Source organism: Protomyctophum bolini (assembly GCF_963924005.1).
Source record: "Protomyctophum bolini genome assembly, chromosome: 7".
Classification (NCBI taxonomy): domain Eukaryota; kingdom Metazoa; phylum Chordata; class Actinopteri; order Myctophiformes; family Myctophidae; genus Protomyctophum; species Protomyctophum bolini.
This window is the reverse complement of record NC_137868.1, coordinates 27,662,154-27,806,332: the sequence shown is the minus strand read 5'-3', so window position 1 is coordinate 27,806,332 and position 144,179 is coordinate 27,662,154. Positions and strand designations below refer to the sequence as shown.

Below are 144,179 nucleotides of genomic sequence, written 5' to 3'. Positions count from 1 at the left end.
CCACACCATCATTGTGTTCAGATTCTCTCCTGAATTCACCTGAATGGTAATTGAGTCAGCTTAAATATCATTGTGCAAGTTATTTACAAATTTTACGCAGGGACTATTTCTAGTCCTACTTTTAAAATCAACCCATGCTTTAAAAGCTTAGCAATAGCATACTGTTGACAAAAAAATAATTGCCAATAAAGTTAAACCATATTGGATTATCAATCTCAAGTTAGTCTCTAATTAATAGTAAAGTAGATTTTAATAACCAACTGAAATTATGGAATCCAATGGCTTCCTCAAAGATAAAAAAAAAGTACAGTATCATCCTATGGAAAATGGTCTGCAGCGATGTCGAGTGAACCCTGAGTTGTAATAAATGGCCTAAACATGCCAGAACGTTTTTATGATCCTTTAATACTGTGTGTGTTTTTGTGTGTGAAAAACACAGGGAATAATGTTAAGAGGTTTATGGATGTTTGCAGTGATGGGCTTTCTTTGGCCTTGTATCTGTTGGCCTAAAGCTGGAGGGCTGCCTGCCATCTGTTGGATGGGGCTAACTGCCAGGTGTGTGTGTGTGTGTGTGTTTCATGCTAGAAACAGTCAGATGACTCCTGTAAGAATTGGCTGTGTGGGCTGTGACATTAACATTCATTACACAAGGCTGCCCCCTTCCTGTTAAAGTGTTCAACTGCAACAGGCTCTGCGCATCATACTGTAGTAATTGTGGGTTTTCCGGTACAAGTGCTAATCACATGGAAATCTGAAACGGAAACAGGAAACGGGTACTGTGTGTGCCACCTTCTGGAAACCTGGGACTACAGTTATGTATTAGTATAAAGTATAAGTAATGTCAAACTCCCATCTTATGAACATCAGCACTGATGTTACTAACACAACATTTTTCTCGTTTTTCTAGTCTTCCAGCCCCGACAGAACTGACAGCAATGGAACTGGTGAGCTACCTAAAAAAATAAGTTGTCAGTTACTACGATACATGAACCCGTCATCCTACAATAAATAAAATGTATTTAAATAAATTAAAAAAAATTGATTATTTTGCTTTATTACTTTAGTAATATATTAGTTTGTATTTTCATGGTTTACAAATATGTTGATACTCTGTAGATTTTAAAGAATCAACTTCTTTTACATTACATATCTCTGCTTCAGAAACCACTTAATTGCCATTTTTCAGGAAATGAAAAATATAAAATTTTCAGGAAATGAAGAAAACCTTATAATTTGAAAACAAAGCAATACTGCCTCATCAAAGAGCCACTAACAGATCCCTGCAGCGCTTCCATTCCTCTATTTCTAAACTGCCTCATCAAAGTTGGTGTTGTGACTTTATATATTGTCAATTACTTGCATGAGAGGGGGAGAGGTGGTGGAGTTACAGTAGCTGCTGTAGCCTACAGTTTTAGGGTCCAATGGAGGTTTTGTCCGATGCGCTTTTTACTTATTTTCATTGGTACAATATTCTTTTAACCAACACACAGACTTCTATGGTGTTCAGTAGCACTGATTTATGCAACACACAAAAAAAATCAAAAACCTCAAAAATGGATTTAGGTGGTTTCCTCCCAATGTGTACAGAGAGTGTACAGAATACAGATGTAAACAAATAGGTCCTTAAAAGGTCCATTTGTTTACCATTTAACGCTGTGCACATGGATTTCACTGTATACATGTAGAAATCAGTGATGGACTGTAACAAAGTACATTTGTATTTTTGGATACTTTTAACAATGACAAATAATGTCTACATCACTGTGTGTAAGCAGCCAAGCCCCAGAGTCCCACTCCAGAAGGCCGGTCCTCATCACCCAGTGGTTCAGTGTGTAAGTCCGACCCTGTGACCACTGGTTCCCCTGAGAAGACGCCTCCTCGCGCTGAGGCCAAGCCTGAAACGTCTCTTCGTCTCCGTGCCACCTCGTCTTCCAACACTCCTGGGGGGCTAGTCAGCCCCAAGCCCCCCTTGCCCCAGGGGAGCAAGCCAGCCCTAGCCACACGCCCCAGCATCCCACAGAAGCCAAGGACCACCAGTAGCAAGAGCTTAGGTACAGTGGAGTACAGTGATTCTCAAACCTTTTCACGTCAAAGACCCCCAAATAATATGCTCTTTAGATTAAGTTTAAGATTTTGTGCCAGCGTTTGCATTAAAAAAATACAAAAACAAGATAAAAAGGCAGAACTAAAAGCTCTCAACGTGTTGCAATGTGAGAGCTTGTATATACAGTATGTCAAGTGATTATAATTGGACATATTGGTCATACATTTTCTGGCTTGGCATAATATAATAATCCATCATTAAAAATACCAATTTTGGTTGCAGTAATTTGTACCTAGTGGATGATATATGATATTTATTCATATTATGTGGATATTGTGACAAGTTTGAGTCCTTCTCCTTAGTTCCTGTTGCCTGCCTTTCTCCCTGGCAGATGACAGTTCAGACTCCACCAGCAGTGGCAGTGTTTCTCCTAAGCTTGCAGTTCTCCCTCCCAATCTAAAGAGAGGATCGTCAGAGAAAGATAAAGAAGGTCAATCCAGTGCACATAAAACCACTACAGCAGCTCAGGAAGGTAGGCCACATACTCGAAATGTTACTGCATATTAATAATTTAACATCCTTGAGCTTGAGAGTGACAGTTTCTCTCCACAATCATCTCGTCACATTCCTCAACTTCAAGTTTAGGCTACTTAATGACACATGGTGAGATCGCACATTAAGTGCCGTTATGTCATCACTTTATCAACATTGTCTCCATACTACCATAGTACCAGAGGTACTGTCAGCTCAGAAGGGAATTTTTGTTCACTCGACATTCCATTTTGGTCACACTACAGTAATTATTTGCACTCACACTTAAAACACATAAAGCGCCATTATCGTAACTTACGTTATTTGGTTTAGTCTGGCCGCCCGCCATACACGTAAATCAAGTGAAATAACGTAAATGTATGTTTTATCCATGTTTTGATCTGATCATGTCGATAGCCTGCCTACTCATGTTAGCATGAAGTTTCGAGTGTGACACTGGAGCATCTACGTGCGTTCAATGTGCTGTTTTCAATCTCTTGTATCTCCAAATCGACACCCGGAATGGCGTTTCTGGTCGAAACCATGTTTATTCAACGGCTGATAGCCAGTGTTGTGATAGTCGCTGCACACAGTGAGAGATCAACAACCGGTCAAGCTGGCAGGGAATAACTAACATAACCAACACACCTCTATCATCTCTCTCTCTCTCACTCTCTCTGTCTGTCTGTCTGTCTGTCTGTCTGTCTGTGTCTCTCTCTCCTTCCGTCCCCCCGCTCTCCCTCCAGTGAGGACTGTGCCTGTGTCAGATTGTTCTCAGCGACCCAGCCATCACCGGACCAACTCGGACGACCATCATCCTTCGTTCAGGACAAAGGACAGATCCTCCAGCCAGGACAAGGACAGATCCCCCAGCCACGACAAGGACAAGGACAGGCGAGCCGGCAATAAATCGTCAGACTCTGGGGAAGAGGGTGAAAAAGACTTCATTTTAATATGAAGTCATATTAAATTGAGTGAGCAAAAAAAAACATTCAAGTTTTAATCTGAGGAAAATGACGGATATGTATGTATTTGAATTTGAGGTTGTATTGAGGAGTATCTCATAAACCTCAAACTAGAAGTGTTCATGTCATAATGAAGACCAACTGAGATATCCTGTAATATCATATGGATTCTAATGAAATAAGGAAAAAGCTTTAGATGTTCATAGTCTGCATAAAGGACGGAATTTGATTCCCTTTCAATTTGATTCCCTCCGACATTCAAATGGCATGTCACTAAAGTAAAAATCTAACTGGCCTAGATTTCACAAGAGCTTCCCTTTTACCAAGAGTTTCTATCTCTTGATTTACTACTAATTTGCTTGTCTCTGATGTCAGGTGGAAAACGTTTATTTTAAAAGCAACAGCTTTTCAGGGATTAAGGGGAAAAAGTAGATTTTCTTTTTTCCCACCCGAGCATAATTTAGTTTTTGAAGTTATACAATGTGTTTTGAATGAAAGTTTTGGGCAGAATGGTTATGAAGTGTTTGACCCCATAAAGGTAAATGAAAATCATGACTTTAATTTAATACCGGTAGTTTAATTTATTACAGCAGCATTTTTGGAAATGTAGCCAAGGAAGAAATCAGCACCTGTGTAAAACTGTTGTGTTACAGCCGTGCAGTAGCTTCTCTCCCTGGGACACAATAACAAAACAATAACAAAATCACTGTACTGTATTTGAACCCTATTATACTACCAGACCTATTCCAATAGAATAGAGGGTATGCGCATGCATAAAGTTAGTGGCAAATCGAGTGGCAAAGCGAGTTTAACATTGTTTAATGCTTAATGCAATCAGAAAGACTTTTCTGTTTGGATGTATGGGCTGTCAAGGCCAGAAAGTAGTTTTTTGCCACGCAGCAGGCGTTTCCGGCTTCCAGCATAACTTCCGTATAATGATGTCACGTGCATACCCTCTATAGGAGTTTTCTTTCAATATACTGTATGTGTCCAAAACTGACTTTTGTTATTGTTTCCATTGGTTTGTGAAACCATTATGCAAAATGTCCTTTACAGGAAAGTAAAGGTTCAGCTGAAAATATCAGCACAATGTTGGATTCAAGTGTGTCTACTTTAAGCGTGAGAGTTGGAGTGACCATATGAAGTGTTGCTTTGAGAGGACTGTGGTACACTTACACTAAACGCAGTGGTTTATAAAGTAATAAATAAATAAGCACTGTTAACTAGCACTCTTCACTGTGGAAGGAACAACCTTCTCAATTTAGTTTTATACACCTGCTGGGGCTTGCTCAATGAGAGATAATGAATGCACATCTTAAAGGGCATTATGAGGTGCTAACATGCATCACTGTGGCTCTGGCATTTAAAGTCATGACAAGAAATGTTTTATATCTAATTTATATGACTTTAGAATGCTTTAGGCCAAGCACCCGCAGCAGGTCTGTTCCTCAGTAGTTAAAAACATTCAGCAACAAGATCTAGAATGGCTCTGCTTTTCATGAGGATGCAAAAAGATGCTAAAGCATGCTGCCTCCTTGGAACATTCTTTAATGTACTGATGGTCTGGTGAATTAAGGCAAGGAACCAATTGAAAGAGGAAAAACCACAAAGAGCTTTAGAGTGTCATGGAAGTTAACTCCATGTATACTGCCATGACTTCCAAGCATTGCAGGTTTCATGATCGATATTTGATGGACGTCCTCTTCGTTGGGCTCCTTGTTTAAAAGCAAAACACTGAGGAAACTCCAGCCCTCCAACACCCTTCTTTCTCTGCATTTAACAAGGTTTGTAATGAATATAGGGCTGAGTTCAATTCACTTCTTATTCATTTAATAATTTGATTTGTTTGAAATTCAATTGTTGGAGAACGTTTGATATCAGAAGGCCAACATTGTGTCACTTAAATAAATGTGAAGAAAGTGAATTGAGGCCAGACCTCTTCTGTTAAGTATTGAAACACTTGAATGCTTTTCACTAATACAGTTCTCAGGCATATTGATCTTCCACTTTGAGATGTACCGTAGATACCCTTTTCACAGAGTTCATTAAAAAAAACATCACCTTTATCCATGTAAAAAATAATTACATGGGGAAACTCATGCTACAGTACTTATGTAGTCAAAAGATCTATCAAGTATTGTGATAGTGATCTTTGATTTTGAACCTTCCTTAAACAAATAACAGATCTACAAGCTTTAGACATGTTTTGAATCTTCACCAATAATGGCATGCCTAAAATAGGAACACCAGCTTTAAAATATAATTATAATAATTTGGGACACTGTTCCCATATTTTCTTTTGACTACTTTTTTTATTTATTGTGCCAAGTTGTACTGCTTCTAGCATTCAAGGTGGAAGTGCAACAATCCAGCACAGTGCTGTTCAGTCATTTATGGGTGGGTATGGTTACGGTACATCTTGTATCCTACAAGGGTCTAATTCTCATCAGGGCCAAAGGTCCTATAATTGCTGCACCTTTTCCTGTAGTATTCATCTCTGTCTTTCTGTGAGTTTACTGTCAGATTTTTGCTTCTTTCTGTGATAATGGCTTGAAAAACAAAACAAAAAAATATATAAGTTTGCTGGTGTTGTACATAGTACTTGTCCATGATGTCAAGGAATTAATGCTTTATCTCAGCTCCAGAAGTCAAACCCAAGCGTTTTGTTTGGAGATAGAAAACGCTTGACATACTTTGCGATATGTGTAAGTAAACAATTTTGTCCCTATGTATATTATTAGATTTCTTTTTAAACATTTTCCTGGTGTAAGGAAATTATAGCTTTCTCTCAAAAACAAAATCTGGATTAAACCTCACCCTGCTTCCCCCATGGGAGTTTCAGAGCAGCTGGCTGTGTTTTTGATAAACTGTGTAAAACGATCATGTTAAACCTTTATGATTGAATCCATATCTTCTCAGTCCTCTGCTTACACTTGATGTTACTGCTATTCTTTCATTTGACAATTTTGTGTTGACTCGAATATTTGATTTATTTAAAGGGGGATGTAGAATGGTGCAAGATAAAGTAACCAATAATAGCAGTCGGGACTCTAGAGTGTGTCTGCCTGCATGATATGACTGTGAGTTGTACTGTATATTTGTTCTTTCATGTAGGTACAGTGTGTGTGTGTGTGTGTGTGTGTGTGTGTATATATGTATGTGTAATATTTGCACATGCTATACACTGATATATACACGCGCACACACATGCACACATACACACGTTTGTGAACACAGCATCTATATTGTTTTGGTACTAAGCACACTACTAAAATAGGGGTTTGTATCATATTTTTATTTGGAATAAAAAGAAGAAATCCAAACATGGCCGGTGATGTTTCTGACCCATTGTTATTTTTCATAATACATGTGTTTATAATACATACTGTAAAGTAATGCTTTGGCATTATTGATTTGTCATTACACGCAGTCAATTGTTGTTTTCATGATGAGAAAAAAGAAATACTGCAAAACACAGGTTTTTGGTATTGAACTGGAAAATGAGGAAAAATCATTGTATTTAATCATTACACCTGCTCATCTTGTCAGATGCGTTATAGTGCAGTATTTGTTCCATTTTGTCATTAATGTTTCACTAAATCATTCTACTGATGTTTGACATTTCTCCATGTGAATATTTATACTGATTAAAATAATTTTACAGGCTTGAAAAGGCATTGTCGCTTTTTTCCACATCGTTGCAATGTTTTCCTTATTACTTTCACAGTTGTAATATAATAGCCACTAGATGGCAACAGTACTATGACATTTGACAGTAGCTCTACTCACCCCCCTCTCTCTCTCTCTCTCTCTCTCTCACACACACACACACACACACACACACACACACACACACACACACACACACACACACACACACACACACTTTTTTATGTACTAAATGGGGAGGGCTCATGATGTGTCAAACACATACCTGACTGAACAGTGCAGTTGCCAGCATTGCCCTTACTGTAAGCACTCGTGGATCTATACTGTAGACAGTAACATTGTTATCCTGTAAGTAAGGCTTCTGTTTATTGAAATGGAGAGTGCTTTTGAAAACTTGGATGCAGCAGGTTTTTTTGAGATTTGGCAACACTTTGATGCAGATGGTAAGGACTGTTTAATTATGACATGTAAATAACATTTGTAGGCTACATAAACATGATATAGATGCATTGTTGTGAGGTTTTGATTATTGTTCACTAACATGTTTCATTTTAATACGTAGGCTATTCCTTAATTGAATGGATATGACCTTGTGCCAAAAAAGCTTTCACAGTCTTTGGCATCCTGAAGAATCAGTTTTTAATACATACAGTAGGCTACATAAATAAACCAGACAACCCAAACAATATTAGTGAGTGAATATGTTTTTGTTTTTTTTGCAGATAATGGCTACATTGAGGGCAAGGAGCTTGACGACTTTTTTCAATACATGATGCGGATCCTGGGTCCGGTAAGCAGGATTATATGTTTAACTAATAGAAAAACATGACCCAACACAACACATTAATCACTTGTTTATGGCATGTTGCTCCTTCTGAAGTGGAGTAGTAGCCTGCAATGTAATTCCTCAATGCATATGACACATACACATACACATACAGTTGATCACAAGGTAAATCACATTTAATGTACTGTTAATCAGAAATGTGTTCCTTTTTTACAATTTAATGTTGATAATGTGAGTAAGTGCTACTTGTTATTAGTTTCTGTACTGCATAATCATGCAGTGTAGAAATAAATTCTACACTGATATATTCTGTTTTAGACGAGACACTATACACAGACAATGGTTTCAATTAACTGAAGTGGATGTACGTAGCTGAGCCCGAGCCTTACGAATCATGTCCAGTTCTCTGGATGGGTGGGGTGATATTAACAATGTTACATACAACACAATTATGGTCCTCTGGTTTCTGTCAGACAAGGCAGACAACAGCCCTTCCACACACAACTGTCTGAAAAATATTGTGTGTATTGGCAGATTTGGCACCAATGGCCACGGGTTACTATAGATACAAGCTAGTGACCACAGGTTCACATATTTTTCTTTATTGACCTAATTTATCTCTTCATTATAGCCACACCAGGATATAGGACCATACATTTCACAGGCTTGGTTGACACCCCCTGTTCTCCGCAGTCACAGTGGAACAGGAGTTCAGATATGTCTTTACTGTACTATGTCTACAGATCAAGATCACCTACACCGGTTTATGAAAATAATCTATTTTCTTTTCCTTTTTCAAATCACAAATTGACTATCGATCTATAAATGTCTCTGTATGTCTGTCTGTCTGTGTGTGTGTAATCCACGTAACTCGAGAACCCACCGTCTTCAAATTCGACACACACGTTCCACACCACTGCAGGGGGTGCAGTGCTCGGTGTCGAGTCGGTCGGACCCGGTTGTCCAGAACCGCCCCAAAAAGGCCTCTGCCCGGGCTCTGGACCATGGCCCCTGCCCAGCGTCCATATATGGAGCTGGCCTGTTCTGACCTCACAACACTCACACAATTTGGGCATGCCTGACACAGAACTCCATATATGTGGGTGGGGCATGAATTTCCAACTTGCATCGTTCCAAATAGGCCAGCTGTAGAGGCCCCACGGGCACCGTTCTAGTTTGTTTAATGCATATAGTCTGGTGACATGATAATGTATATTTGGAACGTGAAAGTATATTTTCCGCATGCAGCCTTGCTTATAGTGGGGCTTTCAAGGCAACATGGCCTGAAGCTATAGTTTTAGCTAAAGCGTGGATGCAAAAAAATATAAAATATAACTATCATCAGTAATCTAGGTTGTGATGTCACATAAAGGAATATGAATTGAATCAAGAATAAACAGATGATTGATTAGAGTTAAGCCTATACTTGTGCAAAACATTATGCAGTGTAGCTGAGCTACAAAAGGTTGTAGATAGGTAGCCCTAGAACGGCTCTTGTTGTTACATACAGTATGTACAGTATTTCACATACAGAGCCATAGTACACCCTCGTATTTTGTGGTAGAACTCTAACATATGCGGCATAAATGTGATAAATGCTCCGTTTGTACTCACCCATTAAATAATTCCAAAGACGTGGTGTGAAAAATGGTCCTCTAGTTTTATATCCATGTGAAAGTTCTGGCACAAAACGTGTATTTAGTGAATTATCTCCACTTTTTCAAGAAATGCACACGGACATCTTTCTCTCCGGGCGAGGGGGGCCGGAAAGATCGATAAACTGAGTTTACAAATACGTCCTGTTTACCGCAGACGTCATCACCAATTGACCAGGGAAACACAAAAGTTTGCAGTCACACAATTGGCAGGTGCTTTGCGATAGGTGCTGGGTAATTAATCACACCACCTGCCAATTGTGTGACTGCAAACTTTTGTGTTTTGTAAACTCAGTTTATCGATCTTTCCGGCCCCCCTCGCCCGGAGAGAAAGATGTCCGTGTGCATCTCTTGAAAAAGTGGAGATAATTCACTAAATACACGTTTTGTGCCAGAACTTTCACATGGATATAAAACTAGAGGACCATATTTCACTCCACGTCTTTGGAATTATTTAATGGGTGAGTACAAACGGAGCATTTATCCCATTTATGCCGCACATTTTGAACCCGAACCAGGACCTGATGCAAGCTATCTATGCCTGAGATACATGAAAATTTACGAAAGTATAATTAAATGATCACAGGCATTCTAGGTCTAGTAGATAGGCAACTCACATCACCAGTTGTTAATTACTACTTGTTTCCCCTCAGCCAATGAAATCCGGCCACTTGTTTTTCTCACCTGTCCCCATAACTCTATGGCGACTAGGCTGTTCCTCATTTGTTCTTCTTGTGACCAGCCAATCACATTTTGTCTTCACTCTCTTTATATACTCCTCTGTTTCAGTTGACCTCAAGCCAGTGTTGTTTCTAGCCTTCCTGTGCAGGCGTGCACACAGTTCTGTCTGTGTCCATTATAGAGTTTGGTTGCTGAACTCCCCTTGGCTGTTTTATTTAAAGATTTTGTATCTTAGCAGGGTTTTCATACAACTGGTTGCATCTGCACTTGCACTTGTATCCTGCACATTGAGTATGTCATAGAACACCATCTGGTTACATGTGATTTCAATTTGTTTAGGTGTTTTATTAAAACAAAGATCTCATAATTAATAAAAACAAATGTTTATCTATTCTATGACAAAGGAGAAGATAACAGAAGAGAGGGTCCAGAGACTGAAGCAGAGGTTCATGGCAGCCTATGATGTTACTGCTGACGGCAAATTACAGATTCAAGAGGTATAGTGCAATGTTGTTATACTCTATTCAGTCTATTGTCAATAAAAGGTCTCTTGCTATTTCTGTCTTTGTCTCTCTATGGGTTTAGTCACAGAACTTTAAATCATAATGTAATTAAGATAGCCAAGGTGAAGAAACCTGAACACACTAGTGATACTTGGGTCATTCAGTTAAATGCATGCAACAGAACTGTTCATTGGTTGAACCTTTCCAGATAATGAATTATTGAATCTTGAAGTAACATACTACTATAAGTACTAACGATGATGACATGATGAATCTTGTCTGCTGCATAATACAGTCAGATATTCTGTCCACCTGCTGCACCAAAGCTGTCTAACCGTCTAACCGTCTAAGGACATGATATTGCATTTTTTAACTGAAATGAATGTGAGTCAGCTCTTGGCTGAATATACTGTACCCCTTAATGGCATCGAATTAGAGGCCAGACTATTAATGCAATACATTATAGTTCCAGTGGTGGAAAATCAATAAATGTTTTGAAAAGCAATGAATGTCTGCTCCTAAGTGCTATAGTTTGATGAAATAGTGGCCTAATGCGGTAAAAGCTTGGCCCCTTTCATTTGAACTTGCCACGCCCAGCACAGCTGAAGCTCTCAATGCAGCATAAGGGTAACCGCTCTGTTGAGACATCATACTCCTCACACAGAATACTGTGGTTTGCAGAAAAGCCTGATCATGTCCGTAGCCTACCAATGCGGGTCGTAACAGTTGCATTAAATAAATTATAGTAAAGTTAGACTTTTGTACTACTGTCAGGACATTTTTGATTATTGGCTCTCCTTTCTTACTGGGAAGTTCTTTCAAATTGTGTTTATAGTCGTAGAGGAATAGTTTCCTTGTGAATGATGGCAAGAAACATATTTCTTGGCATCATGGTCTGAATCCTCCCCGTCTCATATACTTGGCATTTGGCATGGCTGCTGCTGCATTGCACTGTGATCTTCTACTACTGTAATGTTCTGCAGCAATGTTCATTGGTATTCTAGGGTGCTCATTGGTTGCAGTCCAGTTTAATCTGCTAATGCACGGCCAATATGATTAACTACGGAGAGTTTGTGGGGGATGCAGCTGAGGAGATGTTGAGTCATGCCAAGAAAAGAGCTGATGTTTGTAACTTATGGAACACTGGCTTACAACATGCTGCATATCCTGCAAATATATTGACTCAAAAGGTTCTATGCCATGTCTACATGCTATGTCTAATCTGAGTTACTAGTCTAAACACAAACGGATGACAGTGCAAGAGCTGAGAGCAGTACTGAGGCTGTAACATGTGGTCATTGGTGTGTGTATTATACATGCACGCTCACATTTTCTTTTTTGTGTACAGTTTTCGTACACCGTTTTCCTGACACTGTAAATCCCATTACCAATTACCCTACTGTGACACTACTGTGAAGTTATAATGATCAAACAAATGTATAACAAATATTAACCAACCACTGTTATCTTATTCCTGCCCTCACACCTGGGGCCCAGTTGGCCAACATGATCCTTCCTGAGGATGAGAACTTCCTCTTAATCTTCCGTAGAGAGGCTTCTCTGAACAATAGTGTCGACTTCATGAAGGTGAGAGGTCAAAGTTTATTATTTTTAATGATTTTGAGCTACAGACCATAACCTTAAACTCAACTTAAACCATTATCTCTTAAGAACTGGATTTATTTTATTTAAAGCTGCAATCATATATTATTATAAATAAAATGTTATCTTAAACCATTAAGACCACCTTTACGCCCCAAACCACACCACATGCAACTCCTTGCAACATGCAACCATTATCCACAATACAATGGCAGTTGCATTGGTGCATTTGACCTTAAAACTAGGAGTTGCGACAAGTTGCATTGGTGTGGGCTTTAGAGAAGGCTGTACAATATATTGTTATCGAGGTATGTCCAATATCCGTATCGCAAAAAGGCAACGGTATCGCAATATATGTCGTCGAAATATCTAAAATAAGTAGCATATCTGCAGTGGTTGAAGGTGGTTTACTTCAGGGCGGATTGGAAATTCCAGCCTGGACAGTTTTTCACTCCATGATAGAAAAACTGATTAAAAAAAAGAGATGAATGACAAAATTACGGAAGCTGTGAATTTGATCAACTTCACTTCATGAAATTTGTTGATTTGAAGATAATGCCATCGTAGACGAAATGGCATAATAATCCAAAGCAATAACACAAGAACAAATTAAATATATGTATCTAAAGCCCAGTCCACACCAGTGATTCACTACGCAACATCGCAACTAGTAACTAGAATTGAAGTCTGTATTGAACCGCTGCAGGTCTGCAACAATTTGCAACTGCAACTACTTGCAACAGTTGCAATTGGTTGCAGTTGCAAATTGTTGCATTGTGAATCATTGGTGTGGACTGGGATTTACTTGTGCAATAAAGAATAGATGTAAATATGAACTGACTTAAGTCTAAAGTTGTGCAAAATTGCTGCTTATTTGTGCAAGAACTTTTAGTTGGAAGTTGATTTAAAAGTACAAAAATATCAACAAATATTAAAAAATCACACCTGTGTGAAGTAAGTGGTGCAACTCTGTGTGGGGGTCCCCGCTGTACTGTACTGGCACACCCGAAATCACCATATAAACAGTTAATAACTTAATATGTGCGTGTGTTTGTGTGTGTGTTAGGTTGTGCACAGGTGGTGAAAAACAACCATCCTGTTTTCGTGCTCAGACGCACCCAGCCACCCACACACATAGTCACTTAAGGAAGTGGTTGCACCACTTAAATAGTATCAACAATAGTACCAAAAAGAAAAGTTTTTATTTTTTTATAATATTGCTAAGACAATGGTCACTGAGACCTTCAAATAGCACATGCTATTAGATTTGTTTTTATTGTCTTCCTATGTTTAAATCAGTTAAATGGTTTATCAGTTTAAGTTGCACAAATATTGAACTAGAAGCCTGATGACAGATTGAAATGAAACAGTTGTTCAACTGTACATTCATTCAAGCAATATCTAAGAATTTAGTATAGCGTCTTATCTGCCTCCACACAACACTATATTGCATTACTTTATTATTAAAAGTACAGATAATTTGATCAACAATGATCTTTCCACTCTCAACTCTTCCTGCCCAGACAGTCCAACTTGTCAGGCAACAGTGCTGACATTTCCTCTGTTGCTGCTTCCTTGTTCACTAAAGCACTGGAGATTACCTTGACATCATGGTGCAATCATCATTTAAATGAAAAGGGCGTGTTTTGCAAAACAGCTGGGAACTTCAGGACAGTTCTGGCAATTACAGTGCATACAGTTTTCAGTATCTCAATTCAAGCTCTTCACTGTCTAGTCTACTCACTTCAACTTTAAGCCCTATTGAAAGGTTTAAAGTAAAAAAAAATAGCCAATCTACAAGCTCACTGTGTTGCGATGCATTGTGAGACGAATTTGTGAGTCTCTCACCTTCTGAGTTGTCTTGAATGCAGTAAATGCAGTTTTGCCACATCTAATAAAATCCCACCAGCATACACATTGAATCCATACTGTTGAATGTGAACATGGTCACTTATTGTTTATCCTCTCCTGCTGACCACAGATATGGAGGAAGTACGACATCGACTGCAGCGGCTATATATCAGCTCAGGAGCTGAAGGTAAGGTTTTAAGCACACACACAAATATAAAACTATGTTGGTTTCAAGTGTTTGGGGACATTTCACTGACTTACTTTCATTCATTGCATAAGCCATATGCCTTACTGAGCTAGCCCTTAACCATAACAGAGGCTAACCTTGAACTAAATCGTATAAAATTGCAGTAAAATCAAATTGGAGAATTTTGTCCGCATCCCCAAATAGACGTGTCCCCAACTGGTTTGATGTCCAAAATACACGCACAAAGGCATGTACACTGCCATAATGCCACACTAGAATAAAGATTCCACATTTTATACCCCATCCCAATGTAAAAGTATTATGTTTGGGCTACTCGACACCGATTCTTAATCTACATGAACTCTATCTCTTCTCTCAGTCTTTTCTGACAGACCTGTTTCAGCAACAGAACAAGGAAGTATCCTCAGACAAACTGGAGGAGTACACTGATGCCATGGTAATAGTTTACCCTTATGGGTCCATTTCTACACTCAAGAGTAAAAGTAACACCCTGTACTCACTTTTCTGTGTGCTCATGCATGCTTGGTATGCACATACCTGTACAGTAAAGCTTGTTTACGGCTATAGTATGTGGCAACATGAGCTTGGGATATTGGTAATGGTTACTGTTGTATATTAAAATACCATACAGGAGAGTAAATGTGCACGGCAGACAGACAACGAGATCATGTTCCTTGGTGTTTATTTCAGAGTACACAGCACAGCAAACAGCATATAGGTCCGACGGCCTCATGCCGTCGGGGAGCATGCCCAGTTACATGGTAGAGAGTTGGGGAACAACCGGCCCAGATATTTCTTTGTCTGGCATTATATCTATCATGCGTTCATGTGTTCATATGGCTCTCGGCCTATCAGGATAGTCCACGGTCTGACCACTGCCTTGGGTCTCAACCCCTAACAATGACCCCAGTTATTTATTACCCATGGGCCTTTGTCTTGGCTTGCCTTTCTGTTCTGTGCCCAACCCTGATCATGTTTCACTATTACCAGGACTTATGTATCCATCTCCATGTGCATGCGTGTATGTGCACATGACATTTAGTGATGTCCAGGCATCATTAGCTGGTCTGTGTCTTACAAATTCACCACATTCCCCCCTTTCAACAGACTTCGTCTGTTGAATAAAAATTGTATAGTCCATATTCATAACTGTTGCTTATACCCCCCTTGACCCTCAGCTGGACACTACAAATTCAAGACACCACAAATAACAGCATTACAGTATAAGAAGTTCCCCAACATGGTTTTCAAACAGACATTCAAGATTACTTGCCATAAATGATTTTCATTACAGTGGGTAGATATACAATTTCGGATCAGTGGAGAATTCTCTTCATGTTACTTCAAACTCTTATGGCTAAAATCGCAGTTTAAGCCCTAGAGAACCACAAAGAGTAAAACCAAACTCTCTTTAAACACTGTAAACTTTCGGCTGCCAATTGCCTCGTAATTTAATCACTATTCTGACAAATAAGTAATCTCAAACAATGAGTAATGGAAATGATTAGTACAGTTAACTGACATTTAAACAAGACATGCCGCTTGCAGCTCCATTGTTACAAGAGCACTTTTTGGTATACAATAACCTACATGTTTTACCACCAAACTCTGCTATTCCAATGCTAGTACATAGTAAATAGACACAATATCAGAATACCCTGAGTCACTTCCTCGGACTCATCCTGACCATAACCACCCGCGGTGATTCCATAAACCACCCGTGGTGATTCCATAAAAGATAAAAAGAAATAACATTGAACGCCAGAGTTTAACTATAATAACACATATCTCTTGATATCTCTAGGAAAACACCTCATTGACTCATAATTAGGCTACTTAGGACTCAATTTATCTAATTATACGGCAAACATACCAACATGAGGCCTATTAATTCATGTTGAAAACAAACGCAACGCACAATTTGTAATCAGAGTGAAGGAATTGTCCCTCTTCGCCTCTGATATGACAAAGGAAACTTCTTCTGTATGCCGCTCTTTCTAGTTGCCTTGAAATGTCCGTTCAGCTGCACAGAAAAAGTTCACTGCTGTTTCCCGCTGTCGTCGTCATCAAAAATAAACCTAGTCCAGACACTCAACTGATCATATGAAGTTATTCGTAGTTGCTATTTTATCAAGATTACTCCAGCCCCACATATATAAGAAATATATAATGTAGTTAATAGACTGAACTATTCGTAGCTGCTATTTTATCAAGATTACTTCAACTCCACATATGACACAGAACAATATCTATAATAGAATATCTTATAATGTCAACACACCAAAACCAAGTTGAGAAAAAGTTCACTGCTGTCTGCCGCTGTCGTCGTCATCATCTCTTCTCTCCCCCCTCCCAACTCTGAAACAACAGAGCTGGGAACACTCGCGAAGAGAAAAGGAAAGGCTGGAACACCTTCAGAATCATCACAGACCCCTTGATCAGGTCCACGAAGGCACTCAGCTTAGGTCGGTCAATCGGCCATGGATGATGGAAAGCCCCGCCGCGCTGTGCCGCATCTCACTGCTCGCCGCCCGCGACCGCTGTCCACACGCCGGCGTGATGTTGGCTTGCTCGCAGGCCGCTCCACCGTCCACCCATCTGGCGGCCGGCCTCGGTCCCCGTCGCGCAACACTCCTCATCGCGGTGGTCGTCGTCATCATCCCCGCTGCGCAGACAAGCTCACGGTCGGGTCCGCTGGAACTTCTTCGTCGCCGTCCACAAAAACTCCCCGTTCACGAATTAGACTGAATAATTAGACTGAATAAAAAACCGCTGGTTCTGCTCCTAACTGGCACAAAAAGACACCATGAAGGTCGGGTTTCGGTACCATCTGTTGTATATTAAAATACCATACAGGAGAGTAAATGTGCACGGCAGACAGACAACGAGATCATGTTCCTTGGTGTTTATTTCAGAGTACACAGCACAGCAAACAGCATATAGGTCCGACGGCCTCATGCCGTCGGGGAGCATGCCCAGTTACATGGTAGAGAGTTGGGGAACAACCGGCCCAGATATTTCTTTGTCTGGCATTATATCTATCATGCGTTCATGTGTTCATATGGCTCTCGGCCTATCAGGATAGTCCACGGTCTGACCACTGCCTTGGGTCTCAACCCCTAACAATGACCCCAGTTATTTATTACCCATGGGCCTTTGTCTTGGCTTGCCTTTCTGTTCTGTGCCCAACCCTGATCATGTTTCACTATTACCAGGACTTATGTATCCATCTCCATGTGCATGCGTGTATGTGCACATGACATTTAGTGATGTCCAGGCATCATTAGCTGGTCTGTGTCTTACAAATTCACCACATTACCTAATAGTTATAAAGGACTGTTCTAGGCCTTTTGAGGCCCTAGGCAACATATTATACAGAGCCCCCCCCCCCCCCCTCCTGCTTTGCCACGCCGGATAAAAATTGTAAATTTGCCATGAAAATGCTTCAATCTGGTGCAGTCCATGAGACTTACAAATCCCAAATGTTTATAAACAAATCCCAAATGTTTGTAAACAAATCCCAAATGTTTATAAACAAATCCCAAAATGTTTATAAACAAATCACAAATGTTTATAAACAAATCACAAATGTTTATAAACAAATCACAAATGTTTATAAACAAATACCAAATCCCTTGGTCCTACCCCCCCGACCATGAGACTTACTACAGGCCAACTGGTAGTGGTCCTACCCCCCCCCCCCATGAGACTTACAAATCCCAAATGTTTATAAACAAATCCCAAATGTTTGTAAACAAATCACAAATGTTTATAAACAAATCACAAATGTTTATAAACAAATACCAAAATGTTTATAAACAAATCCCAAAACCCATGAGACTTGGTCCTACCCCCCCGACCATGAGACTTACTACAGGCCAACTGGTAGTGGTCCTACCCCCCCCCCATGAGACTTACAAATCCCAAATGTTTATAAACAAATCCAAAATGTTTGTAAACAAATCCCAAATGTTTATAAACAAATCCCAAAATGTTTATAAACAAATCACAAATGTTTATAAACAAATCACAAATGTTTATAAACAAATCACAAATGTTTATAAACAAATACCAAAATGTTTATAAACAAATCCCAAATCCCTTGGTCCTACCCCCCCGACCATGAGACTTACTACAGGTCAACTGGTAGTGGTTAGTGCCGGTTCTAGGCCTTTTGAGGCCCTAGGCAACATATTATACAGAGGCCCCCCCCCCTCCTGCTTTGCCACGCCGGATAAAAATTGTAAATTTGCCATGAAAATGCTTCAATCTGGTGCACTTTGAGATCAAAATTAAGAAGCTAGGTGGGGGCCACATGTGGCCAGTAGCCCATGTAAGGGATACATGAAAAAAAAAAAATCTTCTCCCTGTGACGAGGCCCCCTCAGTGGTTGAGGCCCTAGGCGACCGCCTAGTTCGCCTATGCCTAGAACCGGCCCATGATAAAGGACTGTAAGTATGAGACCAAAAAGAGCCAAATGTTAAACCCAAATGTAGTGCTGTCACTTTAAGACACAGTGCCAAGATAAAACCTTTTGAGAGAGATTTAGATGTGTCCAAATGAATGAAAGAAGTAATATCCTTACCTTAAAAATGAGTGAATTACCCTTTAAATCCTGAAGTTACCAAGACAGCCACCTTAAAATAGCATCCAGGAAATGGATTGAAGAACCTTTTTTGAACCATAAGAAAGACCAGGTAGTAACTTTAGAAAGACACAGGAACGAGGACAACCGAGTAAATAAGGTTTTAGGGAATTTACTTGTAGATAAGTCAATTTTACAATAAATGTGTTGCATTCGGAAATACATTACATATTCATTTATATAGAAAATAGTCCAATTGTCTGAGCGGTTCCGAAGTAACTTCTCTGAACCATTGTCTATGATTTTAAGAGAGAATTGATGTCAGTTTGTTGAGTCCATTGGTTGGGATTTAATTCATGACCGCGATGCCAGATGAGAAGGTCCGAGTTGGCGATGGCTGGCGAGCTCTCATTGGTCCGACTGGCGTGGACCCTCGTTGGTACAGCACATTGGTGATGATGAGGATAGTGTAGCGACGTCAATGGGAAGTCCTGGAGACTCGATGAAGTTGAATGCATTGTCATGACAATCTGTAGATTTTCCCTTACTGACTAACTGGCTCCGTCCAGGACAAAGGTCAAGTTATCCCGAATGGTATTTTATAACACGGCAGCTGGGTGCAAACCAGTGGCGTGCACAGACATTTCAGACATCTCAAGTGAAAAAAGGGCACCTTGTGCAGTGCGTGCTGCAGCTCTGATTTCCACATTCTTACTATCACTTTCCTCCAAGACTCGTTTGACACTGCCAGTGTCGCTTAACTGTAACATTAGATCGGTTGTCCTTACTCACTGTTGCGTACCACTTACTTCTTCTTATCACATGCACGCATGCACATAGAGACCTCACTTATTACTTTCTCATCTCTGACTGATTCACATTGTATTTCTATCAACTATTCAACATATCCCATTCTTGCAGATGAAAATCTTTGACAAAAGCAAGGATGGTCGCTTGGATTTGGATGACATGGCCAGGTATTTATTTTTCTCCCATGAGTCATCTTCCATAAAGATTTGATATTTGTATATTTCATAATAAAGTGACATTGTGTTCTGAGTAATGTAGATGATATACAAAGTTTTAATTCATCTGACAAATGTACACATGAAAGTAACTACCCCAAACGGAAGGCAGCCAGGTTTTTAGTTTACAGCTTCTCCATCCATATGTGCATCATGAAGATCTACTGTATGTTACTGTGTGTATTTGTCCTCCATTAGAATATTGGCTCTACCAGAGAATTTTATGCTTCAATTCCAAATGGATGTAAGTACTGATCTCATATCATATAGTTTTTGGAGATGACTTCATTGTTAAATCATAGAATTATACATTTTGACATTTCTCCTCTTGAACATTCTTTCCTCTTCTAATTTCCGTCTCCTACTTGTTTTTGACTACTCCTCAAGGCTGGTAGTAAAGAGGAGAGGAAGAGAGACTTTGAGAAGATCTTTGCTCACTATGATGTTGTAAGTATAACACTTAGAGGTAAACGTGATAATGTGATATAACAAGGAGGATTTGTACTAGTGATCCCCACTAATCACTAGTACTAATTCTTTGCTTTGAGCCAGCAGTGGATTGGTCAAAGTGATTTCACAGGGAAGCAGTTGGAAGTCAAGTGTCTTGCTCAGGGGCATTTAACCAGGCAACAAAGTCTGGAGGAGCCGAGGATTGAACCAGGGAGATTTTGATTCCCAGACGGTCATGCTACCTCCTGAGCTACTGCCACTAAGTGGATCGATCTCCACAATGTATTTCCTGAAAGTGATTTTGGTACAAGGACTTGATTCCCAAATTGTTCCATCTCATTAGTTTTCATTTCCAAATCTGTCAATGTTTTTAGAAGCAAAGCTATCCTTAGTATTAGAGCTGCAGCAGAGCACTGCCGTTCTCTCCTATTGAAAAGCCCATGGGTAACATTACTATATTTGTACATGTAGCTCCCAGGTGTACTGTGAATACGTTTTTTGTTTGTTTGTTACAATGTCCAAAGGTAAGACCACATTCTAATTATGTTCAGTGCTTGCATGCATCTGCCTGGTTTTGTATATGCTTGTGCACAAATGAGTGGGGCCACAAAGAAACTGTCTGGACAAATATGGCTTCCTTTATTTCATATTAAATGTGCCATTTAGGTGGTCATGCCTCTCTTGAAGATAATGTCCTCATATTAATTCAACTAGCACCTCCATACTAAATGCCTAAATGGGATGTTTCTGATGAAGACTCACGGTATCATTATTGTTGTCATATTGCCTTCTAAAGCGCACAGCTACTGGTGTTACTAACCGTTCGAAAATACAGACAGAATGTATCTTATCTCACTGAGCAAGTAATGGAGTAGCTTGGAGATCTGCTTTTAAACATTTAACCTGACGTAGATGAGGTTTAAGCAGTAAAAAAAATGTATATTTCTTTTCTCAGAGTAAAACGGGAGCGCTGGAGGGTCCTGAGGTGGATGGCTTCGTAAAAGACATGATGGCGTTGGCCAGGGTACAGTATTACTATATTATTCATTCTTACCTGCTGTCAATGTATTTTAGGGCAGTATTTTAGGTACAGTACAGTATTACTATATTATTCATTCTTACCTGCTCTCAATGTATTTTAGGGCCTTGAGGGTCTACCTAATCTTTGGAAAAGTACAGTCTGACTAGAGCTTCTACACCAGGTGTGGCTGACAAAGTTTGAGAAACACTGGTATAGAGGGCAAAAAGGGCATATAGACCCCTGGGGGACGAAGTATAGGGTTAAATTAGTTCAATGTTTGGTAATTATATGCTGCTAAACTTAATCTACCCTCTGACCCCAGCTTAATTTCAAAAACTTAACTGGAAATATTCAGCACACAAAAAACTATCTCTCTCTCTCTCGCTCCCCCAGCCCAGTATCACAGGTCCCGAGTTGGACAAGCTGCGTAAAGTTCTGCTGGGTCATTGTGATGTCAACAAAGATGGAAAGATCCAGAAAAATGAGCTAGCCCTGTGCCTGGGAGTCAAGCCTAAGCCTTAGTTACAGAAATGTATCTCACTGTAATAAAACTTCTACACAGTGTTTGAAAAGCTTTTGTTTGGAAGGATACTGTAGTTTTGTGACTTATAATTACTGTATTGGCTCGCAGTTAATACTGGCTGTTGAAAATAATTTATAAAAATGATTGTAGTACACAACATTAAATGATAACCGTAGAATTGAAATCTTTTTTTTGGTCTGGTTATTTTGAGACTCACTTCCCAAAAGACTAGTATTGACTGTACATTTCTTTACACGTATGACTATAAAACAGGTGATTTTCTTGTGCATGTTCTAAGCAGGAAAATAAACTACTGAGAGGAATGAATTTCCTTATCCTAGATTTACATTTGTGTACTGGTGTAACTAAAATATTACCATTGAAGAAACTATGATTTAAGCTAAATAACAGCTGTGTGAATATGTTCAATCAGACCTTTGGAAACTTGACTGCATCTCTGGGACACAGCTGAAGTACAATATGATGTTTGTCAATATCCACTCTGGGCTCTGTAAATATGACACTGTTGATAAATTAAAAAGCATTAGTGACAACTGACAAGTGCCTTGCATATTTGTCTTTCTGCAGTATGGCAAATGCATGATATCTAAAATAACCTTTCACTTTTATAATGAGTTAATTCAAAGTAGGGGTATTGCACAGTGGTGCACAGTTGTCCAACACTTGAGTGGGTCTCAAAGTGTCCTTGAGTGCATGGGTTCCAAATGGCCTACGGATTTCAGTGTACAAATGGAACCAATCATGCACATAACCTAACCTCGCATCACCAGGCTTTCCACCTCGGAGGAAAGCCATGGTCTGTGTTCCAAAATCAGGTCTGGAGTGGATGGTTATTTACGTCATGTTGTAGTCTTGTTTTGTAGTCATCGGGCAGGAAACCACAAGGCGGAATAAGAATTCCGCCATTCATAGCAGTGATTCCGTCTTGTGGTTTCCTGCCAGATGACTACAAAACATTGACTACAACATGACGAAAGTTACCATCTGCTCCCGGCCGAATCATAAACCCGAAATGGAATGCTGCCCAGGCTACCTGTAACCGCTCCGTCATTTTGATACGCGCGTTTAAGACGGAGGGAGTGAGTGTAATGCTTAGAGTATATACTCTAAGGTGTAATGGCCAATTTCAAAAAACGGAAAGAGCCGCGGCCGGAAACAGAAACTGCAGAACGGAAACGGAAACTGCAGAAGCTCTGTTGAAAAAACAGAGGTCCCTTTTTGAAACTAAGCCCTCGTCACTCACCCTACACACTTCCACTTGGTTTGAGCATAGATATATAAATAATAGAGACGGCACCGGGATTGCCCTCGCCTCCAGTGCCGTCTATTATTCATATATCTATGCTCAAACCAAGTGGAAGTGTGTAGGGCGAGTGGCGAGGAGCTAGTTTCAAAAAGGGGTTCAAGTCAAGTGACTTCGGTCGCCCCTATCCTCTTCCGTCGCCAACTCGACCCGCTGGCCAGCTTAATTGTATATAGATAGATGGACAACTGGGCCAAGTATAGGAAGTACTGATGAAACTTACACAGCTTCCCCAGAGGGTGTGACCCATCACAAAAATGCACAGAACTTCTCAACCTATCAACAGGGATTGAGATATCCTGCAAGCAAACAGACCGACTGACGGAAAAGAGAGATTACATTGTTAATTTGTTGATGAGGTAATAATAAATAGGTGGAAATCCCTCTGGCTACTAAAAGGAACCTAATGATGTGGACCTAAATGCTCTCTCTCTCTCTCTCTCTCTCTCTCTCTCTCTCTCCCCCCCTCCCTCCCTCCCTGCATGCGTGTGGGTGGGTGACACATTATCTCATTACCACTTATGTAAACAGTGTGTGTACTGTGTGTATGTGTTGAAGGCTTTTGAATGTGCACATTAATGTGAACCGAGCAGCTGGTTTAGGTCTGTTACAGAGTAAACAGCTTTGTCCATCTCCATCTATTGCATCACAGGGGATGTCTACTAGGCTTCCTCTTCAAAATCTGCAATCTGCTACAGCAGATTGAAACATTTTATAGAATCGGCAGCTTATAGGCCTCCCAGCAAGCATGGTCAGGACATGGACAAATTAGTGACATCTCTATTGGGGCCAAATAAAGTCAAACCAAGACTAGTCACGTCTGTCCCAGAATATCACCTGATTTCAACCAACGTAAATTCTGCCCAATAAGACAGACATCCCTGGATGAATCGGAGAGAGTCCGATCGAGGCCAGATCAATTTACGTCATATAATTAGTCAGATCTGTCCCAGAATAAGCTATATTATTTTGGTGAAGACGTCCTGGAAATGACATAACTTTCATCCACATATGTGCTAGCTGTGATCTGGCCTAGTCCTGAACGTCACTGGAGGATGTCATAATGTCATCATGACATTTGGCTTGCTGGGCTAATTATGGATTGATTGATTGATTGAAAATAGAGGATGAAAAGAGGATAAAACCAGAAAAAGCACTAAGACTTGTTTACATCAGGGTCCTCCATGGACCCCTGAAATTACTTATTTTTCAGCACTTGCAATGAGCAAAGCCAGTGGATATATAGTATGATGATGAATATGATGATGCAAAGGTGTCCTTATAAAGAAAGGTTTCAATGTATTATGGAAGAATTTTAATGAACAATGCATCCTCAATAAGTAGCCTACACCCTCAGCAGTAATCATCAGAGAACAGACATTATTGCATTTGATTCTGACTCAGAGTATGGACTATGTCTCTTTAATTTCCGTTCATACTGTACCCTGTTTGTTAGCAATATAACATACAAGCTCACACTGTAAGCTTGTATTTAGTTACCCCCCCTTTTGATTTACATCAAAAGGGCATGTGAGCTCAAACCCACAATTCAACATTTTGGTTTTAAGATGTTGATATTCATTTTGTATTCATCCTTAGGACCCCAAATCACACCTTGGAAAGCATGAGTGTCAGCAGGAATTGAATGTCATAATTTGACCCCCCAGTATTAGGATGTTGATATTTGTTACGAAGGAACGGAGTGCCTCTCTGACATCACAACCGGGGTGTCAGAGTGACATCACCCCTAACATCCCAACACCATAAATATCATTGCCTACGCAAGTTACAGACGGATTAAGCTAAGAAGAACAGAGATCGCGTAGCAGACCTAGGATTCCATATCAAGATCTCGCTACCGACCGCCGGGCATCTATACTTGCGCTCAAGGAGATATTTTCTGTCCCTCCCGACCAACAGGAAGGTTAGATCTCCTCGGCATTATCCCGACCAGACCCGGCCATACGTGGCCTCGGTTACAATATTCATCAGCCAACACTCCCTTGTTCAAATTGAATACTGACACACATTTGGCTACCCCTTAAAACTTTAAGTGCCCTCTGACCATGAAGGCTTTGCTGTCCCATCATTTTGTACTAGCATAAGTATAAACTCTGCATATGGATATATTGTAAGGAATAGGCTTATAAACATGTTATAGAACATGTATTATATAACCCTATTCCTGTACTGTGTTTCACCCACAGAGAGACGAGTTGTTCAATGGCTGAACAGACTAGCCCACTGTACCTTCGACAGGCAGCCTCTGTAGACACCATTCTTCTACACCATTGCTTTTATTTTTTGTTATGTCCTCACTGTATTGCATTACTGCTTATTTTTTAATGTTTATGCCTTGCTTTTCTTTTTTTCTCCATTGCTCTGTAAAGCACTTTGAGCTGCATTTCATGTCATGAAAGGTGCATTCTATACAAATAAATTTTTATTATTATTATTATTAACACTCCCCACTCACAGGTAGTACCCCCCCCCCCCCCCCCCCCCCCCCAGAGAGGACGTATAGGGTCTTAGTCCTTCTCTTCCTCCCAGCCAACACTCTTTTGATGTCTATTGAGATTTCTGAAACCTTCACCCCATCTCAGCCAGCATCCAACATCAGTTAGTGTTCTTGGGCTGCTGCAGCATCTGGAGAGATTCATTGTCCTCATGCATGACAGATGAAGCGTGGCCACTTGCATGGATGATGCAGTGCTGGATCTCTTTGCCCTCGAGCAGAGGCCATACAAGTCAACTCACCGACACAAGCAGCCAGTCAGCTGATAATGATGATGTTGATATTGTGTATACTTTTTTATTGTCCTATTTTTGCATCTCATTTGGATGTTTCTGTGTTGGAAACAATCTGAATATCTGACATGCCTCCGTGTCCTTCGTCAGCAGGTGTACAAGGAGGCGGTGAACACTATGTCCCTGCGGATGGCCAGGGATGCTTTCTCCATCTTGCTGCCCAGGACGGAGTCTCCCACAATGCGCGATGCTTGCCTCACCTCCTTCAGCACCTCGTCCAGGCGCTGGATGCAACGCACCACTGTGCCCTCTTGCACGTCTGTCAGCTGGGCGATCTCTGCAAATGGCATGCCTCTGGCCCAGCAGTACACCACCTCTGTCAGACCAAATTTTAACTGGCCTACAAAGTCTTCCACTGTCTGTCCAATCCCACAATCCCTCTGAAGCTCGCCGATACGCTGGGCGACCGTCAGTACACGATCAATACCCTCCTGCAGTGTGTTGGTTATGTGTGGTTCCACCTGTGTGTTTTGTGTAAACACCAGACAGGCCAGCAGGGCGGCGCTCTCCTCGGGGGCCAGAGGACCCAGGGCATTCTCAAACAGTAGCTCTGTGAGCAGCAGCTCGTGGCCGCTGATCTGACAAGCCACCCGTCCCTTCAGTTGCACCACCCCACTGCTGTCAATGTATTTCAGATCCTTGAGGACTTCGATTCTCTGATGGTATTCAGGCAGCAGGGCCAGAGATTTATCAGACACCTGGTACTCCAGTTTCTCCAACTCCACTTTAACCCTCATCCTCTCCTGAACACGCTCAAACTGTTCTGAGAAGGTGGGAGAGTGGATGCAGTTGAAGTCTTTCAGGCTATTCTGAAGCACACGTAACCTCATGGATGCCTCTACCACATCCACACTCTTCAGCTGAAGGTCATTCACTGGGTCGAGGGTCGTGACGCCATCCGGGTTGGCCTCTGCCAATCGCAGGAGTTCTTGTGTTGCTGTGGAGATGGCTTGGCCAGGAGGGTTCTGCTTGAAGCGCAGCTGTTGTCTCTTGTTGTAATCGTCAATGGTCCTTTCAGGATTCACCTTCAGAGTTTTCACTGTGATGGCAGAGATGTCCTGAAGCTTTAACTTCTGTACAGTGTGACTGCAAGGACCTTCGGGTATGAAAAGAGCTGTGTTGTACACTTGAGGTAAACCTCCAGCATTCAGACTGTTCTCTCCCAGGTTCTCATTCCCCTTCTCACACATGATCAGACAGGTGAACGTACGATTCAAAGAGTCACTGGACACCTGTAGGATGACTCCCAGAGCATTGAAGTGCTGTGTGTTTGTGATGACGACGACTCGTCCCACAGACATAGCTTTCAGGCCGCTCGCGGACTCTACAGTCGCTTGCTGAATGGCCTCTGCGGTAATGCTTAGCTCAGTGACAGTTCTGTAGTAGGGCAACAGGTCAGAGATCTGTCCCTCTGTTTCTAGAGGAGGAAGAGATAACAGAGTCTCCTTCAACTGCCCAATCTGCTTCTCCTGGGCCTGTGTGTCTCTGTGACATTCTGAGAAGCTGCGTTTCATCATGTCTGTGACGTGGAGTGCTTCCACACGCAGCAGGTTGAGAATCATGCAGTATGTCAGTCTGAACTGAGAATGGAGGACTGTAGGTTTACCCAGCATCATCACCTGGAGTTCTCCCATATCATGGACACCCGCCTTACACAGGATGATCACTGTTCCTGTTGCATCCAAACCTCTCCTACCAGCTCTACCTGCCATTTGAATATACTCACCAGGCAGCAGGTTTCTGAATCCTGCACCATCATGTTTCCGGATGCTATCAAACACCACTGTTCTCGCAGGCATGTTCACTCCCATAGCAAATGTCTCTGTGGCAAACAAGACCTTCACCAGTCCTCTGGAGAACAACATCTCAACTACCTCCTTTAGAATGGGCAGGATCCCACTGTGATGAACAGCTATTCCTCTTTTCAGAAAGTCTCTCATCGACAAGATCTGGGGAAGCTGTCTGTCATCACCTCTGAGTCGACTCAGACTCTTCTGGAAGAATGAGTGGATCTCCACCTTCTCAAGGGACGAGGTCAGGTCCATGGAGGACAGAGAGGATGCATTGTCATCACATCGTGTCCGTGAGAAGGTGAACGCTACTACAGGGGTCTGCTGTCTCTGAGACAATGAGTGAAGTAAAGACAGCCACACCGCTCGGTCCTGGTTGGGTGTTGTGTACTGAGATGTGTTCTTTGTTCCAAATGATTGGGCATGTTTACTGGTACGTTCCTTCTTGGCCTCCACAGCTGCATAGTACCCTTTAGTGAGGAAGTGTCCCATGGCGTCTACCAATAGGAAGAGCTCTTTCTGTGTCTTGTTGCTGTTTCCTGTGTACAGGAAGTGCTCCAGAGGAACAGGTCTCTTTACTGTGCTGATCACATAAATGTGTCTCTTCTTAATACGCCCAATCCACTCGCTAAACTCCAGGGCGTTGGGCACGGTGGCACTGAGGAGAATTATGCCAACGTGTTCAGGAAGCATGATCAGAACTTCCTCCCAGACCACGCCTCTCTCTGCATCATTGATATAGTGAACCTCATCAAAGATTACCCACTCCAAGTCTCTGATGACCTCTGAGCCATTGTAAAGCATAGACCGGAGAATCTCAGTAGTCATGATGAGACAAGAAGCCTCTGGACTTAGCTGGACATCACCCGTCAGCAGCCCCACATCTCCAAACGTTTTCTTGAAGTCCCTGAACTTCTGGTTGGACAGAGCCTTGATGGGAGAGGTGTAGATGGTCCTGGTCATGTGTTTCTGGGAGAGGGCGATGGCATACTCTGCCACCACAGTTTTTCCGGCTGAAGTGTGTGCAGCCACAAACACAGATTCATGAGCCTCCAGTCTCAACACTGCCTGCTTCTGGAACAAGTCCAATTCAAATGGCCACTTGAATGCTGGGTTGGAGATGCATTTATGGAAGTCATGGCAGGGTGAGGTGATATCTACAGGGATAGCCCATCTCTTCTTTTCCTCCAGTACTGCTGTAGGCTTGGACAGTTCTCTTTCCTTCTCTGACGTAGAGGGGGGCAACACAGCATCCTGCAAGTCCAGCAAGTCTTCCAAGCCATTTGTTCTTGCTAGTGTCTGTGTTTCACAGTTTTCTTGACCTTTGTCCCTCTTCTCCTCAAGGTGCAGGTCGAACATGCCATCAAAGGTGGAAAGAAGTGATAGGAGGTTTATTTCTTCCTTAGATGTTTTGGCATCTTTATCACTGAAGTCCATACCAGCTTTAAATCCAGGAGGAACTGTAAGCAAACCATTCTCAAAGTCTATGTCCTCCTCCAGCTCAGATTTCTTCTTGATCTGTTCCAAAGTAAGTTCCTCCATACCTCCAGGTAGGAAGGGGTAGCTTGTGTTGCTTCCTCTCAGGCTCTCTGATGGAAGACCAGGTTGACGTTGTAAAGACAAAGAATTCTTGGCTGATAGCTCTGTGTTCTCCAGCAACACCTCTGTGAAATCAAGTAGCATACCTGTTGTTGGATCTCTGACCACTGATAAGCCAGAGTGCAGTGGAGCCGGGGCGCAGTGGAGAAGAGACTCCATGTGAATGTCCCTCTGACTTACATTCAGAAACCTTTGGAAGGCAGCATCAGTGTCATGTATTGGAAGCCAGGCAGGGTCATGTAGAAACAGCCTCTCTATTTCTGTCTCCAGGTTCATGTTGGTAGGAGGCAGTCCATGAGGAAGTGTGCTCTGTGGGGGTAAGGGATGACCATGTGGCAGAGGATGGGTGATCAGCTCCAGCCTGCCAGAACAACCCATCTCCAGCAGTGAGAGTGGCAGGTCTGTAGGGCCCGCAGGGGGCAGATCTATTCTTTCCATCACCCTACTGGCCAAATCACAGCTGAGATCCAACATATTACTTCCAGGTTGCTTGGATACACACGTTTGCATGTATCTAGGTGATTCTGTGGCACTGCAGTGTAACTCCATGATGTCTGAGTATATTGTTTGTTCCCCAGGATCTCTAAAAGACAACTGCAAATCTAAATAGGCCTACAGTCTAATGACGAGTCTCCTTAAAGTTAAAGTGTGGCGGTATCTGTTTGTCATGGGCGAGCAACTGTGGCAATATATGGACTGGATACCCCAGATGTCACTGCAAATCAGCATATGATATGACCATATATGGACTGGACATGCCCAATGTTGCCACAACAACAGATAGCAGCGTGACGCCACAGCAGTGATGTCACACAAAGTATAAGGTCTACCCTAGGAGGTTGAGAATCAGAGTAGAGAGAGAGTTGTAAGTGTGTGTAGAGTAGTAACAGAGTACCAGTAAGACGCGCAAACGCAGGAAGCGAACGCAGCTCGTACATATTTAAGTTAAGTTATTTTTAAGTTAAGATATTTTTTGCGCCTTTTATTGGTTTTTTGAAGGGACAGACAGTAGGCTGACAGGAAACGGGAGAGAGATGGGGGAAGACATGCAGTAAAGGCCGTGTCGGGCTCGGGAGTCGAACCCGCGGCACACTGCGACTGGATTACCAGTCGGGTGCCCAGACGGTTACGCCACCGCCTGGGCCATTGTCATGCCTCTTGACGGAAAAGAGTATTTAGCATCATCTAGTGCAGGGGTGGTGCAACTTTGACGATGGAGAGGGCCACTATGTTTCCACACTCACTCTCTATAGGGCCATATATTACTGTCGTAGCAAAAATAGCCGATCTACAAGCTCAATTGAGCTTGTAGATCGGCTATTTTTGCTATATTCGAATTGGAATCCTGAAAGTTTACATTTTTATGTCATTTCAAATGCCTTTAATTATACGTGTGTTGAGCATTGAGCTACTAATTTAGACTGAAGTAATTAAAGCAGAACCAATATTATATCAGTATTCTGATATTAACCTGAGGGCCACATTAAGTGAAGGTGGGGTCCGCCAGTTGCCCACTCCTGATCTAGTGGTTGCTTTGAAGACTGCTGTCAGCTAATGTGTTCTAGTTTCCCTGTGTTCTTATTGGTAGTTGTGATCACATGTCACAAGGCCTTTACTTCCTGGTCAGCCATTGTTTTGAGAAAACACACAGTTCTACAGATGTTACAGAATATTTAATCTCTTGCCATCCACCTGTTTTGAGCCTCGGAGAAGCTTTGTCTGTGAGTCTATCTTACATGTTTCATCTCTGAGAATAAGTAATGATGTATATTTTGCTGTTTTATTTTACATTCGTGAGATTTATGGTCAATTGTCTATTTGCCATTTGCTATTACTTTGCTTTGTCATTTTGTAATGCAGTGTTCTTGTCTAGCTGATTTAGGCATTACATTTATGTTTTATTTAGAGCTTTTTTGTGCATTTATTTTCAGTTTCACAAATTGCTGGAAAAGCATCGTAAAGTTGATGAAGAAGTGTGAAGTAAACAACCTCTCTCTCTCTCTCTCTCTCTCTCTCTCCCTCTCCCCCCCTCTCTCTCCCCCTCTCTCTCCTCTCCTCTCCTCTCTCTCTCCCTCCTCCAGGTAAGGCGGTTGGTATCGTGACCACCACCAGGGTGCAGCATGCCACCCCGGGCACCACCTACGCCCACAGCGCCAGCAGGAAGTGGTACAGCGACGCGGACATGCCCGCCTCGGCCAAGCGGGACAACTGTACGGACATCTCCTCTCGGCTCCTCAACAACACCGACATCGACGTAAGCCCCCCCGTAATGACGATATGTTTTAGTGTCGGGAGGATCAAAGGTAATGCTCCTATGTAATGTATACATGTATGTAATCTGGCACCACTGCCGTTTCAGGCACAAGTATCATTACGTGATTTGCTGGGACGGTGCACACGCATCGAATATGCTGGGACGGTGCACACGCATGAAAAGTGGTGCAAAGTAATTTTTACATGCATAGAACAAGTACAGGCAGGTAGCAAATAGTTAAACCTAATAATTCAACATTTCAAACGTCCCTTCACAGAGAAAACTGAGATTTGACAGCTTGTAGCGGTCGACAGTACTTGCGCGCTCTGCTTGCGCACTAGTAGGCCATTCATGGCCTACTAGTGTGCAACAAGCAAGTATGCACTCGACAGAGTGCAGTTCTAGTTTACTAATGTTTCCAAATGTAAAATATTATAGTCACTCTGTTGGTAATAAACTACAAAAACTAGTATAACCCGGAAACCGTAAATCACTCTGACCCCGTGCTCTTAAAGCCACAATATGTGTCTCAATGTCTTTAGATGTGGGTCACGACAGTATTATATTATACAATATTATCCAAATACTGTACTGAACATCACACTAATGTGGTAATATAACATGTAACATCATACACAATATTAATGTCTCAAAATTAGCATCAAACTCATCTCTTTTAATACACTGCAAATCTGTCCTAAACAGTACTTCCAAATATGCAGGGGAGGTGCAAAGCAGTAAGCACTGATGTGCACCGGTGTGGACTATGCAACAGAAGACACATGCAGCAGTGCAGACCATGGCATGTCCCATATGCCTCCCAATGTAGCCCAGGATAGCTATCAGCATCCTTTCCATCTGGTGGCTTTTCCTAAATATTAACATCTGTCATCTGAGATTGCTATGGACTTCAAAAGATGACCATCTTGGCTATGGGGAAGAAGATTATGTGTTTGATCAACACCAGTGAATTACCTTTATAGGTTTGATCAAGACCAGTCAATTACCTTCATAGGCTCTCAACACCTGAGAGCCTATATGAAACTGAGAAAGGTTCTCATGTGGCCTTTTCAGTCTGCTGTGGTAGAGTCAAGATAGACTAAAGATTAAAATAGGACATCTGGATGAGATATTTTGTCCATTCACACCATAATGCAGTTCCTCATCATTTGTTCTGAAAGATACTGTAACCTGTGACTCTCATAACAGGAATTGTGACTTCTGAATTCCCAATTTATAGAATTTAAGACCCACTTCCTCATAGTTTCATTAAACAAAACGTAAGTTTGAACTCTATTTTTGAGCTCATAGAAAACATGGCAAAGTGTCATAAGTTGACAGTTGACAATGATGATGCCAACATTGAAGATATCAAGATACTAAAGTTGACATCAGTAGTCAGGTAGATGAAACTGCACACCAACTAAAACAGATTACTGCAGAGTGCGTTATTTCCCCCTCAGATCTCCAAAGGGCCGTTCACTTCAAGCATTATAACGATACCTATAATTTCAGCAACAGGCTGTGGGTAGCTCCCACTATAAATAACCTGCATGCCAAAGAATTATGTAGGCTACTTAATCCTGCCCCAAATGACCTGCAATTGCGGATCACCACCACGAGATGTCAGTAAACTATCATATTTCAGTCTGCATCAAAGCCATGTACAAGTACAGTAGACATACCATTGGTATGTCTACTCTACATCATTTCTCCATTGTCTTTATCATCAGAGTTGTGATGTGGCAGAGTCCACTCTGCCATCTACTTGAGATAAAAACAATATCTTTATTGTTACATTTAATTTTGGTGTGAACGGCCCATACTTCCATAATACTGTTGCATATTTATTATTGCTGCTTGCCATTTCACTTTTTTTAAACAAGAACTATCATAGCAGTGTTATGTTACGTTATTATGTGTGAAGTTGTCCAAATATCTGAAGGCATGATACTGATGATAATGTGTCATTCAGGTTGTACTCTGGTCCAGAAATGTTGCAGTGTGTCTGGGGATACTATAATGCTTTCTCCTACTAGCTGTGAGTATTGAACACTTAAACCTTTGGTCTGGACAAACCAAAAACGTTTATAAACTTCTATAGAGTGAAACGCCAACATTGATTCAACAAAATGTGCAACATACTGTAGGAAGGACTTTATTGAACGTTTTGTTTTTATTACTGTAGTTCCCTTTTGCAGACAGTAGACTGTATACAGGCCGGTCTTCATGATTCTGAGATGCAACGTGTGAGAACACAAAACTGAAACCTTACTGAAGACAATATCCAGCTACAGACCAGTTATGCCAACCTGACTGAACAGTTCAACACCATGTACACCTGTTGCAAAAGGTGCAGGTTGACAGATTGCATATTAAAGCCACAGGTAAGAGAATACTTTATGCAACCATATTAAGATACTATATTGCCTCTGTTGTCTACAACATAAATAATACGTCATCATAATGTCTTTACTTTTCTTTAAGTTTTAATGCATTTCTATTTGGCATTTATAGAGAACCACAAATTAAATGCACAATTATTATTTCTAGAAATGTGCCCCAGTGAATGGAAGACATTTGGCTGCAGTACCTCTAAATGCACTTTGTGACAAGCTTACAAAAGGCAATGGACAGACGGTACCATATGGCTCCCCAAAAGTCGTTTCTATGTTTAACTGTAGGCCTATGTATGCTGGAGGTAAACATAAAGTACAAGGGAACTGCGTCAGAGCATTTTAACACATTTGTGAGACTGTGTGAACTGAGAAAAGGGGTTATGTAGCCTACTGCTAATGGTGGTGGGCAAATACACAAAAATATGTTCCTGTTTTTAAATTCAAGTCACTTTACAAAATAGGCCTACATATGATGAATGATACTGTGGAAAAATAATCATATTAAAATGTCTTTGTTATAACTTCTGAAGAATAAATAAATAATCACAGGGAGCTAAAAATAAATAAATCTGTTCCGTTCACCTCCACCATCTGTTCTCTTTGCAAACGATTGCAAACGAGTTGGATTCGCCCCCTAGTGGTCTGTTTGCAATGAATCCAATTGAAAACCCCAAATAATTGATAGAAGAGATTTTTCAATGGATTCTGTTGGGTATGCTAAATAACATCTATAAATGCTCCATGTCTCTATACGGCTGTAATCCACGCAACTCAAGAATCCGAGTCAGTCGGACCCACGGTTCAAAAGGCCTCTGCCCAGGCTCTGGACAGGACCCTGCCCAGGGTTCATATATGGAGCTGGCCTGTTCTGACATCACAGCACTCCATATTGGGGCATGCCTGACACAGAACTCCATAGGGGCACAGAGAGACAGATACAGAAATGTCCATATATGGACATAAAAGGGACACAGACAGATGGGTGGAATGGGTAAGCCTTTACTCTGACATGGGTATAACGGGTATAGCCAGCTGGGGCATAGATCCTCAGAAGTTAGATTTCCATACTTTTTTAGTATGTTATTTAGCATACCCAATATAGTAACAGAATCCATTGACATTTTTATTCTATCAATTGTTTGGGGTTTCAAACCATATAATATTGGATTCATTGCAAACAGAACACTAGGGGGCGAGCCTGACTCGTTTGCGATGGTTTTGAAAACCTTATGCCCATTACACCATGCCAAAAATCTAAAACTAAGTAGGCCTATAAACCATAACCCGCTTATCAAAATGTGATTGATGAAAGCACCAAATGTACTACAGTGTTTAGACTTTGAATTGGGTTTATTCAGAACCTGTGAAGTCATTTTCTTATACCATAATATGAAATTATTAACATTTTAACAAATGACACAATCTTTCAAGGGCAAATACATTCCAGTGTGATTAATGACTCAGTTTGTCAATTTGTGAGGATGCATTCAAAAGTCATCATAGACCAAATGTCAAGAACTTACACAGAGGAACTGAAATTCTGGTGTGAAAAGGTCAATGAGAGGGGAAACTGTCAGAGCCATCCTGTCCAGATTTAGCTGCAAGGTGTGAGAGATTGTTTTGGTTGTCTTCCAAGCACAAATGTTTTGTTAGCGGCACCGCCCTAGTGGTTAGTCCACTTATACTTGCAGGTCTTACTGTACATTTCTCATAAACGGACATCTTCTTGCATGTGTTTTCTGTACAACCTGTTCTTTTTGAGGACATCCGTGCATCGTGTCCCACCACCAGTTTCCATGCTCGCTATGGTATCCAGCTCCCACTATAATTGAACGTTTCCTATATCCACACATACTGTCTCTGCCACCGTCACCCTGAGAGCAATGACAGATTATGGTTTGCACACCGTATCAGACACCGAACATAGCTTATCTACGAGCTACTGTATATGCTATGTGCTATACCTTGTGAACTTGTAAATCTGCTATTTCCAGTGATCTACACTGGCATGCAATGAAGTAAATCTGACATACTGTATCTGCTGTGTGTCTAGCAACTGTAGTGGGTCAGCAATTGAACAACTAAAGAGTTTAATATTAATATTTTCCACCAAAGCATTCTTCAACTGACCAGCAGCAGGCATGTTACTGTAGGAGGACATCCAGGCCAGCAGTTGAAGTCAGAGCAAACAGCCACCAGACAGTCCCTTCCAGATGACACAATGTTTTTCAGATCGATAACTGAAATCATAGATGTCAGTTACATGACTTGAATTTGATCCATTGACTTTTCTGATCATACCACTCTCATACAGTGTTCTCTGGAATCTGTCGAACAGCACCTGATGACCTCATACAAAGTGGAAACGTTATTGTACCGATCCATTCATTGCAATAGATGTTGGATACTCAAAATTACATTATTTTAAACTGAGCCTATTACATCACAGGCTGGCAAATGAATACTGAGATCCACATTGAAGCCATGGCCCATTGGCCACATGATTCGTTTTTTACATTTTAACATAACTCAAGGTCAGAGGTTTCCACCACCAACAACCTTCAGTCAAACAAGTATTCAGGCATTTGACTGCCTTCATCGCAGTGCTAAGAGAGGGACAGGTGTTATTGGAAAGCATAACGGAGAACGGCTAGGACCCAAACCCAGACATGGTTGGCAAACAAAGTGGAGCTATGAAGTCTGACATTCTTCAGCTTCCACTGACAAACTGTTTGAGCAGCACTGAATCAAGTCCTTGGCAGTGTCACCTAACCTACTGTAACACTCCCTGGAATCACAGTTCAATCAGAAAAAACCTTTTCACATTTCATTTATTTATCTCTATATGTCTTCCTCCCTTTCTCTCCACTGGATGAGGTTGCACACAAACTTTCTAACAGCACAAACAAGTGTCACAGGGTCTAGATACAGCACTGCAGTTCAGTCAAAAGACCAGGTTGATATCAAACCGGAACATGCATCAGAATATTATTCCCACCAGAGCAATGATTTGTTTTATGTAACAGTGTTGTAACAGTGCTGGGACTAAGTCATTGTCAAAGTTTAGAATAATAGGAATGCCAACAATTATCATCCCACTTCAAAACACTAGCATCTATAAAGACATTATAACCCAAACATTGAGTTTCACTATTTTCAGCCATGCTCAATAACCCGTAATCTTCCAGCTCAATACATGCAACTACCCTCTCTGTCCCAACGTTACCCAACATCTTGGCTTGGAGTTCCACCATCATCTGAAAATTAGATTTGTAATTCCTACAGCATAAATAAACAGGACAAGAAGGCATCAAAGAGAACATGGTGCTCAAACAGAGCTGTTTGAGATATGGCCAAATGGTTGCTGCAACTGGTCCAACAAAAAAAGAAAATAATAGTAGTAGAAAGTAGAAAGTATAATATTTACCTCTGAGATGTACAAATAAAGTACAATTTCTACATGTTTTGAGTAAATGTACTAGTTACCTTCCACCATAGGTTTCCTCCAGCCAGTGATGTATGCCTTTCTCTCATGCACTCAATGGTTCACTTCACCCTTCTTAGGTAACAGTTAATACTGTTACCCACATTTGCTGTCTGTGTTGGGAAAAGTGATACAGAGAAAAAACAGAGACACATTGTTAAGTTTAGGAGTTTCTGTTTATATGATACTGACCTTTTATCCAGGGGGCCACTTAACAGCACTGCCAATCCATACACAGTAACTCACATACCATCTTGTTAGGTGAGACCTTAATGTCATTATTTCTTTATCAGTAACGGTAACCCATTCATCCAGTGCAGGCTTCTGAGTGATGAGCTGAAGTGTGAACTATGTAAGAAACAACAATGATCCTAGACCAGGGAATACGCAGGGGTTTCTTCTGTTAACTCCCAAGTAGGATCCAGGAAGAGGAATGTCAAAAGGTCACCGTTCCAGGAACCTTGGGAATCTGTCTGTCTACCCTCCAATGCCCCCTCACAGTAAATTGCAACTCTCACCTTAATTCAGTCGTGTGCAACCAGAACTGTGGAAGTCTCTCCAGCATTCCATCATGTTTTCAACATGATTCCAGTGGAGCAGCTCTGCTATTAGCTCAAAATTGTGTTTAGTCCATTGCACAATGTTATTGTTTGCCGAAAAGAGCAGGCCATGCTAACAAACGGGTCACAAACAGGTCACACTTTCGTTTGAAATGTACCCATTCTGCATATTTTGAAATAGAAAAATCAATCAATCAATCACATTGTTACCAAGATCTAAGATTCTGCCTTTGTATTGTTGCATTTTATATACAAGTACATACAGTATAGAGTAAATTTGTTTTTCTGAATGGTGGGAAGCTCTCATCCACCGAGGCACTGAGCTGCTGTCTGCAGTTCTGCACAGGTCTCGACCAATGTGATCCTACAGTATGTGATCCTACAGTATAGTGATCCAATGTGATCCTACAGTATGCCGGATGGGTCATGAGGGGGATGTCTGCAGTGTGACTACAAAGCCACGGCTGAAAAGCTTCTGTGGGTGAGTTAAGAGAATTGTGAGCTACATCATCCCATGTTTACTCTCCTTCCGCAACATATATCTTTCTGCCTGGTCCTTACTGTCCAAAGGTCCAGGTGGCTGGGGAGTTCTGTGAGACGTGGGTGTGTCACACACTTATATTCCAGTGCGCTGGGGGACTTCACCATGGCAGGTGAGTAGAGACTAGAGAGTAAACCCACTGTACTGTACACACAAATGCAGAGAGGAATAAATGCATACATTCATACATACCTTCACACACAACAGATTAGCACCACATATACACACTCAAAGACATGAGCGTACACTCACACTCCTCTCTGACGTTAGTCTCACTCTTGTGCGAGACTAAGAGATGGCCTACTTCATTCTGACCACATGATCTGAGAACGAATGATGGGCAGGAGCTCGAGGAGAGAAGTGAAAACACATTCTTGTCCGAAATATGAAATAGCAATAGATTTAAATATGTGGTTTAGTTCCTTGTCTCACCACACGTAGCTGACATGGATTAGTTCTGTGGTAAGTTGTTAACTTGGGTCCTTGAATATTCATCACCTTCCTGCCACAACCCCTGGCCCTGTCCCAGAGCCAATGCCATCTGACAAAGGTCAGACCTACGATGCAGGGTCACAGCACACCCTTTGTCTTTGTGTATAGAGGGTGTGCACATGCTTAAAGTGAATGGCACATCGAGTAGCAAATCGAGTGGCAAAGCAACAGGCAAAGTGACATTGTTTAACGTTGTTTAATGCAATCAGATAGGACTTTTCTGTTTGGATGCATGGGCTGTCAAGGCCAGAAAGTAGGTTTTTGCTACTCAGTAGGCGTTCCTGCATAACTTCCGGGTTTGATGATGAGGTCATGTCACGCGCATACCCTCTATAAATGAGGCTATTGGCCTGTGTGTCTGCAGTATTTAGAAGTTTACACCTGATGTTCATGGTTGTTCAACTTGTGTACAGTGAGAGAGTGTTGTGGAAAGACCAAGACAAGGAGTTAATTGATGGCATTATCGTCCCTGTGCATTGACTGAGGCGAGTGGAGAGCATCCAACTCAGTGGTTTTGATATTGAGGTTTGAATCGTTTTCATAAATTTTTTGGCTTTCCATTTGCAAACCAACCAATTTGACTGACTTTGGGTTTAGTGACCCTTTGGCAACCAGGCCAAATGAACCCTCTTTTCAGACAACAAAGATGGAAGAATATTATAATTTTTCAGCCTACCTCACATTGGGACTTCAACTTCAGAAACTTAACATTGTCATTAGCTTCAGATATCTGCTCACTCACTATGGATGACAGCAAATTCGAGATATCCATACCAATTTGTTTATACAGTAAACAGTGTATTCTTGGAGGGACCACCAACTGCATTTTGGTCTGTTGACCCATTCAAGTCCTGTCATTAAACAAAGTCTCAACCTCCAAAGGTGAAAGATCACTCTCTTGACTTAGTGGCAGTTTTTACAGTTGCCTGAAACCTCATCTATGACCCCAATCTAAAAGGTACTCTTTCTCTGTTCCTGTTTTATTTCTTTTTTAAGTCTACCATGGCAAAAGCTATTTTGGTTATAAAAACACACTTATATAAATACCACTATAAAATGTGGGCAATGTTTTAACACCTTATGTAAATAATGTACTTGCCGTAGATCAATATTAGCCAACTGTATTTGCTTTTGTAGACTATATATATATATATTTTTTAAATATATTACAACCCTCATACAGTATTGTTAGATAACACTTAACATACACCGACGTGAAACCTATCACCACTGTGCAAATAACATAAGAGCTCTCACTCACTATAGTTTGACAGAATGTTGGACACTGATCAATCATATACACAAGACACGCACGCAGCTTTGGTTTACACTGTGACAAAAAAAATTATATTGTCTTTAAGCCCAGATTGGTTAAGGCTTGCTCTGTCAATATTGGTCATTGGCTCATTTTAAAATAGGCTAGGAGTGGCTTAAGGTCAGCATGTGGCTATGTGTAAAAGCATTGAGGTGAACATTTTACAAATGTGAAACAGCTGTAGTAAAGTAAAGAACATAGTTTGTAACTAGCACACACACACAAACACACACACACACACACACACACACACACACACACACACATACGCACGCACGCAGCCACGCACGCACGCAGCCACGCACGCACACAGTCGCACGCACGCACCACACACACACACACACACACACACACACACACACACACACACACACACACACACACACCAGTTCATTACTGCACAAAGGCAAGAAGGCTCAACAACCTTAGCATGTCACTGTTACTTATTTGTATTTACTTAAATCTAGAGGAACTGGAATACATCTGTTGGTGGCAGGTCTGTACGTTCCACAGATGGGAGACAGACAAAAGGTCAAAAAGGTCGGTTTTCAAGCCATCATTTTAGCAAAGGTTTGACCAAAGTTAATTTAATAATTTATCTTTCATAAGTATCGCTATATATAGCTAAGGTTAAAGTACAGGAAGACATAACACTTTTTGATAATAAAGAGAATACAAACTTTATACAAAAATACACATTTATTTCCAGATGTAGTTTGATCAACATTGTTCATATAATTTTAGGAAGGAACAGACGGGAAAATACAAATACAAAGGCATAAAAATGCATAATATTGCAATTTATTTACATAAACGATTGAAAACGTTGTGTATGTGATACACACTTATTTATACAAACGATACCGGTATTTTCATACCCTTTGTCTTTCTACACACTTTAGTCTTCTTGAAATATATACATTTGCTTGCTTGGAGTTGGAGGATATACACTTTAGGTCAAAGGTGCATTTCAGATAGTTGTGGAAACTACCACAAAGCCATGAGAATGGCCTTTCACCTTTGTGGATCAAGCCCTTATTTGATGGTAGAGCTTGGGAGAGGGACAAAGTCAATTTGGTTATTTAAAGAAAATGTGTTCTGTAGTTGAAATGTTTGAATGGTGGTGACCCCAAAACATACCATAACTGATTCAGTCCTCACATTCTCCATTTCGCAAAAAAATACAATATTCTGAAATCAGTCTGAAACGGCAACCAAAGTTGCATTAACATAAACACTTAATAAAATATATAGTTTTTTTGCCTGTAATGAAATGTCCAAAAATGGGGTGCCCGCAGGGTTAAAGTGGTTAACATACAAATGTACTCCCAATTTATGTTAAATGAATACTAAAGTTGAGGTTAACTCTTCCAAAGTGATTCCAAAGGCAGGTATGCCGAATAAAATACAGTCTGCTAAGTATGTTTGTAGCCCAAGAACAGGTTTTACTGTTAGTTAGTGATCTATATTATATTGCACACAAGATGTCCAACTTAACAACATACATACTGTATGTAAAAATGTGACCAAGAAACCTTTACTAAGACCTATAGCCAATTTGACTTTTGTGACTCTCTACTGGCATATTTTCTTTGTAGTCTTCAGATGTCAAAGCGTCAATATAAATCTATTTATACATTCAAGTGCTTAGATTCTATTTCACCATGTCAACGCTATGGTGCACACAGGAAGCTACACAATGAACACCCTCTCCAGGAGAGGAACACATGCAGAACTATCTCATTTTCAACTATCATGACCTCCAGAGAGGTCTACAAGAAGCGTTGAATGTTCTGTACATTTTTCACCTAAAAACAGCAGGTGAAACTCTCATTTCAGCCACAACCCAGACTATCATCTATCATTAACCATTTACTGTGTTCCTGAGTATGGAATGTGACCCTATAACCTCATGCCACTGTATCCCAGGTCTGAGGGTTGCCAGATGGCATTGTCTCTGGGGCAGTGGCTGTGGCAGGCACAGCTCTGGATCACCATGACAGGCCTCCTGCTGGTTTTGCGATTGGCACACCGGAACTCCAGCAGGACAGTCTTGGTGCTGTGGGGGGTGCAGCAGCGGCCATCGGTACATGAGCCACAGTAGCGAGGCTTGTAGAGCTGGACACTGGTACAGTTCTTATAGGAGACATGGACAGCCTTGGTGCTCCTCAACATCCTCTGACACTTACTGCCTCTCTGGAGCTAGACGGATGAGACAGAAAGTTGACAGAAGTGAAAGGTATATGCAAATAAAGTTCACTTGTTGACATCCTTCTGGATTGGGTTGAACATGCATGCTAATGTCTTTCATGAAGAACTTTTGCTGCATTAACTGTGCAAGGTTTTTAATATTTTAGGAACTTAAAATCAATACAAGACAGGAGGGCGGGATGGAGATTATATAGATCTTATATAGATCCCTTATCCCTAAACTTATTTGCCATTTTTTACTATTTTAAAACATTTTAAAATAGTACAAATAGCTGATCTAGAAGCTAACAATGTGTCGATGTAGATTGGCTGGTTGAACTATTTTTAAATGTTTTAAAATAATAAAAAATGGCAAATAAGGGGGTGGCGCAAGATGGAGCCCTATACAACACAATACCAGCACAATACAGCCAGTACAGTACTATGAAAACCTACGCAATAAAATCATCAGTGTGTATTTAGTGGATCTCTAAGTGTACACAACTTTAGGGTAATTTTGTTACCTTAGGGCCAATCGGTGTCAGCTGCATGTGGTCCTGCTGGTCGTCACAGGGTCTGACCATACATAACCGGCTTTGTTTCACCATCTCACACCGACGATTCTTATTGGTAACTCTGGTGGACACACCCATGCCACAGGTTTGAGAACAGGCGCTCCACTCTGTGGTCTGTTCAATGCAGTTCTGACTGGGGTCCCAGTTGTCGATACCCACTGTATCTTCCTGGCGGAAGGCTGGAGGAATCACAGGGAGAGTATATACGTATGCAGTGCAGTGCAGTGTGTACGTGCATGCATGGGTGTGAATACTTTTGCCTCATCTACATATGTTTCCTTTCTACTCACCTGCCATGGCAAAGCCCCCAAGTGCACTGGCCTCAGCCTGTGGTTCACACAACCACTTCTCGCAACATTCCCCAGGCAGCTGGACCTTCCGTGGCAGTGGACAGTCAGGGCCAGGCAGCATCACATCCAAGTTGCAACGGGGCACACAGCCAATCTGCCCGTCCCGACATACACACTGGTACTTACAGCTGGGAAAGAACGTCTGACCACTCGGGTAGACGGAGCCATCCAGAACACATGCATTTCCCTGGTGAGCTGGATGTGAGAGGATATAATGTTGGTGAATTTAGGTTGACTGTTGATTTAGGTTGACAGTATGTGGAGGCATTACAGTGATGTCAAAATGACATAAACATCCTAGTGTAACTAAACTACTGTATGTCCATGCGAAAACATAGACAAGCAGCAGGCAAAAACGCAGACTAGCTGGACATTACCTTAAGAGGGTACACACAAGCATGTTATGAGCAAGATAAGCAGTTACTTTGCTATGCAACCGGGGTCCAGATCGCTGTAATGGCTCACTCACCTACACAGACTCCCGTCCTCTTATGTACATCGGCTGTGTAGTCGCACTGCAGGCCTTTGCGTGTGTCACAGGGATTTGTTTCAGAGCAGACCTCGCCTTTCTGTCGGGCACAAACCAGGCAGCAGGGACAGTCGTCTAGGATAAGAGGCACCCCAGGGGCACACATGGGTGGTTCCTGAGGGCACTGGCACCTCAGAGGGCATGCTTGGGACCAGACTAGGGTAAGCATCTGGGGCAGAGAAAGTAACAAAGTATTTTAGTGTTGCAATATCATGGATCAGATTTAGTTTAGTTAAAATCTAGAAAATAATTATGCTAGGAAAAAGTATATATAATATATATTTTTTTTCCTAGCATAATTCTTCTGGTCAGAATATATTATATTATTATTATTATTATTATTATTATTTTCAAACAGAATAAATACATTCATCAGCATTTGGAATTCTATATAATATATTATTCAACAAACAAATACCTGTGTTAAAATGTAGAAAGCAAACAAGACTCTCTCTGCTGGATTGAAAATCCTCATCTTGTCTTTTGGGTTAAGCTGAATCACAGAAACGTATAACTGATAGAAATAAGTCTTGTCTTGTCTTGTCTTGTCTTGTCTTGTCTTGTCTTGTCTCTTGTCGTTACTGAACTGTACTGTATCAAGTTGAGTTCTGTTCAATTCAGGTTGAAATGTTCCTCGTCTCTGGTGGTGGCGTTGCAGAAGGTAGTAATTCCTTTGTCATTCTGTGTGAAGACCTCGGAGAAGAGGCTCTTTTATAGCAGATATTTTCCACTGGCACCATGACGACAAACAGGATGGAATGTTGGAGAGATCACCCAGAGTTCTGGAATTCTGGCAGACGACTGGAGGAAGGCGAGAGTTGCAATTTACTGTGAGATCCTGAGCAGGGGGGTAGACACAGTCAGAAAGAAGGGGAGACGGCGAGAGAGAGAGAGAGAGTCTTATTCATCACAATTATTGCTAGTTGCGCGCACACACACACACACACACACACACACACACACCTGTCGGTCACACATTTCATCAGATCTAAGGGTCCCCAGACCTCTGGACACTCTGCAGTGACCTGTTGACTACTCTTCCTGAACCCTACCTGGGAGGTTAAAGTGGAAAATCCTGATATTCCCTGTGGGATCATTACTGTTTCCTTAAATAGCAACAGAGTGGAAAGTCTGGGTCTTCTTTCTAAAATAACCTGGGGTGTCCACATCTGGTTTTGGCTATGGCCCAGTACTAGGATGTTTTTTTTATTTTGTGCAGGGTTGCTCTGTCATATGATTTAAGAAAAACATAATTACCTCAGATAGGGTTAAGTGAAACAATAATGTTAGGAGATTTCTTTGTGTGGGACACTACAACTAGACAGTTTGTGATCTATCTACAACACATGTATGCACTTCTGTGAACCGCAATTTATGCTTGCTGCAGTGCATTTAGGCGGCCGTAGCTAGTAGTGAGTTGAGAGGCCATCGGGTAATCAGAAGGTCACCGGTTCACCTCCTGGCATGTCCATGTTGAAGTGTCAACGTGTCACTGAGCAAGATACCCTATCAGCTCCCAAATGCTCATAATGACCATCTGAGCAGCCATCAGCTTGAAGCTGAAACTAAATGTCCCCTGTGGGACAAAGCAAAGCTCCACACCAACATGCCACTGCAGCAAAAGAGGCCAAACCGGGAACCTCAACTAGAAAGGTGCAATGGGAAAATTACAAGTGGTTGCACTTACAGTACAGTACAGTATGATGATGTATGATGATGATATCACGGGATCCTAAAAAGTCTATACTAAATTAATTATTCATACATATATACATACATACATACATACATACATACATACATACATACATACATACATACATACATACATATACATACATACATCAACTAATCCATATAATTGACGTTGTCACAAGTGGTACACTCCTGTATCATTGTGTGTCTGTCTGTCTGTCTGTCTGTCTGTCTGTCTGTCTGTCTGTCTGTCTTCCTGCCTGCCTCTCTGCCTGCCTGCCTGCCTGCCTGCCTGAGATAGCGCGAGTTTTTCTCGCGCTATCGAGAAAGCGCGACAAAAACTTGCGCTTTCTCGATAGCGCGACAAAAACTTTTTCTCGCACTATCGAGAAACCATGTGTGTGTGTGTGTGTGTGTCATGTGTGTGTGTGTGTGTGTGTGTGTGTGTGGGTGTGTGACAGTCAGGAGGCATAACGTAGTAACAAGAAGCAGCATGATGAAAAAAGTGTGCTTCAGTAGGCCTACAGAGCAGGATGTGATTGGGATCGGAGGTGAGGGGTAGGAGGTGAGCTTAAAGTTATGTGTGAAAGTGTGATCATTGTTTGATTTTACATTGACATTGGAGTTAGATCCGGAAAGAAGTCTCAGAGGAGGTGTGTATACTGGGTGGCAACGGACCACCCATGGACCACCCATGACAGCCAACACTAACATTAAAAACAGAATCGTTTAAGTTAACCACATGAACCCAAGCTGGGCACGACCTGCTACTGTGAGTGCCTGGTCAAAAAGCTTCCAGGGGAAGTACAATGGAAGATGAACGTCCCCTCCTATAGGGCCAATAATTAAATACACGCTGTATGGTTTCTTTGATTTGGGTGTCAGCTGACAAAATATCATAACCATCAGCAACATTCTCAAACACATGTATGCTCTGCTCTCTACATGTCCTCAAACGAGCATGACAGTGACAGATTATTTATTTACTGCGGAGAGAACACATGTTTGACTTGACTGATCACTCGTCTGACAGTATACACACCAGCGTCACTGACAAGCAAACTTACGAACTACAGACTGGCAGCCAAGTAGCCTAGCATCCTACTAGCCTACATGTAGGCAGGAAGATGGCACCCAAATAAGCCAAAATCCTACCGAACGTGTCACTATGCCCTCCACCTATATATGGCAAAGTAGTTTACGGATAAGGGGTTTAGCATGGACCAAATTAGAGTTCATCAAGATCAAATCTGGTCTGGAACGCTGTCTTTGTTGAGCCATAATATGGATAATTACTACAAGTAATATACGTTCACATCAGCCATTTGTATTGTAGTAACTTGCATCTGAGTTGCACTACTTACTTCACACGGGTGTGATTTTTATTCAATATTCATCAATGCAATCAGCTACGAGAAAGCACAGGGGCAGTATGACCCCATATTGTCCCTCTTGTGTGTTTATTTGATTTCCATATTTCACAAGACACTGTGATGGGCTCTCACATCACATTTTTATAGCATTGCAAACAGTGTCTATCCCATGGAGACATTTATTTTCACTTCTGCTTGGCTGGAGCACATAAAACATCAAACTTTATGACCATGTTTCTACACACATTATTTTTAGCCTTGTGCCGAAAGCACTTAAACAGAACAATCCCTGGGAGGTCTGACTGGAAATATTTCCTCCAGGAAGAGTTGAAAGAGATTTGTTTTTTATATCTATAAATATCTATCAATACCACTTACTGGACCACTTGCCTGGACAGAAATATCACATGTAAATAAAGAATTGGCATTTTTTTAAATTGTTGAACATTTGTGAAAGATTTTGAACATTTTAACCTAATGACATGCCCCAAAATAGGGCCGCCAGGCTGAAAGTGGTTAAACTTGAGTTTCTCACTCTTGCTTTGTAAATAAACAGTGAACATGTAATGCTACATTGCTGCCCACTCTTCCATCTGCTTCCCTGGGAGGCCACTGGGAGGAGTTCAAAAGGTTACAACACTCTTCGTCTTCACAGACCACACAAAGTGCATTATATAGCCTACTAATACTGTATATCCTGAAAATATCCTGGAGGTCAGAGAATCTTAGTATAATCTGACAGTAGGAAGTGACTTTAAAGAAACATGTGGGTATATGATTTGGGCCCTAAAGATGAATAGAAAATCAATATCAACAACTTAATACTGTGCAATAGGCTACTTCCATAGGGAGGGGGTGACATTATACAGGCAGGTTACAAAATTATAATCAACATCCTAATACTGTCCAATAATTAGATGGGGAGGGGGGTGAAATATGACTCCCCATGCAGTCAAAAAACATTTTCTGTTTGAAATAGACATTCATGCTTCTAAGTTGTGATTTGGGGCCCTAAAGATGAATACAAAATCAATATCAACATATTAATACTGTGCAATACTTCGATACGGAGGGGGGTGAAATGATGACAGGCAGATATTGCTGCTGTCAAAATATGACTCCCCGTCCCCAGTCAAAAAACACTTTGTGTTTGAATTAGACACTCGTGCGAGTGTGATTTGGGGCCCTTAAAGATTAATACAAAATCAATATCAACGTCTTAATAGTGGCCAATACTTATAGGGAGGGGGGTGAAATTATGACAGGCAGTTGCTCCTGTCAAAATATGACCCCACCAGTCAAAAAATACTTTGTGTTTGAAATAGACACTTTCTAAAGTGTGATTTGGGGCACTAATGAATACAAAATGAATATCAACATCATTTATCCAATAATAGTTCTCAGGTCTGGTTTTTGTCCTGGATTTTAGCCAGGCAGAAATGGATTTGGACAGGCACTCACTTATGATCTTGCTGGGCAGATGCTTTAGAGCCCTCTAGTGGTAAATACGATAAAGTATAGGCCTATATATTTATATTATTTTCATAAACTAAAATGTTATTCCTTTTCATAGTTTAATAGTTTAATATGTTTTTAAAAGTTGAATATATTTATTTTCCATAAATATTTAAATATTCGTTCATTTATTCCCTCCTTTCTTCCTTTTTCTCACCCTTCGCGGGAGTTCAAAGGTTACAAACAAAATGGCCGAACGCACTCACAGAAAACGCACAACGCGTTAAGCCAGTACGGAGAGAGGAAATAACACAACAAAGAGTTTTTATTTTTCAAAGAAGACCACGGCCGTCACACGCGCCTTAATTTCTACCTGGGGATTTTTATTCCCAGTTTTTGTTGGAGTAACGTTACATCTGTGGACCTTGGATACTAAAAGTTTACTGTGGTTGGGCTCCTGCTGCTTCGATTGCAAGCCTCTCATACTTCTGTTGCAGAAAGCCTCTCATACTTCTGTTGCATTCACTGTTTGTTTATCTGTTCTGCGACGCTCTGCATTGAACAGCTGGATTATTTACTTTGACATGATCTGCAGCTCTCTACAACACTTGGATTATTTACTGTGATTATTTATTATCCGCAGCCCTCTGCGTAGAACAGTTGGGATTGTCATCTGCAACGTTTTACATTGAACAGAGTGATTTATACTGCATTGCAACCGTTTAAGCTCGTATACTGTTTTATGAGTCAATGGATCGACGGCTAAACCAAGATGCAGTTTGAATTGAGCTCCAGTAGACGAACACCATACAGTCATGATGTTCTAGCACGTTGAAAGCCAAACAACTCCAGACATCAAGCTAAGATGAACAGGAAGAAGGATAAAGGATTTGAAAGTCCCCGTCCATTTAAATTATAAGTATTTTTATTTTATTCTTTGACTTGGACATTTGAATGAATAGAAGACTTGAAGTTGCTAAATCTGTAAACAATAAGCATGTATGATGGAGCAAGCTAAACGCAGTGACATGAATCTGTAGCCTAGAGTAACTCCTTTAGATGATGTTTACAAATGTCAGCCTGTAGACTAGAGAGACTAATGAATGGCTATAGTGACGAGCATTAAATAAGACAAATAGTGCATGCAGCACGATCAGGTGCAGGACAAGCATAAAAATAGTCTGTGTACTGTAGACTATTATTTTTGATAATAAAGAAAGCATCACACATTGACTTCCCTGTCTGTCTATACGACCCATCAGGTGGTGTGCATCAACAACATCAACTTCCAGAGGAAGTCTGTCATTGTAAGTATGCTGTAATCATGAACCATAACTACACTGAGGTTTTGTCTTTGTCTCACAAGCGACAATACTTTTTCCTAATGCCTAGTATTGTTCAACTTAGTGGCAGTAGCAAAGATATCATGCGTCTTTCTAACATAATAATTCTCAGATGTAACTATTTTTTTTGCCATTTCATTGCAACCCTGTCCCTAACTGTTTTGTATTGTTCATACTAATTTAAGTAGAGTTTAAAGCTTTGCATACAGTAAAGCCCTGACTAACTATAACACTGTTAAGATTGGCATCCCATGATCTCCATGTGGTCCAATTGTCGGTCCAGAACCGTTTGTATCATTATTTTGTTCTCTCTCCTTCCCCCTCTCTCCATCAGGGTTATGTTGAGCTGACCATTTTCCCCACCGTGGTCAACCTGAACAGGATCAAACTCAACAGTAAGCAGTGCCGCATCTACAGGGTTCGTGTGAATGAACTTGAGGCTCCGTTCATTTACAATGACCCAACACTGGAGGTTTGCCATCATGAGTCAAAGCAGTAAGTACTCTCAGCATTCTGCATGCTGACAAAATTGTTTACATTATGGTTTGAGGTTACATTGCCCTCTACTGGTTACTATATATGTTTGCTTGATTTCATATCATATTGTTGTTGTCAATATCACTGTTACTAATACTATACTGTCCTTTTCATAATGGCAGAGGAGCAAACACAAATCTTCTTTACTCTTGTGTATACCTGTCCCATACACAAAATGTGACAATAAAAAACCTTGAAATATTGGTCATTTGGATAAGCTCAAGCTACTAGCTAAACCTTCTTTATTCAGGTGGGGAAGGATGGAATTAAACCCCAAATAACCATACATAAAATCTGATCATAGCAGTAAGAGTGAGTGGTTTTAAGAAAGATTAGAAAAATTGGCTCCTGAATGGAATGTGTTGATTTTTAAATGTGCTCAGTAGATTATATACTGCTACAAGCTATATAGCGAAATAATAATGTGACTTTATTGTGATATCCCTATAGATCAGGTACTACTACTACTACAGTATGTGTATTGTACTGCATATTGCATAATTGTGTTTTCATTTATGAAGTAATACCAATCAAATCTTTCTGCTTTTGTAGGAGGAACCTGAACTATTTTTCCAGTGCCTACACAGCAGCTGTGAGTGCTGTGGATCCTGATGCCGGACATGGAGAGCTGGTCATCAAAGTCCCATCTGAGCTCTGGAAACAGGGAGATGGTAAGAGACATTCGATATAACACAATGCTGTCTGAAGATGATTTTCTTTCTTTCTTTTGAAACATTTTAATTTCCTCCTTTGCAGGACCTTGTCAAACCTTAGTCAATGTTAATAACTAAAATGTGATGTACCAGGTCTTAACCAGGTTTTCGGTTACGTAGAACTTAAATGTATGTATTAGAATCTAATACATGTATTTAAATTCTACGTATGAACCATGATCTAAGAATTAGAACATGGTTCATACACTGAATGTTCCTTTGTTGTGTCTGCAGATCTGAAGGTGTTAAAAGTGTACATTGAGTTTTCCCTGGACCAGCCCAAAGGGGGTCTTCACTTTGTTGTCCCTGATGTGGAGGGCAACATGGCAGAAAGAGCAGCTCATGTATTCTCCTTTGGATACCAGAACTCCACCAGGTGGGAAAAAGGCTTCATGTTAACGATGATAAATGTCACTGTTTTTGCCCTGAACTCGCCTAACACTTGTTTTAATCCCCACAAAAATGTCACAGTTTTTGCCCTGAACATGTTACATGCCTAACATCCTTTTTTTTAATCCCCACTAGATTCTGGTTTCCCTGTGTGGACTCCTACTCTGAGCTGTGTACATGGAAGCTGGAGTTCACAGTGGATGCCTCCATGGTGGCTGTGTCATGTGGGGACTTGGTAGAGACCATCTACACCCATGACATGAGGAAGAAGACGTTCCACTATGTCCTACCTATCCCCACCGCCGCCCCAAACATCTCACTGGCTGTGGGGCCCTTTGAGATCCTCGTAGACCCCTACATGCATGAGGTGCGTCTGAGGTGGACTGAACATGTGTAGCAGCTGTATTTATTAAAGATTTATTTGTTATTGATAGGATAGTTGTCTGACAGGAAATGGGGAGTTACATGCAGCAAAGGCCATCGGGATCGGGACTCAAACCCGCGACGTGCTGTCAGGCTACTTTGGAGCCTAGTAACCGGTGCCTGTACCACTACACCAGCGGTCCAGGCCAGGCAGCTGTATTTATGTCTAGGCTGTGAAAGCAGTTGCTTGCCCTGCACTAATAATTTGTGATAATTCAACAGTGTCAAAGTGTATTCGAAAGCTTCAAAGTTCTACTGCATTGCAGTTATGGTGCAATTATCAACTAAATTATATTCTTTCACAAGTTCAAATACCATGGAAGTGAACTAGTGATGATAATACATCATACACCAACTGTGGGAACAGGAAGGGGAGAAACTTATTTTTTACTGTAAATTTGACCTGTACTGGAACATTTTCAGCCATTGTCGTTTCTAATTGTGACCACTAGGTGTCACCAAGACACTAAAATTAGACCGAGACTTTTGATCAAATGTTATGGATGTAGACCATTAACTTATCAATTGTCTCTGTCTCATCATTAATTGTAATATCATATGCAATGAAAGTAAAGATTGCATAAGCAGAAACAACTTGCCAGACATTTACAACAGAGAAAATTCATTTTAAACATTTAACAAAGACCATTGTGGCCAGCATTGACACATGTCTTTACTTTATGTAGGTTTCCCATAGTGTTATGTATTAGATTGATATGGTCAACCATGTTTTTCCCAGTGACAAATATTCCTGTAACTTCTTCCTTGGCATCCCTTCTTTCCCCTTCCAGGTGACACATTTCTGTCTCCCCCAGCTCCTGCCACTGCTTAAACACTCCATGTCTTTTCTCCATGAGATCTTTGAGTTCTATGAGGAAATTCTGACATGTCGCTACCCGTACGCCTGTTTCAAGACTGTGTTTGTGGATGAGGCCTATGTACAAGTGTCCTCTTATGCTTCCATGAGCATATTCAGGTAAGCATAAGTTGTGTCTTTGTGGGAGTGCATAAAGGCTTACATATAAAAAGAGTAGCTAAAATCAAACGATCTGATTGGTTGATAGACTTTGTATAATAACCATATACTGTACCATTGGCTGTACTGTCCTTAGGACCTAATGTAGAAACAACTCTATGGAGGCGTAAATATAGAGAAGTGGATAGAACAGTGCATGTCTCTTATCCTAAAGAAGGGGATAAAGAGACGGAGCTGTCTGGCATTTTCCAGTGGGATGGCTAGGAAGATATTTGTGTCTACCTTTCTATCTGTCCTTGACTCCTTATTAATTTTGCTCTCTGCTCTCAGCACCAACCTGCTTCACACTGGTATGATCATTGACCAGACACCAATGACACGGCGCTGTCTAGCCCAGGCCCTGGCACAGCAGTTCTTTGGTTGTTTCATCTCCAGAATGTCTTGGTATGAAACCACACACACACACACACACACACACACACACACACACACACACACACACACACACACACACACACACTACAGTACACACACATGGAAACACCAACACACGCACAGTACACACACATGGAAACACCAACACATGCACAGTACACACACACATGGAAACGCCAACACACATGCACTGGTATGGAACCACACGCACAGTACACACACATGCACTGGTATGCTCTCTCTAACATAGACGCAGACACAGCCGTTCCCTTCACCATATTCATTGTATTAACATAGTAGCTCATGTTTCACTACTAAAGCAATGTTTCCATCAGGGCCTGTCCTGGCTCAAAGTAGGGCGTAGTCGGAGGCTTTGCGTGACGGTCTGGCTTTACTGCCACCATCACCTCGTGCGTCATCTCCAGGGTTTCCTGCAGGAAAGAAAATGTAGTCTAGGTACTAGTGCTACTGGAGGGGGTGCATGTGCTTATGAACGCTAGAGCTGCACTAGGGCTGCACAATGTGGACATAATTGAATAACTCTCCAGGCCGGCCTAGCGTTCCAGGCACCTGCTAATCTAGCCTGGCAGCGTGTTGCGGGTTCGACCGACGGCCTTTGCTGCAATCCCCATCTCTCCCCCCACTATCAAATAAAGGCAGAAAAATACCCCAAAATATAATTTTTGGACGCCTGATGGAGGGGAAAGGAACATGTTGGAATAACGTGTTCTTTCCACGCGCTACGTCCAACCAGGGAAACTCCCCCCTGTCAGGTGTAAAGGAGCAACTTGGGCATGAAGGAAGGATGAGTTCAAGTCCGTCTGTGTGTCATGCTGTGACACCACCCGCCTGCCACCAAAGGGAGCAGCTGTATCACACATAAAAAAGCACACGCGCGCACGCACACACACACACACACACACACACACACACACACACACACACACAATAGAAAACCTTTTATATATATATATATATAAAACGTTAAAAAAAAAGTACGTAATTTATTCTAATTGTTATTGTTATGAAATTTACGAGCTGCGTTCGCTTCCCGTGTTCTCACGTCTTACTTGTTTCTTATGGCTCTAAATCATAGCATGTTGTATGTCCTCTACCTGAGTCCTCTACCTGATGTGACAGCCTGGTGGGAAAAAAACTATCTCTCTTCTCTCTTCTCTCTCACACACACACACACACACACACACACACACACATACACACAAACTACTTCTCTCTCTCTCGCACGCACACCAACCAACGAACCACTCTACCCCCTTTTGGTGCCTACCCTGAATAAAAAATACAAGACTTGCCTTGATTGAACTGTGTTCTAGGCTAACACTCACCAGAGTCTGCTGTAATGGAAAAGTACTGATTTTGTTCAGATGTTGTGTGGTAACACTTGTTCTGAGGTCAGTATATGTCCACTGCTGAGAGATTTAATGCAGAACTAACCTGTTGAGTCACCGTTTGGAGGAAAAATAAAATAAAGAGTTAAATAAAACACCTGTCCTGACAGATAAAGGACAATGCATTTGTGAATTTAAAGCTTAGACAGTTAGGTTTTTTTTATGCCTAAGCTAAATGACCAAAACAACTGGTCCATGTCATGTGAAAAGGTTGTCTAGATACAACATTAATTAAACCCTGTATTTTTCGTTGACAGGGACTCCCAGGGGTCTGTACTTGGTCCCCTCCCTTTTTCTCTCTACACCTTCCTTTCCAAAAATAGTCCCAAGTTCCCAACATACCGTGTTGTGAGCTGCATGTTTTGCAGACTGTTCACCTGTAATGACAAGATCAGAATTGGGACGTTGGGGTTCATATGGTTTGTTGTGATGTGGTTACGTTAAAGATTGGACTTTAGCCTTTCCTCAGCCAGATTCCGATTATGATAGCACACGCACGTGTGTGTGCTGGCCTAGGAGGCCGTTATGGGAACTTTAACATTCTCCAGTGCTTCCAGTAGTGTTGACAGAGATGCCGGAGTTTCACCAGAGGTGTCCAAGCTTTTGATCCCCACTAACAATGAAGCCCCTGTCTTCCTTTCCCTTCCCTCATGCCCCTCCCTCCTGCTATTTGCTGCAGTTCTTCTCTGTTTCTTCTCTGTTTCTCCTCGATAATCCTTTTTCCTCTCCTCGACGTCGCCCGTCATTCCTATTCTCCTCTCCTCTGCTTATCCTGCATATTCTCCTGTACGCTCTGACACTTAACTTATCTTCCCTATTCTCCTTTCCTTCCTTTCTTCTCCTCTCCACCACTTTATTTTCTATTATCCTGTCCTGTCCTCTCCTCCACTTCACTTCTCTTACCTAGTCTCCTTTCCTCTCCTCTCCTGCAAAACAAGCATCAGACGTGGGGTCTTGGGGTTTATTTGTCCTGCTGATGATGTTGTTGAGCTGGCATTGTGTACGAACAGTCCCCACTCCCCAGGACAGCCCTCTCTTTGATTAGCGTGGCATAGCCTGCTACCGATTAAACAGTGTGGTTTAATTGTAGCTGCGGTCTGTAATTGAAGACAGGAGCTTATGAGGAAATCAGCCAGCTCTACCAGCTTGTTGAACACCTTTAAAGGGGGTGGACTATCACTTTAAGGGAATTGCCGGTACACGAAGAAAACGTGGGCACTTTAATGTATCCATATTTGTAAGTGAAATTGTTGTCGTATTGGCCAATAAACAAAATATTTATTTGTGGCTATGCCTATGATGAAACCTTTTGTTTTTGTCGCATTCCTGAGTCAATAATTTGATGACTGGTGGAGACTCCGGTAGGAAACTCTTTGAGTCATACGTGAGCTGTGACCAAAACAGCCATAAAACTAGGTAAAGTGCCCCTCGGGGCACAGGTCTCCACCAGGGCAGGTCAGGTTGTGGCCTGCTGGTGGCGCTATAATAGGCCAATGTGAAAAGGGTGCCATTTCTTCTTACGCCTTGGATGGCAAATTGGATGATTTCATGGAATATGAAATATCGGACAGATCCGTCTTGAACACATGACTATAGAGATATAGCGTGTAACGATTTGCAGGATTTTTGGACAGAATCTGGAGGAGTATATATTTCAAAAGTCGGCCTCTTGGTGGCGCAATAACAGGCCGTTCTGGATAATTTGGGGCAGAGGTTCATGTTGGCATCCAGGGAGTGTGCGTGCAAAATATAATTCAGTAATAGAGTACCGGTAGTCAGATTTCAGTGAGGTTTTTTTTATAACGGATGCAATGAAATCATCTCGGCTACTAAAGCCAGCCTGGGTTCAACTCAACGTGAAAATGAGAAACCACCAAGGTTGAATGGTTATTCATGATGTTCATGAATGGTTTTATGAACCAATAAATCATGCTGTTAGTTAGTTATAAATGTTCACAAAACCACATAAAAAGCATGGAGCCAAAGTAAATTACTCATTGCAGGAATGAGGTGTTAAACCAAAGTTATTTTTGATATAATCTTTCACTGTTAATATTTGTCTGCCCTGACACCCTGTCGCACAGCGCCGTCGCTATGTATACACTCAATACGCACTGCGAGTAGGGCAACACGCCGAGGGGAGAAACAAAATGTGCCAAAAAGAGCCAAGCCGACCCTCATAATAGCAATTTTCGAAGCGTAATAACACAAGCCCATGCGTGCGTCCTCACAAACGCCTAAATTAGCCGATCTTCATGAGATAACACAGCGCTGTCATTGGGAGCGGTCACAGGAAATATATTGTATATGTATTTTTTTTGATGCATTGTAAGGTTAATACATAAAGTACTGAAAACATTGATGCAAAAAAGACGAGACCAAGGCACTCTTGTATAGGAAAGTAAAAAGCCTTTAATAAGGTGCATGGCTAATGAATTTGCAAAAGTTAGAATTCACCTACGTGTAGTGGCTAACTGCCTTCATTTTTACCTGTTGCAAATTGCCTTAATCTGTAATCCTGGGCACTACTCTCCCTCTGCCAACCTGGGGAGACGGAGAGCCCCGAACTGAGCTCATACTTCCTTCAATGCATGAGTTGTGAGCAGGCCGCTTCTTATCATCTGATGGAGGAGTTTCCCCGGTAGGACGTAGCGTGTGGAGGGAACACGTTATTCCAACCAGTTCCTTTCCCCTTCATCAGATGCCCTGGCTGACCAGGGGGAAGCAGTGTTGTTTTTGTCGATTAAAACTAAGGCGAAAAATATCCGGCGACTACCTTTTTTAACTGACAAACTAAATGAAAATTAAGCTATGCTGACTAAAACTAAGACTAAATGTATTGACAATTTCGTCAACGGCTAAATACTAGACTAAAATGCTAAGAAGGGGACTAGTGGACAAGAGATCCAGTATAAGTCATTTCACACTTTGTTGCATGCTGAAAATAGCAGATCTACAAGGCAACAGCGCTCCCGACTGCACCACCCTAAAAAGAAATTGCACTTAACTGATGGTCAAATTGAAATTTGACCGTAAATCTCTGATTTACTGACCGATTTAGCTGCAGTGTAATATGTTGTTTTATGCATATATCCTACAGGGCTGATGAGTGGGTGCTGAAGGGTATCTCAGGCTACATCTTTGGCCTGTACCTGAAGAAGACCTTTGGAGTCAATGAGTACAGGCACTGGATCAAAGAGGTACTAGAGGTTTACAATTGTGCAGCATGATGCAGTTGACAGCAGGACATTATGTACCAGCGAGGCCAGAATTACTTCAAGAACTTGGATGTCGTTTTTAACATGGCACTGGTCCAGAGTGATTCTAATTAACTATGTACAGCATACTTCCAAATCTAAATAACAAATGGTAATCTGGTAATGGTAATAAAATTATACTTCAGCTGTACTGTAAGTACGAAAGTCCTCAACTATGATACAACTTTCACACTCTTCAGTCTTCAAGTATTTCACTTTGGCATTTCCTTGTTGTGCAGACTGTTCTGTGGTCGCTTATGGCCCGGCCCCGAGATGATTCTGTTTTCATGACATCATACATGAGCTGTGTTTAGCTGACTTTTGAAGGGACAGACGTGAAGAAAAACCCTGTTATAGTTGGCATGGGCTTTGGCCACACCGTAAAAAACTAAATATCTCCTGTTCCCTAGGAGTTGGATAAGATCGTGGAATATGAACTGAAGATGGGAGGAGTTCTCTTGCATCCAACCTTCAGCGGAGGCAAAGAGAAGGACAAGTAAGACCATACATTGATCTGAAGCCAGTAACCAGGTTTTAGAGAGAGGTAATAGCCAGGACAAGAACAGTACCGTAAGTACTAATCCATCTGGGTTTTCAGCCAAAAGAATATGAATCATAACCAAACCGATGGCAAGTCAGTGGGCTGTATTTACGGACTTGGCAAATTAAGTTAAGTTACGTTAAAATCCCCTAACTAATGATTTATTAATACAGTTATACGTTTTCATGATCTTCAGAAACATTGTCCAAATTATGGAGCCTACAGACTGTATAAGGTCAAATTGGTTTTTTTGCTCTTGTTAAAAATACATTTGACAATAAACTGTGCATCCTTGCCAGCTAACCGCACCATTAAAGTATACTTTAAAATACAGGCATATAACTTCTCGTGGGATATTATTCCATGAGAAGCTATATGCCTGTATTTTAAGTCTTTGGTATGAATAGTATATTCATACCAAAGACTTAAAAAGTAATAGTATTTGTTATGTTGCTGGAGAGCCTCTCAACAAAGTTTTGATAATAACAATACTTAGAGGCTGTATGTTTATCAAATTAATAATAACTTCAGAAAGTACAATAATAACTAATGGTGAGAATGCAGAGTGGCAGTCGAGATCAAAGCCATTTCAGAGAGTTGATGAGGTTTGCATGTGTTCACAGAGGAAAGAGATTGTTGGGGGGTTGACAGAAAAACCTTTAGAAAGAGGCAAGCCCACACACAGAGAAAGATTCAGTAGTTATACAAGCACCAAGCTCTGTTTTCTGCCTGTCCACAGCTGAACTACGTCCATAGCTATGTTGTCAACAGCTTGGCTCATTGCTCATAAACTTAGTACTGATGAGGGGAAGGAAGGAGATGTAGTGCTGAGATGTTATTCTTTTTTTAGTTGTACAGTAGTATGAATGAAAAAAGAGATAATGTTGATTCCCCAAGGTTATAGCGTAGTCGGAAAATGCATTTAATATGCTTTCAATGTTCAGTTTCATGTGCTGGAATCACCACGGGACAGGGCTTTCTTTTTGGTAATTTTCCTTCTCATGTTGTATGGAAAACTATATCTAGGCAAACGTTGTAGTTATCCACATCAATTCAGCAGCATGGCTTGCAATCTTTTTTTAATAAATCATCAGAAGAATCATTATGTCATACATTTGGTCCTTTAGCATTTCTACCCAAAACCAACAATATATTTGTTTTTGCCTCCACAGTCCAACACCTCACCTCCACTTCTCTATCAAACACCCCCACACATTATCCTGGGAGTATTACAAGATGTTCCAGTGCAAGGCCCACCTGGTGATGAGACTGATAGAGAACCGCATCAGCATGGAGTTCATGTTACAGGTTAAGATACAGCCATGATTCTCTACCTTCTAAGTTTCTCCAATATGCGTGTCTAAATGTTCTGTTGTAACCTACATACCACAACAGGAGATATAAAAAAGGAAGAAAAAAATAAACGCAAACCTTTATTTCAAAAGACCCACAATCTCAACAACAAAACAAGAAAGGAAGACGAAACCAACTGTGAAACAACCACACACCCTTACCCCACACATCAGACAAACAAGTTCAACCAGCATCTTCATATTTTATGAGATTAAATCAGATGGGTTAAATATAAACAGTATATGCATATAGCAGCAGCAATATATAACTCAAATACCATTCCACTCCTTGGATTACTGGAATCCAATCCTTCACCAGCTGTATAGCAGCATGATCCTTTAAATTCAAACCAAATTCTAAGTGTTGTAGTATACAACTATGCTGTGTACTTGTATATAATCATAACACTAAGCATTCATGTATGTTCTTTTGTGCTGTGCTCTTCCAGGTGTTCAACAAACTGCTCAGCCTGGCCAGTACAGCCTCCTCTCAGAAGTACCAGAGTCACATGTGGAGCCAGATGCTTGTCTCTACTCATGGCTTCCTCAAATCCATCTCCAATGTCTCTGGCAAAGATATCGCCCCCCTCATCAAACAATGGGTGTATCCTATCTATCCTATTATTCATAATGTTGAGAGTGTAAGATAAGTGGTTGTGCAAGAAATATATTAGAATGGATGCAACTAAGGTAGTGGATGTGGAACTACTGTAAAGTACTCATCGGTTTCTTACCGTGACCACTCAACATATTCATATTTTAACATGGGGGGACCCCCCACCCTGACAAGCACTTGGAATTGTAGGAGTTGAGGCATTGCATTTAGTTTGACGGTTCCACAGATGAATAGTATAACTCAAATAATGTCTTGTCACGGTTTATAATGGTGAGGTTACAGGTAATGGCACTACCATAACAACACAGCATTTCTGCATTTGTCTCTTAGTTTCCCTATAGCAATTTATTGACACAATTAATGCAACCTGCAACCTTGTCAAGTTGTCTTAAAATGTCACTTTTAGCACATAGATTCTCCAGTTAAATAGCTTAAATGAGCAACCTCAAATAACAGTCTTACTGACAGACACGCTGCCTTAATGCCTAACCAGAGATCAGAGTTCTGTGGTGAAGTTTTTTGGCAGTTTTGCCTTCAACAGGAAGAGGAATGTTCTAGAGCTGGAGATCCGACAGGACTACACCTCATCAGGAACTCAGAAATATGTGGTAAGAATTCCCGTACTGTGTTCTTAACACACAGGCCTTTCACATACAGGATATATTTATGTTTGTAGGGTGTCTTTGTGTTAATAGCATTACAAAAGCAAATCATTCTTAACAATTTACAGTCTGCTGACGGCAGACGCAGCCAAAGCTTGGCCAAAAGGATGAACAAATAAACATTTGGTTTATCGATGATCTACAAATATAACATAATAGTCATGCACTATATATCTTTTCCATCTAGGGTCCCATAAAGGTCACGGTGCAGGAGTTGGATGGATCATTCAACCACACACTCCAGATAGAGGAGAATAGCCTCAAACATGACATCCCCTGTCATTCCAAGAGCAGACGGTAAAGACCACAAGAAACGTGTTGCATTATCTCTCTCTGTATTTTATCCTTGTCTGGCTTCCTGTATGTTCCAGTGGCCTGGGTATGTGCGTAAGTGTGGCACTTCTGTAGTGACAGTTTTAGGCCACATGTAGCAGTATCTACCGCTGAAACTCTGGCGACAGTTTGCTCAAATTAAATTAATAATTTTCTCAGTAAAGGTTGCCACTAGAACTAAGCCCTGAAAGTGCTGGGTGACACACACACTTATGAATCCAACATGCTCCCATTCACCAATAAATGGTAAATGGTGGCATGTAATTCTAATAAGCCCCTCTGGGTTTTTTTTGGCCCTTCCGGCACATTCTTTTTTCAGATTTTTGTATTGTGTATTATGTATTTCATCCCATTTGAAATTTCCTTTGTTTGTATTTTTAATGTACACATGTGCAAATAAACTAAAATAAACTAAACTAAATTTAATGAAGGTGCTCAAGTGGGCAAAAGCATCATCTGTAACAAAAATGTCGTTCATACATAACCAACCAGTGTACTTCATTTTCTCACAAAAGCGCTTCAAATTGCTGATGGTTTAGTAGTCCATTGGCTCTTATAAGTTTTTTTTATTTTTTATTGCTACAAATTCTTATTGCTACAAATGGTGTGCTAATGCACACCAAATGCGAAAAGCTACTATTTATAATTTCCCACATGGATAATTGCAATCATACATAAAACAAGAGCAAATTGCTCTCATGTGCAAAAAGTTTTGGTCTGTGATATCATTAGCACAACATATTTTGCGAGTCGGACCTTGAGATGTGGTAGATTGCATTTGCAAGTGATGCACAATTTGTGGTGTCAATCCATTCTTTGTCAATTCACCCCTCTGAGTTAAATGAATCCTCACGATGTTACTGTGTAGATCAACATGTTCTGTTGGTTTTACTGTGTAGATCAACATGTTCTGTTGGTTTTCTGTTTCCTAGCAACAAGAAGAAGAAGATCCCTCTGATGAATGGAGAGGAGGTCGACATGGACCTCTCAGCGATGGAGTAAGACTTATTTTATTTTCCCTACATTCTCTTCCCTCTCTTTTTAATACCACCACAAGTACAGGTATCTGTGCTTCTCAAGTCTTTTCAGCTGACTCTCTCTCTCTGTCTTCTATGTATTTTGTTGTGTTTTTGTTTGTGTTTGCATGCGTGATATCTCCTAAAGCTTTGGACAGATTACATTAACTTTCCACACTGATTGGCCAAAAAGAAGGTGGGGTGGGCAACCGGTGCATACCAAGCAGATGGATTAGTGTAATGCCAAACGTGGAAATGCAAGACAAAAATGTAATTTATACCCAACTTTGGCCTGTACATCTCCATTTAGTCTTTCTATACAGTGTTTTGTGTGTTTTAGGAAGGGCATTCCCATCCAATTTCCCACTAAGAACATTGGCCAAGGTAACATGCTCATGAAATTGCCATGAGTGACTAATTCAACCTGCTGACTAAATAAACTGCATATTATTGTACCAACTGACTTAGTACACTACATTCATCTATGGCTTCGTGAATAAGAGTGTCGGTGTGCCATTTCATTACTGAATGTATTCAGACTTCTAACCTGCGGACCACAGAGAAAGACAGTCTTTTCCACTCTCGACTGTGTACCTTCCTACTTAGTGGTGTCCAACTCAACGGTACTGTACCATCGGCTAGCCATAGGGCGCCATTTGGTCATGACTCATGTCTGCTCTCTGGATCATCACTGCCACCTACCTGCTTTTCCAGTCTGCTGTACAGTTTAGGTTCAGTTAGCAAACAGCTGGTATCCATACTATATTTCCTACCACAGTAGGTGCACAGTTGATCCCCAAACTGTGCCAAAAATGTGGGGATTGCATTCACTTTGAATTAGCATCATGGAGCAGTGCATTAACCACTTTAAAACGAATCCCTGTTTTAGGCACAGTAATATTTTCCCCTAAAGTAGAAGATGCAATATGTTGTGAGCTTGTAGATCTGTAATTTCAAATATTTTGGTTTCAATATTGGTCAATATTCATTATATGAACAGGTCGTTTCGAGGAAGCAATCTGATTGGTTGAAACAGCCTTCTAACCGTGGTTCAAAACAAAGAATTCAGCTGCTCTGTTTTCCCAGAGCACAGCAAAGTCGGTGGCTAGGCTAGCTAGTTTCTTGGGACATTTGTGGTCGTAGTGACTACATCTGTCATTAAAGAAATATGTTTTTTCAGCGATTTTCTTAGTTTTAAAGGTAACCGTTGTATAATTGCAATATTACACTTGAGGGTGTGGTTTAACGTGATTATTGCCACTTCAGTGAGGCTTGCGGAACTCGACTATGTCTCGTTCCTGACCGCATCACTGTCGTGGCAATAATCACGTTAAACCACACCCTCTCGTGTAATATTGCTTAATTATCACATAGCCAGCAGTTGACAGACTATAAGAAGGGCGTTTGGAAATGGAAACCTGACTGTTGGTTGTGACTGTGAGTTGGAGTGACAGGCTAGAGCTACATCCATTGATGATGTCATTTCTATTTGCCTTGTGACGTTGCCTGTGTAAATCCTGTTCATTCTGCCTACTCGTGAAGAATGTTCTGTCGGTCTCATCTGGCACCGGCAGAGGCATCGTTTATTGTATTGTATTGTATTGTATACTTTATTAGTCTCCCGAGGAAGAAATTTGTCTTAGACAAAGGGCCCGCATGCAAGCGTAGCCCTAGTCCATGTCGCCGCAGTGCAGCGCCAAATACATCTTTCTTGCATCATAGAAAAAAAGAAAGAAAGAGAGAATGGGGGATGGGGGGGGAAGCAGATGGAGGGGGGGGGGGATGAAGACATCATAACACATACAGTTGCATTGTGTAGGCACGGAAGCTTGGGTGGGGGGTTTGTTTAGGGTCGGGGGCTTGGGCCAGGCACAAAAAAGCTCTCTTCCTACGCAAGCCATCGAAGGGATGGGCTGCGCGGGGGGAGGAAAAAAAAGATACCTAGCTGCCGGGGGGGGGGGGGGGGGGGGGGGTAGAAGGCGGTTGTGTGTAAGACATGTGTGTCCATGAGAACAGTTCGGTGGAAAGTTCATTTCCCATGTGTTTGTGTAAGTGTGTGTTCCTGGCATATCTCCCCAAGGTCATGTCACGTTGCCTCAAAGTCCTGCGTTATCATGGCGAGTTCAGTGGACACGAACACGGCCCATAGTCTGAAGACACAACAACAGGTGTCAGGGAGGGTGGGGGTTGAGGTGGGGGGGGGGGGGCAGAGGATCCTTTCTTCGCTGTCTCTTCTTGTGGAGATTGTCAATTGGGGGGGGGGAATCCAGATTCATGTTTAGAGCAAGGTATAGCAATATGGCTATTTCACCTCTATGTCCGTTATGGCTCTCTGTCCGTCATGGCTCTCGGGCGCTGACCTGTTCCAAGATCGTGTCCATCTTCTGATGCATCTGCAGGGCTGGCCTGTTCCAAGATCGTGTCCATCTTCTGATGCATCTCCCCAAGTGCCCTGCCCAGCTCGGCATGGCAGGCAGCATAGGGGCTCCGTTCAGCGTTGCCATTTTCCAATTCTTTGGTAAACAAGACCAATGCACAGCCCAATCAGCAGAAATCCTGTAACCATAATCCAAATAGATGCCTCTTCTATGCTGATAGTCGGGGGAAGATCCATCAGGGTATTGAGCGGGCTCTCCAGAACCCAATTTACATGAAAAAAATGTTGTCCATCACGTACAGAGACCAGCACACTAATTCCATGATTAATTCCATGTTTTGATAGTTTCAGGGTTTTCGAAGAGACCGTGTAGAATAGACACTCTGAGCAGGGAGTACAGACAGGGGGGGAGAGAGTGAAAATAAAAGCGTCCGCCCTCTTCAAGAGGCAAGAGAAGAAGCTTTAAGAAGAAGTTTTAAGTTCTGTGATGGCAGGAGACAATTTAATTGGCTTGAAAAAACAAGTGCACACTGTACACACCCACGCTGAACTGTATACAGCACTACTGGAGCCATACAAAAGATGTGAGAATTGGGCCAATCCGTACATTTGTCAATTTTGTTTTATTGAAGTACAATGATGTCCTAATCCAGACCTTTCAGTGTTTTCAAATGATTTTTGATTCTTTCAAAATATATCTGTCTCTTCTTCACTCCCTCTCTCTGCAAAGGGGAAGTTTCATCAAAAGATTCTGTTCCCTGCATTTAACCCATCCTAACCATTGGGTGCAATGTGTAGCTCCCAGATCGCCAACTACCCCCTCCTCACCTTATGCTGTTGAAGCAAAAATGCCTTAAAAACGATGACCCATGAGGTCATTGCCTTGTTTTTCTCTCTTTCCTGAGCAGTGCAGACTCCCCCCTCCTGTGGATTCGTATAGACCCAGACATGTCCATTCTGAGGAAGGTGGAGTTTGAACAGGCCGACTTCATGTGGCAGTACCAGCTCCGCTTTGAGAGGGACGTGGTTGCACAGGTGGGCTAGTTAATGGCAATATCTGAGTTATCTTCACTAAGTGCACTTCACACCATTCAATTAGAACACATTACTGTTATACGCTGGATTATTTTGTAGACTCACAGGAATCCCACTTATTCCGAGACAATAGTTGCATTTTGCTCTGTTTTTTTGTACATTTGGGGAATAGAAGAGTTTTCTACACTCGTAACTAATAGCTAAACCTGACACGGCCAATGTCATACTGCCAGAAGGTTGCTGCAACACCTGATCGTATGACAACAACTTATGCCATATCTGATTCCCCAGGAGGAGGCTATTGCAGCACTGGAGAAGTTCCCTACTCCTGCATCCAGACTGGCTCTGACTGACATTCTGGAACATGAACAGTGTTTCTACAAAGTCCGCATGCAAGCCTGCTTCTGTCTTGCAAAGGTCCGGGAACGAAAGTCCATGAATGTGTCTGTATGCGTATGTCTGGCTGCCTGCAGTTTAACGTTATTTAATGCAATAGGACTTGATAGTACTCTGTTTGGATATATTCAAATCAAATCAAATCAAACTTTATAAAGCACGTTTTAAAACAACCAAGGTTGACCAAAGTGCTGTACAGATCAGTGGCAAAACAGAGACAGGCAAGAGAACACAGAATGTAAACGAGAAACACAATCAGAAATTATGACACAAATATAAGCATGAAAGAGCTAAGATAAAGCAAAACTTTAAATGGACTGAAGAGGGATTGAAAGCCAGGGAGAAAAGATGAGTCTTAAGGTGAGACTTGAAAACATTAATAGATGGGGCAGATCGATTATGAAAGGGCAAGCTCTTCCAGAGCCTGGGAACTGCAGCCGCGAAAGAGCGTGCGCCCCTAGTGCTCTTCTTGTCTGTCAAGGTCAGAAAGTATTTTCTTGCCACTCAGTAGGTATTCCTGCATAACCGCCGGGTATGATGATGATGAATGTCACGCGCATAGCCTCTATAGCCATTGTCTTACTTGATTGGTCAACCCAACCCATTGGCTTCACAGGTTAGCCAAGGTTTGCATAACGTTTGTGCCGCTGCACAGACATAAGTGGTAGTATACACAATGGAACTGTGTTGCCCGATGTTCTTTCTGTCTGTGTTGTCTGCGTGCGGGTCTGTCTGTCCCCCATTTATGCCCATATACTAATCCCTCCAACGTCTGGCTTTTGGCACGGCGGGGCTCAAGGCAACGGCCCCCCCGCCCGTTACAGTTAGTTGAACTGTCAAAACTCCTGCATTTCATTTAGATTAGACCATTTTATCTGTATTCTTCTTGGAAAAATATAAAAAATATATACTTTATATTATTTTACTTATATTGGACAATTAGTATAATTTTGTATAGCCGTTGCATACATTTTATTTGTAGGCTACTGTAGGCTGAAAGTTTATAATAGTTAGAGAAAGTTTGAACACCGTAGTAGTAGTTGTGAATTAGCAAACTGGACATTTGGACTGAATGTTTCCTTTATCCTCGTGTTGGGCTTCTGTTTTCGCTTTGATTTGTGTTGTTTCAGTCATAAATAAGCGCAGGTTTGTTTAGTTGTGCTTCACGTTCCACAGCTGTCTCCCTTGACTGTGTGTGCGCAGGGCACTGTGTGGGCTAGCCCCTCCCCTCACTGGTGTGAAACGTGGTAGTAAAAACGGGGAATCTCGCGGCGACCGTTTTTCCGATGGCATTAAAAGTGTCTCCCCCTCTATGGGTTGCGTAGAAAGGCAGCCAATCAGAACTATGCGTCAGTGTAACTACTAGCATGTCGAACCTTTCATGGGTATACATAGACTAGTGCTTTTCAAGCCACCGGTATAAATGTGAACGCAACAGTGGCCTGATAGTGTGCCCAAGAACCTTTTGCCCTGATCTATCAGCAGTTTGCGAGATTATAGGCGCTTAGCCTCTTTCAGAGCCACGTTTAACTGGATTGAACATGACAGCTCTCTTTCTCTCCAACCTTTCCTGTTCTTTTTGTAAAATGAGTTCATTAATTAGAACAAAATGCAGTTCCTTTCAAACAATCTGAATAATTTGGTACAGTTGAAGTACTTCAACATCAACATATTAGCTACCACCCACCTAGGCCACCCACCAACCTTGCCCACACTTTAAAAAAAAAAAGAAAGGGAAAAAAATAAGAGAACCCTCAAGTGAATAATTGTGTTCTCTGACTCCAGGAAAACCTATTCTGTGGATTTGGTATATATTCTAACCTTAATCCTGTTGGATTTCCCCCTTTTGAGTTCCACCTGAACCAATATTTTCACAACATGACAAACTGAACGGAGGTCGAGATGGCAGCGGTTCAGTTCTTTCATTAAGTTAGTGTGTGTTTGACCACTGAGACCTCAGTGGACTTGGTCTTAATGGCCTGGCACGGACGCACACACATCTTCATACATATTCACATAAATGCACACATATTACACAATGTTTGACCACAAGATGAAATACTATATATAATTAACTTTAAACCACTGCTGGACTGGACTGCATTCTGATTGGTTGCGTTTTTGCTGGCATGCCATTGGTGGGTTGTGTTGGAAGAAAGGAGGCAGGAATGGCCTGAGGGAAGAAAACATAAGGATATATGGTATGAACCCACAATGAATAGACACACAATAACACACACTAATGAATGCTCACGAAACACACACGGGCGAGCATAATGTATTTGCGTGCATGACCACGCGCAGACACATGCTCACACGCACTCATTTGCAGACCTAGTCTTAACGGACTACTAGCCTCACCCTCTGTGTTTACATTTCTGAATGGCAACATCCTGTGTCATTGACCCCGAGCCCCCATACCACACTAGCACACATCTCCACAATATCCTGTTTAACCCATAGACCTGCAGCCACAAAGCTTTATACCTACCTGTGGCAACTCTGTGTGCTTATTATCATACGTACATAAACTTTTTACTCCCGGTCAGAGTCTCACGGCTTGCCACACATTGAGAATGTGTGTGTGTGTGTGTGTGTGTGTGTGTGTGTGTGTGTGTGTGTGTGTGTGGTGTGTGTGTGTGTGTGTGTGTGTGTGTTTTGCAGATAGCCAATGCCATGGTTAGCACATGGCAGGGTCCACCAGCCATGAAGTCCCTGTTTACCAGAATGTTCTGCTGTAAAAGTTGTCCCAACATTGTCAAAACGAACAACTTTATCAGTTTCCAGAGCTATTTTCTGCAGAAGGTAAATTCACAGTCATAAACACTCACGCACACCATTTTCTCTTGTGAGGATCAGTTAATTATGTTCATGTTCCTTTGTGTCCTTTAGACTATGCCAGTTAATTATGTCCATGTTCCTTTGTGTCCTTTAGACTATGCCAGTTAATTATGTCCATGTTCCTTTGTGTCCTTTAGACTATGCCAGTTAATTATGTTCATGTTCCTTTGTGTCCTTTAGACTATGCCAGTTAATTATGTCCATGTTCCTTTGTGTCCTTTAGACTATGCCAGTTAATTATGTTCATGTTCCTTTGTGTCCTTTAGACTATGCCAGTTAATTATGTCCATGTTCCTTTGTGTCCTTTAGACTATGCCAGTTAATGATGTTCATGTTCCTTTGTGTCCTTTAGACTATGCCAGTTAATTATGTCCATGTTCCTTTGTGTCCTTTAGACTATGCCAGTTAATTATGTCCATGTTCCTTTGTGTCCTTTAGACTATGCCAGTTAATTATGTTCATGTTCCTTTGTGTCCTTTAGACTATGCCAGTTAATTATGTCCATGTTCCTTTGTGTCCTTTAGACTATGCCAGTTAATTATGTCCATGTTCCTTTGTGTCCTTTAGACTATGCCAGTTTATTATGTCCATGTTCCTTTGTGTCCTTTAGACTATGCCAGTTAATTATGTCCATGTTCCTTTGTGTCCTTTAGACTATGCCAGTTAATTATGTCCATGTTCCTTTGTGTCCTTTAGACTATGCCATTTAATGATGTTCATGTTCCTTTGTGTCCTTTAGACTATGCCAGTTAATTATGTCCATGTTCCTTTGTGTCCTTTAGACTATGCCAGTTAATGATGTTCATGTTCCTTTGTGTCCTTTAGACTATGCCAGTTAATTATGTCCATGTTCCTTTGTGTCCTTTAGACTATGCCAGTTGCCATGGCGTTGTTAAGAGATGTCCAGAACCTGTGCCCCAAAGATGTTCTCAATTTTGTCCTCGACCTCATCAAATACAACGACAACCGGAAGAACAAGGTAAAACGCACTATACAAGCTACTGTACACACACACACACACACACACACACACACACACACACACACACACACACACACACACATATACATACACACACACACACACGCTTTCCAATCCAATGATATGGTGACATTGGCATAATTATAAAGTTATGATCTTGACCCTAACCTCTCTCTCTTTCTCTCTCTGCCTCTCCAGTTTTCAGACAACTACTACCGTGCCGATCTGATTGATGCGCTGACCAACTCTCTGACTCCAGCCATCAGTATCAACAACGAAGTGCGGACAGTGGACAATCTGAATGCTGACGTTAGACTCATCCTTGAGGAGATTACGAGATTCCTTAATATGGAGAAACTACTGCCCAGCTTCAGAAACACCATCACTGTCAGGTACAGTTGAGGCGGGGTGATGTCCTTTGTGTTTGTTCGAGGTGTAATGTAAAGATTATTTGGGGGATTCTTTTTTACTTGATTACTTGAAAAGGGGAAGAAGAAAGTGAGGCAAATGTTGAGGAGGTTACGTAAAACATGGATCATGAACAGAACCCTCTGTGCATCTTTAGATGTGTCACTACATGTGCTATACACGTGCTGTTGTACTTACTAACTTTGAGCCACGAGGATGCCCCCTGATAGGCCATTTGTATACCACTATACCATCTACAAATATAGTGAGTCAGTTCACATAGGTTGGAAGTTGTTTTAATGTCTAACATTTGTCATTACTTTAGAAAGTAAAGTTTACTTGGAAACTAATTTCTCTTTTGTACTGTCAACAAGTGGCTGGCATACAGTATTACTATTGACAGTCCACTCATATTCCTCTTTAAAAATAGTGGTGGGGGGGGACAACTGCAGCTGGCTCATCCTCAGATATTGTATTGAACTGATTGCTTATTTGGGTATGGGTCGGGGGTTGAAACCGTAACACAGTGAAAGCACCTTCCTTCCAGGTTGGAAATCTTTGATAACACTTTGCGTCCCGTTGCCATGTAAACATGCAATATGGAGAACCGCAAAAACGTGTGATGTCATGGCTCACGGCGGCGTATGCTATTTTATAGACAAATCTGCCGAGCGGAAATCATAACTGGTGCCATAGTGCAGCGCTCCGCGGGTTCGTCTATAGGTTTAGAGCTGTTGAACCACGCTGCATCAGTGAATGTAAAATAATGTGATTAGGAAGTAGAACGGAAGTGGTTCCATGCATGAGTGACTGGTCTATCTGGCAGTGTGTCACCACCTAGTCCCCTGGCATGCATGCACACTACAGCGTTTTCAATCACTGTTGTGCCTTCGTCTAAACAAGTAAACGAAGAATAATACGTGAGAACGCAATAGAACTTCGCCATTTTCTCTAGAGACCGCCTTAGGGGAGCATTCAAACACATAATACATATAGAGATATGATGTTCTCTCTCCCCGTGCCTCCTCTTTATAGTTGTCTGAGGGCTGTCCGTGAGCTTCAGAAGAATGGTCACATTCCCAGTGACCCGTCGCTTTTCTTGTCCTATGCTGAGTATGGACACTTTGTGGACGTCCGTGTCGCTGCGCTGGAAGCATTGGTGGACTATACAAGAGGTGCAAGATTTAAGGAACACCAACCCTTCTCTCACAGATCTCATCCTAAACACACACGCACACACACACGCACACACACACACACACACGCACACACACACACACACACACGCAATCTTGCATGCATACGTGTGAGTGCACACACACACACACACACACGGTTCTGTTCATTTGTACTACTATGTGACATTGCTCTGCTAATGTGTGTGTTTTGGGGCTTTCCTCCAGTTGAAAGGAGTTCAGCAGAGCTGCAGTGGCTTCTCAACATGGTCCAGAATGACCCAGCTCACTATGTCAGGTCAGCAGAAACGCTACCTATACCACTATCAAATAGTATACTGTAAAAATGTAAATGTTATTTCAACTTTGGAATTAATTAATGAATAACAAATGCAAATCTTTTTTTATTTGTATCCATCCAGACACAAAATATTGGGCATGCTGGCCAAGAACCCACCCTTCACCACCAAGTCAACAGACTCATCTCTCTGTAATGAAGCTCTGGTCGACCAACTATGGAAGCTCATGAACTCAGGTATATATATTCAACAGTAAAGTAGCTTCACAATCCAACCTCTGGCTGTCACTGCACAAGAATTGCTCTCCGTCACAATTCCTCCATCTACTGAGGCAGGCAGAGCATGAAGCTCCCGACCTCAGACACACACACAGTCACACACACACATATTCTTTTACACATGACCGCAAACACTAACTGTACACTTACTGTGTCACCCAATCTCAAACACACATCTATTATTGATTTGTTTGCTCTAACAAATTAGATGCTTTCAAGCGAGTTATTCCCACTTAGAGAAGTATTGGATAGATATCTTATGTTATGTCAGCCTTTTGCTTTATTTATATCCTATGTCAATAGTGTGATTAATATAGTATGTCAGTCTTGCATTTATAACTTGTGTGTCAATTTATATCTTATATCAATATTTTAATTGATATCATATGTGTCAGTCTTTGATTGATATCTTAGCCATCTGTTTCAGTGGTAATTGTAACCAAAAGGTGATGTGACTGTGTTTTGCAACTTGCCCATGTATAAACATTTCATATACATATTTCAGTCCTTTTTAAAGTCATACTGTAGTGTACAATGTACATATTGTAGACACAATGAATGCATATTCAAAGAAACTCAAAGGTTTTATTCATGAAAGTTTCCCAACTCTTATATTGCACAGCTGTCTAACATGTTTGGAAACAAAGTATGACGCAAACCTTGATGGAAACTTATGAAGTGCTTATGGCAGCTGCTCTAGAACTTTCAGCCCAGTGCTGAATTAGTTTTGAATCTAGCACCATTTAAACGTAGTATTACTTTTGTCATGTTGGGACCTCAGAAATGGACCTATAATCCAATCTTGGGCATCTACTCTACCCACAGGGGCTTATGGAAGTTGTATTTAATAAGCCAGTCGAGGACACAGAATGCCCCTGAAGTGAAAGATGAAAAGATGTTTTAGTTGTTCTTGAAAGGAGATGTGTAGACTTAGGGCTCTATTTTCATCCATGCTAAAACCCCTTATCCCTAAACTACTTTGCTTTTTTATTTTTTTATTTTTTATTTTTTACTATTTTGAAAGTTTTGATGTAGGGGCTGGCTATTTTAAAATTTGTTTTTAAAAATTGTAAAAAAGGGGGGTTTAGCATGGATGAAAATAGCACGTAAGGCAAGCACATCTTGCCTTATCCCTTAACTGCCATTTTTACCATTTTGAAAAACATTTTTCAACTAGCCGATCTACATCGACACGTTGTGAGCTTCTAGATTGGCTATTTGAAATAATTAAAAAAGTTTAAAATTGTAAGAAATAAGTTTAGGGATAAGTACCGTAATATTAGTATTTGTAGAGTAGCTGTGGTAGTAATAGGTGCATTTCAAAAGCAAGCTTTTTGCTCTGTGCATTTACATATTTACCTTAAAGTTCTGCCAAATAAGTGAATATGGACTAGAAAGGCTTCTGGCAGTGGATATTCAGCATTGTTTTGACCTCTTTTAAACCTGAACAGGTTAACAGCCAGGTAAACTCTTATGTTTATCCATCACTGACCTACTGAACTGAGTATCAGAGCCAGCAGTTGCTCAGAAGATCACCATTACATAAACATTTTCTAAACACCTTTCACTAGATGAGAATTTTACCTCCCTCTGGTTTACTGGACAATCAGTCTGCTGAGGAAATCTGGTGTTTCACAACCAGCTGGCATCGACTAAAAGTTCCCCATAGTCCCCTGGGGGCCAATGTAATTACACAACCTCAGACGGCTCTAATATGTGGTTTGTGTTCCTGCGTAGCCGATATGCGGTTCATGTTCCTTGGTTCAAGTACTCACTATTTCGTGAGCTGGCTTTTGTTATTATACGCAAATGAAGGATTTCTGACGGGAATGATAGACTGGAGGAAAGCTACATTTACCACCTCCTTCCTAGCGTTTTACTGGACATACTTCTGACAGAGTGCTGAGGACCTGCTGGCGTTGTCTGAGCACTCTCAGTGACCCCCTGGGGAATCGGCAGTATCACAACAGGGGTTCTCTCTTTCTTCCATAGGCTTAGGTTATGGTTTCCATTTCCACTTAGCCCTATGGCTAAAGTATGGTAGTACTGCCAGACGTTCCAATCTCAGTAGGGCCCTCCATTACTGAAGACGGAATCTGTCACAGTTAAACATGCTTCATAAAAGCTTCCATTAGTTGTCACTGTAGATCAGGGGTAGGCAACCTTAGGCACGGGTGCCAACATTGTCACAGGGGAGTGAGATCAGTGTCAGTGATCAGTGGCATAATGTGTGTGAGTGAGAGTTTTTTTTTAATTAAATATAAAAAAAGGTTTATTCAGATAAATGAAGGCCACTCACTTCTATATACAAATTACATCCTGCACATAAGTCTACATGAATTCAAATTGATAACTCTTTAAGCGGGTTTTACTATGAGTAATGCTGCGTTCACACAGGCAGATGCAAAGCTACACAGTGTATTATTTGTAGCTTTTCCAGCAGCTACAAAAATTAATCTTTGCTGGTTTCCTTTGACAATTAATGGTAAACTGTAGCTTTGCCTCTGCCCAGTTCATGCCGTTTACACCAATCTTGCGCTTTGTAAGTTGCTCTGGATAAAAGTGTGTGCTAAATTTCAAATTATTTTTCCAAATTATTTAATTGTGACTTATTTGCTCAGCTGTTGCACCTTGCCCTCGTCTCCTCAGCATCACAAAAGGGTTAACCAAAACACAATATCGTAACAATTGACCTGCCTTTGACATAGTATTCTGTCAATTAAAATCCAACCATTGTCTGCCTTTGTCAAAATTCTCCCATCAATTAATGTACTTTATCGATATGAAACGGTTTAGCTGAAAATCAACTTTTTACACTGGCCCGGTTGCTAGGCAACGCCTTGCATACCCCCATCCCCAGGAAACGTGCGCGCACATAGCCACATACCATACCATGTGAACTCTCTGAAACTACGAGCGCTGTCCATGATCATCCATCCGAGGTTCGGATCTGATTTGTGACTTTTTCATTGCATCGCAAATTGAAATATTAACATTTCTATTGAAAGATAAACATCGTGAGCTAATGCTAACATAAGCCGTTTCTTACAATGGCGTTCTGCGAGCCAGGAAAACAGAAGTGAAAGTGACTGAATATGACCAATTCCGACTGACGCAGCTACTCTCTATGGCCACATGGTGGCAGTTAAACTTGTTAAGGATGCAGATATTGAACTTTTGGCCAATTAATTGCCCACGCCTCCCTACCTGCCCGCCTCTCTTTTAAAATGAATTACTAGGCTCGTCCATCGTGTCGAGTCCCCGTTAACACCTAATGATAAATTGTGCTGCACGATTAATCGAAAAAATAAAGCAATATAGATTCAGACACCTATGTGATCTCATTTCTAAATTTGAGCAAGAATAGCAGCACTAGTTTTTCTGTCCAATTCAAGTGTAAGTCATATAAAAAAAAACATGCCAGTAAAAAACATGATTTTACCGGCAATAGTCACAATTATAGTTTTACGGTTTACTGGATGAACAGAAAAACAAAACAAAATTAATTTATTTCACACACTCTTTTACACGGAATGGGACAGAAGTTGATATTGCAAGAAATCTGCTGTTTCACAACTTGCTGGCTTTGTCTGGGGGTTCTCTGTAGTCTTGTAAAACAGACCCCAAGATGGTTTAAATTAGCTCCACCAGGAGTCACACTGAGAGAACTGGTCCTATTATGCCTTTAGTTTTTGTCTGCAAAAAAGGATTGTTCTTTCGTTATTTGACTAAATAACAACACACTGTCACAAAGTCGGTCTTTAATGGACCAAATCCAGAAATGTAAGTCTTAATGCTCAGATTGTCACCGTAGGGAAACCGTCATCTATGTTTATTGATCTTGATTTAACTTTCCAAGGCAAATGGAATTGTCTGTTTGGACATTTGTAAATAAGTTGGAAGGTTGGTGGTTATCCATGTTTAACCATTATAGCGTTAATTTGACTCGTCTTAATTCAAGACACTCTTAGATACGGAGAGTATATACTGTAGACATACCCCATCAGAGACTTAAAGCCTGGTACATCCATTTCACTTAACTCATTTCTGCGATCAGTTGGCTGCTTATTGCCAGTTTTCACAGTACCAGGGTTGATGAAGGAACTGTTTTGGGGTTGTGTGCTAAGATGAATCCAACTTTTATAAACTAAATAGTAGTAGTAATTAATATGATGATTATGATGATGATGATAATAATAGAAATAACAACATTAATTTATATTATTTATATTCATTATTTTAAACAGATGGTGATGTATTTCTTTGTACATGCTTAACCTTATACAGTCCGGCATAGCACAATGTAAATTATCTTTCATGGTTGATTTTCCTGGTGCGTTGATCGATAGCCTTCCCCCTTCATCTTGACTGTTTCTTATGCCTTTTTTTTAAGAGCAGTCTTCCTGCTTGTGACCCAGGCTGTTCAAATGAATCAGGTTCACTGTGCTTGCCCAAAGAAGCCTGTTTCTGTCTTGAGTTACTTTTCTGCCATCCCTTTTTTATGATCTCACACGTTTGAGGTCCCTGGGTACAAACTCAGGCATGAACTGGAACACTGAAACATAACATCCATCCATATTCGTCTTGGAAGAAATTACTTAGATGGAAGAACACAACATTAACTGTGAAAGTGTTCCAAGCGATTATTTGTTAAGCGAGTATTTGTGTTTTTTCAGATGTATTTGTTTTATCAAGTCTTGGACTATTCTTGGGTATTTTAAGTACCAGACCATATACATGGTACTGCTCTCTTATGTTGTATCCTCAGGTTTCATTGGTTGATTATTTACTAATGGCCAGGGGGTCCTATGTGTCTGTTGGCTAGCTAGACTGGCTGTGCCAGTCAAGTCTGCCAATACACACACACAGCAACCTCACAATCCTTCCTTGAATATGGATTTAGTTTTTGTTTAGTTTTTGACATATGTTTATTAGCACTGTACTTTATATTGTGTGGGCAATGGAGATGCACAATTATATGATAGCTTAGAAATAATACTATAGCTTTAGTTTAGTTTTGTAGGTCGGTGTGGGTGGCTGTTGGCACTGTGTTCTGGCTGTGCCGACTGCATGTGCCAATTTAAATACACGGTGACCAGAGTTTGGTAACATTAATGCTGTGGTACGTTAATGTGTTGGTTGTTGTATTCATCTCCCTAACCCACAACCCCCCATTTGTTAAATACACACACAGGGTGATGTTTTTCTGGGTTGGACATCTGTGCTGTCAGAGAACGTAGTTTGAATGGTTTCTGCTGTTGTTCATGTTAAAGACATTTATTTCACACTTCTCGCAAACCCACAACCCACCCCCCATGTTAGCAGTCTAGCCTTGGGATTGTCAGCATCAGCAGTATTCTAATTTATTCCAGCTTTCAGTACTGTCGTTGAAATGAATCCCTTTATAATGATGTATTTAGGATCTGGTGTCCCTGAGATGTGGTGAGTTTGTGTTTTTATGCAGCGTTCGTACTGAAAACTGAAATGGGGAAATTAAAAGTGGTTAAAGAAAATTAAATGTCTCCTTGAGCTTAAGTTTAATTCGAGTCTCTCAGGAAATCTGAATCCCTCTCACCCCCACCTCTCTCTCTCTCACACGCTCTCGCCCCCCCCTCTCCCTCGCCACTTTAGTTTAACTTTTTTATTTTCCTGTGCCCCCTAACCCCCCCCCCGCCCCACACACACACTTTCTAACTTCCTTCCTGACCCCCACCCCATCTCTCTTTCCCTCTCAACTCCATTGCTGTCGTCCTCCTCTTCAGTTGCCTCCTGTAATGCAGTGACTCTCAAACTATGTATGGTTGACCAGTTTCTGACACAATAAAGTTTTATTATACAGGATAGCATATTCTATCCTGTATAATATTTATTTTGTTTTTTCCCAACTTGCCCCAGGTACCTCCCATGACTGGCGGCTGCGTTGTGATGCAGTGAACCTCTACTACACGCTGTTTGGTCTGATGCGTCCTTCCTGCTTACCCTTACCAGAACTGGGCTTGGTGCTCAACCTGAAAGAGAAGAAAGCCGTGCTCAACCCCACTATCAAGCCTGAGCTGGGGGGCAATGCCATGATAGACACTCCTGGCAGTATAGGCATTCATGGCATCGGCATGGGTTACGCCACTGTAAGTCTATAGTTGATTGCAAATTTCCATCAGTTCAGCATCCGTTCAGTTACATTTGAATGCAGAATGCTGTTTATTAGCTGTTAAGGCACACATTTTAAGCATTTTTAATTGACTAGGCATGCCGGCCTTCAGTATTTGCAGTATGAAGAGAATCTAATTCCTCTCTTGATTGAATTTAAAGTTGATCACACACATTGATGTAACAGGATGTACAAAAGGGCATCAGACTGGTGTATGGTGTTGTGTTCCTTAAGCCTGATTAAACATACTGCATTTGTGCCCTAGTATTGCGCCCCAACAAGCTCACATTGTGAGTTTGTAGATTGCTATTTTTTTTTGCACAATCACAATTGCACACATGTTGTTCAATGTGGTTTTCTCTTCCTTGGCAGATGGATGAGGAGCCAGACCCTATCTCATCAGGAGTGTGTGGTGTGGGGCAGCCGCCTCAAGGCATGAAGAGGAAGGCTGACACTCCTCTGGGATCTCCTCCAGAGCCAGGACAGGTGTTACAACAGCAAGACGAGGATGGGAATAGGGGGCGCTTCAAAATCAGGGTAAAGCACAGTCCACTCTGATCTAACCTTTATTTCACCATTAGTATTTTGTTGACTGCATGTTGTCTCTATAACGAGTGACAAAACAAGGACAGTAAACATAGTTACAGCTGGGGAAATATGTTAATTTGAATTGATGTCCGATGTCTGGTTGCTATTGTCTTGTCTTTCAGTTCAGTGCAATGGAAGAGGAAGACATTGACATGGAAACTGTACATGACAGCCAAGCTTTTATACACCATCACCTCAACCTGCTAGAGAGACCCTCCACACCAGGTTAACACTCACACACACACAAGACAGCCAGGCTTTTATCACCTCAACCTGCTACAGTAGAGACATACAGAAAAAAGATGATACCTATAATCTAATGAATACAATTTCCAACATACTAGCCCGCTTGAAGTCATATTTTAAAATGAGTTTGACACCCCTGAGTGATTTGAATGACCATAGCCTACAAAATAGTTTACAATTTAGAATTGCTTACATTCCCTGGGCTAATGAGGTAGAATATTTTGGAATTATGGTATATAGACTCAATAGAATCTATAGAGAAAAAAACAGATTAATACATTTTGAACCAAGGATATACAAAATGTACTTTTTAGACATGCACATTCCATGTGTTGTCTATGTTGCTGCCAAAATAGAAGAAATGACTGAATATAGAATACATAGAAAATACTGGTTAAATATACAGAACATATACTACATATACATTCATGCAGCAGTAGGATGAACAAGTAGTGCAAATAGAAGTCAGTATTGTGTGTTGAACTGTAACAGTTTGTTGCCCTACTGTAGGTACAATCTAAAATCAGGCCAGTCTGAAGCGAGTGGTGCAACAGCACCCCCTATTGGTACTCTAAACGGACATAGTCACATAGGGACAAAGCTGTTCCTTGGAGTGGTTGCACCACTCAAAAAATGCACTGTAATCCAACAATCCAAACACACTTTTAGCAGACGTTCTTTATCCAGAGCGATTTACAGTAAGCAAGGATAACACAAGACAACATCAAATGCATAGAAATAGGCATCTAGGATCACAAGTAATCCAAGAACCTAACATCAGTCACACACCCAACTACTGTAAAAACCTCTCTCCTCCCCTTCTTTCGTCTTTAGGCAAAGAACCACCGTCGGTTGAACAGCCCATGCTCTCCATGCCTGCCACGCCTGTGCCATCATTCTCCAAGGAGACCACCTCCTCTTCGTCCTCCAAACATGGAGGAGGAGGAGGGGAGCACGGCCACCATCACCACCACCACCACCACGAGCACAAGAAGAAGAAGAAGAAACACAAGCACAAACACAAGCACAAGCACAAGCATGAGAGCAAGGACAAGGAGAAGGACAGGGAGAGGGATACGTCCCACGCATACAGCAACAGTCCAGCCAGTGGGAGGTCTCTGCGCTCTCCCTCACTGTCTGAATGAGTCTCGAGCATGGTACCCATTTCCAAACGGAGGTGATTCCCACTTTGCCATTTTGCTTCCCCTCGTGGTTGAATTCATTTAAGACTCACGGTGGAAACAGCCCCCGTTTTACTACTTTGGTGACCAACCAAAACCACACACGAAACGCAAATACACACACACACACACACACACACACACTTTCCCATCTCCACATACTCTTCTCTCTACACAGACACCACCACCCTTTTGGAGAAACTTGTCTCCACAGCTCAATGCCAACATTCAGTAAGTGACCAGTGAAGGGAAATGGCATGATTTTTGAATTGAATTGATTTACCCATTCGGTTTTGACTGGGCCTCTCATCTCTTAGCAGATTAGAACATTCTGCTAATTAGATGGAACTGATTATTCCAGGAACCAGCGGTTTGAGGAAAGTCCCCTATTTCACAGTTACATAATGACTACCGTACAATAATCATCCAGAAATCGACATCTCTAAATATAATTTAATTACTTTCATTATTAATAAAAGTAATTCAGTTTGAATGGTTGGGACATTTATATACCGGTAGTCTCTCGAGACAGACTGTTGACTCAAGGGTGCTGTTTTTCCTTTGTTTTGCCAATGGGTTCCCATATTGATGCTGTTAATCCTTTTTAGGGGCTCCCTGTAGAAGTGGGACATGATCTACATATGATTGTAGTTTGTCAGGATCTATCTTTATCCCTGTCTTTTGCTTTCACATCTGCAACTATTTTGCATCCCTTGTAAGCATTTTTAGTTAAACGGATTGTGCAAAATCCATGCAAAAAGAACACAATATAACTGTACTGTAGAATTTAAACAGAGCCATGTAAACGTCTTTTATAGTCTTTCTTTACTGCGTTATACACAACTCTTTTTTGTTTGTTTGTTTTAACCAGTGTTTTAACTAGCTTTCACAAAGTGTTGAGATGGATTTCCACTGACATAAAGGATCAGATTTTTCTCAGAATCCTGTGCTTGTTGTTCTTAAAATAAGGACAGTGGTATAATCTATCATGTGAATAATCAACCCCTTGAACTAAAGCATCCATAGACCATAGTTTTGTGTTGGTGTCATAGGTTGGTGTAGCAAACCGAAAATAGCAGATACAACACATGCACTTAGATCTATGTCTGGCTGTAATAGGTTAATATGTACTGTATGTGTTTACATAACGGTAACCTTAAACTGTATGATTTTATTCATGATGGGGGAAAGACATGTCCAGCATATCATTTTTTTTTAATCTACAACTAAAACTACTAATGTACGTGAATATAATCCTAATGTATTGTGTCCAAAGCAATCCTGGACAACCCCGTTAACTCTGAGTGACAAGCATTTTTTTACACTTTCAATTAAACTAACGCCTAGGGTTTTGCTGTGGCTCACCTCACCGTTTTGGATTGGGAAGGTTTTCATCTGACAGCAGGAATAGGTGTCGGGTCCATTTACCAGGAGTGCTAGCAGCGATTTAAACAGGAAATGAGCTAGATCTGTTTCAGCTTTGTGTGTGTGTGTGTGTGTGTGTGTGTGTGTGTGTGCGCACTCGCGCGCGGCTGCGCGCGCGCACCTCCTGCGTGAACTCCTTCGGGTTCAGTATCCTGGTGTGACCTACAATCCTTTGATCTATGACCTCCCCTTTCTATGCACCTCTTGACCTCTCACAATGCCTGTAATAACTTTTGTCTCTCTCTTGTCCATTAATGGTGTGTTGTAAGCAATTGGGCTATACTGCATAGTTTGATATCACAGACACAGTAACATGCAAACACTTAAGCTTGAATTCATGAATCATTCCATTGAGTTCAGTGAAATAAGCACTAAAGATTACTTATTTGCACACAGAAGTGACAGTGCCCTCTACTAACATTTAATCCCCTATTACATTTATGTGTGACAGATATTTTTTTGTCTACTCTTTATTACCCCTCTTCTTGCCTCCACCAACCAAATCCTTGCCAGGGAAAATAAATGCCCTCCTCTCACAACCAATCCAATGAGCGGCCAATCTCTCTCTCTCTCTCACTCTCTCTCTCTCACCCCCCTCCCTCCCTGCTATTCCTTCTAGTGGCCCTCCTGTTCAGAATCAGCATCATTCAGTCCCCTGAGCTGACCTGCAGCACTGGAATACATTCATATTGACAGTGGAACATGTTGCTGGGGAAACTGGTACGGTAAGAGAAGAGTTCCTGTTGCACTTTCACGTGGGACTACTTTTTCCCCCTTTCCTTTTAACCGTGTTGCCTTGCATTATTTCATGCGCAATTGCACAACACATACATACGCCTGCGTGGAGGTTGTGAAGATGTTAACCCTCTCATTGTGCTTTAAAGACTTCAGAATTGTAAAGACGTTGATATCAAGGTGGTTCGAAATTCACCTTCAAAACAGTGCCTGGACCAAAAGTTTTGGATTGCACAATTAAGACAACACCATGAAAATTGGTTTGCACAAAATGTTGGACCATGAAATCTAATTATAGTTTAGTTGATTACAGTTGTATACATGTAGGCTGATTGGAATTGCATTTTACAGATATCCTGGAAATCAAAATCTGTGATATTGATCAGATGATCTCGTGTACTGCTGTGTAGGCTACCATCTCTGAGACAGGTGGCATCAACACATTCACTGAAGCTTTATGTTGCCTGGCGCTTGTTTATCATTTAACTAAACCAGTGGTTGTGGTTATCAAACCTTTTAAGGGCCACTGAAGTGTTCTGCTGTGTCTCAGGGACCTCCTTACTGTGTTGTTAAAATGTTTTTAAAGGTTTTTTCCTAGTTTTCCTAGGTTTTTTCCATAGTAGTTTAAATGGTGATGCAGAATGAGCTTTTATTTGTAGCATCAATTCGAAATTGATAGATATTGGGCCCTATCTTGCACCAACACTTATCCCTTACTTATTTGCCATTTTTTACTACTTTGAAAATCATTTAAAAATAGTTCAACTACTAGCCGATCTATATCGACACGTTGTGAGCTTGTAGATTGGCTATTTGAACTATTTTAAAAGGTTCTTCAAAAAAAGAAAAGCCAAATAAGTTTAGGGATAAGGCGTAAGGGCTAAGATAGCCCATAGATAGCTGCAAGATATAGACTATAGTGCAGTTCAGTGATGACTTTTTGAGGAGAACGTTTTTATTTGCCTCTTTCTGGCATACTGGTTCCCATGTTTCTGACATACTGGTTCCCATGTTTCTGACATACTGGTTCCCATGTTTCTGACATACTGGTTCCTATGTTTCTGTTTCTGACATACTGGTTCCTATGTTTCTGACATACTGGTTCCCATGTTTCTGACATACTGGTTCCTATGTTTCTGACATACTGGTTCCCATGTTTCTGACATACTGGTTCCCATGTTTCTGACATTCTGGTTCCCATGTTTCTGACATACTGGTTCCCATGTTTCTGACATACTGGTTCCTATGTTTCTGACATACTGGTTCCCATGTTTCTGACATACTGGTTCCTATGTTTCTGACATACTGGTTCCCATGTTTCTGACATACTGGTTCCCATGTTTCTGACATACTGGTTCCTATGTTTCTGACATACTGGTTCCCATGTTTCTGACATACTGGTTCCCATGTTTCTGACATACTGGTTCCTATGTTTCTGACATACTGGTTCCTATGTTTCTGACATACTGGTTCCCATGTTTCTGACATACTGGTTCCCATGTTTCTGACATACTGGTTCCTATGTTTCTGACATTCTGGTTCCCATGTTTCTGACATACTGGTTCCTATGTTTCTGACATTCTGGTTCCCATGTTTCTGACATTCTGGTTCCAATGTTTCTGACATTCTGGTTCCCATGTTTCTGACATTTCCATGTTTCTGACATTCTGGTTCCAATGTTTCTGACATACTGGTTCCCATGTTTCTGACATTCTGGTTCCCATGTTTCTGACATACTGGTTCCCATGTTTCTGACATACTGGTTCCCATGTTTCTGACATACTGGTTCCTATGTTTCTGACATTCTGGTTCCCATGTTTCTGACATTCTGGTTCCAATGTTTCTGACATTCTGGTTCCCATGTTTCTGACATTCTGGTTCCCATGTTTCTGACATACTGGTTCCCATGTTTCTGACATACTGGTTCCTATGTTTCTGACATTCTGGTTCCCATGTTTCTGACATTCTGGTTCCCATGTTTCTGACATTCTGGTTCCAATGTTTCTGACATTCTGGTTCCCATGTTTCTGACATTCTGGTTCCCATGTTTCTGACATTCTGGTTCCAATGTTTCTGACATTCTGGTTCCCATGTTTCTGACATTCTGGTTCCCATGTTTCTGACATTCTGGTTCCCATGTTTCTGACATTCTGGTTCCCATGTTTCTTACATTCTGGTTCCCATGTTTCTGACATACTGGTTCCCATGTTTCTGACATTCTGGTTCCCATGTTTCTGACATTCTGGTTCCAATGTTTCTGACATTCTGGTTCCCATGTTTCTGACATTCTGGTTCCCATGTTTCTGACATACTGGTTCCCATGTTTCTGACATTCTGGTTCCCATGTTTCTGACATTCTGGTTCCCATGTTTCTGACATTCTGGTTCCCATGTTTCTGACATTCTGGTTCCCATGTTTCTGACATTCTGGTTCCTATGTTTCTGACATTCTGGTTCCCATGTTTCTGACATACTGGTTCCCATGTTTCTGACATTCTGGTTCCCATGTTTCTGACATTCTGGTTCCCATGTTTCTGACATTCTGGTTCCTATGTTTCTGACATTCATGTTTCTGACATTCTGGTTCCCATGTTTCTGACATACTGGTTCCCATGTTTCTGACATTCTGGTTCCCATGTTTCTGACATTCTGGTTCCCATGTTTCTGACATACTGGTTCCCATGTTTCTGACATTCTGGTTCCCATGTTTCTGACATTCTGGTTCCCATGTTTCTGACATTCTGGTTCCCATGTTTCTGACATTCTGGTTCCTATGTTTCTGACATCCATGTTTCTGACATTCTGGTTCCCATGTTTCTGACATACTGGTTCCCATGTTTCTGACATTCTGGTTCCTATGTTTCTGACATTCATGTTTCTGACATTCTGGTTCCCATGTTTCTGACATTCTGGTTCCCATGTTTCTGACATTCATGTTTCTGACATTCTGGTTCCCATGTTTCTGACATTCTGGTTCCCATGTTTCTGACATTCTGGTTCCCATGTTTCTGACATTCATGTTTCTGACATACTGGTTCCCATGTTTCTGACATTCTGGTTCCTATGTTTCTGACATTCTGGTTCCCATGTTTCTGACATTCATGTTTCTGACATTCTGGTTCCTATGTTTCTGACATTCTGGTTCCCATGTTTCTGACATTCATGTTTCTGACATTCTGGTTCCTATGTTTCTGACATACTGGTTCCCATGTTTCTGACATACTGGTTCCCATGTTTCTGACATACTGGTTCCCATGTTTCTGACATACTGGTTCCCATGTTTCTGACATTCTGGTTCCCATGTTTCTGACATACTGGTTCCCATGTTTCTGACATTCTGGTTCCCATGTTTCTGACATACTGGTTCCTATGTTTCTGACATTCTGGTTCCCATGTTTCTGACATACTGGTTCCCATGTTTCTGACATTCTGGTTCCCATGTTTCTGACATACTGGTTCCCATGTTTCTGACATACTGGTTCCTATGTTTCTGACATTCTGGTTCCCATGTTTCTGACATACTGGTTCCCATGTTTCTGACATTCTGGTTCCCATGTTTCTGACATACTGGTTCCCATGTTTCTGACATTCTGGTTCCAATGTGTCATCAACACATCAGCGTTGCCTTTCTCTTGATTCTCATCATCTCTAAGCGAAGTTGGATGTAGCGATTTATAATATTTGATTCAAGCAGAATGACAATGAGCTTTTACTTGTAACATTAATTCACTTCATATAGACCCTTGATAGTGGTGACTTGTAACATTAATTAGACCCTTGATAGTGGTGACTAGGAGAACATTTGTATTCCCTGAAGGAGACCTCTGTTTCGAAACGTTGGTTTCTCAATTATGCATTTCTGCATTGTGGCTATGAGTTGTGACTCGAGCAGCATATATATATTTTTTAAAGGACCACTTCACCACTTTTCAACCTTCATATAATAGGTCGTCTCTAATAATCATGATAAAATGGCACAATTTTGTTCTTCCCGGTCTGTCTCATATGAGGGCTGTGGGCAGTTCAGAAACCCGTCCACCAGTGACAGCATCGTTAAACAAGATTTTTTTTTACAAACATTTTTAGATTTGTATTATCGTGAGAACGATGGCTTCCATATTCGCATTGCAAGTTTTCAGGACTAGAAAGCCTGCAGTTTCTATTAGCTTGGATTCCCCATCTGAACTGCCCACAGCTCTCCTATGAGACACAGACTGAGTAATTGTGCCATTTCATCATGATTATTAGTGAGGACGTATTATATGAAGATAGGTTGAAAAGTGGTGAAGTGGTCCTTTAATTCAGCTTGCACCGTGGTAAGCAACTCTGCAATATTGAATTTTGATTTGCCTCTTTACATTCTGGTTGGAATTCACAGAAGAATCGCCAAGCTTGTACATCTGCTATTGAATTACTCTTCTAAAATACTGTTCTACATCCTAAAGAGTTTTCTGGAAAACGTACTGTATGTTGCTTTGCTACTGTATACCTGTATATATAGCTAAAATCTAAAATGACACAGATATGCTGCTTTCCCGGTTTTAACGGGTTAGTGTAATGTTCCAGGTGGTGTGGGTTGTGTCCATCCTATGTGGCTCCGATGTGTCTTTAGGATATGTCTATGACCGACCCAGACGCTCAGGAGAGGAGGGAGCTTCAGCCAGGACAGAGTGTGAGTAGGCTTATAATATTATTATTGGACCTCCTGTGTAATAATAAACCTTACTGGGAATTTTGAACCGTATGCAATGCTACTCTGGCAGTCATTTTCATCTCTTTTGGAACTGGTCCACGCCATATTTCAGGGGAATTCCTATTTTTCAAGTTTGACCTTTACAGTTAAAGGACAATTTCACCCTTTTAAACCTATCGTCACAGAATTGGTCCTCACTAATGCTCATTATAAGATGCCACCATTTCTGTCTGTTCAGTCTTTGTCTCAGGGGAGCCCTGTGTGACTACTTACAATAAGCAAATACAACACAGTAATTAATACATCAAAAGCATAGAAATAGTAAACTATTTTACTAGGAAGTAAACTAAGGACCTATCATCCGTCTAACAGTAGATTATCCATACATTGAAACTAAACACTATATGACAGTAACATGAATGGTGGCTACCAGTGACATCATTTAAAATAAATAATGCCAAAACAATGTCTTTAGATTAGAACATGCTAGCTTTCCAGAAAGTGAAAGGCTGCAATTGATATTAGCTTGGAAACCCCACGGATGATGTCACTGGTAGGCAAGTTTGCATAGTCCACCAATGAGTTAGTAGACAGAAATTGTGCCATCATGCTCTGCGCTTGAGTGCCGAAGTGCTACCACCATGGAGTCTGGGGGTTTGAATCCACCACATAGTCTGAGGGTTCGAATCCACCATGGTGCAGCCGGTTTAGTCAAGTGTCTGTACGAATTTGCCTATGTTCGTGTGAGGGAAGCCAGGCGGGGAGTGTGATATTTGTCACTGCACGCACCCCTACGGACTGGAGTAGTACCTGGCTGTCAAGGAGTGTTGGTCGGAGTAGAACGGAGGCTTTATGTCCTCCCGGTGGGAAGGTGAGCCAGTAGGATACAACAGCAGTGACAACACACAAATGTGTGAGGGGCCCGGACGGCTGGCACAGCCGGCTCGACACCAAGGCTGCTAATGCTGCCTAACAGCGTGTTGCGGTCCGACTCCCGATCCCTTTGCTGCAACTCTCTCTCCCCATTTCCTGGTAGTCTACTATCTCTATGAATAAAGGCAGAAAAAGTGTGAAGGGAGGAATCAATTGTCATAATGACTAAATTAAAGTGGTATCTTATGAGTATTAGTGTAAGGATCAATTATAGTAAGATAAAGTTGAAAATGGAAGAAGTTCTGCCATTGACTATTTTGATTATTTGTTATTAACTTTACAGATTAACTGTACAGGTAATAACAATGAAAACTACACATACAGTACATGACTTTTACACAATTTATACCCTCAGTGTTTCTTATGCATATTCATCAAGTGTGTGGCAGGAAGATTCATAACTCATTTAACATTAGACATGGCATCAGCAAGTAAGAACAGAAAAAAACATACATTTGCTCTTTAGTTTCCAAAATGGCTCAGCACAAGCAATTCCTAGTGTACCTTGGACACATTTTAATGTACCTTGGCATACTGTGCATTGGGACTTGCCTGAACCTACCTCCCCCGCGCTTGCCAGACGTGGAAAACAACCTTAGTTTTTTTTGTTCAACAGACTAAATCTTGAAACCAACATGAGACTCGAGAGCAATCAATCACACCTGACATCAACTGGAGTGACATAAACCCACCACTGATGAAGTCTCAGTCTCACTCTTCTAAACATGGGCTACATGCGTTTTAATTTAACTAACATTCCATACCGGCAGCTCTATGGCAATGCTTTGAGTCAACGTATTGTTTGTTTACATATGTATTCTCTATCTGAAGTGTCTGCCAGTGCATATAGAATGAGCAAGTAGGGTGAAAAACAACGGATCAGTGTGACCCTGCGTCGCCGTGATTGGGCAGTCTGTGAGTTGTTGTTTTTTAGAGAGAGAGAGAGTATGTGTTTGCCCAGCTCTACCTTGAGTCAATATTAAGAGAGCATTTGAGCCCATTTTCTGCTTCAGATTTTCTGACCTTGTCAGTACAAAAAACTTTAGCTTTCATGGGAAGGAGAACCAAAAAATTGCCATGGCTGTGGATGATAACTGCAACCTTTTCTGTCGTTTGAACTCCAGCGACAGGTTTTTTAACCTATCCAGCTGAGAATACATTTTCTGTGCACACATTGGGGCCAAGTACCAATGAGTTGTATTTGTTGCCCAAAGTCTCCAAACTCACTGGAACACAACCAGAGTAAAAGTGACACTAAAGGGTGCATGGCAGTTGCACACAGATAGTACACTACTGTGGCTACATGGCTTGGCAGACAGAATCATTTTGGAGATTTACACCTAAATTATTCGGACAGTACATATGTACGCATGCACGCAGGCACACACACACACACACACACACACACACACACACACACACACACACACACACACACACACACACACACACACACTTGGCATGGCTTGGATGTTTCTGCTACCTAGTATATTTTTTCTCATGAGTGGACAAGGAACATCTTGTTATGAATGTAACAGTTAAACTTCTTTCTGTCTCACTCGGATCTGCAGGATCTGCAGAATTTCAGTTAGAGGGCTTCTCAAACTAGGGGCCAGAAACCAAAATGGGTTGCAGTTGCCATAATGTGCACATTTCGGACTTCGGATGGACAACAGCACTAAAGTGTTTTCATGTGAATTCATCAGAATTTGTTTAATTCAATCCTGAATTTAAATCTTTAAGAATTAAGAATTCTTCATCAAATAAATCCTTGTAGCCTACTGTACCTGTAGATGATATACTGGTTAAAATCTGAACAATCAGTCATGTCCTTTTGAAGTTCATTGATCAAAAGGAGATGTCAAAACATTGTTTTGAACATTTGGAACTTTAAGGTTTAATATGGCATGGGGATATATTTTATTGTTGTAATACATCCAATGATTGGTGAAAAGGAAACATGTTTAGTATTTTCCATGTCACTGAAATTTGTAAAACTGTGAAGAAGACGAAAAATAAATATGCCTTTGGGCTGGAACGTTGGAACCCCTAAAATAAGTTCATAGTTCATATTTGTGTACTAATTTGCACAATTTTTCTCTCCTCCACAGCTCGTACTGCGTCTCCCAACATAGATACTTCTGTCTCCTGTAGGAACAGGTGTTTTGAGCTAATTGAACATGAGCCACCGCTGTGTCGTTGTGATAACCTGTGTAAGACCTACAACAGCTGCTGCTCTGACTTTGACCAGCTCTGCCTTAGGACAGGTATTGTTTTACCTTCCTGCTATTCATGTACTTCTCTCTTTATATAATCTCTCTTCTTGCCTGTCCTTCTTCTTCTTCTTCTTCTTCTTCTTCTTCCTGAAGGGAAGACTTCTTGGTCTCTTATTGTAGCCTATAGTCTGTTTTTTTGTCTCCACCAGGCCGAAGGTGACGTGTGTGTGCTTGTGTGTGTATGTGTTCATGATCACCAGTATGACTGACTACCAGTAGGGGCGCTGTTGTGTTTAGAGAGGCAAATTGGTACACAGCCTCTCTACAGCCATTCAACAAAACGGTTCCTTTTTTAGACTCCATCCTGATTGGCTAAGATTGGCTAAAAAAGTTTGCAGGAGTGCATATGGTTTCAAACAAAATTCCGCAAATTATGAACACATCGTGTGATTTCTGTGAAATTGTGCACGCACATTCCCACTAGGCCCAGGAAGAAATGCCACTGGAACATTTTCAACTCAGCCTCATGGTGGCTATAACTGGCCAATTAGTGTTTTTACCTCTAACTGCACAGAACTGTGTAAAATATTGTATGCACACTCCCTAGAGACCAAGGAAAAACCTTTGCCTGGAATTTCTCACATCTGCTCTTTATAGCGCCACCAGGAGGCCGACATGTAAAACACATTTTCTAATATTACTCCTATTATCCAAATTTCACGCACATCGGTACACATGCTCTCCATAATCATGTGATCAAGACGGGTTTGTTTGATTCCTCATAATCCATCCTGATTGGTTAAGATTGGCTTCTACATTTTTCAGGAGTAGCCCACTTTGTACCCGTTTTGTACAAATTGCCACAACTCCTCAACGCAGCGTCCGATTGCGGTGAAACGGCATGCATATTCCCACTAGGCTGAGGAAGAAATGCCACTTGACAGTTTTCAAATCAGCGTCATGGTGGGTCTACAGGCCAAGTCCCGTCACACACACACATACACACACAAACACACAAAAACATGTTTATTTTACGCCTAAACATTTTGCCAAACATCACACACACTCCTATCCTCCTGGTGGAGACCTGTGCCCAGAAGGGCACTTTTTCTAGTTATTCCTCTTCTCCTTCCGCCAAAAATAGTGGTTTCGGGCCATGCCAAACAATGAGAACGCGAAGCCCACGACCATTGGCCAAAGGGTGGGGCGATAGCACTCAATTGAAAATGCTAACTTTTAACAGGTATAGCTCATCAACCGTACGACCATCGGCAATAGAACTTCGATACGCATATGGGTCTCATCATGCTGAACAACTTTCGGGTTCTGACTTTTGACCTCTGACCTTTTTTCTTCTCTTCTCTTGCCCATCATGAAGATGTCTAGTACTTTTTGAGTGGTGCAACCACTCCAAGGAACAGCAATGTCCGTGTTCACCTATGTGTTGGTTCACCTATGTATGTGCCTATGTATGTGTTCATGAGCACCAGTATGACGCCCAGTAGGGGCGCTGTTGTGCCAGAAACCGAGAGATAGAGATAGTATTAGTGCTGCACTGTTGCCTGCTAATGAGAGGGAGAGAGAGGAGAGGAGGGGGGGGGGGGGGGGGGAGAGGGGAGTTGCACCACTCAGTTCACACAGGTGTGATTTTCTTTTGTTGCCTAGCTTGAAGCTTCTCAGCTTCACTCTAAAATCATTCTCGTCCCTTCCTCGTCTCTAAACCACCCCCTGCTGCTTCCAGTGTTGGTGGTCTGTTTTTAATGTTCCGCTTTTAAACTAGGTGGTCTTTGGCTTATTACCACCTTCCTGGTGTAATGCTCCCACTGTCTGAAAACAACACTGTTACAGTTTTGGTCAAGGCCGTACTGTGGTCTTTATTCTAGCCATAGTGAAGCAGCTTGATGTACAAGTACACCCCCCCCCCCCCTGGACATGGCGCTAGTATGTCGCAGGGATTTACCCCCAATCCAACCCTTGATGCTGAGTACCAAGCAGGGAGGCACTGGGTCACATTTTTAGAGTCTTTGGGATCGAACCCCGACCTCCCAGTCTCAGGGCGGACACAAACCACAAGGCCACTGAGTCGGTTTTATTCTGACAGCGGGTAATATTATTGAAATAGAATAATTTTCTTAATTCTGCAGAGTCTAAGCCATGTGGATTATATTACATTGTTACACAAATTGGGCTGTTTCTTATCTGGTATGGTCGGACAAATTAGCATGCTGTGTGCAATGTGTGGAGTGTGAGATTTGTGACATTTAAAAAGCATAAAGATAATGTTGTTCAGTGATGTTATAATCAAATGTTTACCTTTACAATTATGTTTTGGCACATAGTCAAAGTGTGGTTTGGCACCAAAAAGTTTAAGTCCATTGATATAGTAAAACTTTATACCCTGCCTTTTATATGCTCCAGGTGAGGGGAGAGATACAAGGACAGAGAGAGTGATCACTGATCAGCCGCTTGGTGACGTGCACCAGTACCGACCAATCGGCACAATCTAAAGAGCGACTTTGTGGAACTATGTTAACCATATTCAGCATGATTATTGCATTGATTACGCACTGTATGTTTCTTTCCCCTTTTTACCTACTTTATGATGAATTCCTGTTCTGTTCTGTTCTTTGGCTATATACGTAGAAGTGTCTATTTGTACTGTACGTCTCTAAATGTTTTGATGAATTGAACAAGGTGGACCCTCTTTTAAACTTGGACTTATGCATTCACCTTCAGAATGGACAATATTTTTATTAAATATTATTCCAACAGTTTTCTCATTTGTTCAGTACTGTGGACATATCCAGGGGTCTCTTTTGAGTACAGTTACAGCTCTCTTTGCATTGGTTCTTGTTACAGTACATCCAGGCTATATATTTTTGATTCTAATAGAACTTCTGATTTGATCTTACCAATATCCAGAGGGCGGGTATGAATGCAGTAAGGAGCGCTGTGGGGAGACTCGAAATGAACAGCATGCCTGCCATTGCTCTGAAGACTGTCTGGCTAGAGGAGATTGTTGTACCAACTATAAGGCACTATGTAAAGGTTTGTAATTCTACTTTACTACGCTCTACAAAACATTACAGCACCCATGCTGTAGCGTAAAAGGCTGGACAAAAGGATACAATCAAGAAATCATACTTTACAACAGTAAAGTTATTACTGTCATGTTGCTAGAGCATCTTTCTCAAAAATCCAGCGTGTTATTGTTTTATTTTTCTTGTACATAAATGTACACTCATTGGTGTGCAGTCTGTGCACATTATACGCACATGCATGCACACACCTTGATCTCCTTCTCCTCGATCTTCCCATTCTTCCTTTTCATCTCTCTGAGTCGCTGGATAATAAAATATGTTCTTTCAGGAGACACGTCATGGTTGATATATTATCATGGATAATATACTGTATGTTCTTTCAGAAGACACGTCATGGTTGATATATTATCATGGATAATATATGTTCTTTCAGGAGACACGTCATGGTTGATATATTATCATGGATAATATACTGTATGTTCTTTCAGAAGACACGTCATGGTTGATATATTATCATGGATAATATATGTTCTTTCAGGAGACACGTCATGGTTGATATATTATCATGGATAATATACTGTATGTTCTTTCAGGAGACACGTCATGGTTGATATATTATCATGGATAATATACTGTATGTTCTTTCAGGAGACACGTCATGGTTGATATATTATCATGGATAATATACTGTATGTTCTTTCAGGAGACACGTCATGGTTGATATATTATCATGGATAATATACTGTATGTTCTTTCAGGAGACACGTCATGGTTGATATATTATCATGGATAATGTATGTTCTTTCAGGAGACACGTCATGGTTGATATATTATCATGGATAATGTATGTTCTTTCAGGAGACACGTCATGGTTGATATATTATCATGGATAATATACTGTATGTTCTTTCAGGAGACACGTCATGGTTGATATATTATCATGGATACTGTATGTTCTTTCAGGAGACACGTCATGGTTGCAGGATGAATGCGAGGAGATGAAGACACATGAATGTCCTGCTAGGTATGTACTGTATGCAGATGAGGAAAATAATGGAGATTACAGAATATTTTGTTTTCAGCACTTTTAACACTTTTTAATGGAAATTCTTGAAATGACTTTGTCTTATAAAGCACTGTTTCCCTAGCAGTGGGTCAAGACCCATTTGTGGGTTGTTTTGTTTGCTAAGATTTGTCATTTATTATTATTATTATTATTATTATTAAATATGTTCTAAAGATTGCCTCAGCAGATCTGCTATTTTCACTAGTTTGGGTCCTGGACAAACATCAGATTTCTTTTTTGGGTCTTGAGCTACAAAGTTTGGGAACTACTGTTGTAAAGTATTATTAATTTCCTTGTGATGTGTGTGGTTATAGGTTTGTGCGTCCCCCCCTCATCATGCTGTCTGTAGATGGATTCAGAGCGTCTTACATGAAGAGAGGCACCGCCATCATCCCCAACATCGAGAAACTCAGTATGGCCTTGATGAGTTGGATGGATGGGTGAATGAATGAATCGTGGATGGATGGATGGATGGATGGATGGATGAATAATAATTAATAATATTAATAATAATATTAATACTAGTTATAATAATAGTTTTTATAATAATATCAACAAAGATGAAGGGGTGGTTTAGCTGTAACCGTCTTCAATGACAGTGTCTCTAAATATCATCATTATGATATTTTGCTGTCTGTGTGTGTGCATAGAGACAGTAGATAGAGACAGTAGATAGATGGAAGGCTTTTGGTTTATGAATGGTCTCTTACTGATCAAGGTGTTCTTTTTGTCTGTATGTCTCCTCAGGAACATGTGGTACCCATGCTCCATACATGAGACCTGTTTACCCCTCCAAAACCTTCCCCAACCTCTACTCTCTGGCCACAGTATGGGACAGTATTCTTCTCTTTCAGTTGCCCATGATTTGCAGAGGCTGTTGTATAGCATCATTGCATGACGGCTCAGCTTCGCATTGTGCCTAAAACGCCCATAGCTGTAATATAATATGACATGTGTAAGCCTTGAGTGCCGTACACAATTAGCAGCAACTCCAGATTCATTCTGGATGGCTTATTCTAATTCTAATTATTCAGCTGTGCTGCTCATCCCACAAATGCATGTTCCTTACAAATTGGGCACACTTTAAAAGGTAAATAAACAGGCTTTCCAACAGTATATTATAACAACAGCAAATTTCAGAACATTGCAATGTTATGGTAATTGCCTCAGATGATCACAATATTTATCTCTTATCCTTTTGTAGGCAATGATACAAATCTCTTACATGTGTGTTGGGCTATTTACTGATTTCTTACAGTGAAAACAGGTTGCTTACAGTACTATTGCTCTTCACATGGGATTGCACATGTAATTTTAGTTTGAATGTCTGTCAGGGTCTCTACCCAGAGTCGCATGGTATCGTCGGCAACACCATGCATGACCCTGTGTTTAATGCGACCTTCAGCCTGAGAAGCAGGGAGAAACTTAAGCACCGATGGTGGGGAGGACAACCTGTGAGTACTTGATCTTCTCTTCTCTTCTCTTCTCTTCTCTTCTCTTCTCTTCTCTTCTCTTCTCTTCTCTTCTCTTCTCTTCTCTTCTCTTCTCTTCTCTTCTCTTCTCTTCTCTTCTCATTTCTGACTGGCACAGTGGCACACCAAATCTTTCCTTTCAGTTTCATCACAAGATGGAGGACATTTTGACAAGTTGACATGGGATAAGTGAATGTTTTTCTTTGTTCCCATTGCCAGATCTGGATCACATCAGTCAAACAAGGAGTGAAAGCTGCCACTTTCTTCTGGCCTGTGTAAGTCTGTCTGTCTCGGATGTCTAAACAGGGTATTGTGGTGTTGTTGGCCAGCGAGATATTTCTCGCTGTAAACAGTAGATTCTAATCATTAGCGGATAATTCTCAGGAAAAGACATTATCCAGTAAAATATGACTATAAAATATGTATTTTTGTACAATCCCTATTATCGCAGTTGTAGTTGTGAGTAAAAGGACACACACACACACACACACACACACACACACACACACACACACACACACACACACACACACACACACACACACACACACACACACACACACAATACACAGTAGATTGTTCCCCTACTGTGCCTCCCTCCCCGTATTATTCTGTCAGCAAATCTGAGTGCCAAAACTATTCTGCAAGTCAGGAATGTCAAGGCTCTGTAGCAAAATAATGTTCATACTGTACAGTACTTCTCTCTGGACTTCTCTGTGAATGAAATTCTTTGGTTTCCTGCTAAATCCTTTGATTTACACAGTCGGCAATTAAATAATCCATAAAATCTGGCAGATCTTTACTTTGTAAATACCTTTTTATGATAATTTGTGTTTATCAATGCAGAGAATGGGATAGTTTTGCACAAAAGTACCGAAAATAGACAATCAACAAGCTCACAACACATGTCGATGCATTGCCTTTTAATGATATGTGGTTCAGACTGTAGCTTCAGACTGTAGCTTGTTTCAGTTGGTGGTGAACTTCTCTAGTCTAGAACATGTCTGATCATGTTTCTGTCACTCCGTCAGGCCAGTGTGGTCTGCAACAGTTCCGTATCTATAGCATTTAGAACACAAAGGAGCCCACATTTATCAACACAGAGAGGGCTTTGATAGAGCGAGAGGCAGATCTCAGGAGAGGCATGCTGCAAGGCTGTTTTTACAGCAATTTGTGCAAATGGGCCTGTTTACGCTACGCAGGGCTTCACTATGAACCAGGGTCGCAGATGTGCCACTCTTTCAAACCACAGGGGCTAAAGTGCGATTTCGAGTGCTTTTGCTTGGCACTAGCAGAGGTGCATGTGAGAGAAAAACTAAGAGAAACAAAGGTATGGAAATGAAGTGAGCATGAGAGAGAGTGACAACAGGAATGACAGAGGAGCGTGTGTGCGTATGTGCGTGCATGCATGCGTGTGTGTGTGTGTGTGTGTGTGTGTGTGTGTGTGTGTGTGTGTGTGTGTGTGTGGAATGGACCTTTACAGGTTCATTTTTACAGTCCCAGAGTTAAATTAACACTGAGGGTTTTTAGGTGTGTTGAGTACGGTGGAAAGAGTGAGAGAGAGGCCCCCTGTCGAGTTTCAAAGTAGTGTAACCATACCCCCTTGTTCCTCCATCCTGCCCCCCGCTGCCCCACACCTCAAGCCCCAGTCGGGGTCTTTGAGCCTGGGCTTGATGGTTGACAGCTGTGGAGTGTAAGGTGGGAGCTTGCTTGGTGGCCTCGTCACTGCACAGGCAGTACAGTATGTGGGCCGTCCGTAATGTCCAGACACTTTCTCACCCAGTGGGAGTGCTTTAAAACACAGTTTGTCAGCATGGGGTCCAGGGAACCCCAGGGGTCCTTGAGTTTGATTGATTGATTGAATACTTTATTTAAACGTTTGAAAACAGTGCAGAAATACAACAAAAGCTATGCTAAAAGGGTAACAGTAAGTGATTTATAGTTATGATCCAAATGGACCCCGAGTCTGTCACGCCAAGATAAATTTGCATTGTATATTGTTTATTCTCTGATGAATTGCATTGTATATTGTATATTCTCTGATAAATTATATTGTATCTTTTTGGGGTCAAATGGAGATCCATGGCCTAATATCTGGGGGCTTTAAAACATGTTTCATCCTAGATATCTCTATTTCTTGCGGCAGCTTAAGAAGTTTAAAGTCAGCCAAGCAGCCATGACTCACTTCTACAGGGCCACTATTGAAAGTGTTCTAACCTTCTCCATGCTTGTCTGGTTTGGTCACACAACCTCTCAAGACAAATCAAAGCTGGAAAGAGTAGTACGTTGCGCATCAAAAAACATAGGATGTAGCCTCCCTACACTTTCCTCACTCTATTCCACCACAATAATTAGGAAGGCAAATAAAATCATTGCAGACAACTCCCATCCTGCACATCACCTCTTCAATCTCCTCCCATCAGGCAGGAGATATAGAAGTATCCAGAGCTCAACATGTCGCTTCAGAAATAGCACTTACCCCGTAGCCATTAGACATCTGAACTCTAATAGCAATCTGCCTATGCTGCTGGTTTTTGTATTGTCCTTCTTGTTTGTGTGTATCTATGGTTGTCTGTATATGTTGAGTATGAACCAAGACAAATTCCTATCAACTTGTTGACATGGCAAATAAATTATTGAATTGAATTGAGATATTCAAACCCTCAGTGTTCAATGTATACATTCAGCATTTCCCCCAAAATGACTCAAGGGCACAATGGAGTCTATTTGCCAGTTTTGGGTCTCAAATTCATTGTCATTCGTTCATTTGTGAGTTTCTGCAATGTTTGAAGCATTATCAATACACATGAATGAAGTCATCCATCGTGTGTGTAACACTGTGTGTGTGTGTGTGTGTGTGTGTGTGTGTGTGTGTGTGTGTGTGTGTGTGTGTGTGTGTGTGTGTGTGTGTGTGTGTGTGTGTGTGTGCGTGCGTGCGTGCGTGCGTGCACATGCGTGTGGGTTCTAGTGCCATCCCTTTGCAGAGGAGGATACTGACCATGTTGCAGTGGCTTCACCTTCCTGATGGAAAGCAGTGAGTTTATGTTCTTTAATTCATTCATTCACTCACTCACTCACTCACCCCTATATTCATTCACTCAGTCACTCAGTCACCCACTCACCCCTATATTCATTCACTCACTCACTCGCTCGTGAAACTACTGTGAAACGGTGACTCTTTCCATTTCAGGCCTTATATCTATGCCATGCACAATGAGCAGCCGGACACATACGGACACAAATTGGGGCCCATGAGTCAGGAGGTGAGTATAGTGTGTTTGTGTGTTTTGTTAAAGCACACTGTACATTAACCAGATCAACAACGTACATGAGGAGCCCTGGCCTAAACCAATGAATCACTACCATAAACACCATGCATGTTTTTTGGCTTGTATTGCAGTAAAAATATAATTAAATAAATAAAGTACATCATATTCATAATGACCCTTTTTTTTATTCTGCCGTAACATGACTCATTGATTACTCAATCAGAACAACTCTCGTATTGATAACAGTGGTTTTATTGATGGTTATAACATGGCAGTAGGCTTGATGTTGGTTGGTGGACTAGATCTGTTTTCATGGTTTACTGCTGTATGTGTGTGGGGAGATGTAACATAATGGAACAAGTAAAAACGGATCCAAAACGTTGTGTTTCAGATGAACAACCCTCTAAGGATGCTTGATAGGATTGTTGGCCAACTGATGGATGGCCTCAAACAGATGAATCTGCACCGATGCGTCAACATCATCATGGTGGGCGACCATGGTATTGACACACACACACACACACACACACACACACACACACGCACAACTTGACTCAACTCAACTTTATTGTCATATCAGAAGTTTGCACCAGGTATCGAGCAGTGGGTGGAATTATCTAATCAAATTAAACAGGCTATTAAAGGTGATATACATGACGGTATGCACACACTCACCCACTCACCTTCCTTCATATCTGTAGGTATGGAGGAGATCAGCAATGAAAGGACAGAGTTCCTCAGTAACTACATGTCCAACATTGATGACATCATCCTCATCCCTGGGCCTCTAGGCAGAATACGCTCCAGATATCACAACAACCCTAAATGTAAGACTGGTGGAGTGAAGGAAATCACAGCATTTAAGACTTGAACAATTTAATTGTTTGAATAATTATTTGCGCTACCACTCTCCACCTATGACTGGAACATGTCTGAAAAGAGACATGAGAATATGCCTATTGGTTCTGCAGATTTCATTGCATGATTGATGAAAAATAAATATCCGATATGGAACATCCACAATAGAACTGAAATGTTGTTTTAAATGCACCAATGTTTTGCTAAAACACTTTTCAATGGCCTGGACATATCTTTTTTTATTTTTGCAGATGACCCAAAAGCTGTTGTTGGAAATCTAACAGTAAGTATTTGTGTGTGTGTGTGTGTGTGTGTGTGTGTGTGTGTGTGTGTGTGTGTGTGTGTGTGTGTGTGTGTGTGTGTGTGTGTGTGTGTGTGTGTGTGTGTGTGTGTGTGTGTGTGTGTGTGTGTGTGTTTGTGCGCGTGCGCGTGCGTGCGTGCGTGCGTGCCCCCCTGCAAAGTAATATAGTTGTGTAATACAGTATGTCTAATTGTGAATTTTCGTAATGTTTATTCGAGTATGCAAGGACCTTTACTTTGTTATGATGACAGGTTGTTTTTTAATTGACAGTGTAGGAGACCAGAGCAGCATTTTAAACCATACCTGAAGCAACACCTACCAAAGAGACTGCATTATGCCAACAACCCACGCATTGAAGACATTCACCTGTTGGTTGAAAGGAAGTGGCAAGTTGCCAGGTACAGTGACATCATCCAAACAGGAAGTGCAAAGGTGCAGTTTGGTCTTTTTCAGTTTGACATTTTATCAGGATATAAATCGTATATCGTTTTATCTGTATTTAGTTTTTTAACACATCAGGCATTTCATCAATCTGGGTAGTGTTAAAAACACAGTTACTACATACGTAGTTAGGCTACAGTCCTATCTCTCTTCAGATATTTGAATGGAGAGTGAATTGTACATCTGTACGTGTGTGTGTGTGTGTGTGTGTGTGTGTGTGTGTGTGTGTGTGTGTGAGTGTGTGTGTGTGTGCGAGCGAGCGAGATGCTGGGTGTTTTATATTGCAAAAATGCATCCACGTGTGAGTTCATTGATATAAAGAGCAAGTTCTTTTACTAAATGAAAGAAATCTTTGTGGTTTCACTGTAAGTGAAATACAGATAGGCTAGTCGATGCTGCTATGAGCTGAATGTTAAGAGGATACACACACACACACACACACACACACACACACACACACACACACACTGACTCACACAGACATGAACGTCTACGTAAATCCCAAACCAACTAAATATTCACAGTAAATGGGAAACTTGTCCTGTCCTCTACGCTCCCTCGTCAGCTAGTGATTTACATAGTCTACATGCTTGTGGCTTTACCCCCTGGGCACTCACACACACACACACACACACACACACAGACACACACACACTCACCTTCACACCCACTCACCTTCACACCCACCCACCCACCCACTTGTGCATGTCCGCGGGTGCATGCACGCACACACACACACACACACACACACACACACACACACACACACACACACACACACACACACACACACACACACACACACACACACACACACACACATACACACGCATGGAGACACACGCACACACTAAACGTGCATCACTGGATGTAGTGTTTTAATGGACACTTAATAAAATCTGCTTTTCAATTAGAGAACTGTGGCGAGAGTTGTGTGAAGGCATGGTTGTTTTGGCCTGAGGGCTGAAGGACGTGAATTCCTGCAAAATACCAGAGATTAACAGCATTACATACCAAACCTTTAAAATGATTCCATACCTTCCATGCCATACAGTACATCCTTCCATACCATAACTACAAGTGTATTTTCATGGTGTGGCTCTGCAAGGCGCTGGACCCCTCAGTGCCACAGAAGTACCTCCATATAAATTGGTCCGTGACCCACAAATGGGTCCCAAGCCACTGTTTGGGAAACAGTGCTATAGATATGTCGTAAACGACATCAAATGCAAGATCCACATTGGAGCCACGCTGTTCTCTAACTATTTAAGCTCAATACAATAATTTTACATCTTCAAGTGTCAAGATGTTGGAATGCCTTAGGCTTACTGACACCGGTTTAAATGTGATAATGAAACTAGTGTAGATTTGCTCACAGATACTCAATGTTAAGAATTTTATAGGAGGTCAATTGTTGTCGCTTCTGTTGTACAGAAAGGTTCCTGAAGGGAAGAGGATGTGTCGATCTGGTGACCATGGTTACGACAATAAGATTAGCAGCATGCAGGTACTTCCAAATCATTTTTGCTTCTGAGACACTTGTTGGCTAAAGCATAAATTAGGCTTTACATTTTTTAATGCAACAGAGTAGATGTAACAAATATACGGTTAAAGTGATTGATCCTGTGTTTTAATGAGGTAAATACAGTAGACGTCCATAATATTGTACTCCATACCTATGTCTCGTTCAAAACGCTTATGGAATAAGTATGCAAAAGGTTACAAAATGATACAATGGCCTGAGTTCTATTAAACTGGAGGTTTGTTCTTACCAGTACTTACTGTATAACAAAGCTATTCCTGCAGTTTCCCAGCACAGATTCATTACTCCACTGTGGCAATACATCAGTGAACACATTAGCCATCTTTTATTTTCAGACTATTTTCTTAGGATATGGACCTTCATTTAAGTTCAAGACAAAAGTTCCTGCCTTTGAAAACGTTGAGCTTTACAACGTTATGTGTGGTAAGATATGTTTCCTCATGTATGAGTTAAATTATTAATCTGAAGGTTACTGACTGTGTTAGCTTTTAACTTAAATACGTCTGTGTGAATTAAACCAAACCCACAGTACAGTAAGTACCATTATAATTTGAGCTATGTATCTCTTTTACACTGTTTGAGTAATTTATATGATTGACATGAATGTATTTCACTTCATCTAAGATCTGCTGGGTCTGAAGCCAGCTCCCAACAACGGAACCCACGGCAGTCTGAACCACCTACTAAGAATCCCAACCTACAGACCCACCATGCCAGAAGAGGTTTCTAGGCCCATGCCCTCTGGTGCCTCTCCCCTGGGAACAGATGACCTGGGCTGCACCTGTGATGACAAGGTCAGCCCTGATGATGACTTGATGGCAGACCTGGGCACATTTTCCTATAAACAGCTGATAATGATACATGGACAAAAGTTTAGGCAATGCAGAGTGGCAGCACTCTGATTGATAATAGCATAAGCATAGTGTGGCACATTTTACAATAATGTCACTATTTGTTAACTAATACACTTTATAATGAGTTACCTATTAAATTATTCCAATATGAACTGGCTTTAACTAAGGTAGTTGTTAACATGAATTAATGACGCATTTATTTATTATTTACACAAAAGTAAATTAAAAGTACATAATGTATGTAATGAAACAGATGTATATGTCAGATATTATATTGCTAAGTTGGCATACATATACATGAATGAAGATCATGATCATACCTTAATTGTTTTACAATTTCCCCAAATTTATATTGGAACTGAGATCATCATTCTTGGATAACAATATTAATTGTTAAGAATTATTCCAAGACATTGCTAATTGCTATAGCTTATTCACATTTCACAAGCAACGTTTCGTTTAGTTTTTGTAGTGAAATACTGTAATCACTGGTAAAGGTTTTATACAAAAAATAATTTATACTGGATACTCAGTATACATGGTTTAGTTTAGTTTTAGTTTATTAGTTTCCTTTTTTTTTCTCCATACAAAACATTCTTAGTTCATCAGTTTTTCTTTTTCTTATTCTGGAAAAAAACCAAGGTATAGACTGAAGCCTAGGCTTATTACGTCTTCCCTTTTGTCCGTTAACTTAAAATAATAACATAATAACATGCACAACATACAGTATGCACACACATACCTAGAAGATATAATTTCATTCCGTGATCATTCGAGAAGTAAATTTACGCACTTGAATACCAGTGGTTACTGACTGTGCTGAAACGCATGGGGAAGAAATATGGGAATGTCCCACCAAAGCAGAAAAGTATTTTGCATGGGAAGTTAAATCAATGCTTCTCATGCAGTTTAAATATTTTAAACTGTTTTCAGATGTTTTTGTCTCGCAAGGTTTGCTCAGTAAGAAAGGGAAAGAAATAAATCCAAGGGCTGACTAGAGATCCGCTTTTCAAACATTCAGTTTAAAGCACACCAAAGCAAACAACCACAATGATAATTATCATTTATTTCTTATGCCACATAAATCATTTACAGAGCAGACCTGTAGATAAAAGATAAAATTATTTGCATGCAACCCACTATTAATCAAATCCGTGTGTGTGTGTGTGTGTGTGTGTGTGTCTGTGCGTGCGTGCGTGCATGCGTGCGTGTGTGCATGTCATTTTTGTTGTTTTACATTGAATGCATATAGGTGCCATTGACTGACTGGTGCTATGTTGCATTCTAACCAGTATCCCTAAACTGCTGCAATAACCCTATCTGTTTAATTTATAGTATATCCTTGCTTTCTGTGGCAGAGCTGGAATCATATCACTTTCAGTTAATTCCAGTCATAACTTAAGTAACACTTGCAGATGATTGGCTAATGACAAATCTTTCATCCTCAGTCGTACTTTTAAATTGATATGATATCATGCAGTTCTTGAATCACCTGAGTTGAAAGTGAACTGAGCCCAGCCCTGCATTGCAAAATCTGGAGTGTTTATTTAATTCTAAAAGTATAAAAATAAATTACCCTTGTGGGTCATTTCCTTTCCACTCTGAGTTAAATTAAACACTGAGGATTTTATTGTGTTCAGCTGAATGATTCACTTTACCTCTGCAGGGATACTGTGTGATTCCCATGTGGATCTCTGGCAAGAGATTGTTTCAATCTCCAATCTTTTTGCAGTTGCGTGTAAAAAGTAGGGGCCAGAGAGGTTTGAAAGTGACCCTTGTACGAGGCTATAACCTGGAGTCACTCTGGCTCTGTCTCTTACAGAACAAAGTGGAGGAGCTAAACCAGCGACTGAGGCAAGCTATTGATGGTCAGTTTGATCATGTTAAAGTGTGATGTTTTAAAATATTAACACAACAATAATTTGGGTATTATTTAATTGTAATATTATTATAAACCAGAGAATGAGGGGACATTTTTAACATATATTTAAAATAATTGCATTAAAAAACGAAAAATGTAAAACACATTAAACAGTCCCTTACTGAATTGTACTACACATCCTAACTCTTGAGGTTTAGTCCCCCATGGATGGTCAGTCAATATGGAAATAAAACTAATAATAAATATTGCCCATGGTATGACCTAAAACCATATAGACAGATTTCATTTGATCAGATTTCAAAACCATCTTGACTTCCGCCATGTCAAGAGAATGCAACATTTATATACATATGTGAGCACACTTTTCATACATTTTAAAATATTCTCACTTGAAAAAAAGAAAAAAAATCTAGGGTTTTTCTTTGCCAGAATGTTGCTGTATGTTATTTTAATAGGTTCGAAATTTGTCTTGTTACATTATGGTTCTCTTCTTCCATCCTTCCTATGGTCCGGCTTTCCCAGATAGCAGAAATCTGCCATATGGTCGACCTGCTGTTTTGTACCGTAGTAAATATTTCATCCTCCATCATGGTGACTACATCAGTGGCTACAGTGAATCTCTCTTCATGCCCCTTTGGACCTCATACACAGTCAGCAGACAGGTACGTTTTATCTCCTATGTTGTTCTAAGACAATTTCAACCATGGGCTGATGTTGCCTTTAAGGATGGTATAGATGAGCAATATGATATAAAACCAAAGCTATGCCTCAGGAATAGAAACTACAATGTGTGTGTGCGTGTGCGCACGCACTGGTGGTAACTGGTGGTAATGATCAGTACCTCAGGCTCATCGCACCTGACAAGGACCTCATGTAGGTTCAAACGTTGTGATCTGTCTGTCTGTAATAACTTTTTGGAGCTTAAGAAGACTGTAGATATTTCTCTCTATCGTTTAATGATCAGTAGGCTGCCTAAGTTCACGTTGATAAGGTCAAAAGTCAAGGTCATGGTTAACGTTATATAATCGAACAGAAAGATGCAGAACAAGAGATGTTTGCATGTTGCATTCATTTAGTTTGTGTTGTGCTGTGTGGTCCCCAGGTAGAAGTGTCACAGCTGCCTGAGGCCCTCTCTAACTGTGTGAGACCAGATCTTCGTGTACCTCCAGCCTTCAGCCAGTCCTGTACCAATTACAGAGCAGACAAACAAATCACCTATGCTTTCCTGTACCCGCCGCGTAAGTTTACTCTAGACCCACTGGTAAACTTTTCAGTGACAGTCCTTTCAAAGTTCACCTTTACTTCAAGTTACTGCAAGTCTACGGTAAGCATTATTTATCAGGCTTAATCCATTCACATGTCTGGGTCCCAAAAAGTAATTTTGTCTAGAGTCCAGTGGGTTCATGAGTGTGAATTTTATAGTTGCACTTTAGTCCTATTTTAGTTGTTTTATTTTCCATGTTGACAGAGTTGTCCTCAACCATGGATGGGAAATATGATGCTGTCCTTATCACAAACACAGTCCCCATGTATCCTGCATTCAAAAGTAAGTCTGTTTAATGGGGATGTCATTATTTGGTTGTTTCAATTATCCTCTTTGGGATTAGATATACTGTATGTGATTTGTACACTCCAACAAATCACACAAAAATGCCATACATTGTGGATGTTACTAGTTTTGCCATAAAGAGTTCTATTAGAATATCACTTTTCATATGCTTTGACAAATCTGCACAATAAGAATTTGTGTTTTATGATCCTATAATACTTGGAATATTGGGTCTCAGATATACACGTTGTCTCTTCTGCTCTTTTTGTCTGTGTTTTAGGGATATGGGGTTACTTACAGAGAGCTCTGGTGAAGAGGTTTGCCAGTGAGAGAAACGGAGTGAATATAATTATTGGTCCTATATTTGACTATGATTATGACGGCCTCAGGGACTCAACTGAGAAGATAAAACAGTAAGAATGAACCCTCATTTATTCTTTGTCATTTGGATGGTGTTGCTCGCCGCCCAAAAATAATAAAAATGGATTGCAAGTTTTGGTGAGACACTCACACGCACAAAAAAAGTATTAATTAGGCTTTAGTTTATGCATATCTACATACACATATCCTGTATATATTTTTTGTGCAAATGCATTATTCAATCTAAACTGAAATCACTGAAATTTTGTCCACATGGTAAAATATTTAATACCACATAGTAGCTTGAAAACAAGCAAATAACCCCACAGTATCATATTGTGTATAGAACATTGATCGCACCTAGTGGCATAAATTCCTGAGCAGAATCCCACAACATAGATAGATACAACATAGATGCATTGCCATGAGCAAGTGCAGGCTTTTAATATACACACCATACCGTACTTTTTCCCACACCGTTTTCATGATGTTCTCGATATTCATCCTACTTACCAATAAGTGGATATGCCTCACCTTTAGATGTTTCTTTACTTTAGGTATGCAAGTGGTACGATACCCATCCCCACCCATTACTTTGTGGTGTTGACCAGTTGCCTAGACTTCACCCAGCCTGCTGACTCCTGTACTGGTCCCCTGAGCAGCTCTGCCTTTATTCTACCACACAGGCCAGACAATGAGGAGACCTGCAACGTGAGTATGAGCTCAAATTGCTTACAGTACTCTATACCAGTGATACTCAACCTCAGGCCCGCGGGCCACATCAGGCCCGCGGGACCATTATGACTGGCCCACCAATGAAAATCTAAAAAAAATAAGAAAAAAAAATCTGGAAAATGAAATAAAAATAAATAAATCTGAATGAAGTTATCTTTAATTACATTATTATAAGTAATACTATTAGAGTTGTACTATTACTCGAACGAAAATAAAAGCTTGGGGGGGGGGAGATGCAATGCAAATGAAAGACATATACTGTGTATCCCTATTCCCTGACATAATTTTATAGCTAAACGGACAGAATTCTATTTTATTTGAATGATGAAACCCAGCTGCCATTAATAGTTGGAAATGGAAATGGAAATTGCGGAAATTGTAATTGCGGAAATTGTAATTGCGGAAATTGTGGAAATTGCGGAAATGGTAATTGCTATCTATTTTCATGTAGATTGTTTTATTTTACTCAGTCAGCCATATCACTACTCATTTTTTTTCATGAAAAAAGTCATAGCTGGGTAATCTATTTTCAGGCAAATTGTGTTTATTGTATTTTATTTTACTCAGCCATAACAATTTATTTTCTGTTAACCAACTTGCTGGCTGGCAGGCAGGCAGACAGCTACTCATAGACAGGCAGACAGACAGACAGCTACTCATGGAGAATTGGACAGGCAGGCAGTCAGACAGCTACTCATAGACAGGCAGACAGACAGCTACTCATGGAGAATTGGACAGGCAGGCAGACAGCTACTCATGGACAATTGGACAGGCAGGAAGGCAGACAGCTACTCATGGACAATTGGACAGGCAGGAAGGCAGACAGCTACTCATAGACAGACAGACAGCTACTCATAGACAATTGGGCAGGCAGGCAGACAGCTACTCATAGACAGACAGACAGCTACTCATGGACAATTAGGCAGGCAGGCAGACAGCTACTCATAGACAGGCAGACAGACAGCTACTCATGGACAATTAGGCAGGCAGGCAGACAGCTACTCAGACAGGCAGACAGACAGCTACTCATGGACAATTGGACAGGCAGGCAGGCAGACAGACAGCTACTCATAGACAGGCAGGCAGACAGCTACTCATAGACAGGCAGACAGTAAGACAGCTACTCATTGACAGACAGACAAATAACTACTCATGGACAGACAGACAGGCAGGCAGGCAAAGAGCTACTCATGTTATGTTATTATGTTATTATAACAGCTACTCCTGTTATGTGCAATAATTTGTGCAGTTATGGAAACAGCTCTTTGTGTTTATGCAAGAAAATGTAACACATTTATTTATTTACATATTGTGTGCATGCACATTGTACTTTGATACATTTTGCGAAAATAAAGCAATTGAAAGAGAGAAGTTATCAAGTATCATTAATGTCGTAATTTTATCTACTGGCCCCTGGCCCCTTGCCATTTTTGTAATGTGGCCCACAGGTAAATCTATTTGAGTATCCCTGCTCTATACTGTAGGTGCGACAGTGGCTCAGGGTAGAGTGGCCAGTAGAGCGGCCGGATGGGAACCGCAAGGTTCCAAGTTCGATCCTTAGAGTTAGTGTCAACGTGTCCTAAAGTAATAAATGCAACTTTACTTTCAACTTTACCTTGTAGAGTTCTGAGGAAGAATCCCGCTGGGTGGAGGATCTGATGAAGATGCATACAGCTCGGGTCCGAGACGTGGAGATTCTGACAGGCCTGGATTTCTACCGCAGAACCACACGGAGCTACCCTGAGATCCTCTCCCTCAAGACCTACATGCACACCTACGAGAGTGAAATCTGACAAACTCCAATGCAACGTTTTTTGGTCAAAGCAGACAGATATAGATGTGAATACCCACTGCATGTTACTGTCCCTCTATGGTTTGGAGGAACAGTAAACAATCTACAGTATTTTATGTTACAATGCAATTCACATCGTCCTACTCAGTACAGATCCTTTTTATTTTTCCATGGTGAATGTGTGGTACATGAAAGTTATTAGAGAATCTGTCTACCTTTTTTCCCTTTTCCCTTGATTTTATTTTTGTGGATCTGTGGAGATTGGATGGAAAATGCACAAATTATTGCCATGAATGAAGGGAGAATATACAACAGCACTGAGCAGACTGGAACATTCAACGCTACTAAATATGTGGTACAGTCCAGTGTAGGTTTTGTTCCTGTTTGTAATTGTCCAAGTCAGTGTATTTCAAATATCCACTGAAGTAAAAAAAACATTATTACTTGATTATAGCAGAAGATACTTAAAAGATTTATGCTGAAACTAATGATTCAAGTGTAAAACAAGATTAGTGCTTCTTTGGGTTCATTTTGAATATAACATGACCTGTTCCTTAAGTGTATAAGAAGTTTAATTAAGCACTCATGTCACATCTCAAAAGGCAAATTCCACTCATCACCTCATTCAAATTTGTATTACATCTAGCCTATATCGTAAAATTGTGGAGGGGTCACACCCTGCATTTCCAAAACAGTGTATTTGATATTTATTAATACTACAAATATGTAATGTATACTGAGAATTATTCCTCCCCACTATTTCACACAATTACAATACTGTACTGTAGCAGTTGACATACTCACTGTCTGAAGATGTGTGGTGAACTCACCTCAGTCTCTCACCATAACCAATATAACTTCTAAGATCAACAATGTGGTTAAAATCATGCTTTACAAAGACATGTCCTGTGATGCACTATAAACTAGTCGGGTCCACCGATCAGTTGAGGTCAAGGAATGATGAGCAATGATGACCAATCTTGCTGACTGATGTGTTCATGGATATCTGAAGACTGATTACTACGTCCCAGCTGGATGACTGAGTAGGCTACCCCACTATTGGTGAATTACATTTTATTTTATGAGGCTGACCCATTTCATTTGACCTAGCTGGCTCACTGTAAGACTGTACTTCCATAAGACTTTTCCTTTGTGTGTGTGTGTGTGTGTGTGTGTGTGTGTGTGTGTGTGTGTGTGTGTGTGTGTGTGTGTGTGTGTGTGTGTGTGTGTGTGTGTGTGTGTGTGTGTGTGTGTGTGTGTGTGTGTGTGTGTGTGTGTGTGTGTGTGTGTGTGTGTGTGTGTGTGTGTGTGTGTGTGTGTGTGTGTGTGTGTGTGTGTGTGTGTGTGTGTGTGTGTGTGTGTGTGTGTGTGTGTGTGTGTGTGTGTGTGTGTGTGTGTGTGTGTGTGTGTGTGTGTGTGTGTGTGTGTGTGTGTGTGTGTGTGTGTGTGTGTGTGTGTGTGTGTGTGTGTGTGTGTGTGTGTGTGTGTGTGTGCGCGCGCGCGCATGTTGTGGTTGTTATTTTATTCAATGATTATTTTCTGTTGACTGCTGTGAGAGTTTTGTTTGTTTTTTACTTCTGTTCTATGCACAATAACAATAATGCCAATGATGATGTTTTTCTATTGTTCTCTAAATACCACCTGTGACTGACTTATTTATGCCTTATCGATTTTCAATACAATAAACATTTTTGTACTAAGTCATCTTTCTGCTGTGGTGTTTAATACAGTCGAATGAAAAGAGTATGCTTGCATTATATGTCAGTTATAATCAACTAGAACTGCATTTTTTTATGTGTGTGTGTGTGTGTGTGTGTGGGGTGATACGCAGCAAGGGTCGTCGGGATTGGGACTCTAACTCGGATTAGCAGCATAGGTGCCTGGACCACTACTAGTGGTCCACTAGGCCGGCCCGGGCCTGAACTGGAAAAATTCTGACTGAGTAGATCGTTTGTGAATATTGGTTCTATCATGATCTTAAATCTCAAAGTTTGGCAGGCTCACAGCCATAATTATTTTACACTTAGCTTATGCCTAATGCTTTGGGGCGAGATATCCACGCTGTGGAGCGAGATATCCACGCTTTGGGGGCGAGCTATCCACGGCTTGGGGCGAGCCGTCTTCACTTTTCGAAATTCCGGGGCGAGATGACCTGTTACCCGCTCAATGCTTTCTGATGAGTGAGTGATAATGGATGAATGAAATAGGCCTACATACTTTTTGATTGATTTATTGCAGAATTACAGTACATTTCAAGCACAAACTCAATACAAAGACTGTTAACTGTGAGTGGACGACCCAATTAAGGGTCCACCATGTTCAATTCATCAAAACATTTAGAGACGTACAAATAGACACTTCCATATAGCCTAGTCAAAGAACAACAGGAATTCATCATAAAGGAAGCAAAAAGGGAAAAGAAACATATACAGTGGGGGGGAAAGGTGGGGGATTCAGATTTTACGGGGGCCAGTTTCGAATTGCAGCCGTCCATAGGTGCCCTTTGAGAGCGGTTTTGAAGGAGTCAAGGGATTCACACATCTTAATGACTGTTAAAGGACAACTTTAGTTTTTTTCAACCAAGGTTCATGTTTTAGGTTGTTATTAGAGAAACTAAAACATGAGTGTTAATTTTCTTTCATTTGCTGCTTTCTTTCGTTTTAGGGATTTTAGCAGTTTTTGACAGGGGGGCGCCATTCGAGCATGGGGCTAAATATATATATATATATATATATATATATATATATTTTTAACACAATTTTATGGTGATTTATTTTTTTATGGTTTACTATAGTCCTAATAAACGCCAGAAAATTACATCTGGCCACAAAAGATCACAGGATCTATTGAATGTGACAAACTTATATATTGAGCCTATACACACAGTATAGCCTTCCCCCAGTAGGCTACCTTCACATTCAGTAGATCCTGTGATCTTCTGTGGCCAGATGTAATTTCCTGACGTTTATTAGGACTATAGTAAACCATAAAAAAAGAAATCACCATAAAATTGTGTTAAAAAATACATATTTAGACTCATACTCGAATGCCCCCGCCCCCCTGTCAAAAACAGCTAAATTCCCTAAAACGAAAGAAAGCAGCAAATGAAAAAAGATTAACACTCATCTTTTACTTAACTTAACAAACTAAAACATGAACCTTGGTTGAAAAAAACAAAAGTTGTCCTTTAAGGACGTTCCACATTTTGGTGGCATAGGAGCGAAAATAATTTAGTCCCTTAAGTTTGTGCCGAATCTGGGTTGTACTTTCTTCGGGCATTTGAAAATAATGGAGTATTTGAGTCTAATAAATCAATTTACCGGTAATCAGAACGGGAAATTGTGAACTCCTGGAAAGGGACTGGTTGGCCGCCTCTTCCGCGTTTGTGAGCGATTCGTCGTCAAATCAGGACATCGCTGCGCCACGTTGGGGTACGGATGTTTGTACTATACCTCCATGTTTGGGAATGATGTTTACCCTATATTTTAAATTCGCAATTGTTAATTTCTTCATCTGTGGGATTTCATGTTGTTTTATTGATTATTTCAAGTCAAGAAGCGTGTCAAATATACCAACGATTGCCAACTATTTCAGCACGAAAGGGAGGTATGAGGAAGTGAATCCATATCTCATTGAGGACATACTTGCTGTAAACAAACCTGAGCTCCCATCTGCAGAATGCCGTGAAGTTCACTTGACTGCCATAGTAAGACATGGCACAAGGTATCCGACGTCCAAAAACGTCAAGAAGATGCAGCGAGTCTACAATCTGGTTTTGCACAACGCCTCTGGCAGAGAGAGCTGGCTGCGTGAAATCCAAAACCACTGGAGAATGTGGTACACCGAAGACATGGACGGCCGCCTGGTGGAGAAAGGTGTGAATGACCTTAAACATCTGGCTGTCAGGATGTCCAAGTTGTTCCCATCGTTGGTTTCAGAGGAGAAGCTTCGAGGTGGACACGTGAAGTTCATCACCAGCTCAAAGCACAGGTGTGTCAACAGCACCTTATCCTTCCAGAGAGGTCTGACAGAACTGTGGAATATTGATGGTAGGTGGTTAGATGCTGCCTCGATGTCAAATCAATGTTGTGATAATTTCACATTATATTTTTGTAAGTAAAAAAGGGCTAATTATGACTAAAACCTGGAAATATATACAATATATCAACCCAGATATATCATACTAATATCCAGAGAATAAATAAATACAATCTTGATATATTTATTGCCAAATCCTAACATTTGGTAGGAGCCGATGGAGTATAAACTAGGCTTAAGTGATGTTTTCATCCTATACAATATTATTATTATTATTATTATTATTAGGATGTAGGACTAAATTACGATTTCCTTTTCCCATCTACAGACCAAGAATTTGACCATGAGGTGAATGATGCCCTGATGAGATTCTTCGAACACTGCACAAAGTTTCTGAAAGACGTTGATGACAACCCGTCAGCCACTGAAGAAGTCGACAAGTTCAATTTGGGACCAGAGATGAAGCGGGTCACAGAGAAGATTGCAGACCGTCTTCATGTCCCGTACAGTCTCATCACTGATGGTGAGATAGAACAGTGGTTCTCTCAACCTGTGCGTCGCTCCTAGCCTGGCTAATAAGCCAGACTAATATCACACAGGGATTTTTAAGTGGTGCAACCACTTCATTAAGTGTAGCTGTGTGTGCCTGGCTGGCTGTATGCCTGGGTCTGAGCACGAAAATAGCATTTGGTTGGTTTTCAAAACCAAGTGTCACTGTTGTGCAGCCTAACACACACATACATATTAACTGTATATATGATGATTTCAGATGTATCAGTACAGTACAGTAGAGGGACCCCCACACAGTAACTCTGTCATTTCTCAACCACTTCGGACGTGGAATCGGCCTGCCCCCCTGGGTGCGTTCCTGGGGGTCTGGATGTTCCGGGGACCCCCCGGAGAGCCCCACACGCTAACTCTGTCATTTCTCGACCGCTTCTTGTCAAATAATATAAGAGGCAAAAATAGCTGATCTACAAGCTCACAGCAGCTTGTAGATCTGCTATTTTCACATGACTTATCTGTGAACTGAGTCAGTTGAACTGCCTCAACTCCTACATTCCAAGTGCTTGTTAGGGTGGAGCGCCCCCAGTTCAAATAAGATTATTTTGGAGGATTGGGAACCCTTTCATATCCACTCATTTCAGCATATTAAAATGCTTTCGTGGCACAGTGGTAAAGTCCCTGCCCACCACCGCGGAGTCTAGGCGTTTGCGAGTATCAAGGTCAAAGTCGTGTGATTTGTCACACACATTACTGTGTTACTTTGATTAGTATATTTGACCCCCCAATCCAACCCATTGATGCTGAGTGCTAAGCAGGGAGGCATTGGGTCCCATTTTTACAGTCTTTGGTATGACCCGGCCGGGGATCGAACGCCGACCTCCCAGTATCAGGGCGGACGCTCTAACCACAAGGCCACTGTCTGTCATCTACTACGACGTACACAATTGGCCTGTGTTTGGGTGATATTTGTCACTGCACATACTCATACCTCCGTACCCGTGCCACATCCTCCCGGCAAGGGCTTCTCACTAGTAGGTGAGCCAGTAGGAAACAACACCAGTGACAAACATCGATGGAATCAAATTAATCAATTAGCATAACGACAACATTTGGGAGAAAAAGTGGTAAAAAGCCTAAATAAATAAAAAGTTGTTGACTGACAACAGGGTCACAAAGTATAACTCGCAAATATGTCAATATAATTAAATGGATTCTGACCTCATAATCAACAAAATGCAGGTTCCTGTGCAAACAGAACCATTACTCTGGTAGTTAATAACATAGTCCTCAAAGAGAGGAAATAATTAAACTAGTTAATGCACACCAGAGTTCCTTGGTTTTAAGGTCAAATTAACAACTGAAACTGAGGATATTTGTCTTTCCTTATCCTCTACCCATACTTCTACATTGTAGAATTATGGATTTGTGTGAATTCACTTGGGTCTTAGTTGTGTGAACTTAAATGACTGAAAGGCTTTTGCCTTTTGTGACTACATTAGTTCTAACTTTTCTTTTACCTTTTTTCTGCAGATATGGCTCAAGCTGCATTTTATCTTTGTGCCTATGAATTTTCTATTAAGAATGAGAACTCCCCCTGGTGTCAGCTCTTCGATGCAGTTGATGCACAGGTATTTAAACTACACAAAATATAATATTTATGAATGCTTAATTATCTTGTATTGATAATAACAATAATATTGATAATGTCAACTGGAAGGTTATATTTATTTATTGATACAATTGCAGAAAACTCACAGGAAGACTTTTTTTTGTAAAATAATATCAAATGATAATATATATTTTTAAATGTATCGTGAATCGATTTATAATCGTCCAAACCCCTAGTTTTCTCTTATTCAGGAACTAAGCAGGACTTTTGTCTTGTCACTGAACTCACTGCACATTTTCCTTGCATTAAGAATGTCAGATATATTGATGGGCCTTTACTTTTCTGTCCAAACAAAAACATAGTCTATCCCACCACATACATGTGTATTTTCTTATACCAACAGGTTTTGGAGTATGCTCTTGACCTGAAGCACTTCTGGAAAAGAGGCTATGGCTATCCCATCAACAGCAAGTCAAGTTGCATTCTTTTCCATGATGTTTTTAGTAGACTGGACAAAGCAGCCAGTGAGAACAAGTGAGTTAGTTTTTGCATATATTTCCATCTAGGTCATCAAGTTAGTAGATCGGAGACAAGTTGAACAGTAATGTAGGTGATGTTTTGTGGTCACTGTTACACCAATGACTGTTATCACTGAATACTTCCATGCGGGTACTCTTGTATAGTGCTGATTACCATGCCAAAAGTACAGCAAAGTCAGTCTACATATACTGTAAGGCCGTGTTATCAGCCAAATTGGAAATAATAATACACAGGGGAGGGTAATCAGTGGCACACTGGCGTCTTAGGATTTTTATTAGATACATTTTGTGGGCCTGATTCACAACGGCGTTTACGCTGATATAATGACGTGAAGCTAGCGGAAAGGCATTTACGTGGATTTCCCACATTAATTTGGAATTCATGGAAATGGCCGTGAACTTGACGCTCACGTAGGTTGGTCGGAAACTCCGTAAAATCCCACGGGACCTCTTTAGGTGGCGGACGAATTTACGGATATATTCAGAAGGCTTTAGTCTTCATGCTGAATCAATAAATAGTTCCCAAATCACAGATAAAATATGTAGGCATGTGTCCCGACCCTATAACATTGTTCAGCACATAAAAAAATGATATATAAAACTTGCACTTGTATGCCTATGCATGCATTCTAGAGGCAAGTCCCATAAGGAAACTGCCCCTGCAAGCGACACATTTTTATTTATTTATTAGGATATTTCTATAGCATGCGCGATTGCGCTGCTCACTTGACAGCCTTCTCTAGGCTACTCGCAGTGCAACGCGTTGTGAGCTTGTAGATCGGCTCCCGTGGACTCGCGCTGCATGTTAAAAAACAAACTCACAATTATAATAAGAACATAGGCCTACACTTATCTGCATTCTGCACTGTACGAATCCAACATTGTTTAGTGTGTGTTAGTGTTATTTAGTGAGTCAGTTCTCTGACTGTCGGTGTGTGTGTGTGTGTGTGTGTGTGTGTGTGTGTGGGGCGGACAGCAGCATGCGGCCGCTGAACAGAGTCCAATCTGGGTGAAATTTACATTGGAAAATTAATATAACGGCGCGGTGAGCCCGGCAAGGACAGAACACGGCCCGGCCCGACTGTTATATGGTCTATCTATGGCATTCTATGGTTCACAGACATGCCGGTCTGACAGACAGACAGCAGTCACGACGAGGGCTATAAATCCACATTATGGCATCAGCGCGTGCAATTTGGCCAGTCAGTTTTAAGCCAGCTCACCTTAATTAATTATAATATGGGCAACGTTGTAGCTGTGTAGGCTATATGCTGTAGGCTAGCTACTACATTGATCTCATCATGAGATGAATCAAGTTTGCCGTGTCCCGCGAATCATTTTAATATGACGACATCATGAAATGAATTTACATCTGATACATCGGATATCTATTTTACTTCTGCAGGCGAGTGTTCTTTCTTTTTTTATAACCCTGCAGTGCATTCATCAGTATCATTGCCGAGTTGTATATAGCATTTGGTCGTGTGGTGAACAGTACAAATTAACTTCTTTCTCATTATGTGAAAGTAACTGTAACATATCAGTTAACTCTGACATTTAAGGATCGAGTGAAGCAATGCGTGCCAAGTTGGCAAGTTTCGTTTATAATTATTTTTATACATATAACTCGCGCTGTTTGCTTGAAGATCTGTCCGTGCAGAGAACCTCCTGTCAAAATTAACTACTCTACAAGCTCATCGCGCTGTTGTATAGAATTTAAAGTTTGGGAATCCTCTGTGCCGGCTATGATGACGTATTTCGAGATTTCCTGTTGCCTTATATGGTGTAGAATGGGCGTGGATGTTCCAACTAACCAGGCGACAACAGGCGAATCGCTTGGGGAAAATGCGGAAAGGATACACTCAGCGATCCGCATAAATGAAGTGATTACACCAGCTTCTCTGAATAACACGTCATCTCAACGTAGCTTGATCGGACGGATAAATACGATATCTGTTTCCGCCACAGTGCAACGGTGGCGTATTTCTTTTTAATGAATCAGGCCCATTTTGTGTGTCAATGTGATTCATGGATGGAAAGTATCAAGGTAAAGCAAGACTACTTTGTTTAATACATTATGTACCAGTAGCACAGACCTTTTTATTGAGAACAACATAGATTGCATCCATTTAATTGGGAGAAATTTCATAAACTATTCCAGTGCAATTATGCTATTCCATAATGTTTCCTAATTTCTAGTATTACAATGACTCATATAGAAGAGTCCTGTTAGAATTCCTAATCCTGAAACCTGTGTAAACACCTTCCTGTACTTTAGGTTGGGGACTGTGTCTGAAGCGGTGACAATCCAGGTTGGCCATGCAGAGACACTTCTGCCCCTGCTGACTCTTCTGGGCTTCTTCAACGACAGTGAACGCCTGACATCCACCAACTATGCCACGCAAGCTCAGCGCTCATTCCGCACAAGCCAGTTCTTACCCTATGCCGCTAACCTACTGCTGGTGCTGTATGACTGTGGAGAAGATGGCCTGAGGCTGCAGCCACTGCTCAATGAGAAGCCCATGGTTTTCCCTGGTATGGATCAGCAACAGGCATCCATCCCTCGATACCAAGATGTCAGAGATCACTACAGGGAACTGCTCCAGGGCTGTGACTTTGAGACTGAGTGCGAGCTCTTCCAGGAGACTACATACACATAGGAGAGAAGGGTTCATCTATCTATGTATAAATGCACCTTGTCTCTGTCTGTCTGACTCTGTACACGTGTAATCCACCTAACTCCACTGACATAAAGGGACAGAGACACATACAGAAATCTCCATATATGGGCATAAAAGGGACACATATGGGTGGAACGGGTACTCCGGTTGTCCAGAACCAGCACAAAAGCCTCATTTGGCATTTCCAGTTGTCCAGAAGGGAAGGGTTATTATACATACTGTATAATAACTGGGCATTTCCAACTTTCATCGTTTCAAGTAGACCAGTGCCCAACCGGCACCGCTCTAGTTGAAGTGGTTGTGCTTCCATAAATTATAAAAATCAGGTTAGTTTATTTCTGGAACATTCATATATGACGTGTTCTAAGATTTTCCTATGGCATTTCCAATACAAATAGTGTTGTGACCCAGGGGTAATGGGTGTGACGTCAGGACTTCGGTACTCTATTGCTCTTCCTTATTGTCAATAGACAAGCAGCAAGCTACTGGAACACTTTTCCTTCTAAATACACCTACGTACTCTCCTGGACACAGGTTTCCTCTCAAATGTGCTAGCTACAGTATACTCAATGGTTAATGAATAACCAGTATCTAAAAGTGGAGATGATAATTTTGTATATGCAGCTAATTGAATCTTTTGATTGAGTACAGGCGGGAAAGCAGGAGTGCTTTTTTGCGCTGAAAACCTTGACCCAACCTGCGGGAACTGCAGGCAACGGGCTGGCCTGTGCATCACTAGCATCCATCTATGCAACGATCAAACGGGTGAATTGAATGAACCAAAAGTACAATGTAATCACAGTTTGGTGATTATCTTGATAATGAAGCAAAATCATAAAGAAATATGAACATCCAAAATATGATTCATGACTGCTTATTTCCTCCATGCTCACTAAGAAACCCTGCCACCCATCCGCTGATGTCACAATATCTCAGTAAGTAATGTGGTGCTGGGAGTCTGGTGCAACGCACAGGGCCTGACCTGGTGAGAGCAGGAGTGGACCTGGTGAGACGTAGGAGGGGCCCGGACAGGAGACAACCCACAGAGCCTAGTCCTTCCACGCGCCAGAATGATACCTCCCAGTCCCGGCAGAGTAGTTCAGGAGGAACGGATTGTGTGGCCCTGGTTTTTCCCTAATGGGACTGATCGAGGGTAGCTACTGGGACGTAAGTCGGGACTTGATCACCCCGGCTGGGTCACCTGAATGAGGGGTATGATGTTGGGAGACCCGAAACCCCGATGACCGTGGGATACATCACTGAGGATACGTCCCAGGTGCATCCATGTATGTATGTATGTATTTTGTTATATGGGCTTTAGACATGAATGTATGACTAATAATGATAATACGATTGAAAAATGGCAGCTTTCCTTTAATGGATAAAACATGTACAAAGTTAACTGATAGAAATAAAGATTGCTTTTGATTACAGACATATCATGACATTTAGATGTTAGGTTATGATATTAGAGAAGTTCAGAAATGTCTTCAGGTAGCCACAGGCCTTCTGGAGTTGAACACCTTGACTCCCTTTTGCATGGAGGACCGAGCGTACTTGGTCAGTAGAGCTCCAGTGCTTTGCTTTTCTCCACACAGGTCCCTGAATAACGAAAGAGAATAGCAAACACTCGGTGAGGGACCACCATAGTTTAAATACTTGTAGTGTGTACAGTACAATAGTCCATCTCATATTTACAAATTACATACTAAAGCAGTGGTGGGGTTAAATGTAAGTTTTTCCGCTTTTCACTCAGCAATCAATACTGTCATTAATTATAATCTTGCCAATTTTTCAATTATTAGTTATTATTACTCCGTTTATTTAGTCTTTGCGCATTTGTAACAAACTATTGTCAAAACATTGTTACTGTTAAATGTCAGAACAGTAATGTCATACTTAAATAATGCACTTAATGGCATATTATTTATTGAATGGATAAATAACGTATATTCTATTATTGGCCTCCCAGATCCACTTCTCCATTACAACTCTCACAGCAACTAATGATGTTATTCTGGCATGATCAAATTATGATTATTGGGCTAGTAGTGACACCTACTGGATGTAAGGAGTGATGTCGTCCTCTGTCCATTTCTCTCGGAGGGTGAAAAGGTGATTGAAGCGTTCCTGGGTGTCTTCTGAGAGATCCTCCACCTTCAGCAGAGAGATGGTCTGTGGATGACAACTACGATCCACCAGGGCTACGCTCTGGAAAACATACACAGAAATCACCCGTGATCAACATAGTATCTTCTTAATCTAAAACCTGTGGAATTCAGGTCAGGTAACATCCGATATTGAAACTTGTAATTTTCATATTAATTGAAAGTTATATAAATATTGATATAAATGACATGGCTGTATACCCCCGAGCTCTCTTCTTCTACAATAGCATTATTATTATTTTAGTAACGTGTATGCTTCTGTGTCACAACCTCGCAGTCGTTGTTTGCGTCCGTTTCTAACGTTCTGTTCGTGGTTCAATCAGTGTTTTGTTGTGGCTTTCCTGCTGTCCATGCAGTTTCAACAACATACTTTCAAATAAGTTTGTTTAGTTCTGCCTGTTTTATAGACAGGAGCAGATGGAACAACTCTGCCTCTGATTGACTTTCCCTCATTTTACCATACAAACCAATCATTACTCAAAACCTTATAATCCTCCTTGTCGGCTATTTTAGTAGGTATTTTGAGTAGGTAATTTAACCACAATAATGCATTTATGTGGAAACGTCATTGGATACACTACTAGTTAGATACCACAAAACGTAGTGTTGTTACAGAGTTACTATATAATGTGATCCAAACACAAACCTTCAGCTGGTCCAATCTTGTGCCCATGCCTTCTGGGACACTCTGCTGCCAAACGACTTGAAACTCTTTGAGGTTGAACTTGACAGAATTCTGCAGAAGCAGCAGTGCCATGGCTCGACACACTTTATCCTCATCCAAGGCATAAAACACTTCATCTGTATGTAGGATGGTGTGAAGGGCGGGAAGTAGATATTTATCGGCTGTCAATCGAAACAGCACTACAGATTTTGTAGACTGTAGAGCCAAGATATTAATGAAGAATAAATGTATGTAGAGCCAAGATATTAATGAAGAATAAATGTATGTTGTAGACATTGGATAGCGTAAAACACCTCAAGCACATAGCTAGCCTGCCTTTTTGTCTAACCTTAGATTAATTCATTAATTTACACGTTTTGATAACCTCATCGATCAATTAACCGGTTAGTTTTATTTTCTTATCTGTAGCGTTTTCTTATCTGAGAATCTTAATTTCCTTCAATTTCTAACATAAAAATCTACATTTTACTGATATACAGAAAGAAAGGCATATTAATATTCCTTAATCAAATATTTAGTTGACCATTTAAAATACAGGGCTAGGCCATCTTTGAATGAGGAACAAAATGAAATAAAAAGTAATTCTTGTCTTGTAGTAGTCAATGTTAAAAGTTGATTTTCGCCGAAACCGTTTGATATTTGGTGTAAAGCTTTATGTACGAATATCTTCGTACTTACAGAGAAAGAACTAACATCCCTAGTCAGACACAAACATTGGCAATGGTTGACAGGCTCTCACTGATATCCTCATGCCATTGGCTACTACTGGAAAGGCCAGTCAATAGCTGTGACATGTCCCGCCCTAGCTTACTGTTTTACAGGAATCACATGATATGAATAACCAAATATGATGATTTCTGGCCGTGTAATGGGGTCATTAAGGATTAATTGTAATCGTGTCAAAAATAGTCTTACCATGTTCTGTGTAGCGTTTCCCATAGCAGTTCAAGCAGTGTTCAATCAGTTCCCTTTCAGTGAAATGGAGAGAGTGGACAATATTAATGGAACCTTTACTCGTGGTCAAGTCTCAAATGTCTCCTTCCTGACTATCTAGCCATCATTTTAATAGCCAGTGCAAACTCCATATTAATACCATTTTAGCTGCACATCTCTTTAGGCTAATGCCCATTGCAAGTTTTTGTTTGATTATAACTGACAGATACTAATGCTTAAATTAACTGTAAACATACTTACGTAGGCTCCAGTGGTCCTAATTCCTCGAGACATGTTTTCAGATTAACTTTGCTGAAGGACCATGACTCAGAATCCACCAACTGAGCCACATGACCTAGCAGCTTCACCTCATAGTCAAACTCCAACACACGCCAGTAGCCTGGAAAAGAGAGAGCAAACAGTAGTGCGTGTGTGAGAAAGATGACAGACAGAGACAAAGGGGAAATATTGTATGATTGTCATATCGACACAGCGGTCATCATGCTCTTATACGCCACACTGATTGCCCCGACATGGTGTTCACCATTCCAGCAGGTGTTAAATAAATACATTAAATCTTGACATATTTTTGTACCTTGTGAAACCCGTTTGTAAATTCCATCAATGATTAAATGGGTGAAATACCCCAGCATACCATCTAGCTGACAAGCATGGACAGTCTGGAGGTGGGCCTTGATCTCCTCTTCACTAGCCTGGATTGACTCCAACAGATCCATCATAGTGTACTGGAAACAGGAGAACATGGAGAGAACCATTTACCACTACAATCACATTCACCATTCAGTATTTAACATTTATCTACAGCACAACTGATGGATTGGCAGTTTGACACACAGCAGTGATACTGGTACAGAATGGACTAAGGGAATAAGGGTTGTCCAAATAAAAAGTGCCAACCCGATCGGCTATATTCGGCAAAGAGGTTTGGACTCGGAGTACAGGGAAAAAAGAGCAGAGCAAGTAGAGTGAGGTTTTCCAAGTATTGACAGTTTAAGTCGTTCAATGTCTGAAAATACAAATGAACATGAATCCAACATATACTGATAACAAATCTATGAAATAAGTTTAATCTGCAACTAAGTAACACAATTATATACAATATGTAGTAGTCCCTGCTAAGGTGCTCTTGGCCAGAAAAACGTTGGAAGACCCCTCCTATACGTATTATAGACCCACATCTGATGCGGGTCAGCACTGTAGAATTCTCAATGTACCCTGTGTTCAGTGTTCTCCTCCTGCCCGGCTAAAGTAGGTCCTTCATAAGGATTCTCCATCAGAAGTCTCTTCAATTTCTTCAGTTTAGGTCGGCACTTCCGCAGTTCCCAGTAATTGTTACAGAATCCCCAGATCTAAAGCAGAAGAGGATAAAGTTAGTGTATAATATAATGTGTGCATAATATGCAGCTGGTTTCAATCCTGGACACCGATTGTACTGTACTGTGTGAATAACAGACAACCTGCCCCTTTACCAACTCGCCCTGGGTGTACAGCCGGTCGAACTGCGCGGCCTGGTATTCCTAAAGTAACCCAAGTAAATTATGCTTAAACGGTTAAAACCTAACCCTATTCCTAACCTTAACCTCAGTAAAACTACGCCCAAACCTTATCATACCTAAACCACCCCAGTAAAACTATGCCTAACCCTAAACTTTTGTATAACCTCAGTAAAACAAAGCGGCACCGAGCGGTCGGCGTAAGAATGGCGAAAGAATCGAGGGGTGAGATGGTTTAACTTTAGGGGCGACCATACCTGATACCCTGTGTGTGTGTGTGTGCGTGTGTGTGAGAGAGAGAGAGAGAGAGAGAGAGAGAGAGAGAGAGAGAGAGAGAGAGAGAGAGAGAGAGAACGGTACAGAATTTATATATCACTTTACAATGTATTTCACATTAACCCATTGCACACACACACACACACACACACACACACGATCCAGCCTGCTTATCGGGAGCAGTTAGGGGTTCAATGTTGTGTGTGTGTGTGTGTGTGTGTGTGTGTGTGTGGTTTATGTACCTGTGTGTGCAACAGATGAGTGCTGTCATGACTGTTAGTTAGTTGGTCTGGTGTCTTGCATCCTGGTAAAAGCAGCAGCAGGTTGGATGTGTCGGCTATCTTCAGATCATAGGTCTTGTCCCCAGTGCACAGTACAGCACGCTCATCCTTATCCCCTCGAATAATTAGACTGATTAAGAAGTAAAGAACAGCAGTGTCACATCATCAACGTTATAGTTGGCTATTAGGCAGAATGTAAATGGTGTAAAATATTCAGTGTGTATCCATCCATTTAACTCCTGATCGGTGTACATTTATTTTTAATGTACAAATGCAGGATCATGATCTATATAACAGTGAACGTTACCTGTCCCCCGCTTCAATGTGTTTGCATAGAATGTCATCCAGCTCCATGAGACAGTAGTCACCAGAGGAAACATTGTCGCCAAAAGTGAGACACTGGACTGTATTGTGCAGATCCTCCTCTTCGAGCTTGGCGATCTGTAGGGTGGCCTGCACCTCCTCTATACTTCGCATTTTAGCCAACCACGTCAATAAATCTATTGACAAATACAACTTTATACCGCTTGAGGTTGGCTGTTGAGAAGTTTTGTTATGAGCAAATGAATAGAGAAGTAAATACTACCTTCGATCGCAGATTTGCAGTCAAATTATCCCCGCGTTCTTATTGTTAACGGAAGAGAGTAAAGTGACGACATCAAAATAGTACCGGGTAGCAGAAAAAGTAAATTGATGACAAAATAAATAGCCTTTAATTGGCATTTATTCAAAGTATATTTTCGAAATATACCGTCATAGTTTTGTATTAACGTAAATGTACAATAGAACGCAATATGCAATCTGCAGCAGAGACGGAAATAGAAATAGTTGAAAAAAACACACAGGAACTGAGTTTTGTTTAGGACGTGTTTCCAATTTCCGACCGGGGAGGAGCACCAGTACAACACACATCACATTTGGGGTCAAATATTTCTTTCAGAAGAAGGATGTCTTCGTAGCCACTGCCACACTGACAGAATGTCCAGTTTCTCCAGATCTGCCCAGGTGATATTATGCATTTTACATGATCTGGCTTGACTGTCGTTTTTGAAGGTGTGCTCGTTGCGGACTCGCCACGTTTGTCACTTCATGTTGTTAGCATTGCTAACGTGACCGTATTGTATGGGCGCAAATAACAAACTTAATTGTATGTGTATATATATATATATTAAAAGAAAATAACGTTACTGACAGTCTCTATGGCATTAAGAAACGCATAGACAGGTCAGAACAGATTTCAATAGACTGAGAAGATCAGTGGCACCTGAGAAGTATGGGATTGGGTACCATTTTATTTAGGGGTTTTATTAGCCCTAGAACGGCTCTTGTTGTTACATACAGTATGTACGAAGTATAATTAAATGATCACAGGCATTCTAGGTCTAGGGTTTTATGTAGTTCTGGACTTCTGGTCCATAGCTCTAATGCGTTTCAGCTATGGACCAGAGCTAGGTTTTATGGAAGACTGCATGGGCACTTTCTCTGTTGGAAGTAACTATATAGCCCGGTCTAGCCGCAACACCTACCATTATACATCTAAATTCTAAATGTACTTGAAGAGATGTGGGTCTGCTCTGCACATATGCCTGTTGGCCTGCTTGAGTGTGATTTATTTACGTGACCTTTTAAATGTGTTTTGAGAGTAGCATCACTGGCAGGGCAGCACTGAGTTTATTGACAGTTCAACTCATGTCATCGGTGGATTAAAAAAAAATACTTGGATGATAACCCAAGCTTTGCGTGCAGCTGCAATATTGGTGAGTTTATCACCGTTTACGAGTTTAATACAATCTTCGAGTTCGGATAGGACTGAATGGGCTGTCAATGGATCTTGTTGCAACTGGGATGCAGTGCATGGGCGGCTAGCCCTGTTTAGAACCTCACCCTCTGCGAGGTTCTAACAACTTGATTGTCTTTCTTTCCCTTCAGCAATGGGCGACTTTTGCTCGTTCGTGGTTCCTGATTGATGCCAGTATGCAGCCACCGGGGAAGATAGCTACTATGTGTTCTGTTAGACTACAGGGAAAACACAAACCCATCTACCATGCCCTGAGTGAGTACAACACACACACACACACACACACACACACACACACACACACACACACGATGGGACATTTTCACAACTCTTAATCCTGAATCCAATATGGAGTATGATCTTGATTCCAGGCAACAGACAGTATCAGTTGAATACTTTAAGCTAGCCTTTACCACACATCATCCACATGGTGGTAGTAGAGGATCAGTGTAAACTTAGTAAAAGGGTAGTACTGTCTGAATGTACAAAGTATGTGATGGATTAGTGTGTATTTTAATTTACTTTGATCAACTGCCTTTTGTGTGTGTGTGTGTGTGTGTGTGTGTGTGTGTGTGTGTACATTTGAGAGGCACTCCTTACCAAGGTGCTTAATTAATCCCAAAATCAAGTCTGTCCTTTCTTTTAACGATTTTGAACGTGTCATTCATGCTTTTATCACCACTCGTTTGGACTGTATGTCGGCTTAAACCAGGCCTCCATGCCAGGTCTACAGCGCGTCTCCTAACTGGAACCCGCAGGCGTAACCATATAACACCTGCCCTGGCCTCTCTTCACTGGCTCCCCATTCGTTTAGAGTTGATTTTAAGACTATTGTTTGTCTTCAAATCACTGAATGGACTGGCAGTCTGGCACCGCACTATCTCTGTGATCTTGTAGAGGTTTATACCCCCTCAAGGTCATTGCGGTCTGCAGGCCAGTTGGATATTAAGGTCACAAAAAAGGCACATCTAAAGACCAGAGTTGACAGAGCTTTTGCTGTCGTAGACCCCACATTTTGGAATGACCTCCCCTCCCATGTCTGACACTTTTAAATCCTTCCTTAAAGGGACACTTCACCCAAAAAAATATATGTTAATGACGTTTAGAAGCTTTAGAACACTTTCCTGGGGGTCTTTATGTGTGTAATATGTGGTTTTAGATATTTTAGATTGTAGCAGTGAGCCTGTTGTCTCTGATGTCATGGACACTGGCCTCACTTCCTTCCTGGACTACATGTTGTCTCAGTAAGACAGCTCTCCCCCCTCCACAAGGAGGAGCAGTGCACCAAAGAATTATGGGAATTGTAGTCCAGGAAGGTAGTGAGACCAGTGTCCATGACATCAGAGACAACAGGCTCACTGCTACAATCTAAAATATCTAAAACCACATATTACACACATAAAGACCCCCAGGAAAGTGTTCTAAAGCTTCTAAACGTCATTAACATATATTTTTTTGCAAAAAGGGTGAAGTGTCCCTTTAAGACCCACCTTTACACCATGGCTTTTAATTCCGTTTGAGTCTTCTGTGTTTTTGTTTGGCTTTGTTATGTGTGTGTTTTAGCTGTTTTTAGGTTTTTAGCTTTACAGTGTATTTAGTGTATTTAGTACAGCACTTTGTAAACCCTGAGTTGTGAAATGTGCTATATAAATAAAGTGGATTGGATTGGATTGGAATTAAGGATGCTATTTTATATAGCAGTTTACAGATTACAGCCTCAGTCTGTAATGCTGTGCGTGTGCATGTGTGTGTGAGTGCGTGTTCATGGCTTATATTAACAAATGTAAGCCAGTGTCAAAATTAAGTAAATTGCTTGAAGGTTGCTTTTGCATGCTTATTTGTAATGAATGGAACACCAATTAATCATCAATTAATTAGTATTATCTGGTTCTCCATGAAGGTTGAGACAATGCCAAGTTGCCACTTGCCAACAGTTGCATGCAATTAGTCTGGCGTCTGTCTGCTGTATCCTTGTTTTACTCGGGCATGGCCCGGATTCATAAAAGATGACTTTTGGCCATTGCCATGGCTATTCTTAAAATATATATATTCTGAGCCTTTATCAATTAAACGTACAAACCATCTTAAACACTCACGTCCACGTGGGATTTATCAAGCAATCCTAAACCAATCCTAGTGTACATTTGGTCTGAGCTTTGATAATTGAGACGGCTGAAACAGACCGTCATTTATTTTAAATAACATGCCCTCAAATATTCTCAAAACACCTAGGCCTGTCACAATTATTACATAATCGCCTAATCGCAATTATTTGGGATTGCTGTGGCTCATGAGGTAGAACTAACCTCGCCTCACCAGGCTTTCCACCACCTCGGAGGAAAGCCTGGTCTCTGTTTCAAAAGTCTGTATAATCCTGTCGGGAGCGGATGATATCGTTACGTCATGTTGTAGTATTGTTTTGTAGTCGACAGGCAGGAACAACAGGCGGCGGCAACTTCCTTTTCCCTCTCAATAAAAGCTCTCGTAGCCTGTAGCTTTTATTGAGAAAAATCGGTTTGAGGGAAAAGGAAGTTGCCGCCTGCCTGTCGACTACAAAACAATACTTCAACATGACGTAACGATATCATCATATACCCTACATTAAATGGTGCCCAGGCTAAGGTAGAACAGGTTGATCTGTGGGTTAGCGGTTCGATTCTCGTCCTTGTCCTTAGGCAAGACACTGAAACCCCACATTGCCTCTAGTGTTTGCCACCATTGGTGTGTGAATGTGGGAAGTAAGGACGCTGTTCACCGCTTCACCTCCCAACGTCTGAATTAATGGACATTATGGACCATTGTAAAGCGCTTTGAGTAAGCACTCAAAGCACTGCATAGAAAAGCGCTATAAAAATACCTTCAGAGGACATAGCTACTGTATATATTAAGTTTGGAGGCCTCACTGTCCATGAAAATATTACAGCAGCGGTGCATAAGCGCTCGTATAGCCTAGGTCTCAGCCAGATCTGCAAGTGCAATCTCATCTGAATGACTGTTAAAGCACTTGTTTAAATGGGTGAAAATGAGTAAGCAGTGGCACTAAGCATCTAACTTAACTTAATAAAAATACAAATAGTTTAAAATCTTGTTTGAAATGACCAATCCTGCGTACAAGGATTTCACTGGTAGGCAGGTTTGTAAACTGTCCACAGCCGTCCTCTGAGAAACAGGGCAAGAACACAGAAATTGTGCCTTTTTATAATGAGTTGGGAAGAATTATATGAAGATAGGTTGAAAATGTGTGAAGTGCGGGACGTTGCCCCCCTGGACCTCATATGGGGGCCTACAGTTCCAGTACATGGCCCCTAACATCCACTCACCATGTCACCTCTTCCCCATGCAGGTGACTGCGGTGACCATGTGGTGGTAATGAACACCAGACACATCGCCTTCTCTGGGAACAAGTGGGAGCAGAAAGTTTACTCATCGCACACTGGGTAAATACAAATGTTAGATGGATTAATTATATTCCCAAACCAAGCTCTAAGGTTTCACCTAATTTGTAGACTTGTTTCTTGCCCAAATGTACATGAATACATATGTATGATATTTTAATGTGTAAGATCATACTCTCTAAAGAGGCTATACTACATAACCATAGACTCCATTCGATTATTCTTTGTGCTTTTCCTCTATTCTCACAGTTTTATTTTATTATTATTTTATTGTTTATTTATGGAGCTGTGCACAGTTAAGTTTTGCTGGTACTATTTTGGATAACAGATCGGTTATGCACTGATTTATGACCTGCAGCCTTGGTGCCCACATTATCTATTGACAGTGGAAGACTCTTCTGCCCTCATATCTGTGTTATGAGAAATAGGTTCTGACAATCGGGATTCTGGAGCAGAAATATGTTTAATTTCATTAGTCATTTTGTTTAGCCTACATTCATTGTACAATTTTGATATGGATTATTATTACTGTTGTAAACTTGACATTGACGTAGTTACTGCATAGTTGACTATTGTATATTTATACATTCTCAAAGCTCGTTGAGTCAAAAGCACGGCTACCGCACTGCTTGGTGCAAGTACTCGATCAGGCGCATTTGGCCCACTTCTGTCGGTGCACCTGCCTTGTTTCAAGTGATGTAAAAGGTCATTAGAAGCCAAATGTTATCATTAACCATTTTTTATGTCTCTTTTAGTGTGATTCAGGTTTTGTGAGTCGGTCTGCGGTTATGGTCTTCCGGCTTTGTCTTTGTGTTTAGCTCCACCCTCCATTTGTGTCTGAGTCGGAGGCATGGTTATGTTGTTTGGGAAGAAATAATTTAATGTATAGTGTTACATTAGTGCAAAGTTGGGACTCTTATGGGTATTCTTGTACATTACAAGGCTAACAGTATGTTAGTTGCTCTTGTTAGTTCGTCGTAGTGTATTATACACAGTTTTATCTGAAGTAATTGAGTAGTTCTTCTTGTATGTTTTTTATAGAGACAAATGCCGTTTTCATTATTTAAATGCCATCTTAATCATTTGTCATGTAAAAGATACTGAGGAAAGCATTGTTTTTATTTTCTAAAGGTATCCAAGTGGATTCAAACAAGTCACAGCTGCCCAGCTCCACCTTAAAGATCCAAAAGCTGTACGTATTGATCAAGGCTTGTGTGTTTTCTTGCTACTGGTGCACTGCATATGACTCTGCCACAGACTGCAAGGGCCTAGGAATGATTAAACTGACATCCGTTTAATTAGTTTAACACTCATCCCCCCCTTCCATACATTCTACTGTATCCTTGCATATTAATGTTAAGCTTACAGAAATGGGATCAAACAACATTGGGCAGGAGGAGGAGGAGGAGGTGACTGAATACCACTATGAGGAATGGATGCCAGCTGAAAGATAATTCTTGGGGGTTAGGTTGCATATTTATGTGGATTGGCATCTCTCTGAACACACATAATTGTATTCATTGCTTCAGTCATTTGGCCTTACTACTTGACAAACCACTGACAACTTATTCTCATGTTTCTATATTGAGGCTATTGCACGAAACATAGAAAGAAGCACATAACTGATATTTGTTTAGTTCCACCCATGGTACAAATAGTGTTCAACACATCAATAGTGTTGATATCCACAACATTTAGCTGAACCATGTGTCCTAAAAGGTTTTTGACAACATTCCATTCAAGAAAGACTGCATAATTAATGGACATTACATAAATGCAATCTAAATACACTGGGATTAGCAACATTTCCATTTGCAGTCCCCACATAAAAACATAAAACAAGCAAACAGTACAGTACCTTACATTAGGAAACAAAACACAAGGAGATCAAAAGTATCCACTCGTAAAAGTGCTTACATTGTTCTTTGTAATAGTTTGATTTATCTTAATTTATTTAGGTTGCTGTGCAGGGCCTGTTCAAGCTTATATACTCAAAATAGTGGAAGGAGGGGTATTGACAGAGAAAAGATTCCTAAACACATGAATCCTAGCGTCACTATTCTGGCATGTCATAATACCACAGGGGGTCCTCATAGTTGCTACAGGGGGCTGCCAAATGTTTGTGTCATATGATTTCCCCCCCCTTTTTGTGTGTGTGTGTGTGTGTGTGTGTGTGTGTGTGCACTGCAGTAATAGTATACCGGTATACACATTTGAATTTACACAACACTGATGAAACTGCTGTCAAACAACACATTTCTGAAGCCTCATGTGGTGGAGCAGCACTAGTAGGCCCCAACATAGTTTCAATTTAATTTAATAAGTAATAACATATTTTTTCAATAGCTTTTTTCACATTGTTTTTCAGGCAAGCCTCAAACCACAGGCTTGTGGCCTGATGGTGGGTTGGTTTCCATGAAGGTTGAAAATCGGACATATATTAGCCATTTGTCTGCATTGCATCTGTCCAATAGTCTGTCTAGTTACTATAGTAGCTTGGTCCAAACTGAATTTGTGAATAACCAGCATAGACTGTAAAAAATATGGACAAAGCGTTCCGCGGGTCTAACGTGAACGTAAAATGAAGCCCGTCTCTATGTGTCAGTCCTTGCCATGGAGGCAGCCATCTTTCTATATCCGGGCCCAGGCCCAGCTGGCCCATTGGCTGGCCCAGACAACGAGGCGGGACTTCCCCCCTTCTTCTTCGTTGGTTTTTATTTTGACTCGAGTGGGTGGGGGATCCCGTTCATAGACTGTAACGGTAGCCACGCCCCTCAGAACATGCGCGACTTTATGGTCATTTTTTTTATACATGGGACCATAATTTTCCAAAAATAATATTATGACATTAGAAATGAGACTTTAAACTAGTGACTGGAAGCAAAAAGTATTCATGACCATGTTTATTAAGGTAATACAGTCTAGGTGAAGTTGGGCCCAAATACATGGACTTCTATGGGGCTATGGGTTTTTCTGGGTCCAGTGATGGCGCCACAACAGGCCATTATATGAACTTTCATTTCCTTAGTGGCTTCACAAAATATCTGTCTGACTGCCCCCCTGATAACCAGTCACTTAATCACAAAAACCTGGTGATGCCAAAAAGGCATTTTGGGCATTTGAATAGGCATCATCGTGTAGGGTAAACCACATTTACTGACTGGATGAAAAGGATTTCTGCTGGACACATTCTCCAAGCGGGGAGAAAGACCCTCAGGTCTATTCTAAGTAACCTTATAAAATATGCTTATCCCAACAGATAATGAAGTTGGCAGTTTATGGAATGCTACCTAGGAACCTCCGCAGACGCACAATGATGCAACGCCTGCACCTCTTTCCTGATGACGTGAGTCCTATTCTTTCTTTCTTGTCAGTAACCCAGGATTTTCCAGATGGTTTCTGGAAATTGAAGAGATCATATCTGTGGCATGGAAAATAATAAGCTATTTTCTTCAGATTTCAGTACTAAAGTTCTAATGACACCTGTGCATCCTGTTATCCTGGTGTTCAATGCCAGCACTGCATTAATCCTGGTACATGACATGGAAATAAACGTCTTATGAACCCTGCAGATGCACATACCGGTAGTCTCATCAGGCAGTACAGCAAGAAAAGTATATGTCCTCTTCATTCAATGTCAAACTAACCATGAATATTTATGAGATTTTGGTGTTTCTTGATTACTATTCATGTTTTTCACTCTTGCCTGTTTTCTACTTCAGCTTGTAAGCCCGCCTGCTACATGAATATTAATATCGGTACACTGTGGATTCTCATGAGTATACTCGAGTGTATCAGGTGTAGCGATTACCTTGTCTGCTCCTTCCTTCCCCCTGCCTCAGCAACACTCTTCCTCGTCATTTATTCTCGCTCCCATTAGTTATTTTAAGATAAAACTTCATTGATCCCTGGGGTTAAATTCTGGACAACTATTGTTTTCACATCTTCCTCTCCGTCCTCTCTCTCCTACCTTATGTCTCAACTTATTTCTCCTCCTGCACTTTCTCCCCTTATTCTTTGTTGTCCTGTTCTACCTATTCCATCTTAACTGCTGTCCTTTCCCTTCTCCTCATCTCCAGGTCATTCCAGAAGATATCCTGGCTAACCTGACGGAGGAACTGCCTCAGCCCAGAAAAGTACCCAGACGGCTGAATGAATACACACAAGAGGAGATAGATGCTTTCCCCATGCTGTGGACACCGTATGTGGACACACACACACACACACACACACACACACACACACACACACACACACACACACACACACACACACACACACACACACACACACACACACACACAAACAAACAAACATGTGTTCTATTGCTCTCTAGATGTCCTCTATATAGAAAGCCCAGCTTGTAATGCACTGCTGTCAGCTACAAGGTGACACAAAGCATAAATCTCCCTGACACAGAATGATGGATGAAAACACTCACATATGCATTAACTATCCTAACCCCAACCACTTAATGGCTGTCTGTATTGTAACTCAATGTTCAGAAGCCTATGTGAAGTAAGAACACACAAACCCTTAGCAGACTTCCACTCATATTTTCATTATCTTTTGATTCTTGTAAGCTTTCATAATGAGTGGTACAGTAAATTATCCATTATTTGTTTGACATTTCACTTAAAATTTGGACTAAAATAGATGTGTGCGAACTGTAAATGTAGCTTTTAAATGGTAATCTGACAGCAGAGTTATAGATACGTTTATTTTTGGTACAACTAACTACTCCCGGTGAGGGGTAAATTGATCTGGCAAAAAAGCTCACTTTGCCATTATATACTCTTCATAGAATAGGATTTTGACAAAATTAGACCGCTTTTTCATGTGGTGTACAATCATTTAAGACATTTGTTTTCCAGTGGTAGGTCACTAACTCATGCAAGCGGGTAAAAGCAGTGAAATGTTGTGACATCTGCAAGACTGTGCAAACAATAGCAATAGGATCCAACAACAGTGGTACAATATGACAAGAATATCACTGTACTGTAATGTAATACAATAAGAAAATAATTAAAAGTTACGAATAGGTTATTTAAGACAGGGGTTCTCAACCCGTGGGTCGTGACCCCTCGGGGAGTCTCCAAATTATTTTGGGGGGTCCCAAAATTATTTAAAAAGAAAGAAAAGAAATTGCTACTGAATGGCTGAAAAATGGAAATGAAGAGTTTACATATAATACACATAGTACATGCATACACCTTCCCTAATGATTATATCTGTTTTCAGTATTTATTTATGGTGTATTGTCTCTATTATTAAGATTATTGTAGCAGTCATTTATATTGGGGGTCCCCGGCCAAACACGTTGAGAACCTGATTTTTAGCAGCGTTTCCGAAAAACGCGTCCAGTGTGCAACCACCTTAACCCTCTTTAAAATTCTTAGCAGCAACATGCAATGTGAAAATGGGGAATGTGACTGTATCGAGTAAAGACAAAACCGACGTACATTAAATACATCTATTCACACTCAGTCCTGCTGGGGTTCTCCCAGTGTTTGGCTGGGTTTCCTCTTGGTACTGCCATTTCCTCCCACACCAAAATAAATACTCCTGCCATTGCCCTTGATCAAGGTGCTAGCATTTCAACTGAAGTTGGTCCCTGGGCACTGCACTGTGGCTGCTCAATGCATCTAAGTAGTTAGAATGGGTCAAATGCAGAGGACAAGTTTCCCCAAGGGGATATACAGTACAACATCCTTGTGTGAAAATAAACAGTACATCCATGACATTTATGCTAGGGATGCTCCGATCAGGTTTTTTGGGACCGATCACCGATTGTTTTTCTCATGATCAGCTGATACCGATCTTGTGCGTAAGAGGCAAATTCTGGCAAAATCTGTCAAAACCCACATGAAAACTGTTCCTGTGTGTGGGGAGGAAGGGGAGAATGTTTAGGCCTGTCCCAAAGATGCAAAATGATATACTTATATCTGATTGACAATTATACCGCTTAAATGGTGTAAAAGATGGCCACATAGGGTAAATTGCCGATCACCGATTATCGGAGCATCACCATTTTATGTAGTACTTGCATAAATACGGTACATGCATGAGCTCAGTTATGACTGATGAAGACTGTCGTTTTCTTGTACTAGCACCTAATAAAAGTCTTAAAATGTACGTGCTCCTCCAGTGTCCTCCTCCTGTCTCAAATGAGCATTGCAAAAATGTCTTTCTTCACGCTGTACCTGAAAGTCAATTTTGTGAGCCAGATTTGATGGGTTTTCGACATTTAGCTAACGATGTAAAGAGAACATAGTCACCTGTTAAGGCTGGGACATACTGGTTTTCGCGTATGTGTGTGTGTTGGGTGGGGGGGGGGGGGGTTAAATATTGGATAAACCACGGCTGAAATAATGCGGGAAATAAATTAATGGCATCCATCTATAGGCTTATTATAACTTTTAAAATGCGCAAAATCTCGGCAAAATCTCGCAATCCGCAACCACCCACAATCCGTGGTTGCGGATTTATAAATTAGAATTATTAATGAATGCGTTCGGATAACAGGTGGATTAAAAATATGCACACGTGGCTCATCCGCAGGTCTCTAGGAGCAAGGGACCCAAACAGCTGCTCTACCTCCTGAGTCAATACCGCCTGGTCCCATAGGACTAATTTATTTCCATTTCCAATGGTTCTGCTCTAATTTGTGGGGTTGCTATCGTCAAGAGAAAACTTTGGCACCTAACTAGTCCCCGCTTTCACTTAGAAACTTTGACTTTTAAAACCCATTTAGGCCTGAGGCCGATTCTAAAAACGCTTCTAAATCCTGACCTAAGGTTTCTGAAAACTTCAAATATTTATATAGCAGAATCAAAATGTTTACATTTTTGAATACTGTACATACTGTACAGAACCCAAATATGGGTTCCCGATCTGAGTGGGTAAAACACCAAAATGGGTTCCCGCCTTTAATGATAATGGAAGTCAATGGAGGATTTTGATACGTCGAAACTTCTTCATACTTTCATTTGGAGACACCATTCACAATTTAAAAACATCGTCCTTACTGTGGACACAGGCCTGAACTTTTTACTTTGAAATAATTGGCAGTTTTCTAAATATATAACTTCAAGAAATATATAACTTCAAGAAATATATTACTTCCGCCGTGCAATGATTGGCAGGTGTGGGGGCGCTCCCGTTCCCTTTTGCGGCGTAGGCCTACAGTATGTGTGTCTTTTCCACTCCTTGACTTTGGCTGGCGAATGTGAAAAAATATATATATATTCTTTATATTTGTATATATTATTATAATGATTAGGAATTAATCGTTATAATACACACTTGCATACAACAGTCCGAGATATACAAAGTCAAAGAGTGCACTGCTGGGATCTTGACTGCATTTGTACTATTTATAGTACAGTCTTTTGGCTTTAGCAGCGACCCCGCGTTGTTTCTTCATGAACAATATTTCTAGTTGACACTCAGGTACTGTAGTCTAGTCGGGTACTGTAGATCAATTACAGTTTTTTGAAAATGTTCTTTCAAACTTTGGTGAGATACAGTTTCTCGTTGGGATGCTGACATGGCAACAAGAGATCAGATTCATAATCAGATTCATGTATTTTCTGAGATGTATTTTCTGGTTGGAGATTAGAGTGACATTCGGCATGACCTGTGCTTTGCTGGCATAATAATGTAGTCTTTTCTCATTGCTCTGGTCTTGCCTGTATGAAACATCACTCTGACAGGTTAACTGGCTTTTAGTGATATAATAATGCCTGCCCTTCTGGTATTCTCAGTACCATCCGTTTATTAAATCTATCATTGTATGCTATTTGTCCCAAGACTGGTGTACTGCAAGTAGCCTATCCATGTTTTATTCAGAAAGCACCAAATTATATATTGCAACTGACTGTGTTAAATAAAGTCAAAAGTTGAAACAAAATAAATGAAGTAGAAATAATACTATAGTGTTTCAGTGGTAGTGAGTGAATTTAGGAATTGAAACTCTTTATTCTGTCCTCCATATACGGAAATGGAATCAAGTCAGAATAGTGTGGCGTATGTTTGTTTTCTGATTAGAAATCAAACATCGGAGGGAGAAAACACATATTGGTGAGGTGCTGGGCAACAGGGTTCAATCATACCATAATAATAAAAAGAGTTCTTGCACACTCATAGTGGAGATGGAGTGTCTGTTTTTTTAAGATAACATCCGTCTCGTTTCTCTTTCGCCATTGCATTTTCAATCTCCATTTTCCTAGCTCCTTTTCCTAATGTGGTGTTTTTCCTCTGTTTTCTTCTCAGACCTGAAGATTACAAGATGCGTTAAAAGGAAGCATATGGCTCTGTCTTCTTGAGCTCAGCTGCTTCAGATGTGGGTTTCCTGAAGCGTCATTCAAAACATTAATAAGGATTTATAGATTTGTATGTATGTATGTTTTTGCTACGTTATTGTAAAGTAATGCTTAGCTATGAGTGTCTCATGTTTTCACTGAATAATAATTTAATTAAGCTTATAATTTTCCTTCTGTTGACTGTACTGCAGTTGTCACTGTACATTTAGACAAATGCTTTGAGGTTAACCAACACAATGCTTTTGAAGATATTTTTTCTACTGTCTATACAGTATGTAAAATGTTTGTTAAAATAAATAATCATTGCTGCTGTTTTTTTTTCAGTTATACCTTTTCATTTCATTTCATATTTATTTATTTCATTTCAGTTATGGTTTTTACATACTTATATACATTTTACATATTTTTTTTTACATATTCCAAAACTGAAAAGAAAAGGAGCAGGAAGAAGATAAATCTTATTTATACCTGCCCCTGTACATGTGTATCCACAGTAAGCTGAATTAGAAAAAGTGTCAATGGCGTTTCTAGGTGAAAGTGCTTTTTTGATGTGCCAGTGTCTGCCATTGAGCCCCATTTCTCAAATTTGAAAGCACTATATTTCTAAAACTATGAAACATTTCAAAGATTCCTTTTCAGGCACACAGGTCCACCGTAAGATGAACCTAAATAGGTTTGAATGGGGTTTCTAGGTGTAAGTATGTAGGACTAGTAGCATGCCAAAGTTATACATTTCTCATATTTTGTTTCGGACGGCATAGTATAGCATGTCGTTTTTCGTGATTTTGGAGGATTTGAAAAAAAGAAATACTACATACTAAAATCCATGTTTTCGGACGACATACTATAGTATGTCATATCTTCATGATTTTGGGACACTGTCAGAGCCAGGACTTGAACCTGCGGCCTCCTGATTCCCAGGCAGGCTCTGTACCCAGTGAGCCACTGTGCATGCTATTCTCAAAAGGCTGAATAGATAATGACAGAAGAGCCAGAGACTTGTTTCCATTGTGGGTCAAACATTCAAACGCCTAGCCAGCAAAAGAAACAATAGACAAATCTCCTGTTATTTTGTTGTATTTTATTTTTGTATCAATGTTGTTACTCAAAGGGAACAGCAGACTGCATTGTGACAGGTAGCAAGTAGATCAGTGACTTAGCACTCTGGCTGCATGGTCTGAAGGTTGTGGGTTCAAACCCCACTCAAATCTTTACTTGCCAAAATCTGCCATTGACCCCCATTCTGAATTTCTCAAATTTAAAAGCACTATATTTCTAAAACTATGAAACATTTCAAAGATTCCTTTTCAGGCAAACATGTCCACCGTAAGATGAACCTAAATAGGTTTGAATGGGGTTTCTATAGGTGTAAGTATGTAGGAATAGTAGCATGCCAAAGTTTGTGCTATTGCCATTGAGAATGCATTGGGCGTTTAAGCTAAATAACTCAGAAACTACAAAACATTTCAAAGTAAAAAGTTCCAGCATGTGTCTCAACAGTAAGCTGAATAATATAAAGTGTGAATGGAGTTTCTAGGTGAAAGTGATTTTTTTGACGTGCCAAAATCTGCCATTGAGCCCCATTATAAAAGTCTCAAATTTGAAAGCACTATATTTCTAAAACTATGAGACCTTTCAAAGATTCCTTTTCAGGCAAACATGTCCACCGTAAGATGAACCTAAATAGGTTTGAATGGGGTTTCTAGGTGTAAGTATGTAGGACTAGTAGCATGCCAAAGTTTGTGCTATAGACCCTATTCACGTGACGTCAGTTACTCTTCCGGTTTAGACTTTGTAGGGGATAATATTTAATTCTCCATTGAGTTTCTATGGACCTCTTCTGATCTACGGCTACAATATTTAATTTCGACCGGTACATTATAACGTAATGGTATATTATGGCTTTGCGATGATCCTGTCTTGCTAATGTTATCGGTCTTTTGCATTTTACTGTTATGAAAATGTCTACGTTAGTTGGAAATGGAAGCTAACGAATGCTAACTAGAAAGCAGTTCCCTACAGAAACTGCGTGGGCTCGCCAAAAGACGCAATGTATATAATGTACAGTAGAAAATGTATTAAAAGAAACACAAAGATGGCTATGTGAAATAATTGCATTTTATCCTGAACTAGCCTGACACGGGGAAGATTTTATCACTGCATTCACACTACAGGACAGAGTTCCAGGTGGTTCCCCCAGTTCTTGACCAAAGAACAGCACGAGCCATCAAGTCCAATCAGTCATAAACGCTTCTACTTAAACCCAGAGGTCTAGACCAAAGGCAGCTGGGAATTGCCTTCCCAGCAGTGCCAGTTTCAGGGATGTTATGGTAGTTAGAATATCATAATTATACTGAGTCTAATATAGCAACTCATAATGTAATAACGGCACATAATGTAATAACAGTTCATAATGTGATAACCTAAATGTAGTAAAGGCCCATAATGTAGGCTAATAAGGTCACAATGTAATACATCATGAGAGCATAACATAATAATGGATTTTTGCATAATGTAATCATGTAATAATGTGTTACATGTAGCCGCTCAATTCACAGTTAATAATGTAATTACGGGTCATATTGTTGAGAAAAGTTTTACATCGTATCAGTATCATGTCAGTATCACAGGCAGTATCATTACTGCCCGGAACTGGGCCTTGATGATCAGGCTTTCAACACTGGGTAGACCACACTTCTGCAGGACCTCAAGATTTGACACCTTGTCCTACCACACTTGATGAGCTTATAGGTTATTAGTTCATAATGAATCGTTATTGTTGAGTTAAAACTCATAAATGGAGCATGGATCTTCTACAAGACACCTCAGACAACTTCTACAGTCTCAACAACTACATCTCCCAGAGTGCATCAGCTGCTAGATGGCTGCTGGTGCTCATTTGCCTGATTGAACACCTGTTAAAGGCTGATGGTGGTGACACTCAAACAAATATCAAACAAGATGGCGGAATAAACAAACCTATAAAGGCTGATACAGACAGCCACAGACACACACGTCCTTGTGTTTATTAATATAAGCCTTTATAACCAACCAAAGGGTGAAATAATGCACGTGCGTGCGTGCGTGAGTGCATGAGTGTGTGTGTGTGTGTGTGTGTGTGGTGCACACAGCAGTTACATCAACAGTGGATGATCCAAACTCTGACTAACGGACCAATGACGGACGGACTAGTTGAACAGGTGACCGGATCCAGTGGGCGGGGCTTTGGATTTAAATAGGAGCGGCCATGTTTTTTCCCAGCATGCTGTTTGGTTTGGGATCCACTTCATGCTGTCTGTGAGCAGAGCGGTTTGTTCCAAGGTAAGAAGCGTTTGTTTGAGAAACAAGGTTTTATCCTTGAGCACTGTTGTTGTTTAGACATTAAGATGATTTATAGGACTGTTTATTGTTTAAACAGAGTATTTATAAGACTGTTGTTTATTGTGACACTAAATGGACAACAATGTCAGCAATGTTTGTCCTTTTATAGGACTCGTTCTTTGGCCTTGGGCCTCGATCACACAAAAAAAACATTTTTCTTGTCTGTTTAATGGCCGCCCCAATGCATTTCCAATGGGAGGCACATGCTTTGACCAAACATTTGTGTTTGATTTTGGGGGTCAATCAAACACAGGCAGAGCCCAGAACATATGCTTATGTGTGACTGAGGCCTTGGGCCTTGATCGCAACAAAAGCATTGTCTTGTCTGTGAAAATGGCTGATCTACAAGCTCACAATGCATTGTGAATGTGATGTGACACATTGTGAGCTTTTAGATCTGCTATTTTCAAAAGGTTTTTTTCTGTTCAAAATGACCAAGATTGTCCCATTTGAAATGTTTAAGTACATTTTGATGCCAAAACCTTTTAACTTTGACTCAAGTTATATAATGTAGATTTTGAAGTTTAGATTTTTTTTTACCAATATCTTAAAGGGACAATTCACTTTAAAAAACTAACTTTTTGTCATTGTATTATCTACTCTTTTTTTTATGTGAACACTACAGACAGTTTTTAAGTTAAAATGCTAAAAAGCTAAAATGAATATTTAAATACTGAATCAAGCAACTTAAAAGCTGTCTGCAGTGTTCACATAAGCCTGAGTAGACGATAAAGTGAAATATCCTTTTAATATTATATGAATTTTACAATGTATGAAATCTGGATAAAGAGTAATGTTGTTTTTATTTATGTCTTGCAGGTTAATCATGTGACCTTGGTGTCATGTGTGACCTTGGATGGGGTCATCAGGAGATGGCTGGTATTGATAATAGAGTGTCTACTCGGCTGAGCTGAAACGTATAACGGTGTCAACGAACGCTCCCTGAGATTACGAGGCGTACGGTGCTCGGGACGTATTGTGCCATACAACCTACGCGGCTCTATTAATACCGGCTATCTTCAACTGAGCGACGGAAGCCCCCCCATGGTATGTACCTGGATTACATGTGGCTGTAGTAGAAACAAGGGCAGTGTCACCATTACATGTCAAGTTGACCATTCATTGTCATACATATGTTTGGGTGAAAAACCTTACTGAGGTTTTTATGTGTTTTTAGTATTTCAATGTGTCCATGATTTCATGGACACTTCGTACCCAGACTACAATTCCCATAATGCTTTGGTGCACTGCTCCTTGTGCATAGGGGAGGGCTGTCTTACTGAGACAACATGTAGTCTAGGGAGGAAGTGAGCCCATTGTCCATGACATCATGGAGCCCATGGACACTTTTGAAATACTACATATCTAAAAACGACGATTACCCACATAAAAAACCCAGGAAAGTGTTTCTTGTCTCCCAAACATCATTAAAATAAGCTCTGGTTGCAAAAGGGGTGAAGTCGCCGTTTAATGGGTTGAATCATTAAAGCTGCTATAAGCAATATGTCAAATGTAATTACTTAAAAAAAAATTGGTATTCAGACTGCCAGCAATGGGTAAAACAATATTGTCTCTGACACATCTTGGGGCCACAATCTGCATTCAAAGATGTTCCTAGCTTTGTCATTGGTCGAGTTGCCTGTCTACTTCCTGATTGGTCAGTCATTTTGACCGGGTTCTTTTTTTTTCTCTGACCAATGACAAAGCTTCTAGGAATATCTTTGACTGCAGATTGTGGCCCCTAGATGTATCGCAGAGACTAAATCATGTGTTTTACTCATTGCTGAATGAAATAAAAATCATTAAAATTGACATTATTGCTTATAGGAGCTTTAATCACAATTTGTGACAATAATAAAGTAAGATATTGGTGACACAGCTTTCAGTGACTGTTATGACTTACAAAATGTCATCCTGTAGGCCGACAACTAAATAGATATATTTTTTTCTTGTCATTTCAGAACGTGAAGCTGACAAGGCGACGTCGGTATTGAAGGTACAGTGCTGTTGCCACTCCTGGGTGCTGTTGGCAGTGAAGGTTAGTAATGAACCTTTTGATTCCTGATGCTTGTGTAAGTGGGCTACATGCTACATGC

The 144,179-nt window shown here is 40.9% G+C and overlaps 8 protein-coding genes across 12 annotated transcripts in view; 5 read left to right on the top strand and 3 right to left on the bottom strand.

Annotated features, from left to right (window-relative positions):
* LOC308318079 (F-actin-uncapping protein LRRC16A-like) overlaps positions 1-22,601 on the top strand; it is a 94,237-nt gene extending 71,636 nt beyond the window's left edge. For 2 of the 3 annotated variants that reach the window (XM_080767455.1, XM_080767454.1), the window contains 14 exons: positions 908-944; positions 1,776-2,051; positions 2,436-2,576; positions 3,322-3,507; positions 7,932-7,999; positions 10,737-10,829; positions 12,333-12,422; positions 14,419-14,475; positions 14,855-14,932; positions 20,003-20,058; positions 20,305-20,350; positions 20,494-20,553; positions 21,512-21,580; positions 21,971-22,601. In XM_080767455.1, the coding sequence (XP_080623581.1) occupies positions 908-944; positions 1,776-2,051; positions 2,436-2,576; positions 3,322-3,507; positions 7,932-7,999; positions 10,737-10,829; positions 12,333-12,422; positions 14,419-14,475; positions 14,855-14,932; positions 20,003-20,058; positions 20,305-20,350; positions 20,494-20,553; positions 21,512-21,580; positions 21,971-22,099 (1,386 nt within the window). In that variant the 3' untranslated portion in view covers positions 22,100-22,601. Of the gene's footprint in view, positions 1-907; positions 945-1,775; positions 2,052-2,435; positions 2,577-3,321; positions 7,192-7,931; positions 8,000-10,736; positions 10,830-12,332; positions 12,423-14,418; positions 14,476-14,854; positions 14,933-20,002; positions 20,059-20,304; positions 20,351-20,493; positions 20,554-21,511; positions 21,581-21,970 lie in introns of those variants that run through there. The other variant, XM_080767456.1, reaches the window with a different exon arrangement.
* A 3,717-nt stretch (positions 22,602-26,318) lies between these two features.
* On the bottom strand, positions 26,319-30,059 carry LOC308318644 (superkiller complex protein 2-like; the record flags this gene model as incomplete). The annotated part of the gene is made up of 1 exon (XM_080768269.1): positions 26,319-30,059. One exon carries the CDS (start codon positions 30,057-30,059, stop codon positions 26,319-26,321), a length of 3,741 nt encoding a protein of 1,246 aa, XP_080624395.1.
* Positions 30,060-41,411: 11,352 nt separating this feature from the next.
* Positions 41,412-44,976, bottom strand: LOC308318127 (CCN family member 3-like). Its single transcript, XM_080767532.1, has 5 exons — positions 44,729-44,976; positions 44,251-44,479; positions 43,722-43,976; positions 43,381-43,610; positions 41,412-42,868 (listed from the first exon to the last, which is right to left on the bottom strand). Exons 1-5 carry the CDS (start codon positions 44,783-44,785, stop codon positions 42,569-42,571), a joined length of 1,071 nt encoding a protein of 356 aa, XP_080623658.1. The 5' UTR covers positions 44,786-44,976; the 3' UTR covers positions 41,412-42,568.
* A 4,406-nt stretch (positions 44,977-49,382) lies between these two features.
* taf2 (TAF2 RNA polymerase II, TATA box binding protein (TBP)-associated factor) lies at positions 49,383-81,724 on the top strand. The gene is made up of 27 exons (XM_080769228.1): positions 49,383-49,748; positions 50,086-50,140; positions 50,511-50,671; positions 51,266-51,384; positions 51,661-51,802; positions 51,952-52,183; positions 53,031-53,215; positions 53,546-53,659; positions 58,160-58,259; positions 58,727-58,812; positions 60,030-60,165; positions 60,659-60,813; positions 61,319-61,433; positions 61,675-61,784; positions 62,753-62,818; positions 66,122-66,248; positions 66,540-66,665; positions 69,309-69,449; positions 70,354-70,464; positions 70,666-70,859; positions 71,911-72,050; positions 72,279-72,348; positions 72,473-72,585; positions 78,523-78,752; positions 79,148-79,312; positions 79,486-79,588; positions 80,444-81,724. Exons 1-27 carry the CDS (start codon positions 49,699-49,701, stop codon positions 80,752-80,754), a joined length of 3,657 nt encoding a protein of 1,218 aa, XP_080625354.1. The 5' UTR covers positions 49,383-49,698; the 3' UTR covers positions 80,755-81,724.
* A 1,123-nt stretch (positions 81,725-82,847) lies between these two features.
* On the top strand, positions 82,848-111,026 carry enpp2 (ectonucleotide pyrophosphatase/phosphodiesterase 2). Of its 3 annotated transcripts, none has more exons than XM_080769219.1 (25): positions 82,848-82,935; positions 87,516-87,621; positions 90,687-90,842; positions 93,714-93,839; positions 94,796-94,856; positions 95,213-95,310; positions 95,646-95,725; positions 96,233-96,352; positions 96,590-96,645; positions 99,339-99,404; positions 99,561-99,633; positions 100,031-100,139; positions 100,341-100,466; positions 100,749-100,780; positions 101,069-101,196; positions 102,674-102,746; positions 103,118-103,205; positions 103,407-103,576; positions 105,459-105,504; positions 106,041-106,180; positions 106,621-106,756; positions 106,987-107,064; positions 107,348-107,480; positions 107,985-108,138; positions 109,785-111,026. In XM_080769219.1, exons 1-25 carry the CDS (start codon positions 82,918-82,920, stop codon positions 109,953-109,955), a joined length of 2,544 nt encoding a protein of 847 aa, XP_080625345.1. In that variant the 5' UTR covers positions 82,848-82,917; the 3' UTR covers positions 109,956-111,026. The 3 variants fall into 3 exon arrangements, with proteins under 3 accessions (XP_080625345.1, XP_080625344.1, XP_080625343.1); XM_080769218.1 differs by having other exon boundaries at positions 105,369-105,504; positions 108,039-108,138; XM_080769217.1 differs by having other exon boundaries at positions 105,369-105,504.
* Positions 111,027-113,237: 2,211 nt separating this feature from the next.
* Positions 113,238-120,765, top strand: LOC308318795 (multiple inositol polyphosphate phosphatase 1-like). Its single transcript, XM_080768425.1, has 5 exons — positions 113,238-114,003; positions 114,321-114,515; positions 116,030-116,127; positions 116,512-116,642; positions 118,926-120,765. The coding sequence occupies exons 1-5, from the start codon at positions 113,421-113,423 to the stop codon at positions 119,305-119,307; spliced, it is 1,389 nt and encodes a 462-aa protein (XP_080624551.1). The 5' UTR covers positions 113,238-113,420; the 3' UTR covers positions 119,308-120,765.
* dscc1 (DNA replication and sister chromatid cohesion 1) lies at positions 120,687-125,810 on the bottom strand. Its single transcript, XM_080768426.1, has 9 exons — positions 125,493-125,810; positions 125,147-125,315; positions 124,350-124,484; positions 123,770-123,860; positions 123,376-123,514; positions 123,097-123,149; positions 122,143-122,297; positions 121,391-121,539; positions 120,687-120,930 (listed from the first exon to the last, which is right to left on the bottom strand). The coding sequence occupies exons 1-9, from the start codon at positions 125,660-125,662 to the stop codon at positions 120,819-120,821; spliced, it is 1,173 nt and encodes a 390-aa protein (XP_080624552.1). The 5' UTR covers positions 125,663-125,810; the 3' UTR covers positions 120,687-120,818.
* A 264-nt stretch (positions 125,811-126,074) lies between these two features.
* mrpl13 (mitochondrial ribosomal protein L13) lies at positions 126,075-139,021 on the top strand. Its single transcript, XM_080767800.1, has 7 exons — positions 126,075-126,190; positions 127,115-127,238; positions 130,327-130,420; positions 131,510-131,570; positions 133,638-133,724; positions 134,458-134,579; positions 138,653-139,021. The coding sequence occupies exons 1-7, from the start codon at positions 126,164-126,166 to the stop codon at positions 138,675-138,677; spliced, it is 540 nt and encodes a 179-aa protein (XP_080623926.1). The 5' UTR covers positions 126,075-126,163; the 3' UTR covers positions 138,678-139,021.
* Positions 139,022-144,179: the final 5,158 nt, after the last annotated feature.

What these genes read in the sequence shown, in the direction of transcription:
- taf2 (XM_080769228.1), top strand. Translation starts at nt 49,699, where the DNA reads ATGAACAGGAAGAAGGATAAAGGATTTGAAAGTCCCCGTCCATTTAAA. An exon ending in CAGGAACTCAGAAATATGTG is followed by an intron (nt 61,434 to 61,674) that starts GTAAGAATTCCC and finishes TTTTCCATCTAG; the next exon opens with GGTCCCATAAAGGTCACGGT. An exon ending in AGAGCTATTTTCTGCAGAAG is followed by an intron (nt 69,450 to 70,353) that starts GTAAATTCACAG and finishes TGTGTCCTTTAG; the next exon opens with ACTATGCCAGTTGCCATGGC.
- LOC308318795 (XM_080768425.1), top strand. Translation starts at nt 113,421, where the DNA reads ATGATGTTTACCCTATATTTTAAATTCGCAATTGTTAATTTCTTCATC. An exon ending in AGAACTGTGGAATATTGATG is followed by an intron (nt 114,004 to 114,320) that starts GTAGGTGGTTAG and finishes TCCCATCTACAG; the next exon opens with ACCAAGAATTTGACCATGAG. An exon ending in AAAGCAGCCAGTGAGAACAA is followed by an intron (nt 116,643 to 118,925) that starts GTGAGTTAGTTT and finishes CCTGTACTTTAG; the next exon opens with GTTGGGGACTGTGTCTGAAG.
- LOC308318127 (XM_080767532.1), bottom strand. Translation starts at nt 44,785, where the DNA reads ATGAGGATTTTCAATCCAGCAGAGAGAGTCTTGTTTGCTTTCTACATT. An exon ending in CTTTCTACATTTTAACACAG is followed by an intron (nt 44,480 to 44,728) that starts GTATTTGTTTGT and finishes TCTCTGCCCCAG; the next exon opens with ATGCTTACCCTAGTCTGGTC. An exon ending in GAGGACGGGAGTCTGTGTAG is followed by an intron (nt 43,977 to 44,250) that starts GTGAGTGAGCCA and finishes TCTCACATCCAG; the next exon opens with CTCACCAGGGAAATGCATGT.
- mrpl13 (XM_080767800.1), top strand. Translation starts at nt 126,164, where the DNA reads ATGTCCAGTTTCTCCAGATCTGCCCAG. An exon ending in TGCACCTCTTTCCTGATGAC is followed by an intron (nt 133,725 to 134,457) that starts GTGAGTCCTATT and finishes CCTCATCTCCAG; the next exon opens with GTCATTCCAGAAGATATCCT. An exon ending in TTCCCCATGCTGTGGACACC is followed by an intron (nt 134,580 to 138,652) that starts GTATGTGGACAC and finishes TTTTCTTCTCAG; the next exon opens with ACCTGAAGATTACAAGATGC.
- dscc1 (XM_080768426.1), bottom strand. Translation starts at nt 125,662, where the DNA reads ATGCGAAGTATAGAGGAGGTGCAGGCCACCCTACAGATCGCCAAGCTC. An exon ending in CTCATCTGTTGCACACACAG is followed by an intron (nt 124,485 to 125,146) that starts GTACATAAACCA and finishes CTTCTGCTTTAG; the next exon opens with ATCTGGGGATTCTGTAACAA. An exon ending in GACATCACTCCTTACATCCA is followed by an intron (nt 120,931 to 121,390) that starts GTAGGTGTCACT and finishes TTCGTTATTCAG; the next exon opens with GGACCTGTGTGGAGAAAAGC.
- enpp2 (XM_080769217.1), top strand. An exon ending in TGGGGCCCATGAGTCAGGAG is followed by an intron (nt 99,634 to 100,030) that starts GTGAGTATAGTG and finishes GTTGTGTTTCAG; the next exon opens with ATGAACAACCCTCTAAGGAT. An exon ending in ATATCACAACAACCCTAAAT is followed by an intron (nt 100,467 to 100,748) that starts GTAAGACTGGTG and finishes TTATTTTTGCAG; the next exon opens with ATGACCCAAAAGCTGTTGTT.